The sequence below is a fragment of the Schistocerca serialis genome, chromosome 4, assembly GCF_023864345.2.
Source record: "Schistocerca serialis cubense isolate TAMUIC-IGC-003099 chromosome 4, iqSchSeri2.2, whole genome shotgun sequence".
Taxonomy (NCBI): Eukaryota; Metazoa; Arthropoda; class Insecta; order Orthoptera; family Acrididae; genus Schistocerca; species Schistocerca serialis.
This window is the reverse complement of record NC_064641.1, coordinates 550,262,266-550,406,444: the sequence shown is the minus strand read 5'-3', so window position 1 is coordinate 550,406,444 and position 144,179 is coordinate 550,262,266. Positions and strand designations below refer to the sequence as shown.

At 42.5% G+C, this 144,179-nt stretch overlaps 1 protein-coding gene across 1 annotated transcript; it reads right to left on the bottom strand.

Annotated features, from left to right (window-relative positions):
• Positions 1–47,776: 47,776 nt before the first annotated feature.
• LOC126474603 (cytochrome P450 4C1-like) lies at positions 47,777–131,184 on the bottom strand. The gene is made up of 7 exons (XM_050102079.1): positions 131,125–131,184; positions 130,973–131,079; positions 111,114–111,315; positions 88,771–88,998; positions 72,066–72,296; positions 68,051–68,251; positions 47,777–50,797 (listed from the first exon to the last, which is right to left on the bottom strand). Exons 1-7 carry the CDS (start codon positions 131,182–131,184, stop codon positions 50,351–50,353), a joined length of 1,476 nt encoding a protein of 491 aa, XP_049958036.1. The 3' UTR covers positions 47,777–50,350.
• Between the last annotated feature and the right edge of the window lie 12,995 nt (positions 131,185–144,179).

Sequence of the window (144,179 nt, the reverse complement as noted above, 5' to 3'; positions counted from 1 at the left end):
GTGATTACATCTTATAATTAACTCTTTATTCAAATTTGAATATTGACTGAGTCCGGGGAAACTGTGTATCATTGTCTCAGCTACTTCTACATCTACAGCTACATAAATACTCCACAAGCCACCATACAGTGCGTGGCGGAGGGTAACCTGTACCACTACTAGTCATTTCCTTTCCTGTTCTACTTGCAAATAGAGCGAGGGAAAAACTATTGTTTGTATGCCTTCATATAAGATCTAGTTTCTTGTATCTTATCTTCATGGCCTTTACTTGCAACTTATGTTGGCGGCAGAAGAATCGTTCGACAGTCAGATTTCGAAAAGAGCGTCGCCTTGCCTCTAGGGACTGCCATTTGAGTTCCGTAATACTTACGTGTTGTTAGAACCTACCGATAACAAGTCTAGCAGCCCGCCTTCCAATTGTCCAGTTTCTTCCTTCAATCCCAAACACTTGAGCAGTACTCAATAACAGGTCCCACCAGGGTCCTATATACGGTCTTCTTTTCTAAAAGTATCCCAGTAAACCGAAGTCGATCATTCACCTTCCCTGCCACAGTTCTCGCATGCTCATTTCATTTCATATCGCTTTGCAATGTGATGCCCAGACATTTAAACTACTTAACTCTGTCAAGCAGGCTACGAGTAGTTCTGTATCCCATCCGTTGCAGGTTTGTTCTTGCTACTCGTCCCCATTACATTTTTCCACATTTGGAGCTAGCTCCCATTCATCGCATCATGTAGATATTTTGTCTAAACCGTCTTTTATCTTCCTACACTCACTCAATTTCTACATTTGCTGTACACTACAGCATCGTCAGCAAACAACGCAAATCATTTATGTATACTGAAAGCAACGGTAGTCCTATTACACTTCCCGGTGCACTCCTGACGATACCCATGTCTCTGATGAACACTCGCTGTCGAAGTCATCATACTGGATTCTCTTACCTACCAAGCCTTTGATCCATTCACATATATGTCAAATTATTCCACGTGCTCATACCTTCATGAACAGCCTATTAGTTGAACACCGTGTCAAATGGCTTCCGGAAATCTAGAAATATGGAATCTGCCTGTTACCCATCATCCGTAGGTGACAGTATACCATGTGAGAAAAAGGCAAGCTGAGTTTCGCACGAGCAATGCTTTCTAAATCCATACTGATTCGTGGATGTAAGCTTCTCAGTCTCAAGAGAGTTTATGGTATTCGAACTGAGAATATGATCAGGGTTTCTGTACCAAACCGAAGTTGCAGATATTGGTCTGTAATTTTGTGGGTCCGTTCTTTTACCCTTCTTGTATCCTGGATTCACCTGCGCTTTTTTCCATTCGCTTGGGACTTCGTGCTGGGGCGAGACATTCATGATAAATGCAGGCTAGGTAAGGAGCCAATGCCGTAGAGTACTCTTTGTAGAACTTCCGGCCACATGACCTGGGGTTAGTGCTGAGGTGACAGAATGTGCCTGTTGTGGTCTCGCCCTGTGTATGTGGCTCCCACTGGCTCCTGCTGGCTCACACATGGCGCTGTTGCAGTGGTGGCTATGGTGGTGATGGTGAAAGCCGTCGTTAGGGTTCCGGTACGTCAGCGTGAGGCGAATGGGCCGGCGGGGGCGGAGCTTCCCTCTTGCCCCACTGAATAGAAGATGGGTGGGACTTACCTTCCAGCCCTGAGACAGCAGTACTGTGTACTGGAGAGTCGAGTTCTGCTCAGCGACAATACATGCACAGGGGTGTTCGGCCTCACCCCAGCAGTGCCAGCACTGCTGGTCCATATTAATGTATGTCTTATGTTACTGTTTCTCTCCAGCAAGGTGTAGCTATACTTAACTTTTTAGGGCAAGCTGCGATGGGACAGTAGAAATATTTTGTTATTATTTTTTATTTACACACACACACACACACACACACACACACACACATATATATATATATATATATATATATATATATATATATATATATATATATATATATATAGGGTGAGTCATCTAACGCTACCGCTGGATATATTTCGTAAACCACATCAAATACTGGCGAATCGATTCCACAGATCGAACGTGAGGAGGAGGGGCTAGTGTAATTGTTTAATACAAACCATACAAAAATGCACGGAAGTATGTTTTTTAACACAAACCTACGTTTTTCTAAATGGAACCACGTTAGTTTTGTTAGCACATCTGAACATATCAAATGCGGCACCTTGGATGCTCTCTGTCCGGGTACCGTTCTGCATACACCCTGCAGGCTTCAGCTGCATTTCGTCGACGCTCGCCATAGATGAGTATACGTAATCAGTGCCATTTGTTGCATTGTAAAATGTTAATTACATCCGGAGATATTGTAACCTAAAGTTGACGCGCCGGCCGGAGTGGCCGTTCCGTTATAGGCGCTACAGTCTGGAACCGCGTGACCGCTACGGTCGCAGGATCGAATCCTGCCTCGGGCATGGATGTGTGTGATGTCCTTAGTTAGGTTTAAGTAGTTCTAAGTTCTAGGGGACTGATGACCACAGTAGTTAAGTCCCATAGTGCTCAGAGCCATTTGAACCAACCAAAGTTGACACTTGAAACCTCCGACGTTCAGTTGCGTGTTGTAACAAACACGGGCCACGGTCGGCGAGCAGCATCTGCAGGGACATGTTTACGATGACGACCGTGTTTACGAGTGTGGCTGTAGTGCACTGTTGTGGTTTGGTCTAGCTGTCGCAGTGTCCGCACGTAGCGCTTGCTGCTATTGTTATTCTGCATTCGTCTCCGCACGTAGATCAACTGTAGTACACCGTGTTACCAGACGTCTGTGATAGTGTAGTGTTGTAGGAACTGTGACCATGGTGTATTCGAACTCTGAAAAGGCGGAGATGATACTCATGTACGGCGAGTGTCGACGAAATCCAGCTGAAGCCTGCAGGGTGTATGCAGAACGGTACCCGGTCAGAGAGCATCCAAGGTGCCGCACATTGCAAAACATCTACCGCCAACTGTGTGCAACAGGTATGGTCGTAGCACGCAAACGGATCCGTAACAGGCCCGTCACAGGAGAAGCGGGTGCAGTTGGTGTGTTAGCTGCTGTTGCCGCGAACCGACACATGAGTACACGGGAGATTGCGAGAGCCGGTGGACTGAGTCAAAGTAGTGTCATGCGCATACTGCATCGTCACCGCTTTCACTCGTTTCATGTGTCGCTACATCAGCAATTACATGGTGATGACGTTAATCATCGAGTGCAGTTCTGTCAATGGGCATTAATAGAGAATGTGTTGCAGTTCTACCTATTTATCGATGAAGCGGGTTTCACAAACCACGGGACAGTGAATCTATGCAACATGCATTACTGGTCCATGGACAATCCTCGCTGGCTCAGACAGGTAGAGCGACAGCGACCGTGGACTGTAAATGTATGGTGCGGAATCATTGGCGACCACCTCATTGGTCCTCACTTCATTGCAAGGCCCCAAACAGCTGCATCATACATCGCGTTTCTATAGAATGATCTGCCAACGTTGCTCGAAAATGTCCCACTGGAAACGCGTCGACGTATGTGGTATCAGCATGATGGTGCACCTGCACATTCCGCAATTAACACTAGGCTGACCCTTGACAGGATATTCGACGGGCGTTTCATAGGACGTGGAGGACGCATAAATTGGCCAGCCCGTTCTCCTGATCCTACACCTCTGGACTTCTTTCTGTGGGGTACGTTAAAGGAGAATGTGTACCGTGATGTGCTTACAACCCCAGAGGATATGAAACAACGTATTGGGGCAGCCTGCGGCGACATTACACCAGATGTACTGCGACGTGTACGACATTCATTAAGCCAGAGATTGCAATTGTGTGCAGCAAATGATGGCCACCATATTGAACATGTATTGGCCTGACATGTCGGGACACACTCTATTCCACTCCGTAATTGAAAACGGAAACCACGTGTGTACGTGTACCTCACCATTCATGGTAATGTACATGTGCGTCAGTGAAAAAGACCAATAAAAAGGTGTTAGCATGTAGACGTAATGTGCTGTTCCAGTCTCTTCTCTACCTAAGGTCCATCACCGTTCCATTTGGATCCCTACTTAATTCGGTTCTCTCCGATACACACGATCGAACAGCGGAGGAGTGGTACTCAAGCGTCAACTTTAGATTACAATATCTCCGGATGTAATTCACATTTTAAAATGCAACAAACGGCACTGATACGTATTTGTTTATATGTTCAGATGTGCCAACAAAACTAACGTGGTTCCATTTAAAAAAACGTAGGTTTGTGTTAAAAAACATACTTCCGTGCATTTTTTTATGGTTTGTATTAACCAATTACACTAGCCCCTCTCCTCACGTTCGGTCTGTGGAATAGATTCGTCAGTATTTGATGTGGTTTACGAAATATATCCAGCGGTAATGTTAGGTGACTCACCCTGTATATATTACAATTATTCTGTTCCACAGCATTTACCAAACAATTCCTTATATATACAGTATTAAGTAAGAGCCATATGTATACGAGAACACCTGCCACAAGTTACAAAATCAGAGCTACTTGAGGATACGACCTCACAGACCTTATAGTAATAAACAGACTGAGTTTCTTGGACATCCTGGATGATACTATTGACTTGTCACTTGAAAGACTGCTTGTATTAGGAAAAGTGTTAGTATAAACTGACAGATGAGAGTACTGATGTTTAGAATTCTTTCCTGAAAAGTACATATTTTCTTTTAAAACGGCGAGAAAGTTAATTTGGGCACTGAGAACTATCTCCTTGCAAGTTTATCGACTTCCGTTGAAAAATTGTGTACTCATACATATGTACACTGCTGGCCACCGTAAACGCAACACCCTGAAGGAAGCATCCGATTCAAGTGAATTTTACACCATGGGTTTGCAGCAATGAGATATGCAACTGATTAGAATTTCATAGCAGACGCACATCACGCGCGCCTGTGGCGCCACCTCATAGCGCCATTTAAGGCTTGTCGATTTCGACCAGTGTACGTTCGGCACGTGTGTTTACCTTGTGGTTGTTTCACAAGACGATCAGTTATGCCTCGTAGACAACAGCAAACATCGTTTGATCAGGTATCCGAGTTCGACAGAGGAAGGATAGTGGCTTACCGAGATTGTGGATTATCATACAGAGAAATCGCTAGTCGTGTTGGACGAAACCAAGCAACTGTAATGCGGATATGTGACCGTTGGATGCAGGAGGGTACGACGGACCGACGTGGTCGATCGCATTCACCTCGGTGTACCACTGCACGTGCTGATAGGCAAATTGTGCGCATGGCAGTGACGGATCGCTCAGTGACATCCCGAACCATAGCACAACACATTGCGTCTGTAACGCATCATCCAGTGTCTGCGCGTACCATTCGACGCCGTTTACAGCAGAGTGGTCTGTCCGCAAGACGTCCATTGCTTCGTCTACCATTGACGCAGAACCACAGACGTCTCCGTCGCCAATGGTGTGATGACAGACGGATGTGGACGGCAGAATGGAATGACGTTGTCTTTACTGACGAGGTACGCTTCTGTCTGCAGCACCACGATGGTCGGATTCGAGTGTGGAGACACCGTGGAGAGAGGATGCTGGATAGCTGCATTATGCAGCGCCACACTGGTCTTGCACCGGGTATTATGGTGTGGGGCGGTATTGGATATTACTCTCGCACGCCTCTAGTACGCATTGCCGGTACTTTAAATAGCCGGCGCTACATATCCGAGGTGCTGGAGCCAGTTGTCCTTCCTTACCTTCAGGACTCGGCCACAGCCATATTTCAACAGGATAATGCGCGACCACACGTGGCACGCATTGTCCAAAGGTTCTTCGTCAATAACCAGATTGAATTGCTTCTCTGGCCGGCTCGCTCTCCGGATCTTTCGCCGATAGGAAACATGTGGTCCATGGTTGCTCAACGAGTGACCCAGATTACATCCCCAGCTGCCACACCAGATGATCTTTGGCAACGTGTGGAAGCTGCTTGGGCTGCTGTACCCCAGGAACACATCCAACGTCTCTTTGACTCAATGCCGAGAGGTGTGGCAGCAGTGATCTCCAACAATGGCGGCTACTCTGGCTACTGATTCTGGCAGGAACCACATGTCACAGACGTCTGTAAACGTAATCATTTGATACTTGGTCAACATGTTATCTACAAAATAAATCTTGTTGTGCTACCTCTTGTCTTCCTTGGTGTTGCATTTACGGTGGCCAGCAGTGTATTTATAGTGCCTCTCCTGTGAGTCATCAGATCATTTCTTCTGGTATTTTGGTTGATATCTGCAATTTGTTTTTTTCAATGTGTAGCTGTAGTCAGCTCAAACAAGTACTGCTCATGATGTCTTTCATGTAACGCCCAGTGTCAACGGAAAACGTCGGTTCGTTTCCTGTTACAGACAAAATTATTTTTAAAGCTAATTTTTCTTTCCCCTTCGAGAGAACTGTCCTAAATTAGTGTAGTATGATATTCGGTTTACCAATGTGTACTAATAGGAACAGTGAAACACCAGAGGCCGCTGATTACCGCAGCTGCACGGCGGTAACAGACAGTACGGACCAGAACGGCACGTTAGGCAAGTTCTTCGTATTTTACTGTCCCTGTCAATACATGTCGATAAAATGTATGTCGCATTAGACTAATTTGCGACTGTTCTACCGAATCAATAAGCAAAATTCCCTCTAACAATAATTTTGTTTCTCATTGGAAATGAAGTGGCGCTTTCCATTGACACTGGACGTCGCATGAAAGAAATGATGAGTAATATTTGTTTGGGCCGACTCAAGCTCCACAGTGCAAAAACTAAATTACAAATATATGCCAGAACACCAGATAAAATTTGCCTGTCGGCTCTTAGAAGAGACGCTGGTACATCGTAGTCAGAAAGCATCCAACACAGTTAGGTGATGTAGACCTTACTATCGGGAAGCGTTAGGCGCTATTCCTTCGAATGCCCGACTATAAAACCGTGCAGGCGGTTTCCTGCTAAGGGGATCATTTACTCACAGCACTGCATGGAGTTCACCGTGGTTTTCGTATGTCAGTGTACATCGGGATGGCTCCATCTAACTGAATTTCAGTGGTTTTTCCCGAATAGCGTTAGGCGAACGCTATGATTGAACTCTCATGATACTCGTCTGACATTATTTGCGAAAATCACTGAAAGTACAAAACAAGACAGACAGACGTCACATATTACAGATGCTGTTTTATTATTAATATTGTTATTATAATTATACCTAGTTTTCTTTTCTTTTATTATTTTTCTTTCTTGTAGTACAGCAATGTTATACTGGTTCCATAAAGAAAAACGACCACTGATCCACACAGCAGAAGTTATGGCTTACATTTGCAAGGACAGGGTGATTATTGGAGTCGACAATTGGTGGAGTAAAGCACTTGCACCAAATGTCCTCAATTATTTGTTGGATATAATCCAATATCTGTCTTCCCCTACAGTAAGGATTGTACACCTACCTTAAGCGGCAAGGAAGTTATTCCTTAATACCTAAACAAAATCCTTGTCATCCTGCCTATTCTTATCAGTATTTTGCACGTATTCCCCTCCTCACCTATTCTGCGAAGAATGTCATTCCTTATTTTATCAGTCCACCTAACATTAAACATGCCTCGATATAGAATCGCCGGCCGGAGTGGCCGAGCGGTTAAAGGGCTACAGTCTGGAACCGCACGACCGCTACGGTCGCAGGTTCGAATCCTGCCTCGCGCATGGATGTGTGTGATGTCCTTAGGTTAGTTAGGTTTAAGTAGTTCTAAGTTCTAGGGGACTTATGACCACAGCAGTTGAGTCCCATAGTGCTCAGAGCCTTTTGAACCATTTGATATAGAATCACTTCGCAGATACTTTCATTCGTTTCTTTTCCTGTTTTCTAGCAAACAGAATAAATGTGAGAATTACATAACATCCTCACATCAGTCTGACCTAGCTAGCACAAAACCAGGCTGACTTAAGTGACATTCGGCGAAGGTCTTCAAGCATTATTTCTTACTTCTTCTTTATCTCTAGTGTCTCTTCTTTTAACTAATGATGATATAATTTATAATAAGACAAAATAAGTTCATTTATAACATCAGAAGTCATCGAGTGAAAAACAATATTTGCTAAATATGCAAACAATATACGTGAGAGTCGATACTTCCAGAAAATGCATAGGTGGTGAACGTACAGCAACTGTGAAGAAGTTGAAGGCGTTGTCTTTTGTCATCTTCTAGTTAAGTTGTCTCTTGTTCCTGATAGCTCAAGCTGAGAGATGTAAGCTGCGTGGGTTTTAAATGTTTGGTGGGTAAATGCTATTTGTATCTATATATTTTGTGTTGACTCCATCACTAATTTTCATTTATTCCATTTATTCTCATTTATTCCATTTACTTTTTGAATTACGTATGTCTCAGGAAAAAAAGAGGTGTGGTAGGCAGCAGGTTCTTCGCACGCTGTTGGTGTTCTTTCAACAGTTGCTTTTCTGTTAAGAGCCAAAACTCCCTGATGTATTCAATCCGATCATTTTCTTGCTGCACGCAATAATTTATTGTGAGAATTACGCGGATCTGATCGGCTACTGTTCCTGAGCAATGACTCCCGCCAAACTAGTCTTTGGCCTGATGTAACGCAAATGACTAAAGAAATAAGATAATGCGCTACAATAAGGTAACCTGGTCATCAGAATCATAGAAACTTGGATACGCTGCACTGCAGCGTGCGATTTATGAACAAACTAACCATCGTCAACGTGCGTTGCCTCCATGTCGCGACTGTCATGTCACACTGAATTGCGTCATTCACACATTTTTAAATACATTCGCACCTTTGGGAATCTATATAGTACTTCTGTCACTGTTGAGATGGGAAGTAACGCAATAGCCTCTACTGCCTACAGGAAGATGTTACAGAAACCACGAGTTTAATAATGATCGAAAAATTCAATAACAACTAAATTGAAGACAATGCAACTTGATGCCAGTTGAAACCTGTACATAGGCTTTAAGAGGTACCTTTTTAATTGGCATTTTCTATGCGTATCATGCACTTGACAATTTATAACGTGTGATGATATTAAAAAACGTGTACAGCAAAACGTCATGGTAACTGTAAACTATAATCTTTTTAGGTAATTGCGGAGCAGAAGGTAAACAGTAGAACAAATGCAGTAAGTGATATTGCTGCATAATCTTCTGATTGTACAAAGGTTTCCATAAAGTAAAGATTAAGCATGACATCCACAGGATAACACAGACTCTCTCCACGAGAATACCTTCAATCATACATGTAGCTTACTATCCCTATATAGTCGATATTTCTCTATACGTTATATTTTTCTGAAGTAGGAGAGTGGTTCCTGGTGATGATATTGAATTAATTGGTTTTTCAATTTGCTCTATCTCTTGTATAATTGATTTACGGATATCGATACCACTCACGTGAAAAGAGTGTCACACAGACAAGCTGGTGAGCCCCTGACCCCTGTCAGGTGTAAGTGAGCGGAAAAGTTCCAGTAATGGAAGACAAACTTTCTATGAACGTTAGATACCGTCTATAGTTCGTAATCTGTAGGAAGGGGGAGGGATTTTCGGTAGACGTTCCCAACGGCACGGCTGCTGCTAACACTCCGCTTGTAGATTGCCTTAGGGATGTGGAACAAATTTTCCAGATCCAGGCCATATGTGGCACTCAGAAAAACGTTCTCTTGATGGAATATTCAGACTGATTCCCGTGACGTCATGGGAAGGTGACATCAGTTTTGCAAAAATGGACTACGAGCGATATTTCCGGATGGCAGCACAAAGTAGTGCAGTTATTGTCTCGAGAGTGGGCAGAACAAGTAAGGCTGCCTTTGGGTGACAAAAGAATTATTCTCTAACCTCAGTGCAGATTGCCTTTTTTTCTGGGAGTCATCAGTCTTCTTATTCGTTTGATGCGTCCCGCTACGAATTCCTCTCTTGTACCAGCCTTTTCACCTCAGAGTAGCAACCAACGTCCTCAATTGTTCACTGGAGGTATTCCGATCTCCGTTTCTTCTAAGCTTCTTCTGGACCATGAAAATTATTCCCTGACGTTTTATCATAGGTCCTGTCATCGTGTACCCTCTTCTTATCAGTGTTTTCCATATATTCCTTTCCTCGTTGATTCTCTGGAGAACCTCATCATTCCCTACCTTATCTGTTCCCTCAATTACCAACATTCTTTTGTAGCACCACCTCTCAAACGCTTCGATTCTCTTCTTTTCCGGTTTTTTCACAGTCCAAGTTTCAGTACCACACAATACCGTGCTCCAAAGTACTTTCTCGGAAATTCTTTGCTCAAATTAAGGCCCATGTTTGATTATAATAAACTTATCTTGGCCAGGAATGCCCTTTCTGCCATTGCTAGTTTGCTTTTTACGTCCTTCTTGCTCCATTCGCTGCCTAGGTAGCAGAATTCCTTAACTTTATCTATTTTGTTATCACCAACCCTGATATTAAGATTCTTGGTATTTTTATTTCTGTTACTTCTCATTACTTTCGCCTTTCTTCGATTTCTGTACTCTTTAGACTGTTAATTCCATGCAGCAGATTCTGTAATTCTTCTTCACTTCCAATGAGCATAGCAATGTCGTCAGTGAATCTTATCTTTGATGTCGTTTCACCTTGAATTTTAATCCCACTCTTGAACCCTTGTTTTGCTTCCGTTGTTGTTTCTTCGATGTATAGTTCAAAAAGTATGGGCGAAAGACTACATGACTGTGTGAAACCCTTTTCAATACCAGCATTTCGTTCTTTGTCTTCTAGTCTTATTGTTCCCTCTCGCCTCTCGTACATATTACATATTATCCGTATTTCCCTGTAGCTTAACCCTATTTTTCTCAGAATTTCGAACATCTTGCACGATTTTCACGTCGTCAAGCGCTTTTTCCAGGCGACAGATCCTCTCAACGTGTCTTTATTTTTCTTTAGTCTTGCTTCCATTATCGATTGCAAGGTCAGAATTGCCTTTCTGATGCCTTTACCTTCCCTAAAGCCAAACAGATCGTCAGCTAACACATCCTCAATTTTCTTCTCCATTCTTCTGTAAACTACTCTTGTCAGAAACTTGGATACTTGGGCTGTTAAGCTCTCGCACTTGTCGGCTCTTGCAATCTACTGAACAGTGTGGATCACGTTTTTCCGAAAGTCAGATGATATATCGCCAGACTCATACAGTTTACACACCAATATGAAAAGCTGTTTTGTTCCATTTTCCCCAATTACTTTAGAACTTCTCATGGAATGTTATCTATCCCTTCTGCCTTATTCAATCTTAAGTCCTAAAAAGGTCTTTTAAAGTTCGATTCTAATACTATATCCCCTATCTCTTCCATATCGACTATAGGAATCTTCTATCGCATCATCGGCCAAGTCTTCCCCTCATAGAGATCTCCAATGAATTCTTTCCACCTATTCGCTATCTCCTTTGCCTTTAACACTGGAATTCCCATCCGACTCCACATGTTATCACCATTGCTTTTAATTTCACCGAAGGTTGTTACGACTTTTTTATGTGCTGAGTCAGTCCTTCCGATAATCATTTCTTTTTCGATTTCTTCACATTTTTCATGCTGCCATTTCACCTTAGCTTCCCTGCAACTCCTACTTTTATTATTCCTTAAGTGCTTTATATTGCTGTATTCCTGACTTTATCGGATCATTATTGAACTTCCTTCTCTCATCTATCAACTGAAGCTGAAATTTATTATAGAACTCAATTAGTGTTTCTCTTTTCTTAATCCTAGTACCAAACATATATTATCCCGTAACCTTTTCTTCTACTTCTTCCCCTACAACAGCTGCATTCCAGTCCCCCATGACTATAAGTTTCATCTCTCTTTGCGTTCTGAATCGCCCGTTCAATATTCTCATATACTTTCGCTCTCTCTTCATCTTCTGATTGCGACTGGGCATGTATAATTGAACCATTGTTGTCGGTGTTGCTTTGCTGTCGATAATGATGAGAATAGCCTTATCACCGAACGGTTCACGGGAAATTACTCTCTGCCCTACCTTCGTATTCATAGCGAATCCTACTTCCGTTATCCCATCAGCTGCTGTTGTTGATACACCGTATACTCCTCTCACCAGAAATTCTCGTCTCCTTTCCATTTCACATTAGTGATCCTCACCGCATCTAGACTGAGACTTAGCGGTTTCCTTTTCAGATTATCTGGCTTCCCTGATACGTTCAAAGTTCCGACATGCCACGCCCCGATAGTAGAATGTTTTTCTTTCGCTGGCGATTCCTCTCTCTTTGTAGTTCCCTTCTGGAGATGCGAATGTGGTCCAGCCCGAATCTTTTGCCAACGGAGAGATAATCATGGAACTTTTTTAATTACATGTGTCCTGTCTATTCTCCCTCTGTGATGTATAATATTGAGGCTTCCAAGTCAACGAGACAGAGAAAGTATACGAGAATTTTGGAAGGGTAATACAGTACATAAAGGAAGAGGCAAATCTAGTAGGCATGGGAGAATGGAATGCAGTTGTAGGGGAACGAGTAGAAGAAAGAGTTACAGGAGAATATGAGCTTTGGACAAGGAATGAGAGAGTAGAAAGACGGACTCAGTTCTGCAATAAATTTCAGCTAATAATTGCGAATATTCTGTACTTGAATCACAAGAGGAGGAATTGTACTTGGAAAAGACTTGGTGATACGGAAAGATTTCAGTTAGATCACATCATGGTCAGACAGAGATTCCGAAATCAGATACTGGATTGTAAGGCGTAGCCGGGAGCGGATTAGGCTCAGACCACAATGTAGTAGCGATGAAGCGTAGGCTGAAATTCAAGAGATTAGTCAGGAAGAATGAATGCGCAAGGAAGTGAGATACAGAAGTAGTAAGAGACGAAGAGATACGCTTCAAGTTCCCTAAGACTATATATACAGAAATAAGGAATATCTCAGTAGGCAGTTCAGTTGAAAAGGAATGGACATCTCTAAAACGTGTAGTCACAGTAGTTGGAAAGAAAAACACAGGTACAATGAAGGTACCAGTGAAGAAGCTATGGGCAACAGAAGAAATACTTCAGCTGATCGATGAAAGAAGAAAGTACAAAAATGTTAAAGGAAATTCAGAAATACAGAAATGTAAGTCGCCGAAGAATGAAATAAATAGGAAATGAAGGGAAGCTAAGACGAAATGGCCGCATGAAAAATAAAAAGGAATAGAGAAAGAAATGATTTTCAAAAGGACTGGCTCAGCATACAGGAAAATCAAAACAATCTTCGGTGACTTTAAAAACAAGAGTAGAAACAATATGAATGCAACTGGAATTCCACTGTTAAATTAAACGCAGAGCGGATGGGTGGAAAGAGTACATTGAAGGCCTCAATGATGGGGAAGATTTCTCTGATGTGATAGAAGAAGAAACAGGAGTCGATTTAGAACAACAGATAGCGGATCCAGTACTAGAACCAGAATTTAAGAATGTTTTGGAGGACTTAAGATCAAATAAGGCAGAAGGGATAGATATCATTCCATCAGAATTCTACAATCATCGCGGGTAGTGGCAACGAAACGACTAGTCACATTGGTTTGTAGAATGTATGAGTTTGGGGATACACCATCTGAGTTTCGGAAAAGTATCATCCACACAATTCCGAAGATTGCAAGAGCTGACAAGTGCGAGAATTATCGCACAATCAACTTAACGGCTTATGCACCCAAATTTCTGGCAGAATAATATACAAAAGAATGGAAAATAAAATTGAGGATGTACTATATGACGCTCAGTTTGGCTTTAGAAAAGGTAAAGGCACCAGGGAGGCAATTCTGAAGTTGAAGTTGATAATTTTAGCAAGACTAAAGAAAAATCAAGACACGTTCATAGTATTTCTCGGCCAGGAATAAGCGTTCCACAATGTAAAATAGTGCAAGATAACCAAAATTCTGAGAAAAGTGGGGTTAAGCTATAGGGATCAACGGGTAATACATAATATGTACAAGAGCCAAGAGAGAATAATAAGAGTGGACGAGCAAAAACGCAGTGCTCGGATTAAAAAGAGTGTAAGACAGGTGTAGACAGAGTAAAGTGTAGAAGAATTACATGATATGCTGAGTGGAATGAAGAATCTAATGATTACAGTATGTGGATCGAGTGTCAATCGAAGAAAGATAGAAGTAATGAGAAGTAGCAGAAATGAGAACAGCGAGAGACTTAGCATCAGGATTTATGGTCACGAAGTAGATGAAATTAAGGAGTTATATCACCTAGGTAGCAAAATACCCGATGACATACGGAGCAAGGAGGACATCAAAAGCAGACTATCCATGGCAACAAGGACATTTTTGGTCAACAGAAGTCTCTTAGTAGCAAACATAGACCTTAGTTGGATGAGGAACTTACTGAGAACATGCGTCTGGATCACAGCGTGGACTGTGGGAAAACTGGAACAGAAGAGTATCGACGTATTTGAGATGTGGTCCTACAAGCGAATGGTGAAAATTAGGTGGACTGATGAGGAAGTTCTACGGAGAATTGGAGAGGAAATGAATATGTGCAAAACACTAAAGAGGAGAAGCGACAGAACGATAGGATATCTATTAATACATCAGTGAATGACTTCTGTGGTACTAGAGGGAGCTGAGGAGGGGAAAAAACTGTACAGGAAGACAGAGATTGGAATACATACAGCAAATAATTGAGGACGTACGTTGCAAGTGCTACTCTGAGAGAAGAGGTTGGCACATCAATGCAGTTGAAAGATATGGCCGTTTATGTCACATATTTCAGTAACTGCAAACTCATTCATCGAAATGTATAGGACACTTGCCGTTTGTCTAGAATGATGAAATTTGGCAAGAAGATAGGTGTCACAGTACAAGTAAAGAAATAAATCAGAAGATCGTTAATTTGTAGCACATCACAGACAAAAATATTTCTCTTGTCATTTGTTATCCGACTTCAAACTTGAAATTAAAATAGGCAGTAGCTGTACATTCAGGCTGACTGCGTCGCACAGGTAAAAGTTAAACATCAGGCAAGGAATGACTTTATTACTCATATGACGAGTTTCGAATTTATCCATTATCAGATATCTAGGAGCGACTACTGCAAATAGACATGGCGTTTCACATGCAATTTGAAACGTCACATCTACGAGTCGTAACGTCATTCCCTGCCTGATGTTTGACTGTTAGCACTGTCACTCATTCTGCCTGAATGGGGAACTTACTGATTATTATAATTACGGTCGACTGCCTCCTGCATGGTTTTATGGCACATTTTTATTACTGAAATTAAAACATTCTCGAAAATCTTGGAATCCCTGGGACCGATATCTTGCCAGAAACAATGACAAAAACAGGCAAAAGTTGTTGAGATTCTCGATTTCCGGAATGTATGAATTCTCTGTATACATAATTAAGTTTATACGGAACGATCAGTAAGCGAGTCCTACTTTCACTTGTCCGATTTTTTTTATTTTACCACTACCAGTTTTAAATTTTGCCTAGTGACTCGTCATGAGATGGTACATAGTTCGTGGTGATGATTTATAGTATTGTAGGGGTAGTCGAGTAGCGTCAGTTGAATCCGTAGAATTAATCTTATTAGAAAACATTTTTTATGTTTTCTACTTGTGCTAAATACATTGCAGTACACAAATTTTGCAATAGGTAACAACTCTCACGTGCTTCACGGAATGTAAACAAATCAACACACACACACACACACACACAACCTCACAGTTGATTCGAAATATACAGATTTCAGAATGAATCTTTCACTCTGAACTGTTATGAAGCCTAGAATGGGAGAGTGGGAGTCGAAAGCGGCATGTTGCTTCTCGATAACGATAATCTTATCGGCTGAGCAGTTGGGATGCGACTAAGTTTCCAGCCTCGTAGCTTCAATTCCAAAAGAGCCTTTCTCCTACATGGCAGCTTCACACAAGCTCTCTTCCATACTTTGTTGGATTAGCACTCTTAGATATGCCAAACACAGTTAAATGCACACGCTTCTCCAAATACATCCTAGACTTATTTTACTCCAGGCCTATAAGCGACGTCAGCGCACAAACTATCGTGGCAGCTTTAACTAATAACTGTAAACAACAGATGTGTATTCGACCATTCAGCTGTGAGCCGGCATTCATAATTAGTGGACGTATGACCGTAATGTGTTAACGTTGTTCCGTCATAGATCGCAATGGGCCAACATCTCTAAATCAAGTGTGCAAGATGCTCTCCAGAATGTTGTGAGGAAGAGGAAAATGTGTGCAAAGTTAGTTCCGCACGACTTGACTCCTAAACATAAGAAACGACGCACGGACGCCTGCAGCGAATTAATGGAAATGCAAAAGGCGGAGAAGTCTATTCAAGAAGAAATCGTCATGGGTGACGAGACTTGGTATTACCAGTTTGAACCTACCACAACACGAAGCACAGAAATTCATATCAAGCAAAAGCATTTCAACGACATAACCAACATTGAAGCCAAAGTGACGCACCAGTTGAGCTAAATCTGAGAAAAGGATTTTTCTGAGAGGCTCACATGGTTCTATGAACGCTCCTGTGTGTTGTACTCAAGTGAGGAGAGCCGATGTAGAACACCTGAACCATTAAATCACCATCTTACCGTTTATCTATTCTTTGTTAAACCAGTCTCAAAACTTTTTTAAGACTTTTAGGAAGTTTCAAAGTAACGCGTTGGAACAGAGCAAATGATTTACTCTGACATCCACCCCTAGGCTCTACCTAAGTAATCTGACCAAACAAATTATTATTTTTTTTTTTTTTTTTGCTATAGGATTGCAGGTCCACTTTGATGCAAACATTTGTTTTTAATCCTACAAACTATTTTCGGCGAAATGTGGCCTTCATCGGTAGCTGCATTTATTCTGCACACGAAAATTAACTTCGTTATATTATATTAAGAGAAACGTTGACGTATTTCGTACTGTTGGGTTTCCGATATCTGTGAGAAAAACCTTATAGTAGCTTTTTACTTTGTAGCCATGGCATACTTATTATTTTAATAATATTTGTCATTGTTAAAATGTTTATTTATTAGGTAACTATCATGTAAAAAAAGGTTATGTGTGAACACTGTTTCGGTGTAACAGAGAGCCTGATGGCCCTAATTGGGTCAGGTTGAATAAATATATTAATAAATAAATGATAAATATATAATGAAGCAGGGCAGTGTCTGTATTTTACAGTGTCTGTATAGTCCGATGCATAGTTTCTTCGGAGAAGCATGCATGTCCGAAGAAACTCTGCTTCAAACGATAGGGATACTATAAAACACAGACGCTTCCCTACTGCATGCCATACCAAAGCGAGGCAATATGACGAGCAAAAACAAAGGAGAGGGCAATCGTGAGGTTTGTGTGTGTGTGTGTGTGTGTGTGTGTGTGTGTGTGTGTGTGTGTGTGACGTATATTTTGCTTCACGTGTCTGTTCTCTTAAAGCAGTGAGAATGTGTTGTTGCAGAGTGTTCGCATATAACATTTTTGTCTATTATTAGAGTTTCCTTCCAAGAGTCTTCTTTTATATACAGGGTGAGTCACTAACTATTGCCACGAAGAATAACTCTGAAAGTATGATAAGAGCTGATACGTTTGTGAGACAAATGTTGCATGGGACAACGGGGGCCACAATATGACTTTGGTTTCTTGTTGATAGGCGGGGTCGCTTCAGAGATATGAAGGTCAACTTTGTTCTTTTTTTAAATGGGATGCTATTGTTTGGTACTTATTTTCTGCTAGCGGCTATCGAGATGAATCCAATGATGTGTAACAGTAATGTCTTTGAAGGTCAATGAAAGTTACGAAGGTGGCATGAACGTCCATTTCGAGGTGATGACCATTGGTATCAGTGGAGTGCTGCAATCTTATTATGGATTGAGTGGTGTTCCTTAACACATCGGCACGTATCGAAGCACATGATCTGACAATTCTTTCTCGAATTTCTTCAGCTGTAGTTGCAATGTCTTTATAAACAATGTCTTTTACGAATTCCCACAAGAAAAAGAAATCCAGAGGCGTCAAGTCTGGCGAACGAACCGGACACATCAACTTCACATCCAATCCAACGATTTGGGATTTGTCTCTGCAACTCATTTTTAGCTGTCAGCGAAAAATGTGCTGGACACCCATCGTGGTGATACCACGTTCTGTGCCTTGTTCTTAAAGGTATTCCTTCCAATAACAGACGTAATACATCTGGCAGAAATGTGATGTACTTCCTACCATTAAGATTTCCTTCGATGAAATAAGGAATTATAATTCTGTCCTCCAGAATCCCACACCATACATTCACCAACCACTGTTTTTGGTGTGCAGCGCGCCTCAGCAAACATGGATTTCAAGTTTCCCAGTAATGCATGTTCTGCAAATTAACATTTCTATGGTTCGCAACTATAGACTCGTCAGTAAATAAAACCAATTATTAAATGGGTCATCCCTCTGAATATGAAGTTGAGCCCATCTGCAGAATTCAGTGCGACGCATACAACTCGCACCAGTTAATTTTTTGTGGAGACTGATATGGTAAGGATGATATTTATGGCTATACAGAACACGAACACAACTACTCTGGATAATGTCCTATTCTCTTGCGATTTGACGCGAACTAGCACAAGGATCTGAAACCACAGTAGCAAGAGTACCAATTTCCGTTTCCTCTTCACTAACTTTCCTTTATGTTCCCGATGCGTTAGAGATCCAGTTGTTCTGAATTTAGTATACACTTATCTAAATGTACTATGTGTAGTGTGAGTACGTTGAGGATATCTTTGAGCGTATAAGTCGCTAGCTCTCACTGAATTTCGTTGACATTCTCCGTAAATGAGAAACATATCGACTTGTTCTTCGAAGGAATACATCACTCACATTCGCTTGATTCGACGATACTAGTCTTATCGCTCCTATTAGTATTGTATTGCGAAACCGTCGAATGGTGTTTACATGTCATGGCACGTTAGATGGATACGCCGTATTCGGGGAATATTTACTATTTGTACGATATATGAGAGAGAACTGTCAGAGCATGTGCTTCGATAGTGCCGATGTGTTAAGGAATACCACTCGGTCTACGATAAGAAGATTGCAGCACTGCATTGATACCAATGGTCATCACTTCGAGCACCTTCTGTAAATGGACGTTCATGTCACCTTTTTGACCTTCAAAAACCTTACTGTTACACATCATTGGATTCGTCTCGATAGTTGCTATCAGAAAATACGTACCAAACTATAGCATCACATTAAAAAAAATAAAGTTGACCTTCATATCTCTGTTGCGACTCGACATAGCAACAAAAAAACCAACGTTATATTATGGCCCCCATTGTCCCATGCAACATATGTCCTACAAACTTTTCAGCTACTATCATACTTTCCGAGTTATTCTTGGTGGCAATAGTTAGTGACTCACCCTGTATAATACTTTTCTTTGAACATTAATTTACTATGTAAGTAACTGATAACAACTGGATGCTGTGGGTTTTCTGTAGAAGAAAAAGTTCTCGCTGCCGAGAGTTGTAATCCACCATGGTATGTAGAGGAGCGTGGTAAAATTCGAGAAAGGCACTGGGAGGCATTCTTAGGGTGGTGTGGGTGCTGTTCCCGGATAGTTCAGTCAGTAAAAGCCCCTGCCTGTGAAATGTGAGGTTCAGGATTCGAGTCTCGAGTTCCAATTACGTGATTCAAAATACAAAGGCAGTAGCAACTGACTTCATATTAACTGATATCCAGTGACGAACAATACAAGGGCTAGATCACGAGATGCGACCGCTGACTGTTCAGTTGTCTTGGTTCTTGAGGAAGTGTACCAGCAGGACGGCGCAACGAGCGGCCTCATGCACTGCGTGGACTAGGAGTTGCGCAGTGAGGAAACCGGTCGTCCGGTTTCAGAGGATGATGCAACAGGTTTGTGAGAGTCCTCAATTTTTTTTTTCTTTTGAGAGCAGTCTGGGACGGTGGGAGCCACCGATCGCAACACGCATGCCGGCTGCTGGTTGCCCAACCGGTTGCTGACAAGTGACACACGTGTCTGGGCCACGGTCGCTTTTTATGACAGGCTGGCTGGTCTGCTCTCGGGCAGCGCCAGCGCCTCCAGCAAGGTCAGTGGAGCGCACCTGTTGCCGTCACACTCATCTGTACACTCCAGACGAGCTCCTCAGGACGTGTGCGATACCACTGTGGGTGCTCGTCTACGTGGGTATCAGCATCCGCACAATTACAGTTAAAGACAGTGCGAAACACATCTGAAACAAACTCATCACCAGCACTTTCGAAGTCTAGATCTTTCGTTCAAGTTCGGGGGACGGGAAGGATGGTTCATCAACTCTCCCACCCCCCACCTCCACCACCACCATCAAATATTATTTAATTACAAACGTTCATACAGGTTGAAGAACTCCAACAACGAACATTCAGACGTTGTTCAGAGATACCTTCGGCCTATTTAGGTACAAGGGGCTCACAGTCTCTGGCAGTTTCCTTATAGAATTATTTCACTTAGTTTGGTATTTTGGCCCATTTAGCTTTGTATGCATATTGCACTGAAAATAGTGCACAACAGTGGAAATGTGGAACGTATGTGCTGTGTCTCTTGTTTCCATCTGCTCACAATGTCTGCTGTTCACAGCTGTAAAGCCCTCTTTAACACGTTGTCCTGAAATTTGTATTCAATACTGCGCAGTTGAGTCTGTGGTTTTGTTTTGTGGCAGTGTTAGTTGTGCGTTAACACTGATACACAGCTCTACTATCGACAGATTTGCCAATGAAGAGCTGGGCGATATGAAACTGATTTATGGTTTCACTGAATGCAGTGGAAGAGCGGTACTACGATGCTGTCTTGAGTGAGCCAGTTTGGTACTGGCTCGATCCCGAATGCGATAGCTCGATTTGAATTTACATGTGCTGCCATTCACCTAAAGTTGGTAGTGGTCGCTCTGGTGGCGCCGCCGTGGGTTTTGGCGAAATTTCATGTAGCAGTGAGCTGGGGCGCTCGTGACGAGTCGGCCAATGAATCGAAGCATTGAAGTTCCGCCCCATGGCTGTGACTCGTCAGCATCAGTCAACGTTTATCGGTGGAGTTGCGCACAGAGGCCGTACGGAGTGTAGGCGCAGCCGTGGTGACGCTGATTTCCTAGTCTGCTAGTTGCAAAGGGCAAACCTCAGCTCTGGGCAGCCTGTGTGTCCTCCTGTCTGGCATCAGTTGTGATTTACGTGATGCGATTGTGTTTTGGTAGAGCAGAGTCATTTGTTAAAAATCGAATGTACTTGGTTATTTTCGGATGAGGTGTGTCTTGGTACACTCTGCAGTATGGTGGATGCCAATGAGGGGTCTTTTGTGGAAAACTGTTGACCCGAACTGCAGGAGGCATCGGTTGGCATGGTGCTTTTTGCTGAAAGTGAGCTTTGCTTGTGTTCGATGCATGAACTGTTCCCATGAAAGCAAACAGTTTGTCTGGGCCACTTTCTATGCGTGTTATTGTCCTAAGTATTCGTCTTGAATATCATTTATATATTTTGTGGGCTTTTAATCATCAGTTCCTGAGAGCCAATTGCTTTCCGCTTAACTTCTAAGTTGATCAACACTAATCTTACCACTGTCTGTAAGCTGTGGAACTCAGATTTCTTGTTTACCTCATTGTGAACTGTTGCGCGCTGTCACACGTACGTGAGCCGTTTGCCGCAAATCATGAGTCTGCTATAGTGCAGCAACAGAGTTATTGAGTTGTTGTAAAGTTTAACTTAACTAAATTCATGAAGTTGAAGTTTTCTAGGTCAAAGTAATGTGAATGTTCTTAAAGAGTTCGTTAACTAGAGTTAAGATCTCAAGTCTTAAATTTTACTTGCTGCTTAGTTTAAGGTTCCTTGTTTTAAAGGTTTTTTATTATATATACCTAAACTTAAAGGTTTCATTATTTGAGGCCTTGTTCCTCAGTTGTTGAAGGGAATTCATAGAATTTTATTATCTAGGCTATTTGTGGCTGGTTGTGATTGGTTTTAAAATTTTATGTTTCCAATCTTTTATTGTGTAGCTTCTCTCTGTTTTCGTTGTGCCTTAATTGTCCAAGGGTCCAATCTGAGGACCCTTCTCCTGTGCGTCGGAAATGCATCACTGTGTAAGTATATTTGAAGTGTTCTTCCCAGTATTAAATGTTAAATTTGATAATGAGACGTTGTCCTCTTTGTTAATTGATTTACTTGTTGTAGCTGTATTAAATATTCTCAAGGATCAATAAAGTGACTGTTCAGTTTTGTTAAATATTTTTGTGGCCTAGGCTCTTACCTCTCCACCTAAATCCTCGCTAAATATCACTGAGCTGTTCCCGCACCAACGGCAACCACAGTATAGTTCTTTTACATCTACATACTCACCTACAAGAAACTCTGTGTCCCAGATTTTGGTTGTTGCATTGTATACGGTTGTTCACAGTTGTGAAGCTATTTTCACAAAAAAAGGGTGACCGCAATAACAAACAAAATAAATCGTCATTTACAATATTATTCCATAACTAGGTGCCGGAGACCATGGGTCCCTTACAGCAGAATTCTCAGAAGGTACTCCTGAACGACCTTTGAAAATTTGTCGGTGGAGTTCTGGTTCACCCTGTATGTTTCGAAATTTTCTGCAGACTTTCGTAGAATAAAATAATATGAACACTAACACTCAAGTAAGTGGCAAGCAGTTCTACAAAATCACAAGCTGCGTCCAGCATAAGGCGCTGGCCCACATGAATGAACTCGCTGCCTGACTAGCTAGTTGCTGAGAACATTCGAGCCAGTGGAAGGTGCCCAGTCACATGCCGGCCGTACCTCCGGACAACAAGACACTGGGGCTGGTTCGTAAGTCCACAGATAGAATGGGCAAATCACAGCAAGTTGGCTGAAGCAAAACGGAAAGATTAAAAAATCAATGACTGGCTTTATCGAAAGCAATCTCGAGGAAACAGAATTCCCCATTATTTTAAATGCTCTCTTATTTAATGCGAGAAAACATGCATCCACAGGTTTAGTACTAGCGGAATGTTGATAATGGTGAATGCACATATCAATTTAGTATCGGGTAAATTATGTTATTTTCAAAGCTACGAGAGTCTCTTTCTATTATCGTTTTTTTAATGTACAGCACTATGTACGTAAAATTTTCGGTCGAATGCTATACAGATTACTTAAGTAGTAGGGCAAGGGCGGTATCAAAGCAGTTTTGAAGCCAAATAGATATCACACCGATATGCAAATTAAATGATCACTTAATTACCCCACCGACAGCGAACTCCACACACACATGAGGTCATGTGTTTTCCTCAGGCGGCACATGGGTTCCTCACCCACCTATCTCCTTTTTCTTCTAACTGGTTTGATGTGTCCCACCTGGATTCCTCTCCTGTGCCAACCTCTTCATCTCAGTGTAGCTCTTGCAACCTGCATTGTCAGTTATTAGCTGAATGTATTCTAATCTCAGTCTTCAGTCATTCCCTAATGTTTTTACAGATCTCCTACCATCCAGTCCCTTCTCCTTGACAGTGTTCTCCACATATTCCTTTCCTCTCCAATTCTGTGCAGACCCTCCTCATTCCTCACCTTATCAGTCCACCTAATTTTCAACATTCGTCTTTAGCGCCACGTCTCAAACGCCTCGATTCTCTTCTTTTCTGGTTTTCCCCTCAGTCAGTGTTTCACTGTGCTCCAAACGTATGTTCTAAGAAATTTCTTCTCCAAATTGTGGCCTATGTTTGGTACTAGTAGACTTCTCTTGGCCAGGAATGTCCTTTTGCCAGTCTAGTCTGCTTTTGTCGTCTTCCTTACTCCATCCGTCAATGGTTATTTTGATGTCTAGGTAGCAGAATTCCTTAACTTCATCTACTCCTTGACCATCAAACCTGACGTTAAGTTTCTCGCTGTTCTCATTTCTGCTACTTCTCATTGCTTTCGTCTTCCTTCGATTAATTCTCAATCCATATTCTGTACTTGTTAGATTTTTCATTCCATTCAGTCGATCATGTAACTCTTATTCACTTTCACTCAGGATAGCATCGTTGTCAGCGAATCGCACCATTGATTTCCTTCCACCTTCAATTTAAATTCCAGTCTTGAACCTTTCTTTTGTTTCCATCATTGCTTCTGCGATGTACAGATTGAACAGTGGATGTGAAAGACTACATTCCTGTCTTACACCTTTTTAACCCAAGCACTTCGTTTTTAATCATCCACTCTTATTTTTCCTCTTTTCTTTTGTACTTGCTGTCTCTCCCTATACCTTACCCCTGTTTTTCTCAGAATTTCGATCATCTTGTACCATTATACACTGTCAAAGGCTTTTTCCTAGGTCGACAAATCCTATAAATGTTTCTTGATTTTTCTTTTCTCTTCCTACCATTATCAACTGCAATGTCAGAATTGCCTCTCTGGTACCTTTACTTTTTCTAAAGCCAAACTGATCTTCATCTAGTACATCCTAAATTTTCTTTTCCATTCTTCTGTATATTATACTTGTGAGCAACTTGGATGCATAGCTGTTAAGCTAGTTGTAAGATAATTCGCGAACTTTCAGCTGTAGCAGTCTTCGAAATTGTGTGGATGATGTTTTTCCAAAAGTCAACTGGTTTATCACCTGACTCATACATTCTACACAACAACTTGAATAGTCATTTTGTTTCCACTTCCCCCAATGATTTTAGAATTGTGATGGAATGTTAGCTATCCCTTTTGCCTTATTTCATCTTAAGTACTCCAAAGCTCTTTTATATTCTGATTCTAATACTGAATCACCTATCTGTTCTAAATCGGCTCCTATTTTGTCTTCTATCACATCAGACAAATCTTCTGTCTCATTGGCGCCTTCAGTATACTCTTTCTACCTATCCACTCTCTCCTCTGCATTTAACAGCGGAATTCCAGTCGCACTCTTAAAGTTACCACAATTGATTTTAAAATCAACGAAAGTTGTTTTGATTTTCCTGTATGCTGTGTTAGTCCTCCTAACAATCATTTCTTTTTCGATTCCTTTTCATTTTTCATGCAGCCATTTCGTCTTAGCTTCCCTTCACGTCCTATTCATTTCTGTATTCCTGAATTTCCCTAAACATTTTTGTACTTCCTTCTTTCATCGATCAGCTGAAGTATTTCTTCTGTTACCCATGGTTTCTTCGCTGTTACCTTCATTGTACCTATTTTTTTCTTTCCCACTTCTGTGATTGCCCTTTTCTAGAGATTTGCATTCCTCTTCAACTGTACTGACTGCTGAGCTATTCCTTATTGCTGTATCTATAGCCGTAGAGAACTTCAAGCATATCTCATCATCCCTTAGTACTTCTGTATCCCACTTCTTTGCATATTCATTCTTTCTGACTAACCTCTTAAACTTCAGCCTACTCTTCATCATTACTGCGTTGTGATCTGACTCTATATCTGCTCCATTATAATCCAGTATCTGATTTCAAAATCTCTGTATGACCATGAAGTAATCTAACTGAAATCTTATCGTATCACCCTGTCTTTCCCAAGTATACCTCCTCCTCTTGTGATTCTAGAACAGAATATTGGCAATTATTAGCTGAAATTTAATACAGAATTCAGTTAGTCTTTCTCCTCTTTCATTCCTTGTCCAAAGCTCATGTACTTCTGTAACGCTTTATTCTACTCCTTCCCCTAGAACTTAGTTCCAGTCTCCATAACTATTAGATTTTCATCTCCCTTTATGTACTGTATTACCCTTTCAGTGTTCTCACTTACTTTTTCTGTATCTCATCATCTTCAGCCTGCGACGTCGGCATGTATACCTGAAGTATCACTGTACGTGTTGGTTTGCTGTCGATTCTGACAAGAACAACACTATCAATGAGCTGTTCACTGTAATACTCTCTTTGCTCTACCTTTCTATTGATAACGAATCCTACTCCTATTATATCATTTTCTGTATATTTTCTGTATATTACCCTATACTCATCTGAGCTGAAATCCTTGTCTCCTTTTCATCTCTCTTCACTGACCAATGCTATATCTAGATCGAGACTTTTCACTTCCGTTTTAGATTTTCTAGCTTTCCTACCACATTCAAGCTTCTGATATTACATGCCCCTACTCATAGAACGTTATCCTTTCGTCAATTATTCAATTTTTTTTTCTTATTGGAACCTCCCCTTCTCAGTTCTTTCCCGGAGATCCGAATGGGGGGCTATTGCAGAATCTTTTGCCAATAGAGAGGTTATCATGACACTTTCTCAATTACAAGCCACTTGCACGGTAGATACATGATATGTGTCTCTAATGCTGTGGTTTCCATTGCCTTTTGCATCCTTGTGCTGTTGATCATTGCTGATTCGACCCCCTTGAAGAGTAGTATCCCATCCCAAGGACAAGAGACTATCCTGAAACTCTGTCCACTCGCTTGCCTTCTTTGAAAATTCCATTGGCAGACTGAGGATGAGCAGCCAATGCTGATTCTTAGTCAGAATTTAAGCAGTGGCTGTTTTCGAACGTGGGACTGAGGAAGTTTTGATTACCAATCAAAGATGCTAAACCTAGCCCATAGCTGCACCCTTCTCCACTCCTCCACCGACCCAATTGGCCGAAATTTAGAATTTTGTCAGGAATTTCTTTGTCCCAGGGCTGCGCTGATGTCCCACCCCTGGCCCAACCGGGAATTGGAGGCGGAAATTAAAAACGATGGTACCCTTTTTGGGACTCGAACCATGATCCTGCTGGACAGAAAGCGCAAGCGCATCTCCCACCACTGACCAGATGCAGGAGAGGAAAATTTGGTTAGCGTACTTTATTTATTTTGGTTTGGAAAAAGAAGTTAAAATCGGACCTAATTACGTCATTAATCATAAAGATCTGTCCTTATTACACAACTATATGCGTAGCGCTACACATGGATTACCTAAAATCGCAATACAGCTCAAAAGCTGATCATGCCATACAACTGGTTTTATCCTGCTGGGAAAAAATTTCACAGTACGACACAAAACTAGTGGCAGATGTACTCAGACTTTACCCTTCACCTATAAGCTGGCAGGAAAAAGGTTGGGCTGTAAGGTACTATCTTTTTTTATGCTGAATATGTTCAACAGATGAGATGCTGGTGTTGGATAGAGAGGAGCTTAATAAGTGTATTACCTGTAAGGATACATCTGCGGACTGTATCTAAGGCTATTTGACTTCACAGTTCGCTACAGCTGCTTCACCCTGCAGCCCATGTAATCTAAGCCTGTACACGCTACTGCAACTGATGGAAAATGCCTAAAACAAAAGCAGCCCTGGTTGGGGCACAGTGACCAGACACCCACCCACCTACCTACACACACACACAAACACACACACACACACACACACACACACACATGCTTAAATTTTACATTTTTGATCCATAACTCCCCTCGACCGACCTTCGTGTAAAATTTCTATCATACAACAGACATTCAATTTCAACAGCAGCAGATTCTTGCGTTCTATTTTCGTTAGTATTCTGATCATCAAATCCTGTTTCACACAATCTACTCACGTGCCGAGAAAAATCACTTATCATTTCTAGGTTCCACAATGAGCTACAATTCAAGTGGTGTCTATAATTAGAGGTTATGAAGTATGAAATAACACAGAGCTTGTGGTAACACATATTTTCAAACATGCGATCACAACGAAAATAATAAAACCAGTCTTGATTCCACAAGAATAGATACAACTGATTTCTATTAGTTTTATGGGCAAAATCGGTGTAGTTTCCAGAGAACTATCTGCGTCCAAATTTTCACCAGTTAGATACGAGGGTTGTCCAGAGAGTAAGTTCTGATCGATCGTGAAATGGAAACCACTGGGAAGATCCGGTAAAGCTTTTCACAAATGTGTTGGGCAATGTCTCTAGCATGCCTGTCGATCGGGTCGCCTCGCTTTTTTCAGTTTTGAGTGAACAATGAGTACGTAAAGATGCTAGGGAATAGCGTTTCCTGCCAAGTATGAGGGCCTGGTTTCGCCTGTATCATGCAGCCCACATAACTCTACTGCCGAGCATTTCCTTCTTCTTGCCAATTCTCGCCCGCACACTGCAGGGGCAATGAAAACGCTCCTGCAGCGTTTCCGATGAGAAATTTTTGATCACCCACAATACAGTCCGTAACTGGCTCCCCCTGAGTCTCATCTCTGCTCACGGGAGCGGCTGACTACGAAGACAAAATTTTTCCACAAACAACAAGCTGCAGACCAGTGCCGATAACTGGCTGAAAGCACAGGTGGCTGCTTTCTATGACGAGGATATTGGAGAGTTGATACAACACTATGACAAAAGTCGAAGTTGGAGCCGCGACTATGTAGAGAGGTAGTTGGAAGGTGTACCTAACTGTTGCAAATAAAACGTTTCTGGTTTTCACTCTGGCTTCCATTTCACGACCAATCAGAACTTACTTTCTGGACAACCTTCGTATACATAGAACTTCCTATAAGATTTTATCGTGCCTCTCTCTCTCTGTCTCTCTTCCGATATATCGAAAAACAAATACTGTCTGTCTCTTGACATCAAGCATATTACAGACACGCATCGGTCCAATGGAGCAGAAGGACAGTGCTCGAAGTTGTTTGTACGTTATCTATTTAAACTATTTCGACTGTACTGGAGGAAGACCATATTCAACCAACTATCAATCAAAGAGAGGGTTCCTGCACTGCTCCTTCAAAGGCGGATTCATAATTAATTTTTCGGCTGTAACAGAACCAAGCAGTGTAAAACTACAGCTTTGTACTCCATCTTACACACTGCCTTTCTACCATGACTTCAGGTCTGTATCAGGTGCTAAACTGATATAGATATGTTTCAGTCCAATGGCTCTCACAGAAAGCTGAACATTTCATGGTGTAACCAGTACGGCTGCCATACTACACAGGTTGGTAGAAATAAAATACAGAGGTGATGTTTCTCGTTGACAAAAATGTGGAAGACATCGCAACATATGGAAACTGGAAGAGTTTGTTGCATTGTAGAGAGTTTCCAGCAGCTGTCAGAAGGTGATGACCTACACAGTTAATCTAATCCTACACAGTAGCTAAGTAGTGGTTCCCTCAGTGTTCTGTTTCGAAGAGCATTGTTTCCTCATTTTGCAGGCATGTAAATGATTATTGTTCTGGTGTTGACCATCACGGGAAAGTGCTGTTCACAACATGCATGAGGTAGTAGAAATAAAAACAGATACTGTTATCTTATTGATGAAAAGAAAAGAAACACATGTGGAGGGCATCGCAACATATGGAAATAGGACGTGTCTGTAGCATTGAGGAGTGCTTCCAAACAATTGTCTGAAGGTGATAACTTCTACATTTAATCCAACACTCCACAGTGACAAGTAGCAGATATCAGTGTTCTGACAAGGCTCTCACATCTCAACCAAGGGGTTTCAGTCAATCATTATGTGGTAATCAACATTGTACCAATGGACAGATGAGATGGGAACAACACCTTTGATATGGGACGATGTACTGCAGTAGTGATAGTGCGATCAATTTTAACAGTTTTACCATTAGTTCCGTAATTTCAGGGCCAGCCAGTGACACAGAAGAATGCTTCCCAATTTCTGTATCATTGCTAAATCACCCCTCCACTACCGTATACTAGATTGTGAATGCAGACATATGACTTTGTAGTATATCAATTCGGTCATATACATCAAAGTAGCTATACCAAACAGCGTCCTATATCGATGCAGATAGGTTATCTACATATTTCCAGCGCATCAATCGTACTTCAGAATTACCGATTACAACGAGCCATCTTTTCCTGTCTGGATGGGCGTCACAGGGTATTCTCACATTCGTAGGATAAAGTCAGAGATTGACAGATTCCTCCCATATAGTCATTGACCAATCCTCCCGGTAACACCACTCTTACCCATTGAACCCATCCAAATGCACAAGATCTATTTAGATGCGTGGGTGTCATGAAGGGTAGCACCTCTTATCAGTGTATAGGGTATTGAGTGGTATGACGCAAGGGTATTGAGTGATATAAAATACAGTTGAAAAGAAATGTGTGGTTTATACATGATAGAGCTCCAGACATATGGAACATTTCAGGTATATGAACCATAGTATCAATTCTGAAGCATTATTTCACTGTCTGGAGTCAGTACCACGAAGTTACCAGCATGGAAGAAATGATCATGGAGCATAAACACACACTCCTATTGTTACACAGTTCTGCACTTAAAAGTTCTATGTTGCCAAAACAGTATGGTTTCTGAAGTATTTGTCATGCTGAATTAAACGTTCATAATTCTCTGATACAGGATATATTTGTCCAATTTCACCCCGCAAGTTTCCTACCCCAATCACTATAGCAACAAACTTTAAGATGATAAAACTACTTCCTTATACACTACTCTGATGTCCTAGGAGGGCATCTTAAGTGAGTACCTCCTGCTTGAGCTGCTTACAAACCAACTAGGACGAAGTCAGCACCTGCTGTTTGTCTCTAAATAAATTAATGGATTTCATATGTCTTCTTAAGTCAGAAACGTACGTATCCTTAATCACACTTCCCGTATCATTCATGTTTATCATTAGTAGTAGTATTATGGGGTTTAACAGATGTGGCTATGTCTCACTAAAAAATAGAGCGAGGAAAAACCTACATGAGTATTTTCGATAGCTGATTCACCAAGATACCACTCAAGCCCTGGTGCACGAAAGTGAACACAAAGAAGCAGCAACTTCTTACGAGGAAGTAAGCACCACAATTAGTAGCCAAAGGAGATAGTCAATTCGCTGTTTACGATAGCATCACCATAGCTCTGGTAGTATTCCTGGTGTACAAAGAACTCCTGGTCTCAAGTTAAGTAGTTTTGCTCATGTGTAGGTTAATATAGCAAATTTTTCCTAACACCTCGTCAAAAGAATGGAGAGAATGGTATGCATGTGAAATACTTAAGAGTAGTTTGGAATAATTATTCGTCAATTTCAGGAATTTTTTTTTTTTTGGGGGGGGGGGGGGGAATTAAATGACAGGCAGGTAATATTGAGGGGATCATAGTAATCTTCGGAAGTGACCTACAGTCACAATGAAAACACGTGTAGCAGTAAGTTGAATACTTGCGACTGCTAGTACTAAGTTGAAATACTTCCGAGTGCTAAAGTTAAGCTGAATTACTGGCGTGTGTACTATAAGTTGGAAATATTTAAGAAATGGTGTGTGCAGAACTTGAAATCAGAGACGAGCATTTCCACGTGGTGAGTACTGTGTGAGTCTCAATCTGTGTATGAGACAAAGGATAAAGAGAAGTACTCGTTCAAGGTACCAGCTATGAATTCGCGTGTGTGACGAATATGATCTTAATATTACTTTGCGTGTTATGTTTCCGTGTGACGCTAGATCCAAACTCTAATACTCTGAGAGAGAAGCAAGGTGAGTCAGCCGTCTATCCAGCAACGCCACTTGGCTTGCATTGCACAGGAAGACGTGCATATATCCTCTAGAGTTCGTAGTAGGAAGGAAAAGTTACGAAGTGGTGCAGTGTCGTGTGAAACTCGAATGAATACTAATTGAAGTGGGAAAGGTGGCAGTGAAGTGATTCTAACGCTGTGACTATTCTTTGTGATGTATTCCGTGTTGCCAGTGTGATGTATTTCATGTAATTAAAGTACGTGTGGTTTACATGGGAGAGTAGCAAGATAGGTTCAGAGGCAGTGGGTTATGCACGTTCCCTTTTGTACCGCTCGGTCTGGAGTAAATTTTCGTGATGATGGGTGTGAGAGTCGAAGTGTGAGATATAGCAAAAGATCCACCATCCTATCCAGAAAGTGCACTGTAGCGTTAGATAATTACGAGACCATAAGATAGAGAATCAACACTGTAAAGCCATGCCCACTGGGCGGAGTTTCTCATGTATAATTTTTGTATAAAATGTAATGGTGTGTTTAGGTTAACTTTGAATCATAATAGAATTTATCGGAATAAAAAAACATAGTGAAAAGAAAAAGATTGGTGGCCTTGTTCTTAGAATAGTGTGTAGTCATGATATCCAGAATTTATAATGTGTGCGCCATTCATATTCAGTGCGATGGCCACGTGTTGATCAAAGTCGTTGGGTAAGAAAGAAAATGTGGTATTGCCAGAGCGTAGTGAACAGAGTTGTGTAAACTCCTAATAGATGTACGTTATCCGTTTCCGTTGCGTAATATTCAAACAGGAGAATAATTTGTAGCTTAATTGTGGGTACTAGAGCTCATAATCAGTCACTGATGTTGCTCGAGAAATAAGAATAAGTCAACTCGCTTGGCAGACCACTCATCTTGCAGGCCTGACTGCTTGATGCCACAGTATGAGCAAGGCATGTGGGTGCCTCTCTTAATTTCGACCCTGCCAGGATTGTGCTGTTAGGGTTTGCTCTTAAGATTTTTTTTGATGGGATTTGTCAAGATTTTTATGTACTTGTGATTGCGCTAAGAAGTAAAATTTTTTGTTTGCAATTTCTTTCTGGATTGGTGAGGATCTTTTATTTTTTTATGTAATTGATCGCTACGTCGTTCAAGGCTGGGAGATCGTTGTATATATATTTTTTTTTTTTTTTTTTTTGCGTAATGTCCTTAGTAACTAGGTGACAGTCGAAAGGAGTAGTTACCATGGAGAAGAGTGATTCTGGAGTGAACGTAGCAGGCGGCATAGTGGTGCAAGAAGTGGGTGTCGACCCTGGGTAAATGAGCGAAGACGGCAAACATTCAGAAGGGGCTGAAATGGTCAGCGGACCGCGGCTAGGTGATCCTTTAGGCAGCAGAGTTTGCCCACAATCGGGGGCTTTTCCCGGCGACGCGGGCGAGCCGGAACTAGGTCAGGCATGCGGTGAAAGTGTAGCTACCCTTAGCGAAGCTACAGTTCCTCAGGCGAACGAGGTGAGCGCAACGAAAGTACCAAATGACAATGTTCTATTGCAGTTTTTAAAGAGGATGGATGGAGATAATAAGGAGGGAGATAGGGAGAATAAGGAAAGATTGGAAGGGATGGATAAAGATAATAAGGAAAGACTGGAAACGATGGATAAGGGAAATAAAGAGGCAATGAAGAAGCTACACTCAGTTATCGATGAGCATCTGTCCACAGTTAATAATCGGCTAGATGACGGGGAGAAGAATCTGAGTGCGTTGAAGCAAGTATGTGACGCTGTGAAAGAAAAAGCCAATAATTTGGAGGTACGGATAATTGCAATAGAGAGTGATGTTACAGAACGTAGTGACGGGTTGCCAGATGAGCGAATCAAAGAGGTAGTGGAGGACTTACTTGCAGATAAACAAGGGGCATTAGACAGGATGGAAGCTCAAGTCACCCGGCAGGAAGTGGCGCTTAATAAGCACAGGGATGAAGTTGCGGAGGTAATGGTCAGAATGAATACGATTAGTGCAGTTGCAGAAAAGATCACTACAAGAGGCGAGACAGGCTTTGACAGTACGCAGCGAGAGGTTTATGCCTACCAGGAGGAGATACAATCACTATTACAGTTTAAATGGGCGCAATTAGAAATAAATAGGAAACATAGGGAAGAACTAGCACAGTTGCAATTAGCGGGCAGTAGTGAAGGTGACACACCACCAGCTAGATTGCAGAGGGAGAGGGAGATAAATTCAAAAAAAGAAAATAGGCAGAAAGAGGAAGACAAACTCAGAGAGTTAGAAGAAAGGTTGTGTCGGATAAAACAGATGGCAAACCCAACTGGGTATAGTCCAAGGTCGGAAAACATAAATGCGGAAGAAGAATGTAGGAGGCACTTCGTGTCGGTACAAAAGTACACTTGTTTCCAGATCCTGATAACTACCAACATCCATGCCTGTGGCTGTCTCAATTTCAAGATTCATTATCTTCATTGTGGGGACCGCTCCTCAAAATGAAGTTTGTGTGTGACCATTTGAGGGACGAGGATAGAGCAAAAATGCAGGAAGTTATTAAAGGCTGTAGTAGCTACAAGAAATTTTGTGACAAGTTTTTCAATGAATTCTGGTCGAAAAGTAAGCAGGACCAGGTTAATCAAAGCATATTGATGATGCCAAATCGTAACGAAGGTGGTATAAGAGATCCTGTGGCGTGCTATCAGGAAATGCTGAGACGAAATAGGTATTTGGATGTGCCATACGAACCTGGGGAGCTCATTAGGATCTGTATAAAGAAGTTGCCAGTGAAATTGCGCAGAGATATAAGTCAACAAGCTGATCTGGTACACGCATCTAAGTTATGGGCATTACAGGGCAAGGAAATGGTGTAAGAAATTAAGGGAATTAAGGGAATCAGTTTATTTCATTAGTATGGAGAGGAGGATCAAGAACGTGCTTGGTAGTTGCAAATTGTGCCAGAAGGCAAAATCGTTAACTATCTCATGCAAAGCACCGCTTTTTCCGATAGTGCCAGGTAGATTGAGGGAACTCAGAGCAACAGATTTGTTTGGCCTGCTACCCAAGTCAGTGCACGGATATAGATATGTTTTGAAAGCAGTGGAATTGGTGTCAAAGTATGTGACTTTTACCGCATTAAAAACTTTTTGCGAGAAGTAGGAACTGTAGAAAAGTTAATAGCTGACAATGGACCACAATATAGATCCAGACAATGGCTAACCACACTGAAGAGAAGAAGAATAAAACCGGTGTTCATATCCCGATACCATGCTACAAGTAACCCCAGTGAAAGAGTGGTAAAAGAACTGGGAAAGTTGTTAAGATCTATTGCCATAGGCAGCATAGAAGTTGGAGTATTTTTCTCAAAGATTTTCAGGATATCCTCAATGAGCTACCACATGGAGCAACTGGTTTATCACCAATTACGGTATTAATTGCTGCCTGCTCCCTGCCGCCGTTGGATAAGAAGCTGCAGCAGCAAGTCGTATACTCCTAGCTCACTCATTTGTTACGTAGTTTAATTCTTAATTTCTTTGCGTGTTTTTGGTACTTGCATTGTTAAATTCATAAATTTCGGGCGTATTATAGTATTTGAGAGTTGTAGCATCGCGTTTTAGTACCTGAATAGCATAAAATCGCGTAGTCTCCTTCCGCCGCCGAGCAGTGTGTCAGCAGTGCGCAAGTAGCAGCATTACTGCATTTACTAGGCAACCTCGTATTTCAATAACCGTTTAAATTTTGTGTCGATTTGTTTGCGCTCTCTGTAGATTAGTTCAGACGTTCTTTGCACAACAGTTTTTAGCATGGATAGGGACTGCAACTCCTGTGTTTGGATGCAGGCTGGGTTGGTATCCCTTCGCTCCCAGCTTCAGGCAGTGTTGGCTTCGGTCACACAGCTTGAGGCTGTTGCCAATGGGCATCACTGTGGGGGTCCGGATGGGGATTTGTCGGGGACGGCCAGTTTGTCCCACGCATCCCCCGATCGGACTACGACTGTGGTTGCCCGGGATACTGCCCGCATTGAGGCTGATCCCTCACCTGTGGTAGAGTGGGAGGCCGTCTAAAGGTGTCGCAGGGAGCGAAAGACATTCCAGAGGGCTGAACGGAAGGCCTCTCCAGTCTGTCCGACGAACCGGTTTCAGGCTCTGTCTCAGGCTTCGGCCTGACATGGCTGCTTGTCCAGTTCCAGAGGTTGCCCCTCAGTCTGCAAGATACGGGCGGTCACAGAGGGTGGGCTTACTGGTAGTTGGGAGCTCGAACGTCAGGCGCGTAATAGGGCCCCTTAGGGAAATGGCAGCAAGAGAGGGGAAGAAAACCAATGTGCACTCCGTGTGCATACCGGGGGGAGTCATTCCAGATGTGGAAAGGGTCCTTCTGGATGCCATGAAGGGTACGGGGTGCACCCATCTGCAGGTGGTCGCTCATGTCGGCACCAATGATGTGTGTCGCTATGGATTGGAGGAAATCCTCTCTGGCTTCCGGCGGTTATCTGATTTGGTGAAGACTGCCAGTCTCGCTAGCGGGATGAAAGCAGAGCTCACCATCTGCAGCATTGTCGACAGGACTGACTGTGGACCTTTGGTACAGAGCTGAGTGGAGGGTCTGAATCAGAGGCTGAGACGGTTCTGTGACCGTGTGGGCTGCAGATTCTTCGACTTGCGCAGTAGGGTGGTGGGGTTTCGGGTTCCGTTGGATAGGTCAGGAGTCCACTACATGCAGCAAGCAACTTCACGGGTAGCAGGGGTTGTGTGGCGTGGACTGGGCGGTTTTTTAGGTTAGATGGCCTTGGGCAAGTACAGAAAGGGCAACAGCCTCAACGGGTGCGGGGCAAAGTCAGGACATGCGGGGACCAAGCAGCAATCGGTATTGTAATTGTAAACTGTCGAAGCTGCGTTGATAAAGTACCGGAACTTCAAGTGCTGATAGAAAGCACCGAAACTGAAATCGTTATAGGTACAGAAAGCTAGCTGAAGCCAGAGATAAATTCTGCCGAAATTTTTACAAAGGTACAGACGGTGTTTAGAAAGGATATATTGCATGCAACCAGTGGTGGAGTGTTCGTCGCTGTAAGTAGTACTTAATCCTGTAGTGAAGTAGAAGTAGATAGTTCCTGTGAATTATTATGGGTGGAGGTTACACTCAACAGCCGAGCTAGGTTAATAATTGGCTCCTTTTACCAACCTCCCGACTCAGCAGCATTAGTGGCAGAACAACTGAGAGAAAATTTGGAATACATTTCACATAAATTTTCTCTGCATGTTATAGTCTTAGGTGGAGATTTCAATTTACCAGATATAGACTGGGACACTCAGATGTTTAGGACGGGTGGTAGGGACAGAGTATCGTTTGACATTATACTGAGTGCACTATCCGAAAATTACCTCGAGCAATTAAACAGAGAACCGACTCGTGGAGATAACGTCTTGGACCTACTAATAACAAACAGACCCGAACATTTCGACTCTGAATGTGCAGAACAGGGAATCAGTGATCATAAGGCCGTTGCAGCATCCCTGAATATGGAAGTTAATAGGAATATAAAAAAAGGGAGGAAGGTTTATCTGTTTAGCAAGAGTAATAGAAGGCAGATTTCAGACTACCTAACAGATCAAAACGAAAATTTCTGTTCCGACACTGACAATGTTGAGTGTTTATGGAAAAAGTTCATGGCAATCGTAAAATGCGTTTTAGACAGGTACGTGCCGAGTAAAACTGTGAGGGACGGGAAAAACCCATCGTGGTACAACAACAAAGTTGGGAAACTACTGCGAAAGCAAAGAGTGCTTCACTGCAAGTTTAAACGCAGCCAAAACGTCTCAGACAAACAGAAGCTAAACGATGTCAAAGTTAGCGTAAGGAGGGCTATGCGTGAAGCGTTCAGTGAATTCGAAAGTAAAATTCTATGTACCGACTTGACAGAAAATCCTAGGAAGTTCTGGTCTTACGTTAAATCAGTAAGTGGCTCGAAACAGCATATCCAGACACTCCGGGATGATGATGGCATTGAAACAGAGGATGACACGCGTAAAGCTGAAATACAAAACACCTTTTTCCAAAGCTGTTTCACAGAGGAAGACCGTACTGCAGTTCCTTCTCTAAATCCTCGCACAAACGAAAAAATGGCTGACATCGAAATAAGTGTCCAAGGAATAGAAAAGCAACTGGAATCACTCAACAGAGGAAAGTCCACTGGACCTGACGGGATACCAATTCGATTCTACACAGAGTACGCGAAAGTACTTGCCACCCTTCTAACAGCCGTGTACCGCAAGTCTCTAGAGGAACGGAAGGTTCCAAATGATTGGAAAAGAGTACAGGTAGTCCCAGTCTTCAAGAAGGGTCGTCGAGCAGATGCGCAAAACTATAGACCTATATCTCTGACATCGATCTGTTGTAGAATTTTAGAACATATTTTTTGCTCGAGTATCATGTCGTTTTTGGAAACCCAGAATCTACTCTGTGGGAATCAGCATCGATTCCGGAAACAGCGGTCGTGTGAGACCCAACTCGCTTTATTTGTTCCTGAGACCCAGAAAATATTAGATACAGTGTCCCAGGTAGATGCTATTTTTCTTGACTTCGGAAGGCGTTCGATACAGTTCCGCACTGTCGCCTGATCAACAAAGTAAGAGCCTACGGATTATCAGACCAGCTGTGTGGCTGGATTGAAGAGTTTTTAGCAAACAGAACACAGCATGTTGTTCTCAATGGAGAGACGTCTACAGACGTTAAAGTAACTTCTGGTGTGCCACAGGGGAGTGTTATGGGACCACTGCTTTTCACAATATATATAAATGACCTAGTAGATAGTGTTGGAAGTTCCATGTGGCTTTTCGCGGATGATGCTGTAGTACACCGAGAAGTTGCAGCATTAGAAAATTGTAGCGAAATGCAGGAAGATCTGAGCGGATAGGCACTTGCTGCAGGGAGTGGCAACTGACCCTTAAGATAGACAAATGTAATGTATTGCGAATACATAGAAAGACGGATCCTTTACTGTATGATTATATGATAGCGGAACAAACACTGGTAGCAGTTACTTCTGTAAAATATCTGGGAGTATGCGTGCGGAACGATTTGAAGTGGAATGATCATATAAAATTAATTGTTGGTAAGGCGGGTACCAGGTTGAGATTCATGGGGAGAGTGCTTAGAAAATGTAGTCCATCAACAAAGGAGGTGGCTTACAAAACAGTCGTTCGACCTATACTTGAGTATTGCTCATCAGTGTGGGATCCGTACCAGATCGGTTGGCGGAGGAGATAGAGAAGATCCAAAGAAGAGCGGTGCGTTTCGTCACAGGGTTATTTGGTAACCGTGATAGCGTTACGGAGATGTTTAACAAACTCAAGTGGCAGACTCTGCAAGAGAGGCGATCTGCATCGCGGTGTAGCTTGCTCGCCAGGTTTCGAGAGGGTGCGTTTCTGGATGAGGTATCGAATATATTGCTTCCCCATACTTATACCTCCCGAGGAGATCACGAATGTAAAATTAGGGAGATTAGAGCGCGCACGGAGGCTTTCAGATAGTCGTTCTTCCCGCGAACCATACGCGACTGGAACAGGAAAGGGAGGTAATGACAGTGGCACGTAAAGTGCCCTCTGCCACACCACACCGTTGGGTGGCTTGCGGAGTATAAATGTAGATGTAAAGAATGAACCACCATCAGATCGAGTCTGGGAGCTAGTAGATTTTCCGCGATCAGGAAAGCAATGGCACACGGAAATTGTCAAGATTGCGATAGAGCGTGTTAAGAAGGCAGCTAAGGATAGGCAGGAGAAGCAGAAAGAAAAGATCCGTAAGATCGAATTAGCAGTAGGAGACAAGGTTCTAATTAAAACTCATTGATTATCAAAGAAGCACAGATTGCTAACTAGCAAATTCTTTACTGTGTATAATGGACCATTCGGAATGAAGCTGATTGTCCATGAAAATGCTGTACTGAATGAGACGATCAAAGGAAAACAATCGTATGGGCTTCATCACATTTCTAACATCAAATTATGGAAAAGTTAAGGATAGATCGAAAGTAGGCAAGTTATGGGAGATAGTCAGTGTATTTATTTGTGGTGTGTAACGTTGTGCAGGGTCAAACCGAATATAAGAATTTTCAGGCGGGATGTCAGGAAGTATGACGGAATAGACTGGTCGAATGAGTCATGAACAGGAGTTGACGGAGTGGTGTACGTACGTATTTTTGGTTATATGAATAATGATTAAGCAGAAACAACGTGATGATTAATGAGTGGATAAAGATGGTAGATAGAGAGAGAAGTGACGTAATAAATAGTGGTGGATAAAGGTGATATTTAAGGAGAGAAGCGACGTTAAGCAGTGTGATTAATAAAGAGAGATTCAACGTGATGAAACAGTGGTAAATAAAGGTGAGTAGAATTGAATAATGTGGAGATGTCTTAGATGTATGTTACAGAGAGTCCTGTGTATGCTGCAATCGAGACTGATGCGAATGGCGAAGGAAGACCAGGAAATGATGGAGTAAGGGACAGACGGAGAGCCGAAATACGAATGAAGAGATGAGGACAGCACAACGCGAAAGGTCATAAAGGAGTATGAGATCCAGATGGTGAACGTTGTGGAATACTGACGTAAGATGTAATATAAGTGTAAATCTAATTCTTACCATAACATTTGCAATATGGCAGAATAATATTTTGTTGTTGTTGTTGAAGCCTGGTACCAGTATAACTAATCAAAACGGTACCAAGAATGTGTACAGTTATTTTGCAGGATGAATAATTTGTGTATTTTTTGTTCTTAGATGAAATGTCGCAATTTTAAGTTGATATTTAGCAGGATGAATAATCGGTAAAGTGAATGCAGAGGTAAGCCGATGGAGAGAGGTGCTGGAGTGAAAGGACGAAATCGGAGACTGGAATGCTATCTCTGAAACAACTCCATGTGCTATGTGGTTGAGTATAAGGGAGCAAAGGTATGGTATGTTGACGTGAGTGTGGTGGTGTTAAGGTTAGCTCACTTCTAGACCTATTCTGTTGGTGTATTAATGGATTGAATGAGAAGGAAAATGTGGTGTCAGTTGAGTGAGAGACGTAGAGTAGGGTGATCAATGCACACACTCCTGCAAAGGGGATGCTACCGATCCGTAAGTAAAACATTATTGTGCTTTATTGTTTGATTTGGCTGAACCTCGATGGTAGGTCAGGATATGACGTCATGTGGAGGGTACATACATGTCCTAGAAATGCTGTTATACATAAGAAAAGGTAAAATATGTAAAGAGACACTAATTTCAGTCTGCCACAAGCACGAAGGTGCGTTGTATATTGTCGTTTTAGAATCAACAGTTTCTAATATGTCCACTGTGATAGAATGTTAAAGTAGTCTACTATTTGATATTGTGTGATGGGTAATTATGAGCTGTATAGATTGTTTCTTATTCCTTTTTTTAAAAAAAACCTTTCATGTTTTGTATGAGATACGACAGGTACAAACAATAGCACAAGTGTGAGCTGTATATAGAAAAGGGATAAATGTTGATGTTGTATGTGTAGAAAACTAGGGTCTATGATTTTATGTTTTTTAGAACAAAGATTCTTTTATTACCAAGGTATCTAATAGATCATACATGTAATCAAAGAGTATTTAAATACTATAAGAATATCCTTTTGTCTGTAATGTTGCGAGATGCACGGAAGGGTCTGACTAATTGGGTGTCGTAGTGCTGAGGTGCCCACGCGGAACACGTCCATACCTGCATAAGAATGCGGGAGGCCAAGCTGACGTCGGTATGGGAGAGGCGACAGAGCCGCTGTGCTCCCCACTCCACTGTCGGTCGAGGTACACTCCAGGCACCTGCTACAACAGGTCAACGGCCTGGGGCGACATGCACCTACCACTGGTCATTCATAAGTTGCGCCACCCTTACGACTGGAGACAGTATCCCGCAGACGCAACAGCGGGTGGTTTTTCTGTTCAACGGCTCGCGCGGCGGCGGCGCCCCGGTGACGCGCGACAGAGTCCGGTGGGATTTTTTAACAGCAACTATTAACTAGTACTGGACTGTGGAGCCGTGAAACAAGATGACTACTCGTATTTCTCAATAAGTTGGAAAGTGAAGGACGTGTGTTTCCACATTGTGAGTCTTTAGCAGACAGTATGATTGTTTTGTTTTGTCTTGACCACTGAACGGTGAGATCCATAAACTTTTGGGAGTGACTTGTTAAGTGTGCTTTGTAAAATGCAAGGGGGCCCTTGGTATACTTAAAGAGGACAGTTGTTTGGTGACTAATTATTGTCTGAATGCAAGAAACTAACGTGGGACATTGACATTTGCTTTTGTAGTAGGCGACATTTCTTTAATTGGTGTGGGAATAAGTGCTGTTTGTTGGCACTTAGGACTTTTAATTACACCATGAACTGAAAGGACAGGACTGTGGGTAATAGTAGTTGTACAGTCATTTCTGGACGACCAGATTCGCGTGGATGGTAATTTGAGAGTGACTGTGACATTTGTGTTCAATGTGAGATACAGTTTACTGTTCAGTGCGTGTTCAAAATGCCGATTTGAGTGACCTAAAGACTTTCGTCCGGGTAACCATGGCAGAGCTTTGACACCAAGACAGTGTTTCTAGAAAACTGTCAGCAACTTTTTGACTCCAAGAAAACCACAGAATGAAATGATTCCGTGTGACTCGCAAGATGGGGAATAATGTATTTGTAATTGTGTAAATTTTTTTAAATGTTTTGTTCCTGAAGGGACAGCAAGTGTAATTTTATTTCATTAACATATGTGTTTAGAATAGTTAGTGTGTTTCTTTTTTGTTTGTTCTGGGTTATCAAGTTCACGCAGCATGTTTATTAGAATATTTGGTACAAGGATGCTTTAATTATTAGACAGTGCCGTAATACTAATGTAGCGGCTCTTGTTGCGTTGGTCAGTAAGGTCGTCACAGGGGACAAGAGTTTGCATTGCACACCAAATATCAGGATTAACTGATGTATTTTGATGTCACGGACAGTAATAATCTTGTTGGTGTGTTGACTGAAGCCACTTATCACAGTGGTGATATTTCACATTGAAGTGTAATGGACGCTAGTCGAAATGCAAGTTCTTGTCGTCTAAATATGTAACAACAGAGAAATGAGCAATATATTAAAAGACGAGCGTTACTGGTGGATTCAAGCACTTGTTGCTAACTATTTACTGCGTGTATTGATTATAGTTGATGGACTGACTAGCTCAGCAGCAGGTATTTGTACTGGTGGACAAGGATAAGGTTTAACTCACAGTCGAGTAGTGGTGGCAATTGCTCAAGTGATGACAGTTAATGACGTATGGCATGATGTCTTAGATGGACTATATTACGTAACCAGTATGAAACTTGTGGTGTATTTCATTGTTTTGTTTTTTTTCCCAGTTTAATTTCTCTGTAGGTTTGACGTACATTAGATAATGGTACGGAGCCTGACATTCTACATGCAACTAGTGTACACAATTTTTTTTTGTTGATTTTGTTTTGTATTTAGACATTGCTGTGTAAAGACTATTACCCTGCAATTTATGAATGTCAGATTACTTGCTTAGTGTTTGGACAGTGAGATAATTAAAATTTCATGAGTACAATAAGTATTTTTTTTATTTGTTGTAGAATTAGTGAAGTTTGGATTACTCCTAAAAATAACGGAGATCCCGGTAACTAAGCAAATTTTTATCTCACTATTATTTTTATTTGTATGATGTTATGTTTTATATGTCATTTGGGTTGATGTAAGTTTGTATGTACGTTACTCCAGATTGTGGAGAGTACAATAATGCAATAACTGTGTCAATAATTTGGTAAAGTAACAGCATTTGGTCGTCTATTTGAGGTCACTAGGGTCTTAGGTCTCCTCCTGGTTATTATGATAACTTGCTACCTTTGTTCGAATACAGTTTTCTTAAAAAAATGTTCGGAACTACCCTCGCATTGCAAGGATAGTACTGTGCTATTTTTTTCTGCATGGGTAGCCGGTGGTGAAAGGGTACAGTACCGACCGACATTGAAAATAGGTACAACATTCTTCGTTATTCTTGTCAGAACAACATATTTTTTGTAATAATAACTAAATTTCAGTTAATACACCTAAGCCGGATACCAGAGTAGGAAAGAAGGACAATTTATTTATTTAACTGATCACATGTGCACTCCCACAAAATAAATCCCTACATCCAATTCGGTGAGATCTGTGAAATGAATGAATGTATGGTCGTCTGCTAACTGCAGATAGTGTATGTGCAATATATGATCATCTTTGAGACGGTCCTTTGGTCACCTTTGGTGGAACCAAAGAGATGAAATTTACCTGAGCTTTGAGCGCCTGAAATATGGCAGACCAATACGGTAGCATGGTGCTACCCCACCTCGGCGGAGGTGCGAGATGACCTTAAGGCACACTGCACGCAGCAGAGGCAGAGCCGAGGCAGAGCCAATGGGGCACCGCATACTGCACGCAGCCAAGGCGCAGGGGAGGATTAGCTGGGTCAGTCCTCTGTCCCTCTGTCCGAGCCGCACAGTTTTCCTCTGCCTGCGGCCCGAGGGGCCCATTATCTCCAATCCCATCTCTGTCAGCGGTTCGCACCACCACAGAGGTGGTCTGTGGCACCGCGCTGCGCTCGGCCAGTAGTGACTTTCCAACAGCAGTGTGTGCGTCTGCGACAGTACCTCACTTTCGTTCTTGTACGAGGTCTTTTAGTTATGGAACACCTCATTCATTTAGTTCAGGACAACCCAGTGCTGCACGACACCAGTCATCCGGACTACATGCGGAGTAAATTGAAGGACGAAATATGGAAGAAGGTTGCAGAGGAATTACATTACAGCAATTGTAAGTATTATTTATCAATTGATTTATTTATTTTATATGCATTTTCACAATATACATGTAATATTAATGACATAAGTCGTTCTCTTTAGTATTGGCCTCTTTTTATAGCTGCATACTGCCATTGAACAAAACATTCTGGTGAATTAAAACACTCATTAAATTTTTCTCTTGTAAGAAAAGCTTCAGTCGTGTTTCTGCACCTACTTGGAGCAGGCAACAGAAGCTGGTTGGTACTCAGTGGCCCCATGTCGTCCTCCTCGGCGAGATCATTTGACGTAATGTTATCAGTCCTCAAGTAATTATGAAGTACACATGCAGCTGTCACAATTCTATCTACAGTCTCTAGTTTACACTCAAAAGGCCGTTTAAACACACGAAATCTGGAACTCAAGATACCAAATGCACACTCTACAGTTTGACGAGCACGAGACAGTCTGTAATTATAAACTCTGCATTTAGGGTACGGTCGCATTAAGTTTTTTAATAACGGAAATGCCTCATCACCTACGAAATCGTAAGGGGCTCTATTTTGTTGTCCAGGAAGCGATTTATCTTCTGGGATTTTTAAAGTTCCGTCAGTCAGCTTTCTACCTAATACTGAATTAGAAAAAATATTTCCATCACTAAATCTGCCCCTTGAACCGACGTCTATAGAGCATCGACAGTAGCTCGACAGTAGCCATTAATACTACAGAGCAATGCCGTTTATAATTGAAAAATGAAGAACCAGATAATTGAGGTTTTCGCCAAATGATATGTTTCCCATCAACAGCTCCAAGACAATTGTAAAACTGCCATTTCCTCTCAAAGTCAGAAGCAGTATTTTCCCTCATAACTGTTGTTGGCTCAGGTAGATAAATGGGTTGTAGATGCTTCCATATCGCTCCACACACGTCATAAACTATCTTCGACACTGTCCTTTGACCCATGCGGTAGCTTAGAGCGATGGTTTTAAACATGTCCCCCGTCGTTAAATCCCTAAAATGAAAAAAGACAACAATCCGTTTATGCTGCATTAGCAGAGTGGACAGAAAGTTACTAATTGTTTCAGCATTTATGGTACGTGTACACTAAATGACAGATTGTTTCTAACACTACTAGGGGAATGGGGCAAAACTATTCGAAAATGTACAGTTCACCTTCCTTATGTCACTTTATATGGAAATATATGAAAAACTAAATTCAGGAATTCCTTGTTGCAGGGCAAACAGCGAAAGAAAATTGGAGAAAGTTTAGGGATTGTCATCGAGATGCCCTCCGTAGACAGAAAAAGAAGATTGGGCAAGCAGCGACCTCAGTCCGCCCATGGCTGTACCAAAATCAGATGGAATTTTTAGTTCCATATATGGCCAGCAGAGGTACAGTAACAAATATGATGGAAGAGGTAAATGCTACAACGAGCGTTGCAAATGATGGTGGAGGAGATGACGTAACGGACACACAGAGGAACGAAACACAAGACGACTTGGGGACGCCATTGTCAAAGAAGAAGAAGAAAGCAGATGTCAGTAAAATCATTCTTGAAAGTATTAACAGCTACGAAGAGAGAGCTAAGAAAAGAGACATTTTACGCGAAAGATCACTGCATCAAGAAAATGACGCCTTACACCAATTTTTCATATCGGTGTACCTATCGACAAAAGAGAGGCCCAATGCGTACCAAGTGTTGGTAAAGAAAAAAGTGTTTCAGATAGTATCTGAAACGGAGGAGGAAATTTTGACTAAACCAGTGGCTCAACATCATTCATCAATATCATCATGCAGCACAGAAAATAGTTCGTCTACCACGTCAATATCTGACTCTCCTGGTACGCAGTTTGAACCTTCAGTAGCACATTTACTATAAACAGTGTTATCATGTTCATTATTTTAACAAATGTACAAATGGAAATTGTTTCTCTGAACTTTAATAAATATTGAGGGAAAAAATACTTTATTTCAATTGCATACCTTTAACATACAGCTAATTTTTCTTCTGTAGGTATGGGCTCCCGCATGTGACTTGATTTTCCTCTTATGTCTTGCTCTATCAGTGTATGAACCTCTTCAAACTGCCGTCTGTTCAGTCAGAAGCTTTCCCTGAATACGTGATCAGTAACTTCCGTGGACAACACGTATTCGCCATTTGTTCTTCGCTTTTGCATGTACTTGCTTTTCCATAGAGATCTTTTTCTGTTCTTTCATACACTGTACAATAAAATAACACTCCTGAGATCCGGATCAGAATCGTAATCTAAGTCTAACTGCATAGACAGACCCGCGGTGGACATTGCTGGGCGTTCTGTGTTTGGCGAGCGCTGGGCCGCCGCTGAGCTGGCTCTGAGCACTATGGGACTTAACAGCTATGGTCATCAGTCCCCTAGAACTTAGAACTACTGAAACCTAACTAACCTAAGGACATCACACAACACCCAGGCATCACGAGGCAGAGAAAATCCCTGACCCCGCCGGGAATCGAACCCGGGAACCCGGGCGTGGGAAGCGAGAACGCTACCGCACGACCACGAGCTGCGGCCTACTCGTCCAAGGTATCAGCTGTGAACTCTCGTGTGTGACGAATATGATCTTAATATTACTTTGCGTGTTATGTTTCCGTGTGACGCTAGATCCAAACTCTAATACTCTGAGAGAGAAGCAAGGTGAGTCAGCCGTCTATCCAGCAACGCCACTTGGCTTGCATAGCACAGGAAGACGTGCATATGTCCTCTAGAGTTCGTAGTAGGAAAGAAAAGTTACGAAGTGGGGCAGTGTCGTGTGAAACTCGAATGAATACTAATTGAAGTGGGAAAGGTGGCAATGAAGTGATTCTAACGCTGTGACTATTCTTTGTAATGTATTCTATGTTGCCAGTGTGATGTATTTCACGTAATTAAAGTATGTGTGGTTTGCATGGGAGAGTAGCAAGATAGGTTTAGAGGCAGTGGGTTATGCATGTTCCCTTTTGTACCGTTCGGTCTGGAGTAAATTTTCGTGATGATGGGTGTGAGAGTCGAAGTTTGAGATATAGCAAAAGATCCACCATCCTATCCAGAAAGTGCACTGTAGCGTTAGATAATTACGAGACCATAAGATAGAGAATCAACAATGTAAAGCCATGCCCACTGGACGGAGTTTCCCATGTGTAATTGTTGTATTAAATGTAATGGTGTGTTTAGGTTATCTTTGAATCAAAATAGAATTTATCGGAATAAAAAAACATAGTGAAAAGAAAAAGATTGGTGGCCTTGTTCTTAGAATAGTGTGTAGTAATGATATCCAGAATTTATAATGTGTGCGCCATTCATATTCAGTGCGATGGCCACGTGTTTATCAAAGTCGTTGGGTAAGAAAGAAAATGTGGTATTGCCAGAGCGTAGTGAAGAGAGTTGTGTAAATTCTTAATAGATGTACGTTATCCGTTTCCGTTGCGTAATATTCAAACAGGAGAATAATTTGTAGCTTAATTGTGGGTACTAGAGCTCATATTCAGTCACTGATGTTGCTCGAGAAATAAGAATAAGTCAACTCGCTTGGCAGACCACTCGTCTCGCAGACCTGACTGCTTGATGCCACAGTATGATCAAGGCATGTGGGTGCCTCTCAACAGAATTTCACAAGATAGCTTATTTCGTCTAGTTTTATTGTTTTGCAATTATTTTTAGTAACATTTTTCAAGTTCACATTACAACACAGACATACACGAAATTTAAGAATAAGAAACAGTTTACATACACAACAGCGACAGACAACAATATTAAAACAACTGTAGACCGAGCAACTTATTTGTGGGTGTAGTGTCTTCCCCGGAAAAGCGTTACAACCGCGTTTCTTGCATAGCCAATTTCTGTATTCCGTATAGAATGAACGTTTTTTGTGTCTCCCTGAGTGTCTGCGGGCTGTGTCACCACTGACCGAAAAAGTATGATGCAGAAGGGTCTGTGTTGCTTCGTCATTAGAATGAAGACTTGCCTACTCGTTTCTGAGTTTGTAGAGAGATTATAACAGCAGAAGTCAGTGCAGTAGCTCCATCAACGTGTACGAAAATATGGAACGAGTTTGACGATAAATAGCATGTCGTGTGTACCGTGAAATGCGCATTGTACATTTGAGAAAGTAAAATGAAAACATTTTTCGTGAACTTAATTGTAAATAGTACCCTCAGGTTGCATGAAGGCTATCTTTTGTATCCTCTTGGTGATCGCGAAAGTCGCGAAAATCGACATTCAGCTTCACCTTCCAGATACTTCTCTACATAGTAGCCATTCCGACTCAGTAGTTTGGTAGCAGTTTCCCAATACCCTCATAATAGAAGGCAGACACCAGTGATTTCCACCGATTCCCCACACTATTCTGCAGCTAATTGTGCCAAAATGCTATCCTCACAGCCAGCGGTTGGTGGGAGCAAAAAAATTAAGATCAGAGGGAGCCAAGTCCGTGCTGCTTAGTGGGTGGCCAAACACTCTTCTTCGAAAACTCCGCAGGAGCGTCTTCGTCGAATCTTTTTGCAACATGCGATCGAGAGTTGTCATGAAGAAGGATACACATGACAGTTAAGTTGTATGATCTGCACGAAAGGGAAGGAAAGAAGATGGAGTTAAGCGTCCCGTCGACATTGAGGTCATTAGAGACGTAGCACAAGCTCGGATTGTGTCAAGGATGGGGAAAATTGGGTGTGCCCTTTCAAAGGAACCATCTCGGCATTTGCATGGAGCGATTTAGGAAAATCACACAAAATCTAAATCTAGATGACTCGACGCAGGTTTCAACCGTTGTCCTCCCGAATGCGAGTCCAGTGTGCTAAACACCGCGCTACCTCGTTCGGTGATCTGCTGGAAATAAGGAGAAACCCCACAGCAGGAGACACTGACTTTCTAGGCATCTTCATGTGCTCACTGTGCACTCAGACCTGAGAAGTACGACGGTGTACGATATATGGTCATACTAGAGAAACTGCGCAACACATCTGCGCAAAGCTTCACCGGATTCTTCACTGTGAAATTATCGCTACCGATCGGATGCTGGAAAAAAGAAATCTCGTCGCACATGTAAGCGCGTAAACGTAAACAATACACTGCATGAAGGATGTAAAGAGTGGCAGTAATCAAACTTTCACTACTTGAGCCAGTCTAGAGGGAATCCTAAGCTATTTATCGTATAGATACAAAATTTCATAGGAATAATGTTCAGACTATGAGCTGCAGGATTTGCGTTGTTGGTAGTGTTAATGTCGTGATGATTGTGATGATAACCAGTACTGCTACGTAGGGTTGAAACATATGCATCAGTGTGCATTACAGTTGCAGATAGTTGACATGGTTGTGGACAAGATGAGCAGGACCTTACTCGTAAAGCTGTTTTATCAAAACAACAGCAAAAGTGGTGCTGCTCTTCGCGAATATTGACGCATTAAAAGAAAACGGAGAGATCCTCTTTCCCCACTGGTATTGAAGAACATGATTCAGAAGTTGGAGCCGCGCGGGATTAGCCGAGCGGTCTCAGGCGCTACAGTCATGGACTGTGAGGCTGGTCCCGGCGTAGGTTCGAGTCCTCCCTCGCGCATGGGTGTGTGTGTTTATCCTTAGGATAAGTTAGGTTAAGTAGTGTGTAAGCTTAAGGACTGATGACCTTAGCAGTTAAGTCCCATAAGATTTCACACACATTTGAACATTTTGAACAGAATTTGGAAGTAATATGCGATTCGAGAGTTGCCCCTGAGAGAAGCTATTTAATTAGTTAATTAGTGAATGTAATTATTGTAATATTTCTCTATGTAAACATTTTGTCATTATTTTTATCTTCTGTACAAATAATATCTGTGGAAGTCGCACATAATGTATATCTGTGTTTGCCACAGTCAGTTGTCAACTAAAGATGGCCCAGGAAGCCAAAAGCCGGTTCGCGACAAAGTAAATATAATTTTGAAAAACATTAGGAAGTTTTTTTCTTTCTAATATTGGATGTTTCTTTTGAAAATAAGTTAAAATTACCCCCATTTCTTTCTTCAGTAGCGTAAAGGATACAGACATTTGAAATAGGATGAATGTACATGAAACACTGCGTACTTGTACGTACGCGCATTGCTGAAAACATGTGAAGCGACGGTCTTCGTCACAGAAAGAAGCACATCGTCTGAATAGTTTACCAGACAGAATGCGCCCCGACGTTGACGTAATTTATTGCTGTCCGCAGTGCTTCACGAACGTGCCGCGGCAGGCGACGGGGTGTGCCGGGGCACAAACGCGACCCTGAGACCCGAGATGGGCTGCCCCGTGATGGAGAGCGCCACCTCTTCCAGCTGCTGCCTGCTGGAGCCGGGCAGCACGTGGAAGCGCCGCAACACGGCCGCCAGCAGCGTCTTCATCTGCAGCAGCGCGAACCTCCCGCCCACGCACTTGCGGGAGCCGGTGCCGAACGGCAGGTAGCTGTACGGGTGCCTGTCAGCGCTGCTGCCGCCCTTGAGGAAGCGCCCGGGGTCGAAGCGGTCCGGCTCGGGAAACGAGTCCGGCTGGCGGTGCAGCAGGCTGAGCGCGACGAGCACGCACGCGCCCCGCGGCGCCACGCAGCGGCCGCCGTCCAGCGGCGTGTCCTCAGATACCAGGTGCGGCAGGTTCGGCACTATGGGGAACAGCCGCAGCGTCTCCTACAAAACACAACGCCAGGCTCATGTTCATGTTCGTGAAACTCAGCACAACCAATCTCAACGTCCGTAAGAGGAGGACGTACTGGAAAGCCACCAAAATTGTGAAAACACGTTTTAGTGGTTCTTCATTTATTACTAATATTGAAATTTCAAATCTTCAATATTACGTTCCAATTTCACTGCTAAGTGTCGTTAAAACAACAATTAATAAAAGCTTGCACAGGGCCACGGCCCTTTGCTCTTAATTTTTTATCATTATTCATTCCTTGCGGTGTTTTCTTCCTGTTTTATGCAGTCCCACTGTGGAGAATACTTCGGCGTTCAGCAGATACAGAACTCCTACTATAGTATCTGCATGTAAAAACTCAAAATCCTAATGAAAGTTACAACTCTCTGTGAGGAAAACCATGCCCGAAGACAACATTTGTTTCCAAAACTGCTGTTTAGTTTTTAACTGTGCTAATCTTGGAAGACTACCGACTCTACAGAGGCCATGATTTGATCCAGCAGCTTTCACATTGACGGTAAGGAAATAGACAACAGAGTAATCGATACAGCTGACGTTGTTACCTAGTCTGAAAATCAATTTAACCGAAGAGGACAAGCAAAGAAAAGACCCATTGAGGATGAAGACGAGAATGTATATAGTAGTTGTGGGATAATGCTGTTCCTGGCACACTTAATATACCAAACTGATATCGAATTAATTATGCACATTAATTTAAATTGATTAATTAATTACCCTCCCTGATGATGTCATAGGTTTTCCCAACTGGCACACGGGTCCCACATGGATAACTAAACCCCTCTGGGTGGTAAATTCAAATGCTAATTACACCGTATTGCAGACGACGTAATACATTCTTTATTTTTAGAAAGTCAGACTGCAAGAAGGATATAATTATTCCAATCCCAAAGAAAGCAGGTGTTGACAGATGAGAAATTTACCGAACTATCAGTTTAGTAAGTCACAGCTGCAAAATACTAAGGCGAATTCTCTATAGACAAATGGAAAAACTGGTAGAAGCCGATCTCGGGGATGATCATTTTGGATTCCGTAGAAATTGGAACACGTGAGGCAATACTGACCCTACGACTTATCATAGAAGAAAGATTAAGGAAAGGCAAACCTACGTTTCTAGCATTTGTAGACTTAGAGAAAGCTTTTGACAATATTGACTGGAATACTCTCTTTCAAATTCTGAAGGGGGCAGGAGTAAAATACAGGGAGCGTAAGGCTATTTACAATTTGTACAGAACCAGATGGCAATTATAAGAGTCGAGGGACATGAAAGGGAAGCAGTGGTTGGGAAGGGAGTGAGACAGGGTTGTAGCCTCTCCCCGATGCTATTCAATCTGTATATTGAGCATGCGATAAAGGAAACAAAAGAAAAGTTCGGAGTAGGTATTAAAATCCATCGATAAGAAATAAAAACTTTGAGGTTCGCCGATGACATTGTAATTCTGTCAGAGGCAGCAAAGGACTTGGAAGAGCAGTTGAACGGAATGACCAGTTTCTTGAAAGGAGGGTATAAGATGAACATCAACAAAAGCAAAACGAGGATCATGGAATGTAGTCGAATTAAATTGGGTGATGCTGAGGGAATTGGATTAGAAAATGAGACACTTAAAGTAGTAAGGGAGTTTTGCTATTTCGGGAGCAAAATAACTGATGATTGTCGAAGTAGAGAGGATATAAAACGTAGACTGGCAATGGCAAGGAAAGCGTTTCTGAAGAAGAAAAATTTGTTAACATTGAGTATACACTTAAATGTCAGGAAGTCTTTTCTGAAAGTATTTGTATGGAGTGTAGCCGTATATGGAAGTGAAACACGGACGATAAATAGTTTGGACAAGAAGAGAATAGAAGCTTTCGAAATGTGGTGGTACAGAAGAATGCTGATGATTAGGTGGGTAGATCACATAACTAATGAGGAGGTATTGAATAGGACTGGAGAGAAGAGAAGTTTGTGGCACAATTTGACTAGAAGAAGGGATCGGTTGGTAGGACATGTTCTGAAGCATCAAGGGATCATCAATTTAGTGTTGGAGGGCAGCGTGGAGGGTAAAAATCGTAGAGAGAGACCAAGGGATGAATACACTAAGCAGATTCAGAAGGATGTATGTTGCAGTAGGTACTGGGAAATGAAGAAGCTTGCACAGGATAGAGTAGCATGGAGAGCTGCATCAAACCAGTCTCAGGACTGAAGACCACAACAACAACAACAACATGTGAATATCGCTGGTGTATTACGATGTAGGCTACTCTCATTATTTTATTGTAGTTGGAATACTGACACACTCTATACATCACAGTCAAAGACGACCAAACCAGAAAACCGTTACAGTCTAACTTCGCTCCTCCCATTGGAGAGAAATTTAAAAATTGGTGGTACAATCCATTTTTTTCTCTCTGGCTATGAAGCATGAGCGTTGCCATTGATCAAGCCCTGGACAGCAACTCTACCCAGTTTCATCAATAACTGCTGGATGTAGACACAATAATTGCGCTGTTAGTCTGGCACTAGAGGGTTGTTCCAGCCAGTCTGACCAATGACCCAGTATGAGAAGAATAGTTAATAATAATGGGACAGCAAATTATCTCTGAAATTCTGGGGAATAGCTGTTGGGAGGAACATAAAGTTTAGCAATAATATTAGAAAAGTAAGGCACAGTAGCTGTGCAACTACAAATGCCTGCCCCTATATAGAGGACTCCGGTAGCAACAGCATTGGGAATAAAACACACATACGCCTATTCACAAGAGGAAAGCCGTATGCTAGCCAACAGAAACATGGCAGATACATTGTACGATATTTTGTGGTCATTATCTTGCTTGAATTCGGCATCTCAAGACGAAGGAACTGACCCGTCACCATCCGTCTAGTCCAGTATCATCTAGCGAGTGTATTGTGTAGCTGAAAAGCCTTCCAGCCAGAATTTTTCTTTGTAGGTGCCACTCACTACTGGCTTAAACCACAGCTTCCGGTCACTGAACCCTCGAGACCACTCCTACCGTTGGCTGTGGCGCAATTTGAGGCAAGCAGGAGCGAAATGAACTAACTGCACCCCTGACATTCAGTTTGAAAAATACACTCTATCCAATGCGAAATAGGGATGTTTAGTCATAACACCTCGAATTTCTCACTCGAAATGTAGATTACTCCCTGTTATACGAGCTATTTTCGAAGACAGAAGAAATCGGACCATACACTCATTTTCAGATAACTAAAGTGTCCTTAATTGTTGTAAAAATCCTGTAGAACACTAGAACATAGGCTATATTTCCTCTAAGAACTCTCTCATCAGGCAGAAACAAATCTGTTCTAATCAGCTTAATATGTGTCACGTCCTGCAACTCAGGACTAGAATGTTAAACTCGTTTTCACCTCATTACGGAGCATGCTCTGCCTCTGTCACAAGATGCCTCATTTTAGAAGTCTCTTGAAGTAACCAAATGCCTCATCACCTGCGAAGTCTCTCAAGGTAGCGACACAGAGGAGTTGTAAATATTAGCTTTATACTACATACCACTTTATAAATTTGGTAATATAGCTGATTTTATTACGATGATCAAATTTCCCTATGTAGGTTGGAGACTGAGATTTTGTTAAAAGCTCTCTCCCCACTGGAAAAATGCCTTACTACCACTCCAACTCTCAAACGATATCTGTGGTACTCTTGCCCTCATTTCCACCTACCTGGAGACACGTCATTGACATCAAATTGATAGGTTAATTAATTATATTAATCGTGAAGGTCCCTTTAGATGTGAATAATTTCTTTTTCCTGTAGCTGGATTACACTCACCAGGTGATAGCTATAGACGCTTACGTGACGTCTGTGGAGGCTTCCCGCAGGCTAGGTAGTCTCTCCCTCCGACACCAAAATGGGTGGTCACGATCGTCATACAGTTGAAGCCATCCGGCGCTAATTGTGTATTGTCTCCAGGCACCTTTCCATGCTGGTGGAAGTAAGTTACTTGTAATTCTGGCATGCTGGTCCCAAAATAAACCTGCTGAAACCTGTCAGGAGTGGAGGCAGTAAGACATTCCCTCCAACCCCGCAATCCCTCTGCACCATCTCCAACCCGCCACCATGTCGCATGTGAACAGTGGCCTCTGCCTCCATCGCATCGCAAACCTCCATCCATGCGTCAGAGTTGTACTGCAACTGGCCAACAACCCACCACTCGCCGTGCCAGAAAGCTGTTAATTATTCCATACCCACAAAAATTGTCCTATCCTCCTCAGAATGATAAAAACCTTGACTTTCAACAGTATGCTTCCCCTCATCCCGCCTCCAAACTAAACGCTCTGAGATATTTTTTTAGAAATACCCCAGAAAGGGTCACCCAGTGAGCAATAGCAAAATAGCTGTCAACTGACAGCTAAATCCCAGACGTGTACCACTCTGCAGACCTAGGTTTCCCTCAGAATAGAGCCCTATGGAATCGTTACTATTGTCTCCCACCAAATTAGTGGATGGATGCTTCGAGAAACGAACTGAGAAACCTCGAGGGAATACTATGTTCTTTTCAAGCTACGCCACTGAGAAACATTTGGAGCTGATTGCAGAAGGATTCTACTGCCGCCAACATACATTTCGCTTATGGACGCAAAGATAAGATACGAGAAATCAGCGCTCATAAGGAGACATAGAGGCAGTATGGAAATGGAAATGAACGTTTGGCGTCATTGGCCGGGAGGCCCCCATGCGGGACAGGTTCGGCCGCCTTGGTGCAGGACTTATTACATTCGACGCCACATTGGGCGACCTGCGCGCCGGATGGGGATGAAATGATGATTGAGCGGAGAAAGTGCCCGACCCAGCCGTGAAGCGAACCCGGGCCCGTAGGACGGCAACCCGTCACGCTGACCACTCAGCTATCTGGGTGGACACACAGAGACAGTCATTTTTCCCTCAATCTATTTGCGAGTGGAATAGGAAAGGGAATGCCTAGTAGTGGTACACGGTACCGTTCGCCAAGCACCATACAATGGCTTACGACATACGAATACAGATGTAAATGTATATTTTGTCTACCTATTAAGATTTAAATCCATCCATTTATAGCAACAAAAACTCACGAAAGAATGTTGCCTCTTATTTATCGAGAAAACAAAAGACACAACTTTCGTTGCCGATTGTCTCTCTGTATAAATCTTCGTATTAGCCTCTAAATTTTTCACTTCAGTCACTTTGCGAAATGTATGTGTAAGTTTGTAATTTATTTGTCTACAATACTTTGAATAAACTGTATGGAGCTCACCTTTCCACTCCCCTTTCGTTAGAGTATCACCTGCGGTATTCTCACGTATCCTCCAGTCTTCGATATATAGCATTTGAGGCCGCCTGATTTCGACGAGTAAGAAATGTCCCTCGCCACGTTACAGACCGCTGATAAGTATCTTGAAATCCCATCACATTCCAGCAGCCCTGTTTCTTTACTTAGAAGGCTCTCTGGTCCTCCACCCATCACTGACTAGGTATAAAGCTATCACAAAGTGCAAATTAACACGTTAATATATGGGAGGAAATTCACAACCATGCAGCATATAGGTGGGTTGAACTAAGAAATTCATAGCACCTACAATTCATCAACATCAGATGACTGCCTGTAAACATCTCCCATCAAATGACCTACTTTCCTTTGTCATATTCCTATGATTACCACACTAGAAATACGACAGTCTAATGGCATCCAAGTCTCCATTTGCAGCACAGGGTCTCTCTCTCTCTCTCTCTCTCTCTCACTCTCTCTCTCTCTCTCTCTCTTGTTATTTTTGTAACATCCAATGGAATAAAACTACAAACTATAAAAATTTCTCTAACGCCACGTAGCAGAGACCTTTATAAGATTTTAATGCGTATCTCTCTTCCGTTGTATCCGAAATAAAAACTGTTTGCCTATTGACATCAACCATATGTGCTGATCCCGTTAAATATACACGTATTTCTCCACTGGAACAGGGGACAGTGATCGAAGTCGCTTCCACGGACATGTGTAGGGTTTTGACACCTGTACTGGACGATGAACTTCTCCCACAGACTATTAATCACAAGGAGAAGGTTCTTGTGTTGTTATTTCATAAGCAGTATTATACATGGATTTCTGTTCTAACATGTAGAAACAGTATATGGCTACAGCTGTGTACACAGAGAGACCGAGAGCTTTGATTCCTCATATTGGTGATGCACATTTGCTCTCAGGTGTATAATCGCTGTTTCGGTGAGTTAGGCGGTAGTCATGCTGACCTCGAAATCTTTGGACAGTGCATCTTGAATTTTTATGACATACAATGCATAACTATCTGTAGAACAATGGGGTACTGTGCACGACTTAAACCTGTAAAGCACAGATACTATACAGCAACAGTTGTCAATCCGAGTGGTTGAAGAATGAAATGATTCTTATACAGTCAGTTTTACATATTCTCGGTCAATTTCGGAATTTTACGGGGTTTCTGTAGCTTCCGCGTCGATCCCGTGATGCTATGAGCCAATGACATTGGAACACGGTTCTCAATTTCTGTATCATTGTCAAACCACCCCCTCCATTACTTTGCGATGGTCATATACGTGTGGACATATCGCAAATCTTGATACATTGCCTAGATCATACGACATAAACATTGATTTTTACTGTATGTAGCATCCATCTGCAGAGGAGCTTCAAGAACTATGTTCCTTAACCGAAACAATTTTTAAATTAGGCAAGAATTTATTACAGTTTGCCATTGCCCTCTATGTTGATGGAAGTTACAAAATATTCTCGTATTCGTAGGATAGTCGGAGAATGAAAGATCTCACCAACACATTTGATAATTACCACCCCAAGAAACGAATCATATACACTCAGCACTCCGCCCTCTGTTTCCGAACGAGCTGCCCCTTCGACCTTTCCGATTTCACCATTAGTGCAGTCATACAAGGTCTCTCTAGATGTATGCGTGCTGAGGAGGGCAGCACTCCTTCTTGGTGTATATTAGATACGAGCCTGATACATATGAAAGGGTCGTGGTTATATGACAGACGATTAAGAAGAAAAAGAAATATTTGGTTTGTGCATGATGCAGAACCAGAGGAAAGGAGTTTGAAACAGTTTACGTAAATTACTTGTGCTATCAATTTTGTAGTTTTGCTGTAGTGTTTGGATTCCATACAAAGAAGGCACTGGGAAGAGAGAGATGATCATAGAAGAAAAACACATGGCTAAATGATTCGGCATTTAAACGTGCTATATTGTTAAAGCAGTGTTATTTCCGTTGCATTAGTCGCGTGGAATTAAATGCTGTTACAGCGCAGGCAGATACACACAGAGAAAAACAGCGTAGTTGCGCTGAGTATTGACAACTGTATTACATTTAAAAGCAATTTCAGTATATGTGGCGAAAAGAAACGTCATGATCACATGAGCAGAAGTGCCATAAAATCGGTAAAACTACTTAACTTGACGGAAAATACGAATAATTTGAGGGAAAGTAATCCGAGATGCGGGGAAATTGAGGGAATATAATGGAGTACTTATGTCTGCTTGGGGCAGGAAAGTTCTTGTGCATAGGAACGAGTATGTAACTGCAAGAGGAATATGACAAAATGTTGATAAGGAAGCATCAGGAACCAAAGAAACAGTCATTTTTCGTCGACACTGATAAGATGGCCGAAATGGATTGTTTAACACGGATGACCACCAAATGAAGAGTAATAAGTTTATATAAGTCGGATCACAAGCCCAGTTGTGAACCCAAAGTTATCGGCAACCAATTTAAAAGTTTTATAAAATGCTCTTAGCTAAAGAGCGTTGTATTATCAACTTGGTGACCGCAGTACACAACTACAGAATGGCTCACTTGTTTGATCCTGTGCAAGACTGTTTCAGTGTTTTAAGCTCTAACAGACAGTATTTGCAATGTGCTCCTCTGTACTCTCTATCAATCACAACCATTGTCAGCTAACAAGTACTTTACGAAACAGTTGTTGCATGGTTTTAACAACATTCTGCTGTATGTATATTTAGGCAATAGGCATACATACAAGTTGACTGCTGTCTTTCATGCTTTCCTGGAAAAGAGAACCCTCTGCCTTTAAACTGATGCGTATCTGCGTTAAAGGACGATAGAAAGTAGATGGAGCAATCAGTTTGAGAAGTTGTGACGAGGCACGATTTAATGGTAGACGACTGATGCATTCTAGAGAGAGATGACGTGTGTGGAAAAAACTGTGTTCTGTTCTCTTAGTGCACCGTGGTCTGTAATTTCATATGTTGGACACCATTACTATGCGTTTATCTATTTCATTATAACATGTCTTTGTTTCATATATTATGCACTGCTGACGACCGTTTTTTAGGACTGATGCGATAATAGCATAATTTCCATACTGTAAGTGGATGTGAGCAGTGAGCGCTGTACACATCTAAAAAACTGTATAGTGCATATATAAAAACAAGGTTTTTTTTTCCTTTAGTGTAGAAGGTAGAAATTTTATCGTCTTAAAGTTCCTTACCATAATAGGTGGAATAGAAAGCTTTCAGGGGGAACGTATGTCAGATGTTGAAAATGAATTTGCTGCACTGGAGTACTGACAGTGTTTCATTCCATGTTACTAATATATCGGAAATCACACTACTTTAGATTGCTTAAGTGCCGAACCGTGTAGCCTTATGTTCTATGTTTATGTTCTACGTTTACATTCTATGATCATATCTCTTTTCGTAGTGCCTTCTTGTTGTGGAATACAAACACTATAAAGATACTGCTGAATTGATTGCACAAGTGATTTACGTAAAATGTTACGAACTCCTTCAATCTGGAGCTCCATTATACATAAACGATACGTTTCTTTTCCGACTTATATCGTCTGTTATATCACCACAACAATGTCAAATGCATGATTCTCATATCTACTACACACCAATAAGGAGTGCTAACCGCCTCAGCATGCATGCATCTAGAGAGATCGTGTATGACACAGTACTAATGGTTAAATCTGGACACCTGTTGCATGACAACATTATATAAGGCAGGCACTGAAACTGGATCAGGGCAAAACACAAACTCGACGTTTCTGGCGAGCCAGGCAGCAGACTACAGTAGAATTTTGTGGGTCAGAAAGATCAGAGAGGATCGTGTCACCTACGTTACGTGACGAAAGAAAGGCTACGGCGAATGCAGCGGTAACAAGCGCTCTTACCAACCAGTTCTGTGCTATAACAAACTCCTTAAGCAAGCACATATGAGTGGGAGCCATTGATTACTTCCTTCGTAATAGCAACTCATACGTGGTCATGACGAAAGATATAGGGTAACCATTAGCCACTACTTCGCTCCATAAATACCCCAACCGCTTAGCTTGTAAGGTAGTCGGTAAGACTGATCGATGGCATACATGACGTTCGCATTAGATTCTCTGATTGCAGGGAAGTGACGTCTGGCTCAAGTCTGTTGTGGATTTCCTGCACGCTACGAACAACAACAGCTGCTACTGAAAGAGATACCTACCTCGTCATAATCACCATTTGCAGTTCAAAAATGGCTCCAAGCACTATGGGACTTAACATCTGAGGTCATCAGTCCCCTAGACTTAGAAACTCCTTAAAGTTAACTGACCTTAGGACATCACACACAACCATGCCCGAGGCAGGATTCGAACCTGCGACCGTAGCAGGTGCGCGGTTTCAGACTGAAGCGACTAGAACCGCTCTGCCACCGAGGCCGGCACCAGTTGCAGTGTTCAACATCAAAGTCTACCTCTGTCGCTGATGATAGGACATATAGGTGTTTCTATCCCACCAGGATCAGGACACTAGTGTTCCTGATATTCCAGAGGACTGAATAGGTCCTACATGGACGGCAGATCAGTATCTTCGAATGTCACGACTACACTGCAACCGTCTCTTGGTACGATGGATGATGAAGAATGGTGGTGAGCGTGAGACAACAGGGCACTTCCCAAGTTGGTGTGTGTAATTTCAATAGGCGCGTCGCCGTCATTGCCTGCCGGGGCATTGCCGTACAGCCGAAGTCGGGGCCACCACTGAATAGCCAGTGCAGCAGCAGGCTGGAACGAAGTGTGCAGTGTCATTTGATGGGAGTGGGCTGAAGGCCGCTTACGTCGCGATTCCTCTGCGGGCATTGACAGATGACGCCAACCACGAGCCAAGTCAAGACGCTACATGTACCACTACCATCCTTCTGAGGAAAACTAGGAAGAATCAAACAGGAGGACGTCTCCTGACACAGAACTACCTCTACTCATCCTCTCGCAATAGTCTCCCCTTGCAGACCGAAGTCGAAGCTCATTCCGCAATAGAGGGCGGAGTGCTCCAGTGGATATGATTCGTTTGTTGCGGCGGTAATCATCAAAGGTGTTCGCAAGATCTTTCAATCTCCAACTTTATGCTACGAGTGCGAGAATATTTTGTAACTCTCATCCACATAGGGGGAGATGGCAAATCGTAATAAATACTTACCTAATTTATAAATTGTTTCAGTTAAGGGACGTAGTTCTTGCACCTCCTCTCTGCAGATGAAAGCTTCATATACTAAGCAACAGTATTTTTGTCATGTTATCTAGGCAATGTATCAAGATTTGCGATATGTCCACACGTATATGACCATAGCAAAGTAATGGAGGGGGTAGTTTGGCAATGATGAAGAAATTGAGAACACTACAGGATCGACGCGATGTGACGTTTTGTTAACGTCTCAGTTCGCCAAGAGTGGTGGTTTGGACCTTGAGTAATTGTGTAAAATGCGATGAAATTCCATAAACCCTGTAAAATTCCGAAACTGACGTAGAATATGTAAAACTGATTAAAATACGATTACAATTTGGAGGGGTGAAAGCACAGTGGCACATAAAAAATCACTCGAAGCCATGGACAGAACATAACAAGACTTGCGGGGAAATTCTGAAGTGATGAGAGCAGCTCTACCCATACTTTTAGGAAATTTTTGACAAACACTCCCAACATCAGCCAACACCAGCAAACGAAATCAATGCATGCTTTAAAAAAATCAAGTCTGGCCACACATACAAATACTGCGACAAACAAACACTATGAGAGCTGAACTATTGAAAGGCGAAACAACAGCGAATTTTGCTCCACAACTTCTACAAACAGAGAAACCATATCCTACTGACCATACGACCGACCTCATTAAACTCACCAGTGATTTCTGCAACATCGCCACTGCTGAAAAAGAAATCATCGACCAAATTTATCCAGACATTGTTCACAACGTTACCAGTCTTGACTGGCTATTTGAAACGGCAGTTTTGGAAACTAAAAACAGTGTTGTCGACGATATAAACTTTAATATTCAAAAGAAAATAAAAATCCGATGGGAAACGTTGAAGAAAGTGTGACCTTCCCTACAGAATTTCTGAACTCTTTGCAAGTACCACGAGTGCCAATACACTCCCTTCGACTTAAAATAGGATCTCCGATCATACTGCTCAGAAAACCTAACTCATCAGAACTATGTAATGGACTAAGGATGATCGTCAAACAGCTGTCGAGAACATCATCGAAGCCGAACTTATGGCTGGAAAGTACAAAGGACACACACTATTTATTGCCAGAGTACCACTGATCTCTACTTAACTGCCATTCCAATTTAAAAGACTGCCATTTCCAATCAAATCTCTCACGGTCAACTATTCGTAGCTTGCTCTCGAGTAGGAAATTCAAAAAATTAGAACATATATACCCCGCATAACAAAATGAAAAATGTTGTTTACAAACAAGTATTGTAAATAATTAGAATATGTTTTCATTATTTTTTTACCTCTTACACTTTACAGTTTATCCTTTTATTCCAACTACGACACAATCTCTTATCAACCCCCTGAGCGAAGCCGAACACCCCAGCTAGAAACTTAAAACAAGAAATTGGTGAAAGTACTGTCAAATGGTCTAAAAATACTCGTATCTGACTCTGAAGCAGCTAATGTCATCAGTTAAGACTAAACTTAAAGCCTTTAATGCGGTATTAGTACCAGTGTTGTTATGTGGGACCACCAAAAAGGTCCAAGAGAATATGTCGATCTTCGAAAGGAAAATCATTAGGAAGATCTCTGAAGCAGCTGGCGTAAAAAAAAAAAGACACCTTTTCAAACAACCGAGTATCTTGCAGAAAATGAAAGCAAGGAGAATAAACCTATCGGCACATGTTTCCAGAAGTCCAATCACTTTCTGTTCCAAGGCTTTGCTTACGTGAAAACCTGTAGGTATCCGTTCAATTGGGAAACCATGGAAGCAATGGAAAGATGAACTGCAGAAGCGCCTTCAGCAGCTGGATATCCTTGTGCACTGGATCCAGAGTGCACTAGATCCTATAGAGGAACATTGTAAGATCGGCGCAGGGTCTTCAGGCTCTGTGATCGCCGATATATATGTGTGTATGTGTAAAAGGGTTGACAATAAGATAAAAAAACCAGCAAACGGACTATCATATGACCCTTAAAATTCACACAGCTTTGAATCCTACGATTTGTTGTTTGATAGTTACGAAAGAACAAATAAATCCTTAACGTGCCGTCAACGAAAAGATTACAGACACATAATTCCCAAATGGGCATGGATGGTGCAAGAATAGCTCCTCTTGGCATGTTCAAAGAAAAATTCAGCTACGCCGATTTAGGAAAAGTATGACAATTTAACACCGGGTGATTGGATGGAGATCTGAACTTCACTTCCACAGCTGCTTTGACTAGATCAACGGCAGGTGTCAAGGCATGTATAGTCAAAGCCTATCCCGAAGAGTCATCCACCCGTGAACGCAGCGCGATAGTACTCATGTCTCCAATACTAGCACTCTCACTATAGAACATTAGGAATTCGCGAAGAGTTGGGCTTGAAAGTAACGATTCCTTAAAATACCGTGTGTCTGGACCAGTTTCTTTTACTAGCCTTTTAATATTTCTCTGGAAATCTGATGACATTAATGTTACCATACCAATCGTTAAAATTTTATTATGGTTTGGCTGCACACGAATTTGTCCTCAGGATATGTAATGCGAGTCCGTGGTGTATGACCATCGTTATTTCTATTTTTTTAATTTTTCATCGTGTTCGCTTCAGAAACAATACGAAAAGCTATGGTATGCAACTCGAATTAGCCTCACGTAGATCCTCTTTAGGAATCCTCTAAAGTGTAAGAAAATGTCAACTTGAACTCCTGGATAAGCCCCAAATAATCTGACTTCACAGTTCACTACTTACGCAGTTATCGTCTATCGTGGCTTGTATTACAGCCAATGATCTCAGAATAAGTATTTACAAACTACTAAACTAATTCCTGTGCTGTTTTTCTAATTCGACCGAGGGGACGCGTATGTTGATCGGAAAATTCGAAATTTGTGGCAAGGTCTTATGGGACTAAACTGCTGAGGTCATCGGTCCCTAAGCTTACACGCTACTTAATCTAACTTAAACTAACTTACGTTAAGGACGACACACACCACACCCATGCCCGAGGGAGGACTCGAACCTCCGACGGGGCGAATGTTGATTGGATATGCAACTTGCCATCAAAAATCTAAGACTGTTGTGGTACATTTTTGGAATATGTTGATAAGAGAATCTCTCGGCCTCATCTCACTACCGATTAATTTTTCTCCATGTACATTTGTCACGTGGAAGTGCTTTGAAGTCTTTGTATGGCCCTGGCAGCCGTTTTCTAACACCACATTTTTCTAAACACAATAAGACCCATTAGCTCGCTGAAACATCCCATACCCTTCAGCCAAGGAAGTCGCCATCGATAAATGGCCCGGCTGCCCAAGGAATGAATGCATAAATGATCTTAAATTCTATAAGGATATTTTCCATACGATAACGGTAAGACTGTCGTCTGAGACTCATATATCTGTCCTTCGGGTTCCTATTCTGACACAATGACTTTCATCCCTAAAGGCCTGACGACCCTTCGAAGAAAGGTCCTCGTCGCATTAACAGAACTCAAATTTGGATAGTCGTCAGCGGTCTCTTAACTAGGAGACATGCAGGAAAAGTCTGGTTGCCTGCTGGTTTCTTTAGACAGTGAGCTGCTACATTACCGCATATTGATTCGTCTTCATGCACCACTGTTATTTGCCGTCACATTGAATATCAATGATACGTGGAGCGCCGAAGTTGCCACTGGTATGGTGTCATTGGTCTACGTATGACACGCTACCACCTTACTGGAACGAGAACAGTTGGCAGATTCTGCCGTTGCAGAATAGCTACTTGGTTCGGCAAGAAAGTCTATGACCTTTACTTTTTATAGTTCGAATAAATATATTTCTTCTCTCATGAGCACAACGAGCGAAATGCGTACAGAAGTCCCGCAAATCTCATACGTAACCAACTTGGCCAGAACGCATCGTGTGACATACGAGGGTTGGAACTTAAATAGTGACAACTACTTATTCGCAACCGATACGAAAGAGTTACATGTTTGCATCTGTTACTGCCCTTCAAAGTAGTCATTATAGTTGTGTTGAAACCTTTGCCAGCGATGTGGAAGCCTTAGTACACCGTTAGCAGAGCCTGTTCTGTTGATGGTGCGAATGGAGCGGTCTACTGCCTGTCGAATCTCTGGAACAACTCTGAAGCGAATGCCACGAAGTGGTTCCTTCATCTTAGGAATCTAATGCATAATATTACTGTTCGTTTTTGGAGCATCGCCTGCGACCAGCTTTACGAAAGAAGCGGCGACACTTTCTGCGCAACCCACCCATCATTTTGCATGACAATGCGCGGGCGCATACAGCGCAAGGTGTGGCTGCTCTGTTCGGTCGATGGGACTGGGAAGTACTGTACCATCCACCATACTCCCCGAACTTAAGTCCTTGTGACTACTTCGAAGGACAGTAAGAGGTGCAAACATGTAAGTCTTTTCTGTCGGTTGTGAATAAATTGTTGCCACTATTTAAGTTCCAGTCCTCGTAGATTAGAAGCTGTGCACTGTGGTCGTAGCATTGTACTCGTGATCGTGGTCAAGTGTGCTGATCAGTAATTTCAGTACTATCTGATGAATGTAATCAAAAGTTACAGACAAATTGTGCATGTGGCGTAGCAACATACAAGTAGGTTTAAATATTCTGTTACAATATTGTTCACTAGGCTTTCCATCTTTTCACGGAACCCCTTAACCGAATCAGCTACTCAGTATGTCGTTCAGTGCCCCATCACGTACTCTCTAGTACACCAAGAGAGTATGGTACAGCTTCAGAGGTTTCTATGATTCTAGCAAAGTCCATAAGAGTCTAGGCTGGACTATCACCAACTACTTTGTTTACATGGCCTCAGAAGAAACATCATACAAAGTTTTACGCTGTTAAGGATGGTGTGCTGAGTTCTTTTATGTCCTGAATCCATAATCAAGTATTATTGTTCACTGTTTGACAGTGCCCCTCGTCCAGATCTCTACCCCCTCCCTCCTCATCCCGGCCAGGCCCTCCTTGTATTTCGGTCCCATCGTCCAGCCAGACCTCCACCCCCCCCCCCCCCTTCCAACCCGACCAGACCAGGCCCTCCTTGCATTTCCAGACATAGTCAACCAATTTCACAACGTCATTCATCCACGACGTCTTATTTTTACATACCACTCTTAGTCATACGTCTTTTTTACGTGAATAATTTGAGTTATAACACCAAAATAAATCATTCAGCCAAAATTAAATTATGTCGCTAGCAGAGTACGTACGTAAAATCTGCTCTTTCGTTCTCTGAGCAAAACGGAGCGTGCGGTGCGAGAGCTGTAGCAACCAGCACACAGGTGAGTACTGCATTGTCAACGGAAGCATCATCGCTTCTGCTATACAAAGTGGATGGTCACAGGACAGTGAAAGACTTATGAATAAATACTTCAGTTTTTTCTTTTTTTTTTTTAAAGCGTATACATCGCCAGTGCGTATTTAGTGTGTCCATAAAAAATATACGACGAAACTGGTTAAACAAATCGTCATTTTAGTCGCTTCAGCTAAAAAATAAGATTTTACAGGTTTTCCTGTATTATCATAAATATTAATTAGTAAAACTTTGAACATAGCTGCTAAGGTTCAGTGACCGTGTAAGAATTATTTTGTAACAAATAAGCCCTCGGTCACAAATATTAAGTCAAAAATTTTGACTTAATATTTGTGACCGAGGGCTTCTTTGTTACAATATATTAATCAGTATTGATTATAGCTTCAACACCGAGAAAAAAGAGGAAATGAGAGGAAACTCAAAAGAAGTTAAACACAAAGCAGAAAAAAATTAATTTAATATTCCGTGACAAGGAGAAGTGAAATGTAAATCGTATTAATGGCAAATTCAAAGGAGTGGGAGTAGTGTGGGGATGGTGATGGACAGTGCATTGTTTACTTATTCTTTCTTCGTAATAAAGTGTTTTTCTCAGCGATACCGCTTTCGTATTCAAGGAATTCTTAAGCCATCATATGCTGACATTTATCTTTATTTCGTTATTATGAAGGTTTTCGTTTCTGAGGGAGCTTTGAAACTGACGTAGGTACGTTTTGAAGTGGAAACAGAGTTGTCGACACTGGCAGGTGCGATGTTTACAATTTTGAAAGACGTATTCAAGGTGACCAACTCCAACGCTTCCTTCTGTTTCACAATGCCATAGACAGTTTACAGTAAGACTCTAGATTTTGTGAATGATTTGTATTTACAACTTATTCTCACACTTATTCATCTACAAAAAACTTTCACTGTCTTGTTTAATTCGTTCTTTTGGAACCAAATTTTTTGGGCCGTTATATACGGTCTTCTGGACGTCATGGACAAACCGAATTTCACAATTTCTCTGTTTGAGAAATCCGTTTCGGCTCCTACAGGGAACATCTGTGGTATAAAAAAAAATCGTAATACATGGACATAGGAAAAATAAATTCCGAAGCAGAGTAAGATATAGCCCAACTGTCCTGCTCGTCTTTCAGTCAAACCATCTTGGCAACGGGAATGACTTGTGCCTTTTTCCTCGCCACTAGATATGCTTCGTTGCTTCACCATAGACCGCGCGTGGTAGCCGTGCGGTCTTGGGTGTCTTGTCACGGTTCGTGCGGCTGCTCCCGTCGGAGGCTTGTTGTCCTTAGCGTAAGTTAGTCTAAGTTAGTTTATGTGTGTAAGACTAGGGACCGATGACCTTAGCAGTTTGGTCCCTTAGCAATTAACACACATTTTAACATTTTGAACGCTTCACTATATAGATGGTGTCTTATTTTCTGTGGACATGGTTGTGTGGTGCTGCCTACCTTTACGACGCAGTCCAGCACTGCGAGACGGGCGATGTCTGCTGCAGTGGACGGCCTGAAGCGGCCTTCTCCTGTGCCGAAGACCTCGGCCAGTTCCCGGTGCACCGCGTCCTGCCACACCGGGTGCAAGGCCAGCAGAGACAGCGTGAAACCGGTTGCCGCTGCCGTCGTTTCTGTGCTCGCCAGTGCAAACGTGCACACCTGTAGCAAAGGTATGGGCAAATTCACCGGTGCTGGGGAGATCTGTAGCTCCATAGTGGGTATATTTGTCTCTTACGTACAGCGTTACGGAATTCAGTAATGCAAAATAACAGAAATGTGCAGGGAAGACATTTCAGTAATGCAACGTCATAGACAGTTGATTACTTTAGTCTACTTGCCTAACGGTGACTTAGGAACAACTTCAGCAAGTGAGAAGTTCTGATTTATTGCAACGTGAAATTGAAATCTGTCTATGAAAAACATTCTTAAAGAAACCATTTGATACTAGTGGAGTTTTATGTGTAAGTTCATGACAAGGTAAACTAAACTGGAATGTGTTGTGCATTATATAATCAACGGAAATATTCCTCATATCCACTAAGACTCGCAGAAGAGTTGATTATTTAATACTTAAAAAGAAAAAATTGGCAGTGTCGTTCCAGAAATAAATTAAAAATTGTTCCAATCGTAAGATTTTCGGGACGTTTGCCCTGGCTGTAAGGCAAATGTCTAAACTGATTGTCCCCTCACAAGTATTTATGCATTCGAAATTAAGAGCCCCTGTGCCCTCTCGCCAGGTAATTGACTATTAGGAACCTAGTTCAGATTCATGGTTAGGCCTATATGTTCTTGAGATAGGGGGATTAGGGCCTATATAATAATGAGAATTTTTATATGGAAAAATCACATAATACAGAGTACTAAATTATCATGCTGCTTAGGGGAAGTATCTCTAAAATCTGTTACTGGTAGTACGCATTTATTGTTATTATTATTATTATTATTATCATTACTTATCAGCTACATAATGCCGTACAGAGAACATAGACTTGAATTGTAGTGATATTGTTTGAGGTATCTAAGGACCTCGATGCAGGAGAAGCATCATTATTTGTATGTTTCTGTATTAGGATTGTAAATATTTAAAAAATAGTACAATCAGCTTACAAACTGTAAAGATCATTTCATCCTCATCACCGGCGCGAAAGTCACCCAATGTGGCGTCAACTGAAATAAACTTGCACTTGGTAGCCGTACTTCCTGGGACGGGAAGGTAGCTGCCATTCATCACACCAATTGCGAATTTTATCAAGTCATGTTGTATTCTCATACAGTCGTCATTTAGGAAGTCTTCGAGCCACACACGTATCAGGGAACCTAATCTGTATGCTCGAACATTCGTCAGTAGTCTGCAGAGGGGAAATGTGGAAAATGGCTGTTGCCTCCCGTCCATGGTTTGCAGGGTATCATGTGAGGACAAGTTTTGTTTCGCAAAAGCGATGCTTTCTGAATCCGTGCAGGTTTGTGGACAGAAACTTTTCTGTCTCCAGGAAATTTATTATATTCGAATTCAGAATGTATTCAGGAATAACGCAGAATGCAATCAAGAAAAAAATGGTTCAAATGGGTCTGAACACTATGTGACTCAACATCTGAGGTCATCAGTCCCCTAGAACTTAGAAGTACTTAAACCTAACTAGCCTAATGACACCGCACACATCCATGCCCGAGGCAGGATTCGAACCTGCGTCCGTAGCGGTCGCGCTGTTCCAGACTGAAGCGGCTAGAACCGCTCGGCCACACCGGCCGGCTGCATTCAATAATTCTGCAGCAAACTGATCAAACTGATGTTACTATACAGGAAGTCATCTACGCTTTTTCTCCAGGCGCTTGTGACTTTGCGCTGGGTGAGAGATTCACATAAACGCAAGTTAAGTAAGGGGTCAATGTCGCAGAATACGCTCTGTACACCAAACCAGGATTCCATCTGGACATGACGAATTATTTGTTTACAATTCTTTCAGTCGCTTCTCTACGTCACGGATGCCTGTATCTCTGTTATCCGTGCCGGAGTCTATATGGTAACCAAACAACGATACATTTGTAGGATCCTCCTGCGTCAGTTTCCGCAAACATGAAATTTAAAACTTCAGCTGTTCTTTTCTGTCTTCCATTACCACCCTAGATTTGCCGAATAGTGACTGGATAGAAGGCCTCGACGCGGTCAGTGACTTTACGTATGACCAGAATTTTCCCCGGTTCTCTGCAGTGTTGGGACCACTCCTGTTCCTTATTTATAGAAATGATATGCCCTCTAGTAGTACGGGTACCTCTAAAATATTTTTATTTGCTGATGACTCTAGTTTGGTAGTAAAGGATGTTGTATGCAACAGTGTCTCGGTATCAAATAGTGTAGTTCATGACACAAGTTCATGGCTTGTAGAAAATAAACTAACACTAAATCAAAGTAAAACTCAGGTTTTACAGTTTCTGGCACACAATTAAACAAAACCTGACGTTTTAATTTCACGGAATGGGGGTGTGATTAGTGAAACTGTAAAGTTCAAATTTCTAGGTGTTCAGTCAGATAGGCAGTAAACTGTCGTGGGAAGCCCACATTCAGGATCTTGTTCAAAGACCTAATACTGCCATTTTTACCGTTCTGACGGTATCTGATGTAATGATCGCTCGACAGGAAAATTAGTTTACTTTGCTTATTTTCATTCGCTTAGACCGTATGGCTTTATATTTTGAGGTAACTCTTTCCGTTCTAAAAGGATATTTTTGGCTCAGAAACGGGCGGTTCGGGCAATAAGTGGTTTAAGTTCACGAACCTCTTGTCGACCCCTGCTCACTAATCTGGATATTTTCACAATGGCCTTTCAATATATATATTCTGTACTGTCGTCTCTTGTTACCACTATCAGCTTATTACCAAGAACAAGAAGCTTTCACACAGTTAATACTCGGCAGAAATTGGACCTGCATTTGAATCAGACTTCCATAACTCTTGTGTAGAAAGGTGTGCAGTATACTGCTGCATCCATTTTCAATAAGCTACCATAAGAACTCAAAAATCTTAGCAGTAATCCACGCTCTTTCAAACAGAAACTGAAGAGTTTCCTTATGGGTCACTCCTTCTATTCTGTTGAGGAGTTCCTTGAAAAATTGGGCTGATTCTTATGTTATATTGTTCATTGCGTTTACTTGAAGTTATGGTTTGACTTTTTTGGGCACATAAGCATATTACTTTCATCTGTTATTACTTTTATCTTGTAATTTCATGAACCGACACGTTCCATGACCTTAGAGATTTGCTCCTCAATTTGATCCTACGGAACTTGACGTGTAAATAAACAAATAAAAAAATAACTAATCTTTCGTTAAGGCATGGCACCGGTAGTTGTTGTATGCTTCCTTTTGTTTTTGCGTTCAATAGGAAATATAGGTACAAAAATCTCCACCTTATTCGGAAAGTAATTCCTTACATTTTCAAGGAAAAAGCTATAATTCCTATTGAAAAGAAGACATGTATGGGGAGGTGTAAATATTGACCAGCCATCAGTGTAATAAGTTATAGTAGCAAAGTCTGACACGATTAATTGTTATCAGATAAATGTAAAGTCTAGTAAAAGCTCACCTTGGAGAAGTTCAGTTTCTGTTCCGGAAAGATGTAGCAAGACACGAGAGAACGCTGACCCTATAACTTATCTTAGAACACTGAAAAGGCTGATCTGCAGTTATAGTGTGTGTTTAGAGAAAGCTTGGGTGTCCTGCTTTATATTATCTTCATTTTAACTTCCTATTTTGATCCTTTATCAGAGTTCTATTCTGGTGAACTTGCTATATAACATACAAATAAAAAAAACATAAATATATACATACAAATATGCTATGCTGACCTCTTACTGGATGAGTTCAAAATGATCGCTGTTGATGTCTAGAAACTTCTCTTATGTCTTAGATGTTAACGAAACATTATGGTTATGTGGCGTGAGTTACAACTAATTTATCTTCGACAGCTTCGACTCACCTCTTCATGAACTTCTCCTTCTGATATCTCCATGTCTCTTCGACGATCCAACAGGACGTCCATCAGAGAGCTCCTCTTGTACAGCATCGTCCCATTTCTTTTCTTCTTCGCCATATTTATTATCTGTCCCACTAATCCATTTATCAGACCAATTTGTCTTCTGAAAGCACGACCTTCCGGCGTCATTGAAACGACCCATTCCATTTGCATCCAGGGACGGAAAATTCTCTTCTGTTACAACAGACAAAGAATGATACATTTTTATCACTTGATTGCCATGTGTAAAATAATATTAATTCCAATCAAGTTTTGTAAGTATACGACCTTTCTAAAGGATACTGGGGCTCCATATTAAAGTACTGAACCTACTACAGAGACATGATCACTTGATTTATTTATTTTCTTATCATAAGATTGCTTAACGAGATGTAACGACATCTGCAGATACCATAGTCGTTAGGGGTAAAAATGCTGTCCCCCTCACAGAGTCAAAAAATAAAAAAACGTTAATAAAAGTACAAAATGGAAATCAGATAGTATCTAATTACCTTTCTAAAGGAAATCTGAAAAAATACAGAATAAATGCGAAAGGTGTTTCTATAAAGTCGGCTAACCCTGTCATTGAACAAATAAAAAGAGAATATACAAATAAAATATCTTTATTGGGCTTCAGCTTATTCACGATACCCATTTGTTACGCTACTAATGTTACAGGTCACTATAGTCCTACGTTTCTTTTGTGACTAATCGAGACTTACCATGCATCTTTTTGGTGTCGGAATATTTGATACAAGATTATCTTCCAGAATGACACTGAGGTGCCACACTCACAGAGCAGCGGGGAATAGGAAAGGATCTGCAACTTGAGATAACTGATATCAGGTAACTTTAGTTCTCTGCTTTAGCTGCATGCTGAATGTAAATTGTCTATCAGCGTTATTAAATGTTATTTTCTGTACAAAGAAAGAGGGAGAGAGAGAGAGAGAGAGAGAGAGAGAGGTGGAGAGAGACAGAAATCTCAATCCTCATCAGAAAGAAATTATTGTGAAACTTCCTGGCAGATTTTAATCTGTTCATCTTTCAAAACTAACGGGAAGTACGTTCACCCCAAACATCATGATAAACTTTTCTTGTGTGTGTGTGTTTGTGTGTGTGTGTGTGTGTGTGTGTGTGTGTGTGTGTTTGTTGTTTGTGTGTATGTGCAATAGTCCGTAACGTACGAAGACGGAAAAGAAGAATGTTATGGAAGATGGTACATGAACTGAAGTCGTATTTCTCTCTCTCTCTCTCTCTCTGAAGATCTCAATTAGGCATGAGAAGGACGCGCTTACACCTGCAGACTGCACTGCATCGGCAACAGCTCCAAATTTCTTTTCTTGCAGAACGTCTATATCACCATCAGAGCCATTCTTTTGCCTTGCCTGCAACGTCGGTTAGATGCACCTGTTGAACACTATCGCTATTCTTTGAGCACACTCTGAAGCCGTCGGCACACTGAGCGTGCTGTTGAACGTCAGCATCGAACGTCCGTATTTCAACGTGCTGCTGTACATTCAGAAAAGACGCGGCTATCGCATATGGTACGTGTGCCCCACCGAGGTATAACGATCGCAGCGCTCTCCAGCTGCAGTTGTCGGCTGTATCTGGTTCGCACATCACACTGTTTACGACATGGACGAGCGTAAAATCACTACGTTAGCTCTATTAAAACCCACATTTGCTCTCTTGTTCATATGTTAGTCACATTGTTCTGTCAGTAGTACACATAAATACCAGCTTCAACATCCATGGACATGTTATAAGGCAAAAAGTACCAAAGCCATCGGCTTATAAATGTTCCATCATGAAAAGTACGATACAAATTCTAACTTGATCACTGTTCCTATTCACTAGCAGAATCTTTACAACATGTGAAATAATGCAAAATATCTTGCTACAAGTAGTGCAAGCTGTCTTGTGGATTAAACCAATGAACAAACTCACCCCTTAGAAAGACTGCTCTTATATATACGTAACATCGAATATCATATAATACAATAATATACTTTTATTAAATTAATAAGAAAGCATCAGGACCTATTAGAAAACGCAATGGCAAGTAATAAAAATACTTGAATATATTTTGACGCGAACCAGCAACACTGCTATCTTACCAATCTGCAACGCTACTCATTTAATCTCTACCGACAATGGCTGCCCTGTAACCATTCTCTGCCTGTTACTGTATACGGAAATTTTCAAATTTAGATATTACATGATATTAAATTTACCAAATTGTATTAAGAACATTGCTTTTCTTATGGATCCTTTGTATGCCGTTGCCTTGAAACAACGTACTCTCATATAAACAGGTTACAACAGTTCTTTAACTAACAATATGACGTTTTTTCTTGTCATTTTATTACAATAAATTATACAAGTAACAACGGGGTGAATAAGGATACAAAGAATTGAGACCTTGCTGCAAACTTTTCACTTTTCGCCTCCAGTTGCGTATGTATCACTTTTGTTACACTGGAACGGCAGTTTACGCATCGATATTAAATATTTATTAAATCGGAGATGATAGCATGAAAAACTCTGCACTCAGCTGTCTGGCGGAGTTGTGGAGATTGTTTCTCCACACTAAAGAGGTTAAGTTGAAACGTGTCAGTCAAGTTATCGACTGACACGTCTTATACACTTCTGGAAATTGAAATAAGAACACCGTGAATTCATTGTCCCAGGAAGGGGAAACTTTATTGACACATTCCTGGGGTCAGATACATCACATGATCACACTGACAGAACCACAGGCACATAGACACAGGCAACAGAGCATGCACAATGTCGGCACTAGTACAGTGTATATCCACCTTTCGCAGCAATGCAGGCTGCTATTCTCCCATGGAGACGATCGTAGAGATGCTGGATGTAGTCCTGTGGAACGGCTTGCCATGCCATTTCCACCTGGCGCCTCAGTTGGACCAGCGTTCGTGCTGGACGTGCAGACCGCGTGAGACGACGCTTCATCCAGTCCCAAACATGCTCAATGGGGGACAGATCCGGAGATCTTGCTGGCCAGGGTAGTTGACCTACACCTTCTAGAGCACGTTGGGTGGCACGGGATACATGCGGACGTGCATTGTCCTGTTGGAACAGCAAGTTCCCTTGCCGGTCTAGGAATGGTAGAACGATGGGTTCGATGACGGTTTGGATGTACCGTGCACTATTCAGTGTCCCCTCGACGATCACCAGTGGTGTACGGCCAGTGTAGGAGATCGCTCCCCACACCATGATGCCGGATGTTGGCCCTGTGTGCCTCGGTCGTATGCAGTCCTGATTGTGGCGCTCACCTGCACGGCACCAAACACGCATACGACCATCATTGGCACCAAGGCAGAAGCGACTCTCATCGCTGAAGACGACACGTCTCCATTCGTCCCTCCATTCACGCCTGTCGCGACACCACTGGAGGCGGGCTGCACGATGTTGGGGCGTGAGCGGAAGACGGCCTAACGGTGTGCGGGACCGTAGCCCAGCTTCATGGAGACGGTTGCGAATGGTCCTCGCCGATATCCCAGGAGCAACAGTGTCCCTAATTTGCTGGGAAGTGGCGGTGCGGTCCCCTACGGCACTGCGTAGGATCCTACGGTCTTGGCGTGCATCCATGCGTCGCTGCGGTCCGGTCCCAGGTCGACGGGCACGTGCACCTTCCGCCGACCACTGGCGACAACATCGATATACTGTGGAGACCTCACGCCCCACGTGTTGAGCAATTCGGCGGTACGTCCACCCGGCCTCCCGCATGCCCACTATACGCCCTCGCTCAAAGTCCGTCAACTGCACATACGGTTCACGTCCACGCTGTCGCGGCATGCTACCAGTGGTAAAGACTGCGATGGAGCTCCGTATGCCACGGCAAACTGGCTGACACTGACGGCGGCGGTGCACAAATGCTGCGCAGCTAGCGCCATTCGACGGCCAACACCGCAGTTCCTGGTGTGTCCGCTGTGCCGTGCGTGTGATCATTGCTTGTACAGCCCTCTCGCAGTGTCCGGAGCAAGTATGGTGGGTCTGACACACCGGTGTCAATGTGTTCTTTTTCCATTTCCAGGAGTGTATATCACTGCTTTTTATTCATTTTATCGAAAACCGTATCGTGTTTCTACCCGTTGATGAATATCTGGTGCTGATAATATGCGTGATTTCCGTGATTGTAAAGATCAAGCCACTAACTTAAGCCTTAATTTCCCTCTATCACCGTAGTTAACTGCATGTCCTGTACTTGTTGTGCTGTATAAATCTGACACAGTCTTCGATAGGTGCTCAAGGAAGGAGGCGGCAGCTGGCCCCTGGAGCGAACAGGCAGCTGGTAAGAACTGAGCCCCTGCCAGTAGTGGTAGTGGCCCGAACACTGGGTGTCAGGTAGACGATTGCAGGATCCTGCATTGTCTGGCCCGGTGCTTGTTTGAGGCCGGTGGTCAAATTTTCGCCAGCATCGACCACGCGTTTTGGGTCCCGGAGTCCGTCTAAAGAGGGCCAGTATGATGAACCATGTCGCGCGTCCGGCCAGTGCAAAATAAGCTACTTTTGCAAGTCAATTTTTCTGCTCAAGAAACACCTGGGTGCAATTTTTCGCTGCTAACGCATACTACAGGAGCTAACGCATACTAGAGGAGCTAAGAGACTTTAATGTACTCTTATACTGTGTGACATTTCACTGTTATGATGATGGGACATACTTTGACACATTCTGGAAGGTTCCTCAAGATCTTGGACATCAACGTGACCAATGCTAAATGAAATGAAATGATTGTATGGCATTATTGGTTCATTTTACCGATCATCCTGCTATCAGATAACTCACCTTCTGAACAGTTCAACGAAAACTAGAGTCTCATTTCAAGTAGGTACTCCATTCATATAACTATAATTGGTGGTGACTTCAATCTACCCTCGTTATGTTGGTGAAACGACATGTTTAAGGTCGGAGGTAGGCATAAAACGTCAGCCCAAGTCGTTCTGAATGATTCTCAGAAAATTATTTTGAACAATTAGTTTCGGAGTACTCTGGAGAGTGTTCTACCAGTAGTGGACACCGGTAGATCCTAAGGAAGATCCCAGCAGAGGGGTCGAATAGTCGATTATTTTAGAGGAAATATGACGCGGCCTAATAATCCAGAAGATTTTAACTTCAGTGACAACGGCCACGAAAGCCTTGAGACTTACATAATATCTGGCGTTCTCAAAATAAGTGTTATGGGCCTTCTGCCGTTTCTGATATACATAAACGATTTAGGAGACAATCTGCGTAGCACTCTTAGATTTTTTGCCGATGATGCTGTCATTTAGCTTCTTATGAAGTCATCAGATGATCAAAACAAAATGCAAAACTGTTTAGACAATGTGTCTGTATGTCGCGAAAAGTAGCAGTTTACCGTAAATAGTGGAAAATGTGATGTCATTCACATGAGTACCTAAAGGAATCCGCTGAATTTCGATTGCACGATAAATCACACGAATGTAAATGCTGTGAATTCAACTAAATACTAGGGAGTTACAGTTACGAGTAACTTAAGCTGGAATTGTCGCATATATAATGTTGTGCGTAAAGCAAACTAAAGATTACGATTTATCGGCAGTACACTTACAAAATGCAACAGATGTACTAAAGAGACTGTCTACACTATGCTTGTACGTCCTCTTCTGGAGTACTGCTGCGGGGTGTGGGATTCGCAACAGATAGGATCGACAGAGGGCATCGAAGAAGCTCAAAGAAAGGCAGCTCGTCCTGTACCACAGCGAATTACGGAGAGAGCGCCACTGATATGATACGTGAATTGAGATAGTAATCATGGAAACAAAGGCGTTTCTTGTTGCTTCAGGATCTCCTCACGAAATTTCAGTCACCAACTTTCTCCTCAGAGTATGAAAATAATTTGTTGGCGCCCGCTTAAATAGAGAGGAATGATCATCATAATAAAATAAACGAAATCAGAGCTCACGCAGAAATACGTTATTCTTCATGCTGTTCGAGAGTGAGATGATAGAGGACTACCTTGAAGATAGACACTTAACTGTAAAGTGGAGAGTAATCATGTATATATAAATGTAGATGAGACCCTTCTGATGTTCGGATGCGCAGTGCAGATCTTTTTATTTGACCCACTTGCACTACTTGTTCATCGATAATGATGAAATGATGATACAACAGTCAGTCCTCAAGCGAATGGAATCTCCGACCCAGACGTGCATTGAGGGCAGGCCATCCACGTGGCAGTCGGCCACGCTGACCACTCAGGTACGGAGGCGGACAACCAAATATAATTACTCATAGTAAGATTTGTCAAACAATTTGACTGGTATTATCCTATCACGTCCACATCGATATTAAGTCCATATTCCATATAGGTTGCTGTCTAACATATGTAACAAGAAAGCCACGAGCTATACTAAAAGAATGAGCTAATACAGTACAAGTCCACCTGATAATTTTCCGTCTATCTCAGACTGACGCCCAGGAAAGTGTCAATGAGATTTTCATTGTTGGAACTGGAATGTTATCTCATAAAAAGTATCCGGACATCTACTAGTTGACATTGGTATAGAGTGTGTCCACTCTTCGCCGTTATGATACCTTGACCTTTGCTACGAACACTTTCAGTGAGGTGTTGAAATGTCAGTGGATGAATGGTAGCCCATTCTCTTCAAGAGCTGGTACCGATGTTGGGAGCGAAGTAGACGTTCTGACTCATCCTAAATGTTTTCCATTGGATTCATATCCAGTCCATTTCAGGAATTTTATTGTTCACAGACCATTTCCTCACAGACGCTTCTTTGTGACAGTGCGCATTGTCCGGCTGACACAATCACAGTCCCTAGACTGTTCCACTAATGTACGCAGTACACAGTGCTATAAAATGTGTTCATATCGTTTTTCATTAAGCGTTATCATAAGCGCAAGAAGGGGATCACACCCTAACCATTAAAAGCACAGCCATACTTTAATACCACGTCGTCCTCTGCACTTCATTGTTGTCACTACACCCGGTGGCAGGTAACGTTCTCCAGCATTGGTGAAACCCAAACATTACTGTCGTATTGCGACACTGCGTGATAAATCACTCCAAAACACTCGTTTCCAGTCATTCACTGTTCAGTGGGATTGTTGTGTACGATATCTCAAGCGTCGTCGCTTCACGTTGACTACAAAAACGTGTTGCTTATGAGGAACTGCTCGACCATTGTACCCTAGTCCTTTTATCTGCCTACTCAAACAGCCACTGCTATAGCTAGACTGATGGAAGTACGTTGGAACTGAGGAGTGGCTCCTTCCACTGATTTCATGCCATTTCTACCACCTTCTTCGGCTGTGCTCGGCGGTTCCTGATCGTCAGTATGTGAGCTCTGACTGATCCTGATCTAGCTGTGATTGTTTCTTTTCGTTTCACTTCACATTCATATAACCAACAGTCGACTTAGGCAGCTTTAGGAGGTTAATATGACCCTGATGTCTACTCGAGCGATGTCGTTATCCTGAAGGAAGTCATTCTCAAGAAGTGCATGATGGAGGCGCGAATCGTCGTCCATGGATACGAACGAATTCCTCGCCAATATGCTGTCGATATGGTTGCACTATCGGTCGAAGGATGGCATTCACGTATCGTACAGCCATTACGGCTCCTTCCATGATACCACCAGCGGCGTACGTTGGCCCCACATAATACCACCCGAAGACAGCAGGGAACCTCCACCTTGCTGCACTCGCTGGACAGTGTGTCTAATGCGTTGAGCCTGACGAGCTGCCTTCAAACACGTCTCCGACAATTGTCTTGTTGAAGACATATGCGACATGTATCGATGAAGAGAATGTGATGTCAGTCCTGAGCGGTCCATTCGGCATGTTAGACCCATCTTTACCGCGCTGCATGGTGTCATGGTTGCAAAGACGGACCTCGCCATGGACGTCGGGAGCGAACTTGCGCATCATGCAGCCTATTTCGCATAGTTTGAGTCGTAACATGACGTCCTGTGGCTGCACGAAAAGCGTTATTCAACATGGTGGCGTTGCTGTCAGGATTCCTCCGAGCCATAATCCGTAGGTAGTGGTCATCGACTGCAGTAGTAGCCCTTGGGTGGCCTGACCGAGGCATGTCATCGACAGTTCCTGTCTCTCTGTTATTTCCTCCACGTCCGAACAAGATCGCTGTGGTTCACTCCGAGACGCCTGGATACTTCACTTGTTGAGAGCCCTTCCTGGCACAAAGTAACAATGTGGACGCGATCGAACGGCGGTATTGACCGTCTAGGAATGGTTGAACTACAGACAACACGACTTCTTCCTGGTGAAATGACTGGAACTGATCGGCTGTCGGACCCCTCCGTCTAATAGGCACTGCTCATGCGTGGTTGTTTACAACTTTGGGCGGGTTTAGTGACATCTCTGAACAGTCAAAGGGACTGTGTCTGTGATACAATATCCACAGTCAACATGCATCTTCAGGAGTTCTGGGGACTGGGGTGATGCAAAACTTTTTTTGATGTATGTATAATACTCGCTGCCTGCTTTTATACCGATAGTTCCGCTACTAGTGGCATCTGGTAGTCAGTTCTGCATTAATAAGGGTGTCCGGATGTTTTCTAATCAGGTAGATATTCCAAATGTTTGTCATAGAAAGCTGTTAGCCATTTTCATTTAAATATGTGAGAGTAAAGTAGTAGGAAATTTCGTAAATGATAAACACCATCAATTGAAATTGATTACATGTATGCAAATGAAACCAATGATTATATACTTTAACTGATTTTCCTTAGCTATCACAATGACTTCTATTTTAATTCATAACAAATATTGCATTACTTTAATTACTACATCTAACTGTAACATGCCACACATTGGTTACAGTTCTTAAATAAATCAAATAAATGTCGTGTGACTAGGGCCTCCCGTCGAGCACACCGTTCGCGGGGTGCAAGTCTTTCGATTTGACGCCACTTCGGCGACTTGCGCGTAGATGGGGATGAAATGATGATGATTAGGACAACACAACATCCAGCCCCTGAGCGGAGGAAATCTCCGAGTCAGCCGGGAATCGGGTACGGGCCCTTAGGATTGAAATTCTGTCGCGCTGACCACTCAGCTACCAACGGCGGATCAATTCTTAAATAGAGATACCGTAAATAAAATCAGTAATCCGGATAACGTAATAAAACCATTACAGCGTCTCCCCAGCACGGTGTAACAAAATGCTTATTGCAACATGGTTTTTGACGATGCGTTTCCAAAAATGGAAGGTAGAATGGCATCTCAAAATTTGTAACAGTGAATTTAGGATCACGACGACAAACTTTGATCTGGATGGCTAGACGGAACTTTGAACGTTGCTTCTCCCGGAAGCGACTAAAATGTGCGTACCACCACGCCAGCTCGTACGGGGCACATTAGAAACATAACCGTAATCTAGAACTGCGCGTCAAAGATAATGTTGGTACTGCAAGTGGGGATTTTTGTGAAAATGCAGAACAGAGCAATTTACTCCTAGAGGTGAATTTTGTATCGACGGAACCCTATCTACGAAATTTATTGTTTGCAGACGTTATGAGGTGTGGGGAAACCTGCACTGATTACGTGGAAATCAAAGTGAAGTACTACTAATTACGCGAGCATATATGCCAATAATTCGCCCAGTGCGGAGGCTCTGTTACGCTACACGTGAAAGTCAGTCCAGTGAACAATATCAAGTGTTTCTATTGGCAATCGACAGCGTACGACATGCTGCACGACTCAAAAATATCGGTACCAGAATAATCTGGAGTATAGTACTGAAGATGAAATTTACTTTCACATCCTCTTAGTTTCTATACACCCCAGAGACTATCGGTTATAGTCTGCTTCTTCTTAGTGTTCGTAAAATATTACAGAAGAGCACTGCATAATGTTTCGTTTGTAATAATGTTACCGTAATTTGTTTTCTACTCTCATTGTTCATTGTGAAGATTCGTAAGTTTTAGCGGTGCACAAATATGAGGTTAACCCTGTCAGTGGTGCGTGTTTTTCCCGCTAACAGCAGATGAGTGAAGGTCTTCATTAACAGTTCACCCTAAGGCTCCGCTTGAATGGTCTTTCACCTTTCACCAAAGTTCATAGTCCCACAGCATTACAAAAGACCGGATGTAGAAAGTAGAGAGTGTGGAACGGGGAACTAACGGCTCGAGATCTGGCTGCGTAAGTGGCCTACAGACGTACTCGCAACTGCACACTTGACACCTCCAGTACCGCCTTCACATGTCTACTTAGACCTCGGACGACGATTACTTGACCTGTTGCAACACTGTAATGAAGAAAAAGATTCGAGGAACAAGAGCAGTAACTGAAACCTAGATCGAAAGATAAGATACGGATATTCTCACACCAACTTTTAAACAAGTTTAAATTACAGTCCTAACATTGTCATTATTATCGGACAATGGATGAGAAGGAGCATTTAACCTTTTTTTGTAACAGTCTCTCTCATTTAATTGATGCAACAAGCATGATTATCGAGTACTCTGCAATGCCACTGGAAGGACGGGCAGCAACTTTCCATTTTTTAGCTGTTTCATTATCATTACAACACGACTATCCCGATCCTTTAAAAATGAAACTTTTTCTTTTCGCTTTCGGACATTGTTACTCAGGTTCAAGTTCCTGTTGCATCATGGACGTCCTATTTACTGCTTTTAATTTAGAAATTCATCGCTTACAATGTATATAGTGTCTTTTCTAGTAATATTTGCATTCTATGAACTGAAGACGCTATTCACTCTTGTAAATGCGACCAAACTGTTCGAGCACATTACGATCAGTTGTCCGAATTCCTCAGCAAACCTATGTCCTAGGATCTCTCTACTTGTTAGATTAGAAGTCGATTCATGGGGTCCATACATTAGCAAAAACTAAACCACATTACTTTTAGTGTTTTTAACCAATACCTAATTGTTTCGTGCGGTACGCAGAAACACTGAAAGATATGCACTACATGTACAGAAGACCGTCTACTGCATTTCGGTTCTCCTTTCCTAAACGTATATTAAATAAAACAAAGACGCTGTATTTTTTCATAAAATACATACATACATATATATATATATATATATATATATATATATATATATATATATATATATATATTATCTTTAGCCTTCATTATTATAGACGTTGTACTGTACAATACCATATGTAGATTAACTTACTACACTGTTGTTATTGTGATTCAAATTAGTATCTTAACTAACAATGGAACTATGCTACTTCTAGAGTGTCTAATGCGTATAGGAATTTGAAGTTTGAATAGCTTTAGCTGTTACGTTTAGCAAATTATCTTGGCCTAATGACGAGTAAGTGCGCTCGTTAGCGTCGTATATAGCTAATAGCTGGGGTACATTAGATTAAATACACAAATTTTTACTTGGTATTGATTGATGAGGTGAAAACTTTCTATCAGACAGCTGAAAACGTACGCATATTGGCAAAATAAGTATGTTACATGTAACATCAACAATGGACCGTGCGTTGCTTTGTGCTGAAAGGGTACGATTTACTAAATGCTGATAAAAGACAAATTCGAAAATTAAACTTTTAGCAACGCTGTATCGTCATAGACAAATTGGAACTCTTTTTGTGTGCGTATATCATACTGTGGGTCACACTTCACGCTAATAAACAAACACTACTGAACACGGTGGGTTGAACACGATAAACTGCAACCGAAAAACGCAAAGACAATCTCATCTCCTAGTAAGTAAACGGCCAGCGTGTTATGGAGTGGATAAGGGGAGTCCTATCGATAACCTTCCAAGGATAGATGTAATGTGCACCCTGGAAAATCACTAGCAAAACTACACTGACATGAAAGTGGACGTCGAAAAGTAAGTGTGTATTTGGGGTCTAAGAAACACGAAGTTTCATTCCTACACTATCCTCATGATGCAGCCCATTTCGAAACCCTGCAAGACTAGAGAGTGAGTCATAAACCTTACAAACGATGTACGAGCACGTAGCTTTGCTTCTTTACCTTGAAACAGAATCTCTGGACAGGTTGCCAGATTGACTAAGAGAATGGAGTTGTGTTCTGTACGAGCAGGGCTTGAATCCGCGTCTATTCATTATAATTCAGGATTTCCTTGGCTATAACGCCTGGATGGCATTTTATAATGACTACGGACAATTTCCCCTGCGTCTCTGTAATTATTCTGATGTAGACGGACCGCTAAACTGTAAAATTCATTCCTTTCTCAATTAATAATTCTTCTTTTGATATAACAGAATGGTATGATTTATTCAGAAAAGTCCTTAGTTAATTCCCTCTGTGCTCATGCAGTTCTTTTTGGATACCATCTTTAGTGATTTCGATCACAATGGAACGTTGAATCGTGACCAAATAGATACTGCATTCTAAAGAAATTCTGCTTAGTTGTGCAGTTGCACACAAGCATAGAACTGTAAAAACCACACATATCGTGATCCAGAGTCACACAGCACAATCAGTTTTCAATGTTAGAAAGCTCTTTTGACCGATGTAAAGTGCCTAATAAAAAGAGTGAAGCATCCAAGATACACTGAAGTGCTAAAGAAACTGTTGTAGGCATGCGTATTCAGTTACAGGAACATGTAAACAGGCAGAATATGGCGCTGCGTTTGGCAATGCAAGTGTGTGGTGCAGTTGTTAGATCGGTTACTGCTGCTACAATGGCAGGTTATAAAGATTTATGTGAGTTTGAACGTGTTGTTATTGTCGGCACACAAGCAATGGGACACAGCATCTCCGAGATAGCGATGAAGTGGAGATTTTCCCGTACGACCATTTCACGAGCGTACTGTGAATACCAGGAATCCAATAAAACATCAGATCTCCGACATCACCGCGGCCGGTAAAAGATCCTGCAAGAACGTGACCAAAGACGACTGAAGAGAATCGTTCAACGTGACAAAAGTGCCGACGCTTCCACAAATTGCTGCAGATTTCAGTGCCTGGCCGTCAACAAGTGTCAGTGTGCGACCCATTCAACGAAACATCATCGATATGGGCTTTTGGAGCCGAAGGCCCACTCGTGTACCCCTGATGACTACACGACACGAACCTTTACGCCTCGTCTGGGCCCGTCAACAACGACAGCGGAATGTTGATGAGTAGAAACATGTTGCTTCGTCGGACGAGTATCGTTTCAAATTGTACCGAGCAGATGGACGTATACGGGTATGGGGACAACCTCATGAATCCATGGACCCTGCATATCAGCAGGGAACTGTTCAAGCTGGTGGCGGCTCTGTAATGATGTGGAGCGCGTGCATTTGTAGTTATATGGGACCTCTGATACGTCTGGATACGACTCTGACACGTGACACGTACGTAAGCATCCTGTCTGATAACCTGCATGCATTCATGTCCATCGTGCATTGTGGCAGACTTGAGCAATTGCAGCAGGACAAGGCGATACCCCACACGTCTAGAATTGCTACACAACGGCTACAGGAGCAATCTTCTGAGTTTAAACACTTCCACTGGCCACCAGACTCCTCAGCAATAAGCATTATTGAGCATATCCGGGATGCCTTGCAACGTGCTGTTCAGAAGAGATTTCCATCCCCTCGTACTATTACGCATTTATGGACAGCCCTGCAGGGTGCATGGTGTCAGTTCTCTCCAGCACTACTTCGGATATTAGTCAAGTCCATGCCACGTCATGTTGCGGCACTTCTGCGTACTCGCGGAGACCCTACACGATATTGCACAGGTACATCAGTTTCCTTGGCTCTTCAGTGTACATAGTCGAATGTCAATATTATTTTGAGCACTTACACACCATCGGTGGATATGTAAATGATTAGAGCTGCAGTTCTCTGTAACAGGTGGAACGGTCATTTGAGAGTGTTAGTGTTGCTCTTTTCTGGTGTTGTTTCCAGGTTTGGTGAGCGATATAATGCGCTTCAACAGCATCAGATATTGAGTGACTCTGTGAACTCAAAGAGATGTTGCGTACCAGTGCGAAACAGGGTTATCAGCACTTGATAATTTTAAAGGGACCTCATTGTGGGTCGGGATCGTGCAATATCCGGATCTGTGGCCCGACGCTGGGTTGCATGGGAACGTGAGGGAAGGCATAATCGTCATCAAGGTTCCAGTCGACCACGTCTGACCACCACAAGAGAGGGTGTGTACCAAGCACTTCACATCTGCGCTTGCCATACGAGATCAACTAATGGAGTCCATGAAACATTCTGTCCCATCCCGTACCACTGGTCGAGGACTATCAGCATCAGTATTGAGGAAATACTGTCCCATTACAGGGTTCCGTTAACATCACAACACAGACGGCTATGTTTCTAGTGATGCCTTGACTGGGAAGCATGGACTGCTGATTAATGGCATCCCACTGTGTTCTGTACTATCCCGCATGACCATTGTCTACGAATACGGCGGTGAATTGGGACGAGTCTCGGACGTTTCGTTGTTTTGGAGAGGCACAGTGATGTTACTCCTATTGTCACGGTGTGGCGAACCGTCAGGCACGATTTCAGTTTACGGCTGATTGTGATTGACTGAACTCAGACTGCACAATGGTACGTCAGGAATGTCCTGTGTCCATATGTGTTACTTCACGCGTGACAGTATCGTGAGACAATTGTTTAACATGATAACGCTCGTCCACACGTAGTGCGCCTCTCTATGAGCTCTCTGCGTGGTGTTGGGTTACTCCCACGGTCATCCAAATCAGCATCTGTCCCCTTTATAATATTGCGTATCAGCTCTCGGACGCCAACTCCGTGTTAGTACCAGTATCCAGCACATCAAGTTACAATAGCTGTGCGCCAGCTTTCTTCTTGATGGAATCCAACGGCTTTATGACACCCTTCACAACCGAATCAGCGCATGTATCCAGGACAGAGGGGGAGCGACGTCACACTAATAAGGATGCTCATATTACCATATTCTTTGTTTATTTGATTCGATTTTGGAATCACTGAAATAACCTCGTATATCTTATCGACCCGTGAAGTTTCATTTCGTCCCCTCTTCCCGTTCTGGGTGTCTCACTTTCTTTCACTCAGCTTATTTGAGTACACGCTTGACTAAAGAGCAGCACCGAACCATTTAATATGAAACAGTAGAGCAACATGTACAGTGGCTTATGGAAGCTAGACACAGTGCTTTTTAGCGTTTTAAGAAAAGCATTGATATCCTATACCAACATTTAATCATTTCAACTGCGAAGTAAGTAAATTTATGACGATAAGATGCGATAATTTCGGTGCTAGATGATACACGCTCAGAATACAGGATTATAAACTGGGTGGAAATATAGGGCTTTCATGAAGAAAATATGGTTCTATTAGGTTGGTGCATAAGTTCGCAGCGTTTTTCCACAAGTTTCGTAAATACAACAGATACACATAAAAGAGATTTTTGTCGTCAATAATATATTCTCCTTCACTATTTACAACAAACAGTCTGCCAACCTTGGGGTAACTTTTCAGAAACCACGTGTTTTTGTGGCGAAGAACTCGTCGAGCCATGTTCGAGGCAAATTTTCATCCGGTAAGAAAGTTCCTCGAAGGCTGTGCAATAGAGGCCGGGAAAGGTGAACGTCTGAGGGTACAAGATCAGGTGAATAAGGTGGGTGCGGTATGACTTCCCAACGAATCTCCTATATAGCGCTTTTTGTCAGTCAAGCAGAATGCGGGCGGGCGCTGTCGTGAAGTAGCATCACTTCACGCAGTCATCCTGCTCGTTGTTCTTGAGCTGTGTCTGCAAGACGCCTCATTTGTTGACAATAAATGTCAGCAGTGATGGTTACACCTAGGGGACGTAATTTGTAGTATACCACACCGTTGCTGCTCCACCAGATGCATGATATTATGTTCCATGGGTGCTCGAAGGTCTTTGTACGGGGAGTTTCTGCTTTGTTTGGATTCAATAATTCCTTTCTTTTCCTCTTGTTATCATAAAGACACCATTTATTATCACTACTACTGATGCACGGTAGGGCGGCCGGTGTTGTTCACGAGCAAATTGACGAGTAGCAAGCAGAGATGCACATATGGCCACTCACTGGTTTTTTAGATTTTTGCTTAGAGCATGCGGTACCCATACACCCAATTATTAGACCTTCCCCACTGAATGCCAATGTCACACAGTGGTGTAATGATCACAGTTCTTAAATTCACTGACGTCAATTATTGTCGATTAGTGCGCATAAACAATCTTCATCAAATCCCGAAAGTATTCTTGAATGCGGAGTCACTAATATCAGGAAGATCATCCTTAAACAGATTAAACCATTATCTTATCGTGCTCTGTTCAATGGCATTACCCCACGGCGCAAATGTTTCTGGCTCCCTTTGTTGCTGTCACACCACTATTGAATTAAAACAGAAGAATATATCGGAAATGTTGCATTTCTCCACTTGGCATTCCATTTTTTAACGCCCACAGCTACATTTACTATCTCAAAATGACGAAATGACAATATGTAAACTCAAATAGCAACAATGAACTACAAATAAAAAAATAACAATCGATAAATAAATACGTAGCAACCACAATACCAAAAAGCAAAACAAAAACACTATAAGCTTATGCACCAACTTAATAATATCCGTTACTGCTTTTCACCTTCGATTTCATGAATGAATGCCGTCCAGATATGCTCTGATCGTGCAAAGTGCGCCTTGTGCGTCCTTTACCTGTATGGTCTGCAGGCCGTCTTTCACCTCGTCGGCGATCTCGGCCTGTTTGAGCCGGTCTGGCTCTAACTCGTCCAGCTGGATGCCGACGATGGTCGAGGTGAAGGTCCGCAAGGCCGCATGGAACAGTGGGCCGTATACGTCAACCTCGGCCCCGGCAGCCGCCGCCAGCTTTTCGCACGTGAACCTGGCGCCTTCATTGAATGAGTCGACGAACCGGCTCAGCACCTGCCGGGCCATCGTAGTGAGTCACAAAACAGTTTCCCATACAAGGCCTCTTCTCTTTCTCCTGTACGGTACGAAGTATTCCTGAAATCACCAAAAAAACTACAATTTCAACGCCAGAATGAATCTTCCATTATGCAGCAGAGTGTGACGTTAGTGTGACACTTTCTGGGAGCTTAAAACAGTGTGCCGAACCGGTACTGCCGGTATTCCAAAACTCGACCTTGCCTTTCTCGGCAATGCTCGTGAGTCGGGTCCTGGCAGCTCAATCACTGAAGGCACTGCGCATGGAAGACAAGGTCCCAGGTTAGAATACCACTCCGGAGTACAGTATTAACTGCCAAGATGTTTGTCAATTTAATCTAATCATTAACGCTATACGTTATGTCATACAATGTTGTACAACAGTCCTGATCGATGTACAGGTCGTGATACCAAAATTTTAACCTCAAACATTTGCGTAACCGTTGAAGATATCGATTTTCCATTCATGGGGAATCACAGTCATGTAGAATATTTTGAAAGAAATTTGCGCCATTTCACTGTAAATTACTGTTCTGTTATTTCACATAATCATGATTTCGGTTTTCTAGCCATTCTCAAGTGCATCTTGAACTGCAAATCATTAAGGTGTACATATCGTACAGTGTAGGGCAAAGGAAAAGTAGTCACTACGTACCTGATAACATTACTTATGTGGTACAATATATCTGATGTATATACACTCCTGGAAACTGAAATAAGAACACCGTGAATTCATTGTCCCAGGAAGGGGAAACTTTATTGACACATTCCTGGGGTCAGATACATCACATGATCACACTGACAGAACCACAGGCACATAGACACAGGCAACAGAGCATGCACAATGTCGGCACTAGTACAGTGTATATCCACCTTTCGCAGCAATGCAGGCTGCTATTTTCCCATGGAGACGATCGTAGAGATGCTGGATGTAGTCCTGTGGAACGGCTTGCCATGCCATTTCCACCTGGCGCCTCAGTTGGACCAGCGTTCGTGCTGGACGTGCAGACCGCGTGAGACGACGCTTCATCCAGTCCCAAACATGCTCAATGGGGGACAGATCCGGAGATCTTGCTGGCCAGGGTAGTTGACTTACACCTTCTACAGCACGTTGGGTGGCACGGGATACATGCGGACGTGCATTGTCCTGTTGGAACAGCAAGTTCCCTTGCCGGTCTAGGAATGGTAGAACGATGGGTTCGATGACGGTTGGGATGTACCGTGCACTATTCAGTGTCCCCTCGACGATCACCAGTGGTGCACGGCCAGTGTAGGAGATCGCTCCCCACACCATGATGCCGGGTGTTGGCCCTGTGTGCCTCGGTCGTATGCAGTCCTGATTGTGGCGCTCACCAGCACGGCGCCAAACACGCATACGACCATCATTGGCACCAAGGCAGAAGCGACTTTCATCGCTCAAGACGACACGTCTCCATTCGTCCATCCATTCACGCCTGTCGCGACACCACTGGAGGCGGGCTGCACGATGTTGGGGCGTGAGCGGAAGACGGCCTAACGGTGTGCGGGACCGTAGCCCAGCTTCATGGAGACGGTTGCGAATGGTCCTCGCCGATACCCCAGGAGCAACAGTGTCCCTAATTTGCTGGGAAGTGGCGGTGCGGTCCTCTACGGCACTGCGTAGGATCCTACGGTCTTGGCGTGCATCCATGCGTCGCTGCGGTCCGGTCCCAGGTCGACGGGCACGTGCACCTTCCGCCGACCACTGGCGACAACATCGATGTACTGTGGAGACCTCACGCCCCACGTGTTGAGCAATTCGGCGGTACGTCCACCCGGCATCCCGCATGCCCACTATACACCCTCGCTCAAAGTCCGTCAACTGCACATACGGTTCACGTCCACGCTGTCGCGGCATGCTACCAGTGTTAAAGACTGCGATGGAGCTCCGTATGCCACGGCAAACTGTCTGACACTGACGGCGGCGGTGCACAAATGCTGCGCGGCTAGTGCCATTCGACGGCCAACACCGCGGTTCCTGGTGTGTCCGCTGTGCCGTGCGTGTGATTATTGCTTGTACAGCCCTCTTGCAGTGTCCGGAGCAAGTATGGTGGGTCTGACACACCGGTGTCAATGTGTTCTTTTTTCCATTTCCAGGAGTGTACATCTAAGTGACACGTCATCGTCGAAAAAAACATATTTATGTTCATATAGAACTATTGCCGAATTACAGAATATGAATACGTATCGAAAATACATAATATGGCTGATATTTTGTATCGATGTCTTCGATGTATATTCATGTCTTGTAAATTTGACAACAGGTCTGTATGACAATAAATACCCTCCAATACATTAAAATACGACACACAGTGAAGGAATTATTAAAACGGGACGGAGATCTGTAGATATGGGATGTAGTATATGTACAGACAAACAAATGATTACAATTTCAGAAAAAGAGTGTCTACTTTTGCAGACCACCTGCTTAAAGGAGGCCGTAGTTACAAGGTCCAACATAGTCTTACATAACACCCACAAATGGAGGAAGATGAACCGCCTTGAAATGAAGGATATTAATGAACAAATGTTCACTTTTTCCTTCTTAGTACTGAACGATGAGAAACAGTTCCTGTACTCGCCATTCTGATTACAGATACTGCTAATAGTCCCGTCCAGACTACTTAGTAAACTATCCCTCCTACTCGTAGGATCATTTTTTCCTTTATCTCAAATACTATAATTTCCCTTATCATGCTAAAAAAATTAGTTTGTATAATTACAGTATTACACTTCCTGTTTAGTCTCACTTGTAATGCGGAAAATCTTACAGAAAAATGGGGCTGCGAGAGGGAGGGATGGTTTACTGAGTGGTCTGGATGGGATTATTAGCAGTATCTGCAGTCAGAAGTGGTGGTCAGTAAGGGAACAGTGTCTGATCATTCAATACTAAGCTTGAGAAAGTGAACATCTGCTTTTTAATTTCCTTTATTTCATGGTACTTCATCTTCCTCCATTTGTGGATATTATGTAAGGCATCATGCGGAACCTTGTGACGGTTGCCTTCTTTAAGTAGTGGTCTGCAAAAGTAGAGTCTCCTTTTCTAATCATCCAACATGTATGGTGGATGGATTTTGCCCTGTCAGACTGACTTATATATAATGATCAGCCAGAGCATTGTGACCACCGACATACTAACGATGTAAACCCGCACAGGTGATAGTGGCGTCACCTGCTAGACACACGCACCGTGCATGTAACATCAGTGAGCGTACCGTCCGTGTGTTGAATGGGGAAGGTGCGCGATCAGTCTCAATTTCTTCGAGTGCATACTGTGATGGCAGGAAACTCGGCACGAGCATTTCGGAAACTGCACGACTTGTCGGATGTTTGAAGAGTGGTGTGGTGCGTGTCTTCAACATGTGGCAGAGCCAACGTGAAACCACGCCCAGACTTTGTGGCGTTGGATGGCCAGTGCTCTCGGACATCTTAGGCTGGGCAGACTGGTAAAACACGACAGTGAACTGTGGCAGAAATAACATCATACTTCAATGCTGGGCAGAGTACAAGTGCGTCTGAATACACAGTGCACCGAACACTCCTAACTATGGGCCTCAACAGCCGACGACCAAAGCACATTCCAATTTTACATCACGACATCGACAACTGCGACTGAAACGGGCACGTGAGCATTGGCACCAGACGGTGACGCAGTGGTAGAGCTTTGCATGGGTGATGGGTCCTGATGCCCTCTTCATCATGCCGATAGGAGGGTGCGAATCCATGATCTTCCAGCGGAACAGCTCTTTGACCCCAGTACTGCGGGTCGGAGACAAGCTGGCGGCAGTTACGTTATGCACCGGGGAACATTCACGACGGCATCCATGCGCCCAGCGGAACTCGTGAAGGGCACCATTACGGCAACATTCGTTCCAGACCACTCACATCCCTTCATGTCACAATGCCGGGAGTGTGATGGAGTTGTTCGAGGGATGCCGCGTCGAGTTCCAATTGATGTACTGGCCTCCCAACTAGCCAGGTCTGACCCCAATCGAACACATCTGAGACGTGATTGAACGCCGCGTCAGAGATCATCGCCCCACTCCCTAGAATTTACGGAAATTATGTGACCTTTTTGTGCAGATACGATGCCAACTCCCTCCAGCGACCTACCAAGGCCTCATTGACACGTCATCGCCGTTATCTGTGCCAAAAGTGGGCATGCCGGCTGTCAGGTAGGTGGTCCTAATGTTTCGGCTGATCTGTGTACAATTTCCCACAGTTTCATGTGAGTCTGTAACGAGAGGGAAAATATTCCTATCCGAGCACAGAAAAGGCGAATATGCACCTGTTTAAAATACTGTGATTGACGAGAGGGGTATCAGCTGCCTGATCCAACCTCTCTCAGACCTTTAAAAATTTTCGCCAAAATATTGGCATGCGATCATATCCGCGCTCTTTTTAACATACACCTCTCACTCCCACAAGTTCCCCTTACTGTTAATCGTTCAAATCCACTAAGCCATTGCTGTAAGTTTCTCATTTTTTCAGACCCTCATTGTCATTATATCTTTGTGCATTTCTGTTACTGTCTCCTGTCTTAAAGTCTTGGTCTCCCTCGTTCTGTTTAAATATTGCTTTTTGAATAATTAATAGAATATATCCCAATCGTTTAATTAAGGCTAAAGTACATTAAGAATTAATTTTCTCTGTGTAAATAAATCTGTAAAGTAAGGAGAAAAAGGTTACCATTTAATGTAAGGATTTTTTTAATTAATTAATTAATTTATTTATTTTTTGCTGTTGCAACAAATATTGTTCCAGAAAAATGTTAATGTATCGAAACTGTAAAGCAAGTTGAAGGCAGTTGCCGTAATTTGTTTTTGGATTATATAAAAGCAGGAGCTGTGAGCTCTCTCTCTCTCTCTCTCTCTCTCTCTCTCTCGCTTGTTTTCGATGGCTTTTGGGCAAATAATTACTCTAATTTAATTACAACAGCCGTGTTTGAATTAAGACTCTACTTTCCTTTTTCATTAATTGCACATCTTAAATTATTATGTTGCATTTTAAAACTTTTTCAGGCTGCAGCGAAGGAGAGTTGCCGACGAATTGTTTGGTGGCCACAGCCGAACGCTACTAGTGTTCAATCGGCTATTACTTTATCAAAATTTTATTTCAGCGTCCTTGAGATCTCTTTTACCGGTATTTTCTGTTTGCATCCTGGCAATGTAATTGCGCAAAGTGTGTAATTTTGAGATCGGTCACTGGCCTCTAAACAATACCATCGGTGAACGTTCCCGTCGGTCTGATGGGAATCTGATGCTGGTTGGCGGAATATATGATTTCATTATCCACAAGTAAAAATTTTCTGTACAGCATTTTACCATTTCAGAAGCTTTGCCACCAGCAGAAGCTATAAAATATAATATTACATTATGTTTTAAATACAGGTAATAGTATACTGTCTTACTACTACTACTCCTACTGTCTTATCTCATTGTCACCGTCTCCCACATGCTCTCTCTAACCGCTACTCCCTCATTCATTCATTCCAAATGCTTCCGCCTCTTCTGATTATCTCTCTCTTCCTTGTTGTCACTGTCATAGACTCTGTCTCTCACAATCACTGACTGTCATCCATCTCACCCACTTCCACTTTCTTCTTCTCTTTATTTCCCACTGGTACTGAATGTTTCACTCTTTTCCTAGCAATGTTCTGCCACTGTCGACTATGTTCCACTGCCACTGTGTCCTTATTTTTCTATCACACTGTCATTGTATCATTCACTCTTTCTATACCACAACAATTTTCTAATATTTTCCAGTATTATTATTTTTTCCGTCTTTTTCCAACTGCCACACCTTCTCTCTCAGCATAAAAAAGAGCAAATACGCTGGCATGCTAAAAGTTTGGCAAAATTTCTAAAGGTGCAGAGGAAAATGTAATGAGACAGCTGGTACCCCACTTTCAGTTAGAATATTTTAAACAAAAAGATGTTCGCCTTTTCTGTGCTCCGATAGGAGCATTTTCCACTTGTTCCCTTCTTTCGCTGGCACGGCTGGACATGTCAGTCATATTGAAACAATTTTACTAATTAGTACAATTTTGATAGTTATCTAACGTGAAATTGAATTAATGCAGAACTAATTTTACGTTTCAGATCGGATTTTACGGGCACAAAAATTTTTCATGTGCTTCAGTACTACAGCATGGGTTTCCCAGAACCCTACTGATGATAACGGAGATAATTTACAGCGTTTTTGTCTCATACTACATTTTGCCTGCTTATTTTACCTGTACAAGTAGAGTTCAAATGGCTCTGAGCACTATGGGACTTAACTTCTATGGTCATCAGTCCCCTAGAACTTAGAACTCCTTAAACCTAACTAACCTAAGGACATCACACAACACCCAGTCATCACGAGGCAGAGAAAATCCCTGACCCCGCCGGGAATCGAACCCGGGAACCCGGCTACCGCACGTACAAGTAGAGTAGCTCAGAATCGCTGTGTCTCGGAGATAGGTAAAGACATCAAGAAAATTTTCAAGGTTGTTCGAGACATTCAGCCATTTGCTGAGCATAGCCGTCGTGGAATGTGCGGCTCAGGTAGAGATTTTTGAAAACGGGAAGGGCTAAAGAATATACTGTTAAAACTTGAGCAATCTGTTGCTGTTAGTTATTTAGATACTCGCTGCTGACGGCGAAAAAATGATGAAAAAAGCTTTTTTTTTCTTTTCTCTGGAACCGCCCATGAACAAATGGCGCCTCCATGGGCTCCTTTAGACGCATCGTAGACCACATCTAATTCAAATAGAACCAACTGATTTTCTCCGTTTGCCTAAGCTGGAGGAAGTAAGTAATATTGAAACTTTTACCCTGTACAGTAGAAGAGTTACAGTAAGACGATCAATCTGTTGGATATAAAAATGGTCCAGAGCTCAGGCGCTTGACTGTTCTCTCCTATCACCAACAGAAGTAGAGGTTTTTTTTTTTTTTTTTTTTTTGGTCATCATTCTTCATTCTACTGACTAGTTTGATGCGGCCCGCCACGAATTCCTTTCCTGTTGTAAGAGGTCCGAGCAGATGTAATTTCGATGTATTGCTCATGCGCTGCCTGCGATATGCAAGGTATAAGAGAATCTCTGACCAGAGAGCAGTGTTGACTGCAGTACGAACTGTGTGGCTGTAGCAGTAAGTTGTTGCTAGTCTGCAGTCTGCTCTGGTCTGGTCTGGTGTATCGTGTTGGCTGGGCCGGTCGCGGTGCAGCGATGCCGGAGCCTGAGTATTATTGTATAACGTAAAAAGCAGCCTCGCGCATATGTAGTAATGTCATCTCAAGTCCCATGTAAATGTTTTTAAAAATCTCGTAATAATAATCCTTCTCATATAAAGTAATTTTTAACAACCATTCATTTCAATTTAAAGAATTTACTAATTTCTCCCATCCATGATCATCCCGATTGTTGCAAAAGAAAAATCAGTTGCTTCCTTTCATAAATGACAAATCTATCGGCCAGCATTGCACAGGGCTGTGCCAGAAAACATTATTTTAAGAGCAGATATATATGCGTTATCCGGCGACTTCATTGAGGTAACAATTTTTCTCTTTTTTTATTCATCTTTAATTATTGATCATTATTGATCTTTCAGGGCCATGACGCAGTACTGTTGACGTCCAAAATTTACCAGGTTAAATTCACAGTCAATTATTGAAAAATTATAAGTGAGTGACAATTTAATTGAGAGGTTAGTTACATTGTGTTATCACCAGGTTACTGAATTTATTATTTTCTGTTTTGAGGTTACACTAAACGTGAATAATATTAACGTTAATATTTTCTGTTGAGAGGTTGCGGTAAATTACTTTTGTGGGAAGGTTATACTTGGCGACAACCGGCCAGGATCGTATTTTCTTTGTGAATTTCTGAGAAGTAGTCATATATCTGCTGTTATTTACTTAAATGTAGTTTGCTTCTGGCGCAACGCATTTACCAATTTGTCACTCTTTCTTTCACAGATCATCGGCAATTTATTGCTCTTTGTTGTAATTGTGTTTGTTCCATTTTTGCTTCGTCTTTGTTTCATTTTGTGCTTAATTTTGATTTGTGAAAAATGACGCGAAAAACTGTTAACAGTACATCGCGATGTGCAATGAGTGAAATAGCCGACTCGAATAATTTGACCGATGATACTTGCGACACTCAGTGTAATAGTGATAATCCCCTAATTACAGATAATCAGTGTGTACCGACCACTAGTAATGATTTTGATACTAATGATGAACAAACAAATTCAATTATGTCCACAGTAAATGTAACAATTGATGACGCGGCACGTTCCGATACAATGAACGCTGCCCAGTTTGACACGCCTGATTTGCAAAATTTGCATAGTGAACAGATAAATTTTTCTCACGAAGATGAGCAATGTAGTCAAAATACGTCAGATTTATTTGATTCCGAGGTAGTGACCCACAGTGCACATCCGATTGGAAAACCTTTTCGAGAATCACAGAATGACCAAATGGTTACACAAAAACGGACAATTGCAGGTACGCCATCAAACAGCACAGAGTATAGAGTAGGTAATATTGGCATGGATAAAGTTATGGCATTATTGCTACAACTTAATGAAAATTTCAAACAACAAATTAATGAATCGAACAAACAAATTAATGAAAAACAAGACAACAATTTCAAACAACTTAGTGAACAGATTACAGCCGTTGCCGCGCAATGTCATGATACTAAAGAACAATTACGTGAGGAAATTAAGGCTTGTGCTAGGAACAGTAGTGAGGAAATTAGATCTGTGGCACAAGAATTAAGTAATACACATGCAGCCACAACTAAATTACTTAGAGACGAAATTAGTGCAGTCGCTAAACAATGTTTCGAAAACGCAACACAGTTACGCGACGAGTTTAAATTAATGTCAGCAGAACTTTCACGCACGCTGGATGCGACAGTAGACGCGAAATTTGACCAACAGAACAGCCAAACTGACGAACGTTTTAATCACCACCTACACAACAGTGAAACGCGTTACAGTAAATTTATACAGGAACAGAATAAAGTAAAGCAACATGTCATGGAAACAATTACTGCACAAAGACAGGAAGGTAAGCGTAAATTATTTACTAAAGCAAAAACATACGTGGACGACAATATTGCTACAGTATCAGACGAAATCAAACAGTCGAACACCGAATTGCATGATGAAATCTCCGATCTTAAAACAAAAACAGACACACACACATTAGACTTTCAGACAATGACAAACAGACTTGAAAAGTTGGAACTAATATAGGATCCCGATGCCATCAAAGTAGACGTTAAAAAATTGAACAAAACCACACGTAAAATAAAAAAACAAATTAATGCTTATGACACTAAAAACGATAATCAGGTAAAAGCACTGACTGAAAAATATGATGAATTGGCCAGTCGTACTGATGTTATCGAAAATAACAATGACACCAAATCAGACGATAGTTCACCACTTTCGCTTAATCAAACATCCGAATTCCAAAATTTACAGCAGACGATCAGTGACATAGGTTCGTCCATTAATACATTACGCAGAAAATTGTCAACTTTACAGCAAGAAGTGACAGAGATGAAAAATGTTTCAGCCTCTAACACGGCACAGCATACGCCACATTCCGAACATTTCTCACACTCATATAGCCTGTATAATTTAGGTAATTTACAGACAGTACGTGACTTAGATTCCTAACAGTCACAGACAAACAGATTAGCATACAATCCTGAACCTGTTCAGACATTCAGAGACGAAAATTTTGATTACAAGCACTTTCTATCCGTGAGAAAATTTAAAGTATTTAAAAATTACAGAACACAAATACATCCTTTGGACTGGACACGACAATTTGTTTTTGTATTTTCATCAGCTTGGCCTGTAATGCAGAAACTAGAATTGGACTGGATACAACAATTATCTTTCGAATTTTTACCAGCATTGCCTGTAACGCAGAAACTAAAATTTATTTGCAGCGCGTAAGTGACCTCAGGGGATTCATTACTCTTCGATGAATATGTGCCGTAGCGTGCACAGGGCCCCGAGCCGTAGTAGTGCTATTTCATCTTTAGTTTTCTGCACTGCTGCCTTCTCTTCTACTATCCTTTATATCTATCAAAACAGCTCTTCAACTATCGGTCTATCTAGGATTAAGAATGAGTAAAGAAATCTGATATGACGAGTTTTACCGAAAGTGACAGTTTTCATTAGACGCTCCAGGAATGACAACCACCAGAACTTTAATGAAAGACAAAATTTTATTTATCAGTATCGTCAAAATTATCAGCAACAGGAACCACATTTTGGTAACAATAGAGGTTTTTCCCAACAACAGCAACAAAACCAGCCAGTTAGCATACCTAACCAACAATGTAATGTGCAAGGTCAACCAAGCTTTAATGTTTCGCCGCCTACACGTATAGCGTCGGCTCCACCAAATAGTAACGCACAGCAACAAGGAAATCAGTATGTACAGGAAACACACCATTTCAACTCATATCGCAATACACCGTATAGAAATGATTATCATGACAGACGTAAAAGTAATGAGCACAATTTTCAGCGTACATTTAATAACAGTCGGTCTTACCAGCAACAGAATCATCCGCAACAACAGATTATCATGAATGAACCAGACAGTCGGCATCATCCCGAACGTAATACGTCAGGACGACATAACAGAACAGTACAAATAGTCGAGATGCCACAGCATCCTCCCGCAAATAATATCACGTCAGAAAGAATTTGACTAGATACAGTACAGGTTGCATCTTCCAGCAACGCAAGCAATACTTTTGACACAGTGAATCTTGTTCACGAAAATGTTATTAGTTTTGACGACATCCGATACACACTTTTGCATTAAAGACTGAATCACAACGTATGTAGACGACATTCTTATTGCAGAAGCTAACTGGTCTGTACACAATCTGATTCTTGAACAACTGTTACAAACTTTTCGTGCACAAGGACTCGCAGTTAATCTTAGCAAAAGCACACTTTGGCAAAACTTCCATAAAATTTCTTGGACATATAATTTCAGCAGAAGGCATTGCGCCTGACACGGAAAAGCTTCAAACTTTACGTGACATTACTGTACCTACGACGAAGAAGCAATTACGCAGCTTTCTGGGATTAATTAACTTTTTCCGTAAATTTATTCATTACTCTGCTTTAGATACCCCTAGACGGGTAAAAACACTATTTGGTCATGGAATAGCCAAACACAGTCTGAATTTGTCAATCTGAAACAAGCTTTGTTGAATGCACCACTTTTATCACATCCAGATCTTACTAGAAATTTTTCCATTGCCATCGACAGTTCTAACACAGCTTTAGGGGTACACATTTTTCAGGAAATTGAAGAAGACGGTAACACAGTAATTAAAAATATCGCCTTTGCGAGTCGCATTCTGTCACCTGCTGGGCGCAATTGTTCTGTCGCAGAACTTGAAACATTGTGTGTTGTATGGGCGTTTGCGAGATTTGGGCATTTTCTTTATGGAAGACATACGACCGTTTGCACGGATCATAGAGCTATACAGTTTTTGCTTTCCGTAAAATTTACACACGATAGGTTAAGCAGATGGAAGCTTTGTTTGCAGGAGTTTGGTTTTACAATTGTTCACATTCCTGGTGTGCAGGGTGTTGTGGCGGGCGCAGTGTCCCGTTCTCTCAGCAACGGTCGGCGGGACGTCGCAGCCAACTTCTGCCAAGCAAATTTCAGCGTCATGTATATTCAACAAGTTGCATTTGAAAATTTTATTTCGGCATCATTACGAGACATAGCACAAGAGCAGAGCAAAGACAACGTGTGGAAAGAAATTAAACACCTTTGGCTAGATAGGAATAATATTACCATCAGAAACCATTACACTGTACGCAATAATATTCTGTTTCGACGCTCTCACCCTGACAGCAACAACTGGTTATTATGTATTCCTGACGAGCTTGTTAACAAATTAATTTGGTATACTCATTTAAGTTACGCAAATTACGGAGCCAGAAAATGTTTTCTTATACTGAGACAGAACTGTTATTTTGCCAACATGGAGAAACGTATTCGACGAGTTTTAGCGTCATGTAAAATCTGCCAGAAAGCTAAGTCAGACACGACTTCACATATTCCTCGTTACATCCCATTGTACCTGTTAAATTGAGACACATGGCCGCTGTAGACATTTTTGGTCCGATTTCCAGAACTAATAGAGGTTTTTGCTACATCTTTGTCGCTGTTGAACTCACTTCAAAATTTGTAACCTTCACTCCGTTACGCAAAGCTACTGCTAAATCGATCTCGAAAGCATTTGTAAAACATTTTCTATTTCATGTAGGGCATGTATTGAAAGTAATTTCCGACAATGGACCACAGTTTCGATCTGCTATATGGACACGTATGTTACAAGCAAGAAACATTTCTCCGATCTATATATCCAGGTACCACGCTTCTTCGAACCCTTGTGAACATCTAATGAAAGAAATTGGTGAACTATGTAGAATATACTGCCATAAAAAACATATTGATTGGGACACACACATACTCTCATTCCAGGATGTAATTAACCTCATACCAAATGAATCTACTATGCTATCTCCGACTGTTATACTGAAAAATGTTGAACCACCTAACAAAATTAAAGAATTAGTATCTTTCCTACCTCTCGTCGACTACAACACCTTGAAATAATTGACATTGCACTCAACAACATCAAACGTGCCACATAGCGCCGAAGAAGACAGCAAAAACAGGTTTGTACACGCCGTGACTTTCACATTGGACAGAAGATATTAGTACGCACACTTTATTTATCCAACAGAGGAAAGAGTAGATGTAGTAAATTTGAGCTTCTATACGCAGGTCCATACCGAATTCGCAGCATTCCTCACCCCAATGTAGTACACGTCGAAACTTTGAGAACCAGAAAAAGCAAGGGCAATCACCATGTCTCCAATATTAAACCCTTTAATGAATGAACATACTTTATGATTTATCACACTGTAATGCCATTTCCTGATTTTTATATGACCACTTAAGCAATTATATTTATGTGACTACTTACTGATAATGATCGTATTTTTTCCTGGCAAGTGCCCGGCAAGGTAAGGTTAGCAGGTCGCTTTTCTTGTCGTTACACATCAGACCGTGCCCTTTTTTCCAGATAAACTTACATATTTTATGACCAATTATGCAATTCTATCTATGTGATTACTTACTGATGATTATCATACTTTTTCTTGGAAAGTGCCCGGCAAGGTAAGGTTAGCAGGTCGCTTTTCTTGTCGTTATATATCAGACTGTGCACATTTTCCATTTTTTGTGTATGTATGATTGTTTTCCTATCGAAAGTAGAATTTTTGTCTGTATGCACTATGAAATCTTTAAGATATAACAAACACCAGTTGACTTTGACATTTTTCCTTATGATATCTCAATATCTTGACTACTCTACAGTTTTTGCCACTACATTATGATACTGTGTGTGTACATTTTTTGCACTTGAAAACTGTCTATGTTTTAGACATAATACGTTTTCTGTCATGCTATGCTGTATGCTTAATTATATCACTAGAAACAAGTTTTTATTTAATGAGTATATGATTTAAATGCAAGATATTAATCCTTATTCATCATTTTCAGAAAGCAATAACGTGTAAAAGAAATAACTTAAACAAAGCGAAGTGGATTACTATGAAATGGGAATTTCACCTTCGGAATGAACGAAAGAAAATGCAATACCATGTCATGAAGAGTAAATGGATCAGAATTAACAAGCATTAACAAGAATATACTATACACATCGTATGATAGCAGTCTTAACTAATTATTTTTCTTTCAGAATACGAGGCGATAGATGCAGGCTGTCAGACAGAACTACACATCTTAGTTTTAGTGATGAAATATGCTAGAAATAAGAAACTCTATACTATGAATAGTTGTATGAAGTAAATGGTAATATGAATAATGAAGTGTCTTTTTTGCAGATGATAATAAATGATGATGAATAATTATATGAAGAATATGCTAATATGAATAATGAAGTTTTTCTTTGCAGGTGATGATAGTAATGAAGTTATAGTAATATGAGTAATGAAGTTTTTCTTTGCAGATGAGGATAATGATGAAGTTTGTATATTTACTGTTAGTTAAGAAATGCTATGTAGCTATTTAAGTATTTGTTGCAGTTCGTATTGACAGTATGTCTTATGTCGCATGGTATAATGACTGAATGTTTTGGAAAGGACAGCTAGAGTACATACATATTGAGTACACGTTTCATTTCCTGTTAATTCGAAGTTCACTACTTTTCAGCATAATATGCGTTTCTTCTTTCAGCTCAATAATCCATTTTGTATTTTTTCTAGGAGAAGCTATTCATGAAATTAATGTGCTATAAGCAGTTAGTCATTAAACCTGTTCTAGTACTTGCATTTTTTTACTCATTTGTGTGTGTCATTCATGAATGTGATCACATATACTCTACTTGTTTCATAACCTTGCTACAGCTGACTCATGACGAATGACGTTACTAATCCTTATATCCAGTAATAAGTCAAAAGCAAATATTTTTATGCCCCAGCAATTAATTATCGATCCCAATGCAATGCATTGTTAGCACAAAAATAGTAATGAAGTTATAGTAATATGAGTAATGAAGTTTTTCTTTGCAGATGAGGATAATGATGAAGTTTGTATATTTACTGTTAGTTAAGAAATGCTACGTAGCTATTTAAGTATTTGTTGCAGTTCGTATTGACAGTATGTCTTATGTCGCATGGTATAATGACTGAATGTTTTGGAAAGGACAGCTAGAGTACATACATATTGAGTACACGTTTCATTTCCTGTTAATTCGAAGTTCACTACTTTTCAGCATAATATGCGTTTCTTCTTTCAGCTCAATAATCCATTTTGTATTTTTTCTAGGAGAAGCTATTCATGAAATTAATGTGCTATAAGCAGTTAGTCATTAAACCTGTTCTAGTACTTGCATTTTTTTACCCATTTGTGTGTGTCATTCATGAATGTGATCACATATACTCTACTTGTTTCATAACCTTGCTACAGCTGACTCATGACGAATGACATTACTAATCCTTATATCCAGTAATAAGTCAAAAGCAAATATTTTTATGCCCCAGCAATTAATTATCGATCCCAATGCAATGCATTGTTAGCACAAAAAAAATTACCAGCCCAGCTTGTACCAGTATACAACCAAATAATGCTACTAGTTTAAGATGTATTTCTAGTTCCCAATGTAATGCAAATTTCTCAGATGTATTGAATCCATTATATCTATGTATTATTGGACCACAGACCTTGAGTAATAGTTACAGTGTGTTACATTTTAAATATGTCCTATGTCACTTGAATGATGAGTTCTGAGTAATACTGATTGGTGTTTTCTAACCACAGACCTTGAGTAATAGTTACAGTGTGTTACATTTTAAATATGTCCTATGTCACTTGAATGATGAATTCTGAGTAATACTGAATGATGTTTTGTAATAATGCATAAATGCTACGCCAATAATTTCTGTAAATAATATTTTTGTTATACTCTATAAATGCTCTGCCAATAATTAACTCCCATTTTGAATGATGACTTCTGAATAATACTGAATAATGTTTTATAAAACTATATGAATACTTTGTAACTGGCCAATGAATGCCACTGTTTCTTATATTTTAAATTTGTCTTATGTCACTTACATGATATGTATGAATACCAGTAGCTTGATGCTACACTCATTAACTCTTGTTTTGAATGATGACTTCTGAACAATGCATAAAATGGTTTGTAACTGGCCAACGAGTGCCTATGATTACTATAATTATATGAATTATGTAAATGCTATGCCACTAATTAACTCTTGCTTTCAATGATCACTTCTGAATAATGCATAAAAATGGTTTGTAACTGGCCAACAAATGCCAATGACTACTATAATTAGATGAATTATGTAAGTGCTATGCCATTAATTAACTCTTGTTTTGAATGATCACTTCTGAATAATGCATAAAAAATGGTTTGTAACTGGCCAATGAGTGCCTATATTTACTGTCATCAGATGACTTATGAATAATGTTCTGTAATACTCCATACATAGTACAGAAATATTTAGTAACTAGGCAATGAGTGCCAACAATTACTCAAATCAGGTGATAGACTAGTGTAATCCTCAATGATGACTAGCATAAGACTTAATGTCCTTCACCTTCTGACCTAATTACCAGAAATTACTGCAATGTCCGTTTGTCCTGTCCATCCTCATGATCATGGAGCACTATATTTGGTTTTTCCACTAATTCTACGTTGGTGAAAGAATATGGATTCTACAAGAATGTGGTGTTGACACATCATGCTGTCCACCACCTTGAATGATGCAGATGTTACTATGGTCCCACTGTTTGGTGTACCTAATGTACTACGAAAATGATAACATTGAATATTAATACAACATTTCAGTGTCTTGGCTACACTGATTAATACTTCAGGGAAGAGAACTTCAGATTATCTCACTTGGTGTTGTGCTTCTGTAGAAAGATATGGACTTTCAGTGCAGCTACGTGTAACCTACTGTGCTACAACCATGATGCAATACTTCCCTTTCCTTTCCTAGTTATTGTAAAATGGTAAAAAATATATACAGTTAATATGTTTTGTACTCATTGCGTACAAATTGTGTCATTTCTTGATATGTTCTGTACTCAGTGCATGTGCACTTTATTTCATTTCATGTTCTGCACTTATATATGTGTATATATATATATATATATATACTCTGTGACTGTAGACTTAGTTAATAAAGTAGACTATAGAAAAATTTGTTGCTCATGGCAAGTCCAATTGACTCACCATCGCTGCCAAATTTTTGACCCCCCAGTGGAGGGTAATGTAAGAGGTCCGGCAGATGTAATTTCGATGTATTGCTCATGCGCTGCCTGCGATATGCAAGGTATAAGAGAATCTCTGACCAGAGAGCAGTGCTGACTGCAGTACGAACTGTGTAGCTGTAGCAGTAAGTTGTTACTAGTCTGCAGTCTGCTCTGGTCTGGTCTGGTGTATCGTGTTGGCTGGGCCGGTCGCAGTGCAGCGATGCCGGAGCCTGAGTATTATTGTATAAAGTAAAAAGCAGCCTCACGCATATGTAGTAATGTCATCTCAAGTCCCATGTAAATGTTTTTAAAGATCTCGTAATAATAATCCTTCTCATATAAAGTAATTTTTAACAACCATTCATTTCAATTTAAAGAATTTACTAATTTCTCACAACCATGATCATCCCGATTGTTGCAAAAGAAAAATCAGTTGCTTCCTTTCATAAATGACAAATCTATCGGCCAGCATTGCACAGGGCTGCGCCAGAAAACATTATTTTAAGAGCAGATATATATGCATTATCCGGCGACTTCATTGAGGTAACAATTTTTCTCTTTTTTTATTCATCTTTAATTATTGATCATTATTGATCTTTCAGGGCCATGACGCAGCACTGCTGACGTCCAAAATTTACCAGGTTAAATTCACAGTCAATTATTGAAAAATTATAAGTGAGTGACAATTTAATTGAGAGGTTAGTTACATTGTGATATCACCAGGTCACTGAATTTATTTACTTTTTTTTTGTTGGGACGTTACACTGAATGTGAGCGACATAATTTTAATTTTTATTGTTGACAGGTTTCGGAATTTTTCTGTTTTTGAGCTTAGATTAAATGTGAAACATTTTGTGGGGAGGTTACACTAAATTAGAATATTATTCATATTATTTATTATTATATTTTGTGGGAAGGTTACACTGTGCTAACCTCTTCATCCCAGAGTAGCACTTGCAACCTACGTCCTCAATTATTTGCTTGACGTATTCCAATCTCTGTCTTCCCCTACAGTTTTTGCCCTCTACAGCTCCCTCTAGTACCATGGAAGTCATTCCCTCATGTCTTAGCAGATGTCCTACCATCCTGTCCCTTCTCCTTATCAGTGTTTTCCACATATTCCTTTCCTCTCCGATTCTGTGTAGAACCTACTCATTCCTTACCTTATCAGTCCACCTAATTTTCAACATTCGTCTATAGCACCACATCTCAAATGCTTCGATTCTCTTCTGTTCCGGTTTTCCCACAGTCCATGTTTCACTACCATACAATACTGTACTCCAGACGTACATCCTCAGAAATTACTTCCTCAAATTAAGGCGAGTATTTGATATTAGTAGACTTCTCTTGGCCAGAAATGCCTTTTTTGCCATAGCGAGTCTGCTTTTGATGTCCTCCTTGCTCCGTCCGTCATTGGTTTTTTACTGCCTAGGTAGCAGAATTCCTTAACTTCATTGACTTCGTGACCATCAATCCTGATTTAAGTTTCTCGCTGTTCTCATTTCTACTACTTCTCATTACCTTCGTCTTTCTCCGATTTACTCTCAAACCATATTGTGTACTCATTAGATTGTTTATTCCGTTCAGCAGATCATTTAATTCTTCTTCACTTTCACTAAGGATAGCAATGTCATCAGCGAATCGTATCATTGATATCTTTTCACCTTGTATTTTAATTCCACTCCTGAACCTTTCTTTTATTTCCATCATTGCTTCCTCGATGTACAGATTGAAGAGTAGGAGTGAAAGGCTACAGCCTTGTCTTACACCCTTCTTAATACGAGCACTTAGTTCTTGATCGTCCACTCTTATTATTCCCTCTTGGTTGTTGTACATATTGTATATGACCCGTCTCTCCCTATAGCTTACCCCTTCTTTTTTCAGAATCTCGAACAATTTGCACCATTTTATATTGTCGAACGCTTTTTCCAGGTCGACAAATCCTATGAAAGTGTCTTGATTTTTCTTTAGCCTTGCTTCCATTATTAGCCATAACGTCAGAATTGCCTCTCTCGTCCCTTTACTTTTCCTAAAGCCAAACTGATCGTCACCTAGCGCATTCTCAATTTTCATTCTCAATTTTCTTTTCCATTCTTCTGTATATTATTCTTGTAAGCAGCCTTCGATGCATGAGCTGTTAAGCTGATTGTGCGATAATTCTCGCACTTGTCACCTCGTGCCGTCTTCGGAATTGTGTGGATGATGCTTTTCCGAAAGTCAGATGATATACCGCCAGACTCATATATTCTACACACCAACGTGAATAGTCGTTTTGTTGCCACTTCCCCCAGTGATTTTAGAAATTCTGATGGAATGTTATCCATCCCTTCTGCCTTATTTGACTGTAAGTCCTCCTAAGCTCTTTTAAATTCCGATTCTAATACTGGATCCCCTATCTCTTCTAAATCGACTCCTGTTTCTTCTTCTATCACATCAGACAAATCTTCACACTCAAAGAGGCTTTCAATGTATTCTTTCCACCTATCTGCTCTCTCCTCTGCATTTAACAGTGGAATTCCCGTTGCACTCTTAATGTTACCACCGTTGCTTTTAATGTCACCAAAGGTTGTTTTGAGTTTCCTGTATGCTGAGTCTGTCCTTCCGACAATCATATCTTTTTCGATGTCTTCACATTTTTCCTGCAGCCATTTCGTCTTAGCTTCCCTGCACTTCCTATTTATTTCATTCCTCAGCGACTTGTATTTCTGTATTCCTGATTTTCCCGGGACATGTTTGTACTTCCTCCTTCCATCAATCAACTGAAGTATTTCTTCTGTTACCCATGGTTTCTTCGCAGCTACCTTCTTTGTACCTATGTTTTCCTTCCCAACTTCTGTGATGGCCCTTTTTAGAGATGTCCATTCCTCTTCAACTGTACTGCCTACTGCGCTATTCCTTATTGCTGTATCTATAGCGTTAGAGAACTTCAAACGTATCTAGTCATTTCTTAGTACTTCCGTATCCCACTTCTTTGCGTATTGATTCTTCCTGAGTAATGTCTTGAACTTCAGCCTACTCTTCATCACTACTATATTGTGATCTGAGTCTATATCTGCTCCTAGGTACGCCTTACAATCCAGTAACTGATTTCGGAATCTCTGTCTGACCATGATGTAGTCTAAATGAAATCTTCCCGTATCTCCCGGCCTTTTCCAAGTATACCTCCTCCTCTTGTGATTCTTGAACAGGGTATTCGCTATTACTAGCTGAAACTTGTTGCAGAACTCAATTAGTCTTTCTTCTCTTTCGTTCCTTGTCCCAAGCCCATATTCTCCTGTAACCTTTTCTTCTACTCCTTCCCCTACAACTGCATTCCAGTCGCCCATGACTATTAGATTTTCGTCCCCCCTTACATACTGCATTGTCCTTTCAATATCCTCATACACTTTCTCTATCTGTTCATCTTCAGCTTGCGACGTCGGCATGTATACCTGAACTATCGTTGTCGGTGTTGTCTGCTGTCGATTCTGATTAGAACAACCCGGTCACTGAACTGTTCACAGTAGCACACCCTCTGCCCTACCTTCCTATTCATAACGAATCCTACACCTGTTATACCATTTTCTGCTGCTGTTGATATTACCCGATACTCATCTGACCAGAAATCCTTGTCTTCCTTCCACAACACCTCACTGACCCCTACTATATCTAGATTGAGCCTTTGCATTTCCCTTTTCAGATTTTCTAGTTTCCCTACCACGTTCAAGCTCCTGACATTCCACGCCCCGACTCGTAGAACGTTATCCTTTCGTTGATTATTCATTTTTTTTCTCATGGTAACCTCCCCCTTGGCAGTCCCCTGCCGGAGATCCGAATGGGGGACTACTCCGGAATCTTTTGCCAATGGAGAGATCGTCATGACACTTCTTCAAATACAGGCCACATGTCCTGTGGATACACGTTACTTGTCTTTAATGCAGTGGTTTCCATTGCCTTCTGCATCCTCATGTCGTTGATCATTGCTGATTCTTCCGCCTTTAGGGGCAATTTCCCACCCCTAGGACAAGAGTGTGCCCTGAACCTCTATCCGCTCTTCCGCCCTCTTTGACAAGGCCGTTGGCAGAATGAGGCTGACTTCTTATGCCGGAAGTCTTCGGCCGCCAATGCTGATTATTTATCAAAATTTAGGCAGTGTCGGGGATCGAACCCGGGACCGAAGACGTTTTGATTATGGATCAAAGCCGCTACCCCGAGACACGTGTCATGAAGTGAAGTTGAGGTATGAGCCCCGAAACTCCTAATTTTTTTTTTTTTTTTTTTGCGCCGTGTTTTGGAATACATTGTTAGTGTATGCTGTCGCACTCATACCGATATCCTGCTCTTTTTCAAAGTTGAAGTGCTGTTTTTACCATTGGTCAAAAAGTGCCCAGTAGTGATTTACACATAACATCGTATTTCGAAGTTCCTGGATTTTTTTAATGCATTATGAGTCCACCAAGGAAGAAGTGAATCCATTGCTTGATGCTATTTGTTCGACTGTATTATTTAACTCTGTTTGGAAGTTGTAATCGCTCATGGAGACAGATATTAGGCAATGTATCACTCAATAAGAGCAAGGACAGAATTTGAGAATTGGCTCAGGAATTTGATAATGTAGGCACAGAGACAACACCACATAGGTCGTCCTGGAACATAATCTGAGATAGTCTCTCACTCGCTAAAAAAAAAAAAAAAAAAAAAAAAAAAAAAAAAAAAAAAAAAAAAGAATGCAGATAAAAATGTGGCGCACTAAACAGTATGCAGATACCTGGTATGACTACAATACAGATATAAATAATAGCTCGGACGGAAACACAGCTGAAGCTGTACAAGATGATGGCAGTGCCGGTTACTCTATACGACAGTGAAACGTGGACATTAAAACGGAAGGACAGCATAAATGAAAGCTCTACACGTTTTGTTAAAATAAGAAACTAGGATATACGGAATCAATTACAAAAGTTTGCAATATGGAAAAAAAGGACGAATATAGATATTACTGGGAAGAGCATTTAGAAAGAATGGACAATACAAGTATTCCAAACATGGCCGAAGAGACACAGGAAGACCGAGATTAAGATGGACTGAGGGCAGAACATGCCGAAGGACCTCAATCGTGAAGTGATGGTGATGGTGATGCAAATTCTTGACAGTTTTCGTCCGTGGTTGTATTAACGGATTACTAGTGCCAGCGCACTCCAGTACACTCATCGCAATGTCTTATGCCAACTTGCCTCGGTGTGGAATGTGGGCTCAATGATCTTGCGGTGGTTTCTCCAGACGTCTCCCTTGCTGGTAAGTAGGCCCTCGCCAACGAAGACCCTCAGTGGGCGTATGAAGTACGGATCGCGTTCGCGCTGCCAGCTGGTCGTTAGTATCTTTTGAACATCGTCGGGTTGTGTCACCACCATGAATAGCTTGGGCCCCATGTAAAACCTGCAACAGAAATGTGCTAATGAATTGGTACGTCACTCGCTAGGAAATACTGCCAGGGCTTAGCATTAAACATGTCAGTTTTTCCAGTGGGCAGTGACTCGCTCGTAAGGCCGGTCAGAGACAGAAACATTATCCACACCTACAGTTGCTGTACTCACCTGGCCAAAGTTCCGGACGTCTTTGGCGTAGACCAGAGTGTCGGTTGAGTCGTATCACGCCTCGAAGCGACTATTCACTATAAGAGAAGTGGGCAGCACATCCGCGTACAATGTGTCCTACTTCAGGGACAATCGTTACACGTAATTATGACAAAACGAATCTTCCACACGCCATAAAGTCTATGACGTAAATATGCAGGGAAGTGGATCCCTAGAATAAATGAAAATAGTACCAGTCATTGTGTTAAGTTTTCGGGAGGTTTGTCTTTGGATATCAGGCGATTGAGGAGACTTAGTGCATTTGTAAACCCTGCTCATTGAGATGTGTGCTTGCGTACAATGTTCAGATATACTCGTTACAAAGTGTAACACGTCGGTGATAAAAGTACATTGGCAGAAAAGAAAATACAGCACCCATAAGGATTGCGTTCAATGACATCAGAGCATAATAGATACGTGCATACTGAGGGGTTGCAGTGTCGGTAATTTATTTGTGACGGTGCTCGGATGTCAGATGCTGCCCAGGAGGACAGTCTGAGCACCCTCTGTTTTGACTCTGCAGGCAGTAACGGTGCTGAGTTTTAACTCGGTTTGCAACGTTCATTCTTGGGTACAACCATGTCCATCGACGAGTACGTACCACTGTTGAACAGCTTCAGCCATCTGAGGGACGTCTCATTGTGGGCCTGCGAGAAGCTGGGTAGAAGTACCGACTGGCCGCTGCACATGCTGGGCACAATGTGTGTCGCTGCTTTTAACGGTGGTCTGTGGAACATTGGCACACCTTTGGACCAGGTTCTGGACGTTCGCATAGTACAGACGCACGTCAAAATTGACCCTTTGTTTAGACAGCGGTGGCCAACCAAACGTTATGCAGGGACGAAATGTGCCCAGCATGTGCAGCAGTCAGTCGGTACTTCCAACCAGCTTCCCGCAGGCCCACAACACGACATCGCTCAGATGCCTGAAGCTGTTCAACAGGATTATGTACTCGTCGATGGGCATGGTTGTAACCAAGAATGAATGTTGCAAACACCAGCACACTTATTGCCTGAAGAGTCAAAATAAAGGGTGTAGAGACAGGTCTCCTGAGCACCTGCACCTGCACCTGCTAAGTCATCAGGAGCTACGGGAAACCTGTTTTTGTAACAAGACTAAGAACTTGCGCAAATCTGGCCAGCTACCAACTACACCGCGACGCCACCTATCGTGGCTACTCTGGTGTAGTGAAATTGTTGACTGGGGAGTGGAATGGCGCTTTGTCGTCTTCAGTGACGAGAGTAGGTTCAATGGACGTACACTTGTATGCCGTAAACCTAGTAAGCTTCCTATTCAAGAGAGCATTCGCCCACGGCACACAGGTCCCGGGACACCGTTATGGAAGTAGTGGGGCGGGTGCATCGCTTACAACTCAAGATCAAATTTGGTGTTTCTGCAGGGTAGAGTAACCAGTGCCTGCTACATTGCACAGGCTGTTATGCTTGTGCTACGGGAAGGAGGTGTGCTTTTTCCACAGGACGGAGTGCATCCACATACGGCTGCTGCAATGCAACGCGCTCTTCGTGGTGTACAACAACCCTGGTCAGCAAGATCACCAGATCTCTCTCCAATTGACCGCGTATGACATATGATTCAGCGAGAACTTACTCGTTCTCCAGGGTGTGCAAGAACCACTGCCGAAATGCAAGAAAAGGAGCAACAGGCTTGGAACAATCCATCGCAGGATACCGTTCGGCACCTGTATCATCGTTTGCATTCGAGAATACACGCCTGCGTTGCCGCCAGATGGAGGTACACTGAATTGATGCGACTGTTTGAGCATCTTTTACTGTGGCTGAATTTATAAAATACTACTACAAAGATGGTCTATCTGTCACCTCACTTCTCAATAAAATGTTCTATCCCTTGAGGATGCTGCATTTCTTTGCGACAGTGCATAAAATTTACAACGTTGCTCAAAGCATGTTTATCGCCTTTAAAACTATTGCAACACTAACCGCTTTGTCACACTTGCACTTCGTAACTTCACAGATGCTGTACAACAAAGAGTGTATTGAATGCTTCACTCATTAGGGAGCATGTTACATGAAAAATTTCCAGATTATGGCGATGCAGCTCACAGTGTGCGTACACGCAAACTGTCTAGCAATAGTGAACTGAAGATGGTTGCCTAGCAAGTGAAACTAATTATCAAATCCTAACTGACGACATGTCTTATGAACCGTGGCCCTTTTGCTACAATAAATAAACAAACACAGTCTGGATCACAACTTGTTATTTACCTGGTGCTGTGTAACCAAGAGTCTATTGAATGTTTTGCTTATTAGGGAGCATGTTTCATGATACACTTCCAGACTATGGCGATGTAGCTTACAGTGTAGGTACACGCAGAATCTCTAGCAAGAATGAACTGAAGACGGTTGTCTAGCAAGTGAAACTAATAATCAATCCATAACTGACGCCATGTCTTAGAGGCCGTGGCCCTTTTGCTACGATAAATAAACACCGTCTGGATCACAACTTATTATTTACCAACAGCCGGTTTCAGCCTGCACTGCAGATCATCTTCAGGGATAGGTTGGAAGAAAAAGGAAATGTAGTACATCCAGTATGAACTATGAGCCATACAGTAGACAAAAATAACAATTGTTGTAAACATACTGACAGGAGACTATGTATCGTACATTTTCGTTCTTTTTCACATATTGTAAAACATTTTTAACACTAACGCAGTTGTCGTTATTTCGTACCTAGACTCTGTTTTTTCCCCCCATCGCTACCCCTTCTTTTTAGTTCACAGAAACAGTCCTCACTGTATTTCTGTCCTTATTCATTGAAAGGAAGGTAACTTTCTTTAAGTCTCAGATAGGTTCGGTAATTTCTCACTGGCTTTTTTTTATTTATGAAAATACACTCCTGGAAATTGAAATAAGAGCACCGTGAATTCATTGTCCCAGGAAGGGGAAACTTTATTGGCACATTCCTGGGGTCAGATACATCACATGATCACACTGACAGAACCACAGGCACATAGACAGAGGCAACAGAGCATGCACAATGTCGGCACTAGTACAGTGTATATCGACCTTTCGCAGCAATGCAGGCTGCTAGTCTCCCATGGAGACGATCATAGAGATGCTGGATGTAGTCCTGTGGAACGGCTTGCCATGCCATTTCCACCTGGCGCCTCAGTTGGACCAGCGTTCGTGCTGGACATGCAGACCGCGCGAGACGACGCTTCATCCAGTCCCAAACATGCTCAATGGGGGACAGATACGGAGATCTTGCTGGCCAGGGTAGTTGACTTACACCTTCTAGAGCACGTTGGGTGGCACGGGATACATGCGGACGTGCATTGTCCTGTTGGAACAGCAAGTTCCCTTGCCAGTCTAGGAATGGTAGAAAGATGGGTTCGATGACGGTTTGGATGTACCGTGCACTATTCAGTGTCCCCTCGACGATCACCAGTGGTGTACGGCCAGTATAGGAGATCGCTCCCCACACCATGATGCCGGGTGTTGGCCCTGTGTGCCTCGGTCGTATGCAGTCCTGATTGTGGCGCTCACCTGCACGGCGCCAAACACGCATACGACCATCATTGGCACCAAGGCAGAAGCGACTCTCATCGCTGAAGACGACACGTCTCCATTCGTCCCTCCATTCACGCCTGTCGCGACACCACTGGAGGCGGGCTGCACGATGTTGGGGCGTGAGCGGAAGACGGCCTAACGGTGTGCGGGACCGTAGCCCAGCTTCATGGAGACGGTTGCGAATGGTCCTCGCCGATACCACAGGAGCAACAGTGTCCCTAATTTGCTGGGAAGTGGCGGTGCGGTCCCCTACGGCACTGCGTAGGATCCTACGGTCTTGGCGTGCATCCGTGCGTCGCTGCGGTCCGGTCCCAGGTCGACGGGCACGTGCACCTTCCGCCGACCACTGGCGACAACATCGATGTACTGAGGAGACCTCACGCCCCACGTGTTGAGCAATTCGGCGGTACGTCCACCCGGCCTCCCGCATGCCCACTATACGCCCTCGCTCAAAGTCCGTCAACTGCACATACGGTTCACGTCCACGCTGTCGCGGCATGCTACCAGTGTTAAAGACTTTTCTTTTTCTTTTTTTTTTTTTTTTTTTTTCCACTTGCTGCTCTTTATTTATTGACCCACCTTCTAATTGCTTATGGTGGGTCGTATTAAGCCTCTTAGCCACTGTGACTGGGCTCGGGCCCAGGAGTGGTTATGTGAGTTACCTCCCCTGTTCCCGATCCCACTCACACTGTTGCCCAAGTCTTGCCACGTGGAGGCGGGCTTTTACGTTATTTGTTCGTTTTTGTTCGTTGTGCAGCTTTTAGATACATTACAAATAATATAAATAATACGGAAATGGAAAACAATTTCATTTTGAATTTAAGAAGGAGTAAACAGAAAGATAGTAAAGAAAAGGATAGAGAAATTACCACCACCTATGTGTGGGTTGCGGTCAGGGTCTTGGAATGACCTTCAAGACGCTGGCCGCCACTCACAGTTCACATATGTACTTGTATACTTCATTAGCTTATTACTACTTACATAGTGCAAAATTAAATATTAACTAGTCTAGATGTGATGGAGTGATTTTATTGAATTTGTTTAGGTCTGTGTTTGCGTCATTATGTGTGGTTGTGGGTGTGTGTGTGTGCTTGTCAGACAAGTTCTCGCTTGATGAATGATTGGCACCTCCCGGCTATATGGCAACTCAGCCTGGACGGTGGTTTTCCCCGATCTACATTGTGTATCTGTCGAGTTGGGCCCAGCTAAGGGGAACCACAATTAAGATCCTTCCATCCAGGCCCAGTGTTGCCTCTCGTCGGGAGGCGTAGGTTCGTATGGTAGGTGCCTATCTTGGAGTTAACCCTTGTTTACAGGTGTCATGTCACCTTTGACTGCATATCCTCTTGTGTGTGTTCTTGTATATATGTGCTATGTGCGTGTGTGTGTATGTGTGTACATGTGCGTGTAAGACCAGTTCCCGCCTCCTGGTTACGCGGCAACTCAGCCTGGACGGTGGTTTTCCCCGATCTACGTTAAGTATCCGTCGGGTTGGGCCCAGCTAAGGGGAACCACAGTTAAGATCCTTCCATCCAGGCTGGGTGTTGCTTCTCGCCAGGATGCGTAGGTCCCTGGGGTAAGTGCCTGGCTTTTGACTATTACTCATTTGTGATTTTGTGTGCATGTGTGTGTTCTTTAGTGCTGGATGTTGTTCAGGTACCTAGACTACTCATCCGCAGGTTGCCACAATGGGTCGTCGACATGGCTTATCTCAACATCTGTGTCTTCGCCCGAGGTGTTTGTACTGCTATCCATCTCATGGGCACTCTGTGGTCTGCGTCCCCGGCCTTGCCTTCTGAATGGTCTATTGTTTAGATATTCGGTATACAGAGACCTGGATATTTCGTCAGTTAGTGTATTAAGTTTGTCACATAGGTCTGGGTCTCGTAGAATGGTATATATTTCATCTTGGGTATTCTGCCGGGTAATGTGTAGTGTGTGTCTAATGTTTGTGCGTTGCCCGCAGAATAGGACAGTGTGTTCTGGGGAGCCTTCTTCCCCACATGTGCATCTGGTAGTCTGCTGCAGATTCATGCGGCTCAGGTGCGTGGGATAAGGGCCGTGGCCTGTCAGAAAATGTACCATACCGCGGCTAGGATCGATATGCTTCAGTCTTAATCGTTCTTTGATGTCAGGGAAAAAGCTATAGACTCGTCGGCCCTTATAGCTGTTAGCCCACTCGCTCTGCCAGGTATCTACACGCCATGCTTTGAGTTGACGTGATGTAGCATATGGTACACCAGTGATCTGCCGAACCTGGTCTAGTTTCCCCATCTTTAGCCAGTACCTTGCCGCACGGTATCTTATGGTTACGTCTATTGGGAAGATTCCCATCACGACGCAAAGTGCGTCGACTGAGGTTGTGTTGAAGGCCCCTGTTAGTCGAAGCAGAATGCTTCTTTGCCCCCGCCGTACGGCGGTTCTGTTAGTGGATAGGCTGAGTCTATGGGCCCACGTGCTGGCAGCAAAACATAGTACCGACTCGAAGAGAGCGCAATGATATGTTCGTATGACTGACAGTGGTAGTCTGTATTGTTTCGAGTTTAGCCTTGCCAGTTTGTGCAGTATTTTTTCTGCTTTGTCCGTGGATATTCGTATGTGTTCGTGGAAGTTCAACCGTTCGTCTATGTAGACTCCAAGGTAGCGTGTTACTTTTGATCTTTTAATGTTTGTGTCACCGATTTTGACTGCTGGGTTCCTATGCAGGATGCCCTTTAGTAGTGTGTAAGTTGTTTTATTTTCTGCTACCTTGAGCTTGTTGTCTGTGCACCATTGTGTAATTGTTTTGAGTGTATCATTGGCTCTGTCTTCTAGCTGGGCACGGTTGTTTGCTGACACTGCCACAAGCAGGTCGTCAGCGTAAGCGACAACTCCATCTGTCGCATTGTGCTCCTCAAGTAATTCTAGGAGCGGTTCTAACATTATGTCCCAGAAGATGGGGCCGCAGATCGATCCTTGTGGACAACCTTTGGTAATGCGTTTGATTACTTTCTTGTCGTCCATGTGCCAAGCGACTGTTCTGTCCCTGCAGTAGTCTACAAGACTGTTGTACAGGGATTCCGGTACCTGCAGGTGTCTGAGCCTCTTGAAGAGGGCCGGCCACCATAGATTGTCAAATGCACCTGAGATGTCAATCATAATGGCTAGTGTGTACTTTGTAGGTGTGTTGTGTACAATTTGAAGTGCTTTGTTGATTGCATCGTCAATAGACTTTCCTTCCCGAAAGCCATATTGGTGTGGTGTCAGTCCCCGAAGTGTGCGATGTGTTTGTAATCTTTTGCAAAGGAGTTTTTCTTGTGTTTTAGCGAGTGTATTGATGAGGCATATGGGTCTGTATGATTTGGGTTCTGAGGGGTCTTTGTCTGGTGCTTTTTTGATGATGACCGCCCTAGAGGCTTTCCACACTGCAGGCACACGGCCTAGCCTTAATGCGTCGTTCAGCAGTGTTGTGAGGTATGGGGTGATCTGCGGTGCTATCTGTTTTAGTACCTCAGAGTGGATACCATCTGGTCCAGGCGCTTTCTTATTTTTAAGTTCTGAGATCGCTATCGCCACCTCTTCCTGCGCAAACGGACAGGTGACGGTTGGTGTGGTGTAGGCTGTGGTAAGTTCTCGTCTCAATGCTGCTTGTTCAGGTGTGTCTGTGGTGGCGATGTCGTCAGGAAGGAGTTTGCCTAGCAGGTACTCCGCTGTGCCTCTCCATCCTTTAGTCATCACCCCGTCATCCTGTCGTAGCGTTCCCAGAACCAGTGGGCTCTTGATTTTTTCGGTCACGATCTTGTAAGGTTCCCCCCATATGTTAAGTTGTGTTTGTCTTGCTACGTAGTCATTCCATTGGTCTTTTCTAGTCTTATTTAGTTCTTGTTTGTATCTGTCCTTGGCAAGCCGGTATTCATGTAGTCTTACTTGTCTTTCTCTGTCTGAGATTGCCCTTTGGTAGAGTCTGCGTCTACGTCTGGTGTCCTGCTTGAGTTGTGTTAGGTGTGCTGTCCAAGGGCTGGTCTGCTGTTTTGTTTTGCGTGATGTGGGGATGCAGGTGTTTTGTATGTGTGTAATGATTTCTGTTAACTTGTGTGCTCTGTAGTCAACACTGCCTCTGATGTTCTGCAGTGATTGTTCCTGTATCTTGTGTCTTACTGTGTCCCAGTCTGTCCTATGAAAGAGCAGTCTTCTGGGTTGTGTTGCAGTGTTGTTGTTTGCTGTCTTCTGTAGAGTTAGTGTGATAACATTATGGTCACTCGTGGTAATGTGGTCATGTACCGTCCAGTCTAGTATGTAGGTAGTCGCGGCGTTATTTGCAAGGGTGATGTCTATGTTGGGTGAGGAGCCGTCATGCCCTGTGAATGTAGGATGGTGTCCTTCCTCGTTGATGACGTTCAGTCCATTTTCATGTATTACGTCATTGATTATGCGTCCTCTGTCATCTGTTCTGTTGGAGTGCCATAGAGTGGATTTTGCATTAATATCTGCACAGATTAATAATTTTTTATTGCCGGCGTATTGTGCAATTTTTCTGATAGCATTTGCATAGGGATTAATGCAATGGCTGTATTGAGCATAAATCGATGCAACGACCCATGTATCGCCCCTGTACGTAATCTCCACTGTAGCAACGTGTTCTGTGCATAATTCCGTTATTTTAACTGGGTGAATGTCTGTGTTGAGGATTATGACTGACGCCTTGCAGTCTGCCTTACCCGATATTGATATCGCGTGGGTGGGGATATTGGTGATATGGCCTTGTTTCGTATATGGCTCCTGTATGCACAGGATATCGCAGTTTAACTCATTCAGGACCTGTGGAAGTTCCAGACTGACGTGTGTGCTTCTCATGGCGTTCAGTTGAGCAACCCTCAGATCGGATGCTTCACGTGAACGTAGCACTTACTTCCTGTTTGACTGAAATCGAAGTAGGTCCTTCCATAGGCCCTAACGTGATCTTTGTATAATTTTTCGAGATCAAATTTTTCTTCTCTGCGAGCGCAAACCTGCAGGAGTAGGTCTAGCAGACTATCTGAGTCCGTGGGGATGTTCTCTGTTTTCAGGATTATTCTGTCCGTCTGCTCCGTTGTACGAAAGCAGACTGAGTTGCCATGGGGGTGGTATAGCCTAATGATCATTCTTTGCGCTGTTTCGAAGAGCTCCCTTTTTTCTAATCTACTTAATTTTAAGTTTAAATCTATGTTGTTATAATTAAAATCGCTGGTGGTGGCAGCGGGTGTCGGCGTCTGCGCCGTCTTGGGGTGTCGTGGCTGAGTGGCAGCTACACGCTGCCCCTCTGCGATGGGTGCTTTGTTGATGCTGCTGTTGGTGTGCGCAGGGGGAGCAGCTGGTGGTGCTGGTGTTCCTCTTGCAGACACGGACTTGGGTGATGAGAGGGGGCCGGGGTCGCCTGTAGAAGGAACTTTTGTGGCACTGGGTGGAGGCGCCCGCGGTTGTCGGAAATTATCGTCACACGCAACTACTTTCCCCTCGCGTTTCGGTTGTTTAGACTCCTTGGATGTTTCTGTCACACGTGTGCTGTTGGCTCTTTCGGGTGTCGCTTCAGGTTGCCCAGGGGTGGTCTTGTTACTTTGATGATTGTGTACGCTGCACTCATTGGCGTAAGGGCAGCAGTATATGTCATCGTCGTCTTCTGTGGGTATGTCAGTGTGCCATATCTTTCGTTTGTTTTGCAGATGATGAGTGGTGTTGTCAGTGTGTTGGTCTTTCGTCAGTATGCCAGTCTTGTTGATTTGGATGTCTAGTACGTCTGTTTCTTTGGGGTTTAGGGTCTCACCTTGTACAAATCTGACAGGCTTTATGCGCCCCTCGCATTTTTTGGTGTCGTAGGTACGGGGGCGCACTGGAATAGAAGTGTAGTCTTGGTTCTTCGGCGTCGTGCTTTTGTGATGTTGCTGCGGTTGGTTATATGTGTCATGGTTGTCTTGGTTGTGTGAGGATGTAACGCTTGTTACTATTAATTCGTCTTCTAGTTCGTCAATTCTGTTCATTAGCGTCGTATGGAAAGTTATCCAATGCAGGATTTGTCTCTTGATTAGTTTGGCTGCGTCTGATGGTATCTGTCCAGTTAACGTGAGGTCGTCTATGAATTCGATGGTTGCATAGTGGCTGTCTTCCAAGTTCGTGTTGTGTGACAGTCCTGGGATGTAGCCGTCATTTGGGTAGTCGTCAGGGAGAAGTTTCTGCCTCTTACGCCAAGTTATGGCACGCTGATGATTGCGATTTATTGTCGAGGGTGCTTTGTATGGGTGCGTCTGTGCTTGGGTAGGTTTATGTCTCCCACCGGTTGGACTTGAGGGATTGCTAGTTTCCATAGTCTGTGCTGTCAATTAGGCGGTCTAGGAGTTGTTTGTACGTTTGACAAGCACCTCCCTTGCTTTTGTTGCACCTTCGATTCCTGTTGTGACAAGGGATGCAGTCGATGGCCTCCTTGGCTCGGCACTCGGCACGTTTATGGCCCTTCTTACCGCACCTTGAGCAGATAGCGGCTTGTTCGGTGCACCCTTTCGTTGTGTGCCCAATGTCACAGCAGTTGTAACACTGGCTAACGGCTGTGAAATCCCTGACAGTTAGTGATTGATAATCTATGTACACTTTGCCCTTTTTTGTTAGGTACCAGTATAATTTCGGTGGGACTTCAAGGACCTGATGGTTGTAACCCCTGCCCTTGGGTCTTGTTCGAAATCTTATTTTGACCTCGCTGTTAAAGACTGCGATGGAGCTCCGTATGCCACGGCAAACTGGCTGACACTGACGGCGGCGGTGCACAAATGCTGCGCAGCTAGCGCCATTCGACGGCCAACACCGCGGTTCCTGGTGTGTCCGCTGTGCCGTGCGTGTGATCATTGCTTGTACAGCCCTCTCGCAGTGTCCGGAGAAAGTATGGTGGGTCTGACACACCGGTGTCAATGTGTTCTTTTTTCCATTTCCAGGAGTGTATGTAAGCAAATGTGCGATGCATAGTGTATTGCCAGTATAACATTCACTTTTATCTACTATTGTGGACTGCATTATTCATACTGAAATGTACTTTGTTAACGTGCCCTTCAAATCTGAGTTTTTATTAACTCCTTTATTTAATTACGCATGAAAAAATTGTTTTACCTTGTTTTAATGTACTCATCTATTAATTAGGTACATGTCACGTTACAATACAAAACCTTTTTATCCCCACCACACCCTTGTCCTTTTTTCCACACAACGTTGACGACGCGGGCTTTGCGCCACCAGGTTTATGAGAATTCATAATACATTCACGGGAATAAAAAATCTCAACAGAATAATTATTAATGATTTTTTTGGAATGCGTTTGTCTAGGTAACATATTGAAGTGATTAACACTGCAAGATCACAGGTTTTGGTAAGAGCGAGATAAGCCATTGCAAATGTGAAATACTAGTGTATTCATAACCGTTGTTAACGTCAGAATGTCGAGTGCAAGTGTGCAAACATGCATTCGTTGTGTAGTGCAAGTGCCGGATGTTAGAGTTTGTGGGGTGGAGTTCCATGCCTGTGGCACTTGGTCGGTCACTACAGGGAGTTGTCATCCCACAATGTCCCATATATGCTCTATTGGAGACAGGTCTGAAAATCGAGCAGGCCAAGGCAACATGTCGACACTATGTAGGGCATGTTGAGTTACAACAGCGGTAGGTGGGCCAGCGTTAGCCTGTTGGAAAACTACTCTGGAATGCTATTCATGAACGTAAGCACAACTGGTCGAATCATTATAGTGACATACAAGTTAGCAGCCACGGTTCGTAGGATAACCAAGGGAGCACTTCTGTTGTCACAAAAACCACACCCCAAAACCTGCCCCTGGCAATGCTGATTTAGACTTTCCGTGATTTCTCTAAATCGCTTCAGGCAAATTCCGGGATGGTTCTTTTGAAAGGGCATGGCCCACTTCCTTCCCCATCCATCCCTAATCTGATGGGACCAATGACCTCGCTGTTTGGTACCTTCTCCAAAATCTACCATCCAACACCCCAGACCATTGCTTGAGTGGTAGATCCAGTATGTCTAACACAAGACGGGTTGGCTGTAGGCCATCAACTGTCCTCCTTTTAACCAGCACGTGACCATCATTAGCACGGATGCAGAACCAGTTTTCATCAGAAAACACAACAGACCTCCATTCCGTCATCCAATGAGCTCTCGCTTGACACCACTGAAGTCACAAAGGGCGATGGTTTGGGGTCAGTGGAATGCCCATTACAGGGCGTCTGGCTCGGAGCTTTCCTTGAAGTAACCGATTTGTAGGCGTTGTGTCACTGTCTTGCCAACTGCTACTCAGATTGCTGTTGCAGATGAGGTACGATGCAGCAAAGCCACTCACCGAAAACGATGGCCTTCCCTCTCGGTAGTGTCACGCGGACGTCCGAAGCCTGGTCTTCTTGCGACAGTACATTCACGTGAACACTGCTGCCAGCAATCACGCACGGTGACTACATTACTTCCAAGTATTTCTGCAGTGTCGTAGTAGAAACATACAGCTTCTCGTAGTTCTATACGCGACCTTGTTCAAACACAGTGAGTTGTTCATAAAGGCGTGTAGGTCACCTTAAAGCCATTTTTGATCAAAATCAACTCACCACGTCCAGTCACAAGGGTAATTAAGCTCACACCGTTACAGCGTATATTTCAAAGCAATTTGATTTGCATCCTCATAGTGGGGCTACTGGTGCCACTATTTGCGACTGGCGCGAAATTTGAGTAGACCTCATCTTTCAGATGTTCAAACACGCCTACTGACTTTCGTTTATGTCACACAGCTCCTTCCTCGTGTTGAAATTTTTTTTTCGTCAGCGTATTTTCTTGTTATTTCTACTATCCATATGACAAGTGTCGTAATATTACTCTTCCGTAAAATCGTTACTGCTATTGAGTTTTGGTTCCAACCATGATCTAAGATAATTTGAAGCGCAGACTGAAATTAGTTTAGTTCAGTTTAGTTGTGTCATGTTCCGTAGGTCATTTTCACGATTATTTTATCGATATGATGTGGAACACGTCAGATTATAAGATACATATACACAAATGAAAAGTGCTAATATTAATATTACTGAATTTTTTTGTTCTACACATGCAACTACATTTAGAGGTACATATTTTTTTTAACAGTTCTGAAACAGAAAATTGTCCATGAAATGGGAGTTGTCTAAAAGAAATGATTTTAAGCTAGATTTAAAACTTGATCTGTTACCCGCCAGACTTTTTATGTTGTTGGGCAAATGATCAAAGATTTTTTGTTCTGAATAATGTACTCCTTTTTGAGCAGCTGACACCTTCAGTAACGGATAGGAAAGGTCATTTTTCCCTCTAGTGTTGTACGTATGAACATCACTGTCCTTCGCGGATTGAGATGGATTATTTATAACGAATTCCATTAACGAATTTTGGTACTCTGATGGTGCAGTTAAAACACCTAACTCCTTGAATAGGTGCCTACATGACGTCCTTGGATGAACACTACTAATTATTCTCTGCTCTCTTTTGTGCAATCAGTACTTTATGTCTAAGTGGTGAGTTACCACAGAAAACTGTTGAGTGGAAATATGAAAAGTACGTTAGGAGGCTGATCTGTTCATTACCAAGACTAGCGATTATACGAAGATCGAAAGAAGCTGAACTTAAATGTTTGAGAAGCTCAGTAATATGCTTCTTCCAGTTCAAGTTGTCATCAATGTGAACACTCAAAAATTTGGAAAAATCTACCCTATTAACTGAGCCTTGTTCATATGCTACATCAGTTGTCGGTATGACTCTATTCGGTCTATAGAACTGGATATAGTGAGTTTTTTCAAAATTAAGGGACAGTCCATTTTCTGAGAACCACTTAATAATTCTTTGAAAGACATCCTTAACAATATCTCCAGCTGCTTTTTCTGGAATGGGATTTATTATGATACTCGTGTCATCTGCAAAAAGTAGTAGTTCTGCTTGCTTAACGTTAAGTGAGAGGTCATTCACATGTATAAGGAACATCAGGCAATCCGAAATTGAACACTGGGGACTCCTTTTGTGATAACTCCCCATTCACTAGAATTTACCACCCTCCCAACATTATTTGTATTATTCAGCACAACTTTTTGCTTTGTGTTCGTTAAGTATGATTCAAACCAGCTGTGTGTATAGCCTTCAATTCCATAAAACCTGAGTTTTTTTAAGAGTGTGGCATGATCCACACAGTCAAATGCCTTGGAAAGGTCACAAAAAATACCAACTGGCGATAATTTGTTATTTAGGGCTTGTACTATTTGATGGGCAAATGTGTAGATAGCATTCTCAGTCGAGTAACCCTTCCGGAATCCGAACTGTGACATGCTGAGTAAATTATGTTCACTTAAATGTGAGACTAATCTTGAATACATAACTTTTTCGAATATTTTAGAAAATTAAGTCAGCAATGAGGATGGTCTATAATTCTATAAGTCACTCTTGTCACCTTTCTTATGAAGAGCTTTGACAATTGCGTATTGCAATCTGTCTGGAAAAATTCCCTGTGCCAACGAAGCATTACATATATCACTAAGGACTCCACTTATTAAATTAGAACAACACTTCAAAATTTTGTTGGAGACTCCATGAACACCACATGAGCTCTTGTGTTTCAGTATATTTATAATTCCCTTAATTTCAGTGGGGGATGTTGGTACTGTTTCTAAAGTCCTGGGGAATGACATTTTTAGCGTTTTTCTTTTCTTCTTCAACTGAACCCTTTAACCCTATTTTTGCTGATACATTCAGAAAGTGATTGTTAAAAATACTTGCAACTTGTGAATTATCACTCACAAGATCATGATTTAGCTTAATTGCTATGGTATGCTGTGCACTGTCAGGCTGCTCCGTCTCCCGTTTGACAATATTCCATATAGTTTTAATCTTAGTATCCGCATTATTAGTTTCTGCCAGAACATATAAGCTTCTCGACTTCTTAATGACTTTCCTTAAAATATTACAGTGTCTTTTGTAGTATGCAAGTAACGTCGGATCCTGACTTATTCTGGCCTGTCCATATATTTCCCTCTTCCTTTTACACGATATCTTAATTCCTTTAGTAATCTATAGCTTACTTGACTTTGTAATAGCTATTTTGGTTACCATTTCAGGAAAGCAACTCTCAAATATTGAGAAAAATTTACAGTGGAATAAATGAATTTGGCATCAGCATCATTTTCTGCGAGTATTTCATCCCATTCTACCTCTAGGCTACTCTTAAAACTCTGTACTGTGTTCGCATAAATAAGCCTTCCTGCCTTGTATGAACCTGCCTGAAGCCGGTAAGGTGCTATACGTGTTATTTCCATTAACCGTGCGTCACGATCAGATAGCTCATTTACAACTGGATACACATCAATTGTTTCTGCCTGAGCGCTGTCTATGAAAATGTTATCGATAAGTGACCTACTATCCTGCTGCACACGAGTTACAAAATTTACAACAGATACTAGAGTGAAACAACTAAACAAAGATTCTGGCTCATTTTTCCTATCCGTATATTTTAATAAATCTACATTAAAAGCACCACAAATCACTAACTGCTTCTTTTTGTCTGACAGGTAGCTTAATAATGCCTCTAGATTTTTCATGAACAGCTAGAAGTTACCTTGAGGGGATCTGTAGATCGTTCCATTTACTATAGAAGTATATTGCAGTAGCAACTTACAAGCACATGCTTCAAGGCTCTAATCTACACAAAAACTATTTGTTTCAATATTTTGTGTCAAGTTTTTACAGAAGTAGCAACTCCTCCTTTTTCCATGTTGTCTCTACGTAAATAAGATGCTAATCTGTAATCCCTTAAATTTAACTTCTCTATCCCTGCGTTTATGTGGTGTTCAGAGAGACACAAAACATCTATACCTTCAGAATTTACCCAATTTTCTAGGCATAGAAGAAGCTCATCTATTTTATTTTTCAATCCTCTAATGTTCTGATTATACACACAAATTTTATTTCTTTGGATACTGCTACAGTCATTATGTGACTGTTGTGTTCTAATTTCTTTCAATCTCTCTGTCTGTAGCCTGACTCTAACCTAAAAAATGTGTCCCTCTGACTGCAGTAATCACAGCTACTTTGTCTTGTGTGCATGTGGCTCCCTGTTCCACGATTTTCTCATCACGGCTACATAATCTACAACTCCATTGGCGAGCCTCATCTGGCACTATAACAGCTTCCCCGCTACAATCATCATAGTGAAACACCAACCCACAGTCCTGCCATTTCACTCCCGTGCTCACTAATCTATCCTTCCCCCTCCTATTCAAGTGTAGGCCATGGCTAGTGTATCCCCACCTCCCAATTGCATCAACAGGCACAACACAGATATGAGATTTAGTTTCTGCTAACATTAACCCCGCCCACCCAGCTCTCTGTTAACACGTTTGACAGCCGTATTAACCCAGGACTGGTCATGGCGCTGCAAAACATTCACAAATCCCACACGAGTGTGAGCTGTTGCTGCTCCTATTACATTGAGGTACACTTAATACTATAGTCCTAGTTGCTAGCCAGGATGTTTCCTGCTCCTCCTACTATAAGAACATGGTCCTCACGATCAAAATCTTTGCACAAGGCCCCTAGGTTTTCTGTAACCTGGCTAAGCGTAGCACTAGGTTTGTGACCTGGTACTCGACTCCTAGCCTATCCTGTAGCAACTGCCCTACACCTCTCCCATGACTGCTACCTAAAAGCAGGACTATTTTCTATTTGCTTGACTTTACTCCCGACCTAACACTGGAATTGTTACTACTTGTCGCCTCCACCCTACTTTGCTCAAAAACTGTTTAAGGTTCGTCTACTTCAGATAACAAATCAAACTGATTGCTCACTAGAATCTGAAAAGTGATTTCTGGCGTTTTCTCCTTCTGACTACGACTTGTTACCTGTTCCCAGCTCCCACTGTCTCTTTCCCCCTCCAACCTGCATAATTCGAAGTACACCATTTCTAGTTCAGCCTGAAGGGCAAAATCTTTTTTCCCTGTTCCACGATTTTCTTATCACGGCTACATAATCTACAACTCCATTGGCGAACCTCATCTGGCACTATAACAGCTTCCCCGCTACAATCATCATAGTGAAACACCAACCCACAATCCTGACATTTCACTCCCGTGCTCACTAATCTACGACAACATCCACATTTGTTACACATGATGGCAGATTAAACAATACAAGTTACACTACAAACAAACAACAGAGATACAGACAATAAAAATTACACAACAAACAACACAAATACATACAATACAAATTACACTACAAATAATTCCGCTGCACCAATTGCACTACTGGCCTTTAAATTTGCTACCCCACGAAGATGACGTGCTGCAGACGCGAAATTTTACCGTCAGGAAGAAGATGCTGTGACATGCAAATGATTAGCTTTTCAGAGCATTCACACAAGGTTGGCGCCGGTGACGACACCTACAACGTGCTGACATGAGGTAGGTTTCCAACCGATTTCTCATACACAAACAGCAGTTGACCGGCGTTGCCTGGTGAAACGTTGTTGTGATGCCTCGTGTAAGAGGGAGAAATGCGTACCATCACGTTTCCGACTTTGATAAAGGTCTGATTGTAGCCTATCGCGATTGCGGTTTATCGTATCGCGACATTGCTACTCGCGTTGGTCGAGATCAAATGACTGTTAGCAGAATTTGGAATTGGTGGGTTCAGGAGGGTAATATGGAAAGCCGTGCTGGATCCCAACGGCCTCGTATCACTAGCAGTCGAGATGATAGGCATCTTATCCGCATGGCTGTAACGGATCGTGCAGCCACGTCTCGATCTCTGAGTCAACAGATGGGGACGTTTGCAAGACAACAACCATCTGCACGAACAGTTCGATGACGTTTGCAGCAGCATGGACTATCAGCTCGGAGACCATGGCTGCGGTTACACTTGACGCTGCATCACAGACAGGAGCGCCTGAAATGGTGTACTCAACGACGAACTTGGGTGCACGAATGGCAAAACGTAATTTTTTCGGACGAATCCAGGTTCTGTTTACAGCATCATGATGGTCGCATCCGTGTTTGGCGACATCGCGGTGAACGCACACTGGAAGCGTGTATTCGTCATCGCCATACTGGCGTATCACCCGGCGTAATGGTATGAGGGTGCCATTGATTACACGTCTCGGTCACCTCTTGTTCGCATTGACGGCACTTTGAACAGTGGACGTTACATTTCAGATGTGTTACGACTACCCTTCATTCGACCCTTGCGAAACCCTATATTTCAGCAGGATAACGCACGACCTCATGTTTGCAGGTCCTGTACGGGCTTTTCTGGATACATAAAATGTTCGACTGCTGGTCAGGGCAGCACATTCTCCAGATCTCTCACCAATTGAAAACATCTGGTCAATGGTGGCCGAGCAACTAGCTCGTCTCAATACGAGAGTCACTACTCTTGATGAACTGTGGTATCGTGTTGAAGCTGCATGGGTAGCTGTACCTGTTCACGCCATCCAAGCTCTGTTTGACTCAATGCCTAGACGTATCAAGGCCGTTATTATGGCCAGAGGTGCTTGTTCTGGGTACTGGTTTCTCAGGATCTATGCACCCAAATTGCGTAAAAATGTAATCACATGTCAGTTCTAGTATAATATATTACACCAATGATTATCTGTTTATAATCTTCATTTCTTCTTGGTGTAGCAATTTTAATGGGCAGTAGTGTAATAATGAGTAGAAAGTAACTTAGCTTCTGGTGAGACGAGCAAAGAACTTCGGGACGTCAGGTGAATGTAGCAGCAGGAGAATGTAAACAGCGCGAAGTTAATTGCTGGCGCAGGTTATAGCGGCGGAAATCACGAAACGAGTAAGAAACTGAAGAGGCTCGGTATTTTCTAACGATAAATTTGAACAGGCGCTATCACAGAATTATGTATAAATACTCTAATGGAAACAGAACCACCACTTAATGACTTTACTGCACAATAGTTGTCAGTAACTAAAAAGTTGTCATCCAGACGGTGTTTGTTATCTAGAAATCAACTCTAAAGTAACATATTACTGTGATCCAGAAAATTAAAAGAATACATAATTTTTTATAAATGTTTTACTAAAAAATAATATTCTTTCAATGCAATGTGCATAACGAGGAAATAAAGGTTAATGGTGCATGTCATCGTTGTCCGGCAAGAACCCTTCAGCACATGTTGAACGCTCATATACTTTACGTTTAACCTAAATTATCCTAAGGACAAACACGCACACCCATGTCCGAGGGAGGACTCGAACCTCCGCCGGGACCATCCGAAACCTCCTGCCTCGATCCCAATTCACTGAGATGTGATTGAAACGATCCGCGCTGTATGAAAAACGAAATGATCGTACGTTGTTGTTCGGTCCCCTTTTATGTGACGCCACTTCGGTGACTTGCGGGTCGATGACGATGGAATGATGATGAAGATTACACAATACCTAGCCCCTGAGCGGTTAACATCTCCGACTCAGCTGGAAATCGAACCCGAGCCTCTGTATGGAATTAAGCCACGCTGATGGGGTGGTGCGATCTCAAAATGGTTCAAATGGCTCTGAGCACTATGGGACTTAACATCTGTGGTCATCAGTCCCCTAGATTAGAACTACTTAAACCCTTAACTAACCTAAGGAGATCACACACATCCATGCGCGAGGCAGGATTCGAACCTGCGACCGTAGCGTTCACGCGGTTCCAGACTGAAGCGCCTAGAACCGCACGGCCACAACGGCCGGCCGGTGCGATCTCAGACAGCTCGACCTGCTCACAAGGGCGGGCCATAAAACACACTGAGAACAAGGAGAAGTATCTGAATCGTACGTACTCTCCGTCATACACTCGGCGACTTGTTGGGGACTACAGGTACGTGCGTGTGTAGATGCGAAGTGCAGCAAGTAGCTGTGCGCCCACCTGAACACGTTCCCGTAGGCACGCTGCAGGGCCCTGAGCTGCCCCACGAGCACGGGCAGCTTACGGAAGCTGAGGAGGTTGCCGATGAGCGGCAGTGGCGGCGGCCCCTGGGCGGCGGTGCGCAGGCGCGAGGCCCACAACCAGGCGCAGACGGCGACGAGAGCGCCGGCCGCCCACACCAGCAGGCACGAGCACGCTGCCACGAACCCCATCTCGCGGCGAGCACCTCTGGCCCACTGTGCCGCCCGACGGAGCGTTGCGATCAGGCGAGAGCCTGGCGCCTCACTTCCGCACCGGAGAAGCGACTGCGCCGTCACTGGCCGACTTTCACTGACGAAACAAAATCGACAGTCATATACAAGTACACTGACCCCCACGTGACGCAAAGGCTGTGGCTGTTGTTTGATTCCGTCAGGAGATACGTATTCCATCAACTCGCTTTCTCCTTTCTGGGAAATCGATTATATAAGACGGGAGAGAGCGAGAGCACTGGAAACCAGCAGTCAAATCTGAATCTCCGTGGGATCCATTTCCTGTTGGTTCAGAGTTCTGTTTATTTCTTATTTTTCTATTTTCGATTTCTTATATGTACACTCTAAGTCTGTTCAAACAGCACGGAACAAATACACAAAAATTCAGAAATCATCGACACTGTGAAATATTGGCGTTCCATACTTGAAATCACAGTTTGGAGTTCTGACAATGTTCTCAGAACCACTGCGTTCATAGCTACTGGAGACGTAGAAGGACGTGTGTAAGAGAATCTGTCGTGTAGCATAATAATGGCGTGTGATGAGGGCCTCCCGTCGGGCAGACCGCTCGCCTGGTGCAAGTCTTTCGATTTGACGCCACTTCGGCGACTTGGGCGTCGATGGGGATGAAATGATGATGATTAGGACAACACAACACCCAGTCCCTGAGTGGAGAAAATCTACGACCCAGCCGGGAATCGAACCCGGGCCCTTAGGACTCACAGTCCGTCCCGCTGACCATTTTTTTCTTCCAGAATGAGATTTTCACTCTGCAGCGGAGTGTGCGCTGATATGAAACTTCCTGGCAGATTAAAACTGTGTGCCCGACCGAGACTAGAACTCGGGACCTTTGCCTTTCGCGGGCAAGTGCTCTACCATCTGAGCTACCGAAGCACGACTCACGGCCGGTACTCACAGCTTTACTTCTACCAGTATCTCGTCTCCTACCTTCCAAACTTTACAGAAGTTCTCCTGCGAACCTTGCAGAACCAGCATATAGCGGAGACAAGGTTCGCAGGAGAGCTTCTGTAAAGTTTGGAAGGTAGGAGACGAGATACTGGCAGAAGTAAAGCTGTGAGTACCGGGCGTGAGTCGTGCTTCGGTAGTTCAGATAGTAGAGCACTTGCCCGCGAAAGGCAAAGGTCCCGAGTTCGAGTCTCGGTCGGGCACACAGTTTTAATCTGCCAGGAAGTTTCATATCAGCACACACTCCGCTGCAGAGTGAAAATCTCATTCTGGAAACGTCCCCCAGGCTGTGGCTAAGCCATGTCTCCGCTATATCCTTTCTTTCAGGAGTGCTGGTTCTGCAAGGTTCGCAGGAGAGCTTCTGTAAAGTTTGGAAGGTAGGAGACGAGATACTGGTAGAAGTAAAGCTGTGAGTAGCGGCCGTGAGTCGTGCTTCGGTAGCTCAGATGGTAGAGCACTTGCCTGCGAAAGGCGAAGGTCCCGAGTTCGAGTCTCGGTCGGGCACACAGTTTTAATCTGCCAGGAAGTTTCATTTTTTCTTTTTCCTTTTTTTTAAATTCTTTGTTGATCTCATTTTGTTCTATTTTGTTCGTTGTATATGATCGGGGCGGACGTCTCATGACACCCGTTCAGGTTGTTCGTTGAACCGTTTTTTTGTTACAGAGGGTAGCTAAAACCTCTGATCGAACGGTGAGCTACCGTGCCGGCATACCATTCACCTACCGGGGGCGGACTGTTGTGTAGTACACGGATACCTATCAGATGCGTGTAGGACGCTTACGCGAGATATCTGGATTCCAGGGTATCGGTTCTAAGGAAACAGCAAACCCAGGGACACTGCCTGGAAGTCATCAGTTAGCGCAGGAGACGAGAAATCTGCGAGTTGGTTTGCCCCTGTCGGCAACAAGAGAAGAACTTGAAAAGATGGGCAGTGCTGGAAAAGATACATATATTCTATCAATACAGGACATCACAGCTAAATACTGGAAAGCTTACATAGCGGTACAACGAATAAGGAAACAAAAATTGGAGGACATCAGAAGGGTACATCGAAGTTTGCTAGAGGACAACACAACTTCCTCTTCAGATGAAAACCATTTGGAACAACGATCAGCGAGCGAAAATCACGACGCAGCAAATATCTCAACAGAAGAAAAAAGGGATTGCAAGAGGTAACTGATAACGAGAGCATACGAGAATTCCCATCCACGAAAAAAAAAAATGCTAGCAGCCGAACAATGCGAGTCCTGAAAGAAGAGGAACTTAGGCAACGAAAAACTGAAACGAGCAACAGATACGAGACACGGTCGAAGACGGTTGGCAATCGGGAACTACTTTAACCAACTGAAGCAAAACTCCCGCCGATAGTTATTTATCATTGCTTAATCCATGTAATGCTGTGCAAGGAGTTGAGAGCCTGAAATCAGGAAGCTTGCGAGCAATATCCACAGCAGAGAGCATGATGTATTACGTAGATTCAATGGATGTCCACCACAGAGTGTTTAAGCACTACCATGACCAGCAGATACCGTTTCATAGATAGCAAGACGGACGCCAGAGATACAGGAAGATTGTTATTAAAGATTTACGACACACAGAATCAGTAGAGGACATCAATGAAAACCCAACACAGAAATGATTCCCCATCAAAGAGATTCATCAGCTGAAACACAAGAGCCCAAGGAGCGGTACACTAATTCCACTGCCTGCATACTCACTAACCTTACCTAAGGACACCGATTGTGATACGATATACGACGATAGATAAGTGCTGAGCACAAAGGTACGCATGGTGGATTACGTCTCCTGTTACAAAGTCGCACATTGCAGACGTCGCCAGCGTTAGACTCAGACAAAAAACAAATCTGTAGTTCATCTGCAACCAACCTCCTTTACAAGATCTTGATGCGTCTTTTCTTTAGCAGTACTCAGTTTGGGAACTTCTGGAAAAAGATATGTAAACTGCTTCGTTTGTGTGTATCGTATAAGAGCCGCACAGAATATAAACTATGTGCCGTACAAGAACGTTGCTGTACTCTGTTCGTGAGTGGAACAGGGATAGAAGTGATTATTTACAGTTCCAAGTAAAATCTCCTCCTTACACTGTGTTTTACACGTTTCATTCGCAGGTATCATTTAGCACTATGCTATAGTTCTGCATCACAACATTATCTCTTTCTAAAATTCGTGTCAGATTGAAACAATATGCCAGAATTGGGCTTGAATTCTGAACCTTGCATTCACAGGCAGTGATCTTTCCGCAAGAGCTATCAAGGCGTGACTCAGAACGTGTCCTCACAGTTTAACTTCTGTTGGGGTATGCAGAGAAATTCTTCGTTCAGTGTCCCTGTAGTAGCTGAAGCTCCAACCCATGTATCACAGCATTGCCTTCGGAGATCTCCCGTAATGCCTTACCTCCATTCCAACTGCACATCGTTTCAGGATGTCCTATTTCAACTTCGAAATAAAACAACTTCACAATTTGAAGCATGAAACTTCTGAAAGATTGCTCCTGAGTCTGGTCTCGCATCGAGTATCATGCGTTTCTCACACATACATATTCTTGTCGAAGTGTCGCACATAACCATTAATAATAATAAGGGCTTGCCCACCACGTTTGCGTTCTGAAATCCCTCTGGTACAGCATGATAAGAATGATGATAATGATGATATTTCTTCGTATCGAAAAGTATGAAAAGATGTCTCTTCACCTCTCCATAACAGCGTCTGTGAAGATCGTACCATTAAATTATCTTCATAACAAACTTTTCATTCATTCTGTTAAGTGTGTTAATACACAGAGCTACTAGGATAACTTTCTTTTTTATATGATACAAATGTGTCTCAAACTTGATACATATTGCATACAAGGCTAGTATGAAACCAGAAAATTTCAGCAAACGGGAATGGGGTGTGTTTGTGATGTGTGTGTGTGTGTGTGTGTGTGTGTGTGTGTGTGTGTGTGTGTGTGTGGTGGAAGGAAGGGGAAAGTAGCAGATTATGACAGAATATTCTGAAAATTTTAACCAATGGTGTTTTTTGTCCGTTAATGTTGTTAAACATTTTATCTCCCAGACCAGTTACAAATGGGGAAGAAACTTATTTTGCTGTTCAAATTAATTACAAATTACCTCAAAAAAACAATAATCCATGAGAGACTTCAAGAATTTCATTTTAGTGGTACATAGCTCGCTAAGTGAATTCTGAACCAGATAGTAGATATTGCTAGATCAGTAGCTATGCAAGTGCCACTGTATTTTTAACATGAATGGATTCACTTAATGGTGAGCGTGCCTGTTCCCCTAAAAAGAGATATCCAAGAAACCCATGTACACATTAAAACATTTGAATGCATCTTGAAATCACTTTTTACTTTCGATTTGAAACGTTGTTAACGTTGTATTACCCATCCCAACAATATACGCTGCGGTCCAAAATTAAAGCAATAAACAGAAATTTTGTCAAACTGCGTTTATTTTGCCACAAAACAGTATAAACAGGTGATAGTGAAATATAAACAATGTAAAGAATACAGAATGTAAACAACTGCAACACTCATAACGGTAGACAAATATGTTCTTCGTTTTTTCTACCATAACGCTTTTACACACACATTCCAACGACTAGTTAAAGTGTTCAGTGTGGGTTGTGACCACCTCTGGCAGCAGTACAGGGCTGACAACGATAGGGAATGCTGTAAATGATGTCATCAATCTCAGGTTGAAGCAATAATGCCCATCCTTCCTGCAGAGCTACCCGCAAGTACTGCTGAGCGGTTGGCGGATGCTAACGTGATGCAACCCGTGTCACTAATACATTCCAGACGTGATCTATGGGATTCAAATCGGGAGAGCGAGCACGCCACGCTATTCGCACAAATACTTCCGTTTCCAATAAAATATCGGTCACCTATGTTCTATGAGGTCGAGCGTTATTGTCCATCAATACGAAGTCTGGGCTCACAGCACCTTGCAACAACCCCACGCGAGGTCCTGAGATCTCATCACGATACCTGACAGCAGTTGAATCTTGCCGATTTAACCGTACAACTTCATGAAGAGATGTTCGACTGGTCGACATAACCCCTGTTCACACCATTAGGGACCCTCCTCGATATCGGTCTCTTTCCACAATGTTTGGGTCCCGAAATTGTATTCCACGTTCCCTTCAGATGCGAATCCCTCGGAAATCACTCTCCAGACCAAATCTGGACTCGACTGTGAAAAGAACATTGGCCCACTGTTCGACCGTCCAGGTGGCATGTTGAGGGTTCCACTCCAGACGTTCCCTTCTGTGAAGACGCGTCAGAAGCACACATACAGCAGGTCTCCAGCAATAAAGGCCACTCTTCAAAAGCCTTCTCTACACCGTTTACCTCTATACATCACGTCCATTGTATGATGTGAAGTCAGATGCCAGTGGCCGTGGAGTACTAAGGGAATACCCTCGTCCCCTTAAAGACCAAAAACAGTCCTCTCTTTCTGATGTCACGCGTGGTCGGCCCAGCTCTGGTCTTTGGGATACAGTTCCGGTCTCTATCAACTGTCACCGCATCCGGAAAACAACAGAACGATTCACGTTAAGCCATCGAGCCACATCAGCTTGTGACTGTCCTGCTGCCATTCTTCGTATGTCGCTCCTCCGCAGAGAGTCTGGTAGACGTCTTCACTGTGCGATACAGCACCGTCTATGACTGTGTACAAAGGGATTGCGGATTTGGACTACCCGGCAAACACTACCCCGTTTGATAGGTACCCTGACATCTTCGTTGGCGTAGTTGTTCGTTGACCGGAAGGTTATCTTCCATGCAGAACACGATCGTACGGGCATCTGTTGACAGTTTGTATGATTATATCGTGAGTTAGACACAGGACGGGGAAATAGTGGTTTGTTGCTTTAATTTTGGACACCAGTGTAGTATTAAATTTTAAGGGTTTTTTCGGGGAAAGTCAGTAAGCGTGGTGACAGAGGCGGTCAAATAAATTCCTTACCTATGATTCTAAAGCACATAGAACTAGGCTACCTCGCTCGTCAAAAACAAGCAGAGGCCAACACCAAGAGTGCTCAAATCAACGGTAGCGTAATTCGATTTCCTTGAGACATTTCATAGGTCTCTCATACACTTTCAATAGCTACCTGTTGATGACAACAAAAGTATCTCAGTAGTCTTAGAGTTTGAGCAACAATTTGGAAGTCTGGGCTGTATATTTTCGTAAGAGTAGTGACTATCGCTTTATTAATGTTTTCAGAAAAATATTATGCGGATATGATGATTTGGACTGTTTATTTGTTGGTGACAGTTCTACAGGAAGAGGTAATATCCAGTATCAACGTAAACTTTGTTTCTCCTTTCTAGCAGTCTCATGGATTTTTGTCCACTTTTTTTACACGTTTTAGTTACTTTTTTACAGTAAAATTACTGTTCAGTATATCTTCCACTTTGAATACTTTATTATTATCTGAGACAAACAGAGAAACTTTCTGTTAGATTAAAAAGGTGTGCCAACTGGGACTCGGTCCCAGAATTCTGCTTTCTTTTTAGCAGTGCTGTTACCGAAAATAAAGCGAACACTCTGCTACAATGTGACAGTTTCATTCTGGATGGACCCCTTAGCGTGGGCGTCAACAGAAATTTATCTAAAGCAGGACAGAATTCAAAAATTCCCAATTCTGGTACGATTGATTTGTTGGGTTTGAAAATGTTTCGTAGCACGTAACTAAGTTTGACGTAAGTACACTGAACTTATCTATATCAAATAATTGATCATTTCAAGGCAGTATTTTTTGAAAGAGCATTACTTTCATATCTGAAAGGTAAGCACACTTCATTAATCAATGCATATTACTTCTTTTTATACTATTGATATGAATATAGATCCCACCTTTTTGATTTAACAGTGTGAAATTTAATCCATACATGATTAAATGCAGCCCATCCAACGAATTATAAAACATAACTAGAAACATGCACCAAAGATGTTGATGTCTCAGAAATGAAATTAGTTATGAATAGAGTTATGAAAAGTATCTAGAAATATGTACCAATGATGCTGAAGCTACAGAAGTGCAAAGTCTATAATTAGCGTATGTTCCTTGCAAACGCTACTATTTGTTTGTGTCAAGGTCCGCTCTAAAATTTGGTCTTTGATTGTGATGAGTCTGGACAGCAGATGGAGCGGGTTTCGATCCGACTAGTCCTTGGTATTTAGATGCATGTGGTAAGTTATAGGTGACTCACTGGGTGATTTTTATTTCTTGTTAGGGTCTTGGCAACTGGCTGGCAGGAGAGCTGATACAGTGCCAGTGATTTGAGCTGCGTCGTTATAACGAGCTTGGGAGACACATAAGAAGACAGCACATGTATTGCGACAAGTGTTTTGTTTGTGGTAAGGAATACTATACAAAAAGCGCGACGATGTAAATGATCACATTGAGACCATTACAAACAGAAAAGACTTTGTTAGAGAATTCTAATAATGTTATTATGGTACTGCGACACAAGACGCTGAATTTTGATCGTCATTTTTTTTATTCTTTTCAAAAACATTTACTTATCACCCAGTACAGAGATCCAGTAGTAAAGTATTATACTTTGTTTGAGACAGACCTTCATTCTACTTGATTGGTTATGAACTACACAATGCAACAAATATGTGCGGTCACAAAACCTTTTTTTCCAAAAATGTAGGCGTTCTTTTTGTATTTCGACCTCTTGAATTCAAAAACGATACTCAGGACATCGTTTCACCCACAGAATTGCACTTATAGCATACATTTGGATTAATGATAATATACATGAGAACACCTTATGAAGCTAAGAAGCGGCGCATCGCTTTCGACAGTTCAACACTTGCGGCTCTAGCGGCACACAGCTGTCACATTGCAAACGGTGCTGGTGTTGGTATCATTGTAGAATGTCTACCGGAGACTGTGTATACCTCCGTAACAGTTTTTGTTACATCTGTGATGAAAAAAGGTCGGAAAAACATTACTGCTTTCATGAGAAAGGTCTGCCATGGCTATTCGGGAGTGAAGTTAGGAGATATCAATGAAGCGTGGACTCCTTGGGTTGTGTATGTAGAAGATTTAGCACTGCAGACGGCGGGTAAGAAGAAGCCATTACCAGTCAGTATCCGTATGGTCTGACGGAAACAGCTTCTCTCTTGAAAGATTACTACTTTCAACAACAACAACAAAAAAAGACTGTTGTATACCTAAACAACTTTCGCTCAGAGATTCATACGTTCCCCATGGCGTATATATATATATATATATATATATATACACTCCTGGAAATTGAAATAAGAACAGCGTGAATTCATTGTCCCAGGAAGGGGAAACTTTATTGACACATTCCTGGGGTCAGATACATCACATGATCACACTGACAGAACCACAGGCACATAGACACAGGCAACAGAGCATGCACAATGTCGGCACTAGTACAGTGTATATCCACCTTTCGCAGCAATGCAGGCTGCTATTCTCCCATGGAGACGATCGTAGAGATGCTGGATGTAGTCCTGTGGAACGGCTTGCCATGCCATTTCCACCTGGCGCCTCAGTTGGACCAGCGTTCGTGCTGGACGTGCAGACCGCGTGAGACGACGCTTCATCCAGTCCCAAACATGCTCAATGGGGGCAGATACGGAGATCTTGCTGGCCAGGGTAGTTGACTTACACCTTCTAGAGCACGTAGGGTGGCACGGGATACATGCGGACATGCATTGTCCTGTTGGAACAGCAAGTTCCCTTGCCGGTCTAGGAATGGTAGAACGATGGGTTCGATGACGGTTTGGATGTACCGTGCACTATTCAGTGTCCCCTCGACGATCACCAGTGGTGTACGGCCAGTGTAGGAGATCGCTCCCCACACCATGATGCCGGGTGTTGGCCCTGTGTGCCTCGGTCGTATGCAGTCCTGATTGTGGCGCTCACCTGCACGGCGCCAAACACGCATACGACCATCATTGGCACCAAGGCAGAAGCGACTCTCATCGCTGAAGACGACACGTCTCCATTTGTCCCTCCATTCACGCCTGTCGCGACACCACTGGAGGCGGGCTGCACGATGTTGGGGCGTGAGCGGAAGACGGCCTATCGGTGTGCGGGACCGTAGCCCAGCTTCATGGAGACGGTTGCGAATGGTCCTCGCCGATACCCCAGGAGCAACAGTGTCCCTAATTTGCTGGGAAGTGGCGGTGCGGTCCCCTACGGCACTGCGTAGGATCCTACGGTCTTGGCGTGCATCCGTGCGTCGCTGCGGTCCGGTCCCAGGTCGACGGGCACGTGCACCTTCCGCCGACCACTGGCGACAACATCGATGTACTGTGGACACCTCACGCCCCACGTGTTGAGCAATTCGGCGGTACGTCCACCCGGCCTCCCGCATGCCCAGTATACGCCCTCGCTCAAGGTCCGTCAACTGCACATACGGTTCACGTCCTCGCTGTCGCGGCATGCTACCAGTGTTAAAGACTGCGATGGAGCTCCGTATGCCACGGCAAACTGGCTGACACTGACGGCGGCGGTGCACAAATGCTGCGCAGCTAGCGCCATTCGACGGCCAACATCGCGGTTCCTGGTGTGTCCGCTGTGCCGTGCGTGTGATCATTGCTTGTACAGCCCTCTCGCAGTGTCCGGAGCAAGTATGGTGGGTCTGACACACCGGTGTCAATGTGTTCTTTTTTCCATTTCCAGGAGTTTATATATATAGGGCGTCTCACCTAACTCTGTCACCTCAAGTATCTCTTTAACAACAATAGATATTCAAAAACGGTTTTCACCAGCAGGAACGTACGGCAGGGCCTTAGGAAACCAAATACTATGCGAAATTTTAAAACGTGAACAAATACTATTTTCAACACAAACTCGTGTATTTTTAAATGGACACCACCTATTACTTCGGGTGCAATCAATCGCATGAAAAATCACAAAAATGATGGCGTTGATTGCATCGCAATACGTCAATGACATCCCGAGAAATTGAGAAGAGAAGTTGACGCTTAAAATAAACGAAGCGCACAGCTAGCGCACGTCCTGAGACTCAAGCGTGCACCTCACGCTGCCTATGTCAGGGGCTCACACAATGGGAATGTATGGACAATCCACAAAAATAAACAAGTAACACGTCCAACGCAAAGTTACGTTTTTCAAATTGTAAATGTGTGTTTATTCTAGCGAAATGACAACTAGAGCTACAGTTAGAACTAACACACTTGAATTCACTTTGCTAAACGTATTTACTATTGCCCTTCGCCCACAGAAACTGTATTGTTGTGCATTACATACAGCATAGAAAATACACCCACATCTTGACCAATGAAACTGTGTCCCGTCAACGTATGTTCGAAGTACCCTACGTTTGCATCTATACACATTTGCAGACGGGTAACGAGAGACTGTTGTACAGATTGTAGAGTTTCTACAGATATTGCCGCACATGCCGTAGTAATACGATGTTGCATACCCTCTACTGTCGTTGGGGGTTTTTGATACACTCTGTCTCTCACAGCGCCCCAGAGAAAGAAGTCTAATGGCGTCAAGTCGGGGGACCGCGTTGGCCATCGCACAGTACCACCCCGCCCCATCCACCTATTTGGAAATGTCGCATCTAGAACGTCTCTGGCAACTTTTGCATTGTGTGCGGGACATCCATCATGTTGGAACTACATTGATAGACGAGTTTCCAATCCTAGTTCCTCCATGAGGAACGCTAGTGTGTGTCGAAGAAATAATGCATATCGCTGTCCATTCCTTGTTCCACGGTAAAAATAGGGACCTACAATACAGTTAGCAATGATACTGCAGTAAACATTGACACTCCAATGTCATTGATGAGCAGCTTGGCGAATCCAGTGTGGATTCTGCACGGACCAGTAATGCATGTTCCGTAGATTCACATTACCATCATTTGTAAATGAAGCCTCATCCGTAAATAACGTATTGCTTAGGAATACTGGATTACCTTCCAACTGCTGAAGTGCAAAGCGACAGAATGCAATGCGGGATTCAAAGTCATTCCAATACAGTTCTTGGTGCAGTGAGATATGGAAAGGATGAAACCGATGCCGATGCAAGATTCTGCACACACTACTGTGGCTTATTCATACACCTCATGTAATTTCTAATACACCCACATGAGGATTGTCCGCTACAGCAGCCAGAACAGCAATTTAGTTTCTATTGCCAGTCGCTGCCGTTGTACGTCGACGTTTTGTGGGAGCCCAGCTTACTGTTTTCGTAGGTGTCTTGCAGGTGTTGCCAATGGTTCGGCGTGATGCATGCTGCCGATCTGTGTAGCATTCAGCATACAGTGTCACAGGTGCGGTTGTGACATTCGCCATAGATTAAAATAATATCTTGTTTTTCTTCGTTACTGAAGGCGGCATATCGACTAGATAACGGCAAATGTAACAATCCACAAGAAAAAAGGTTTTAATGTGGCAACGTATGTGAATTACGCTACAGTACGAGAACAATTCAGCAGACCAGATTATTAGACACTTGTACACTGAAGGTAGAGCGTGCTGTGGTGATATTGGCATGTTTACGCCAGGATACGGCCGCCAGTGCAGGCAACCCCTGCTCTGAGCACAGTACTTCATGCGATGCATTACGTCAGAAACTGTGGCGCCGTTGCTATCCTTTACAAGCCACATATTTCAGAACTTATGAGGTTTATAAACGTGAAACTAAGTATGTTACCACTAATTGTACCTCTAGTTGTCATGTTGCAACAATAAACATTATGCGCAGGACATCCATCATTCTGATAGCGCATTATTTAACACATTATAAGAGGTGGGCCGGTTCAAGTAAAGTACAGCTCAAGAAGGGGCTAAAATATCCCCCTTTAGGAGTGCCATCAATGATATATGGGCCAATGATGTGTTTTCATACAGTACCATACCATACATTAACACTCCACTGACGTAGTACGTCAATCACATCAGGATTACCGGCAGCGTGAGGTACAAGCTTGAGTCTCAGGACGTGCGCTGGTTGTGGGCTTCATTTATTTCAAGCGTCAACTTCGCTTCGCAGTTTCTCGGGATGTAATTGACGTATTTCGATGCAACCAACGAAATCATTTTTGTGATTTTTCATTATGTTGATTGCATACGAAATAATAGAGGGTGTCCATTTAAAAATACACCAGCTTGTTTTGAAAATAGTATTTGTTTTAAGTTTGAAATTTCGCATAGTTTTTGATCTCCTAATCCCTTGCCGTACGTTCATGCTGGTGAAAACTATTCTTGAATATCTATTGTTGTTCCAGAGATACTTGAGGTGGCAGAGTTAGGTGAGACACCATATATATATATATATATATATATATGGTCAAGAGACGGGTGATACCGACATACCGACTTTGAGGTAGGCATATATGAGGGACCTCTTCTCTTCAATCAGCCAACTCTAAATGATTCATTCCGTGATCTGGGAGTGAAGAGGGATAGGGAAGACCTCCCAGGTCCAAGAATACATCAAAGACATTTGTTAGCAGCTGGCATCTCCGTTGCTTTTTAAGGGCCTTGATATTCAAGTAGTATTTTTCTCAAAACCACTTTTTACTGTACTGCAGTGGTGCTGACGAAATTCAGAATGCTGGGATACTCACAGTGCTTGAATTTACATCTACATCTATGTGATTATTCTGCTATTCATGATTAAGTTCCTGGCAGAGGTTTCAATGAAACACCTTCAAGCTGTCTCTCTACCATTCCACTCTCGAACGGCACGTTATACATTTTTAAAATTCACAGCTTACTTTCTTCGTTCAAAGCTGGGTTCTATACGTGAGGAATGTGCAGACAGATTCCATAGGGATATCAAGGACATGGAACGACAATACCAGGGTACTTAAGATTTTCGGATGATTGGTGACTACTGCTGGATGCTTCACTGTGAGCACACGGAAACCCACCATAAGAGGAAAAACAGAGGCCTTGCCATGATAACTACGAAAGCACGGAATAAATGAGGTT

Bases quoted from the DNA above. Each gene is read 5' to 3' on its own strand.
- LOC126474603 (XM_050102079.1), bottom strand. From the start codon at position 131,184: ATGGGGTTCGTGGCAGCGTGCTCGTGCCTGCTGGTGTGGGCGGCCGGC. The intron at 111,316-130,972 runs GTGGGCGCACAG...TTTCTGTTGCAG, and splicing joins GCCTACGGGAACGTGTTCAG to GTTTTACATGGGGCCCAAGC. The intron at 68,252-72,065 runs GTGAGTCGAAGC...CCTTTGCTACAG, and splicing joins AAGGAGAAGTTCATGAAGAG to GTGTGCACGTTTGCACTGGC.